General features: G+C 47.4%; 3 protein-coding genes across 4 annotated transcripts; 2 read left to right on the forward strand and 1 right to left on the reverse strand.

Annotated features, from left to right (window-relative positions):
• Nucleotides 1-295: 295 nt before the first annotated feature.
• RFC2 (replication factor C subunit 2) lies at nt 296-8,032 on the reverse strand. Its single transcript, XM_071574971.1, has 11 exons — nt 7,856-8,032; nt 6,583-6,652; nt 5,791-5,832; nt 5,500-5,606; nt 4,246-4,347; nt 3,417-3,517; nt 2,599-2,756; nt 2,183-2,248; nt 1,631-1,711; nt 1,178-1,291; nt 296-550 (listed from the first exon to the last, which is right to left on the reverse strand). Exons 1-11 carry the CDS (start codon nt 7,972-7,974, stop codon nt 440-442), a joined length of 1,071 nt encoding a protein of 356 aa, XP_071431072.1. The 5' UTR covers nt 7,975-8,032; the 3' UTR covers nt 296-439.
• Nucleotides 8,033-22,158: 14,126 nt separating this feature from the next.
• CLIP2 (CAP-Gly domain containing linker protein 2) lies at nt 22,159-90,712 on the forward strand. 2 transcript variants are annotated; one of them, XM_071575001.1, is made up of 17 exons: nt 22,159-22,249; nt 36,998-37,219; nt 55,929-56,467; nt 64,844-64,968; nt 68,882-69,095; nt 70,009-70,206; nt 71,284-71,387; nt 72,872-72,932; nt 77,105-77,209; nt 78,741-79,685; nt 81,642-81,699; nt 82,794-82,877; nt 83,292-83,448; nt 83,941-84,100; nt 84,559-84,744; nt 87,069-87,131; nt 87,739-90,712. In XM_071575001.1, the coding sequence occupies exons 2-17, from the start codon at nt 37,108-37,110 to the stop codon at nt 87,748-87,750; spliced, it is 3,123 nt and encodes a 1,040-aa protein (XP_071431102.1). In that variant the 5' UTR covers nt 22,159-22,249; nt 36,998-37,107; the 3' UTR covers nt 87,751-90,712. The 2 variants fall into 2 exon arrangements, with proteins under 2 accessions (XP_071431102.1, XP_071431103.1); XM_071575002.1 differs by lacking the exon at nt 77,105-77,209.
• Nucleotides 90,713-93,455: 2,743 nt separating this feature from the next.
• On the forward strand, nt 93,456-99,115 carry LOC139681732 (glutamine-rich protein 2-like). Its single transcript, XM_071575370.1, has 16 exons — nt 93,456-93,710; nt 94,005-94,073; nt 94,159-94,206; nt 94,455-94,550; nt 94,737-94,828; nt 94,975-95,089; nt 95,259-95,483; nt 95,750-95,872; nt 96,092-96,166; nt 96,480-96,644; nt 96,802-96,914; nt 97,513-97,578; nt 97,871-97,936; nt 98,166-98,307; nt 98,469-98,562; nt 98,949-99,115. The coding sequence occupies exons 1-16, from the start codon at nt 93,456-93,458 to the stop codon at nt 99,113-99,115; spliced, it is 1,911 nt and encodes a 636-aa protein (XP_071431471.1).
• Nucleotides 99,116-102,824: the final 3,709 nt, after the last annotated feature.

Consider the following 102,824-nt stretch of genomic DNA (forward strand, 5'->3'; position numbering starts at 1 on the left):
TTTGGTGAAAATACCTTCCCTATCCACAGGATCCAGGAGTGGCACTTGCTCAGTGTATCTCAATTATAACTTCATTAAATGCCCTATTTGGGGCAAAAAATCTTCCCTCTTGGACTTCATAAGACCAGGCTTGAAGTGTAATCCCTGACAACAGGATTCCATCTTTGCTTCTGCTGCGGGTAGGTCTCAGTACCACAGACATAGGCAGTTCTGCTGAGTGCATTGGACTGACCTTGTTGCTCTGATCTGTCAGTCCTCTTTTCTACCCTGGTTATATGACATGCACAAGTTCTTGGGTTAAAGTAAATTTTAAAGCTTTATTGGTGCAAATAAAAAAGTACAAAACATTTTTACAATAGAACTGGTTATCTTTCTGTGATTTAGCAGAACCAGGGAACAGGACACCCATGGCCCTGCTGGGCTGGGCTCAGGGAGGGCCTCAGCTGGCTGCAGGGGCTGCAGTTTTCTGACACAGCCGGGCCAGCAGCCCAGCCATCTGTAAGAGGGAGTTCACACCTTCTGCTATCTTCATGTGAGTGTACCCAATCTCCTGGGGGCAGAGACACTGTCAAACCTCCTGATTTCTCCCCCAGTCTGTGTATATTTTAACTAATGACCAAACAGCACATATCCCTTCCTGCTAAGAGACCAGCTTGGAGTCACTCAAACTTCAATCTATCTACTCCTATAAACCAACTAGAATGCCTTTTAAAGTCAAAAGCCTGTATTTCTCCACTTCCTTTATAAGAAAGAAGGTGGACACATCTGAAGACAGGTTTCAGATGTGAAGAGTGGTTCCATATCACCACTTTACCATTTCTCAACTGCCTGTTAATATAATTTAATATTTTAGTATCTATTGGACTAGAGTCAAGTGTGCCCTTGAAGAACATTGTCAAGGTGTTATTTGAGGCTTTGATGTAAATAATAAATTCAGCAATACATCTGCTATTCTAGCTGATCACTAAAGTGACTTTTGGCACGTCAGTGGGTGATTGATGACTTGTTAAACTTCAAGTGACCATTCTTGCTGACAAATTGATGCAGATTGGACAAGAAAGCAGCAAAAAGTAAATAAATGCTTTCTTTGTGCAAACCTCAAACAGGAACCCCCGAAGCTGCCCCCAGTCAGATCCTCTTCTTAAAAAGGCCCCAATGGAACTGGGTTAGTACTAACCTTGATAAATTCCAGCTTCAGATATTCTGGCATTGGAAAGGTTTTACACACACGGAATATGTTGCCAATAACATCTTCAGGAGAGTATCCAAGACGCCACAGGTGGGCAAGAATCTGTGCAGGCAAGAACAATCCCTTATTTATCTGCAAAACTTATCAGGTGAGTCAAGGATATTCACTTTTGCAACAGCTGTATGTAACTACTGGAACTGCATGTAGTATTTATCAGCTGATTTAACCTCAAATGTTTAGCAAGCAATTTCAATGCAACTTGCATTTTTTGCTTGTTATTTATCTGAAAAAACCCTGAACAAACTCAACTCACCTACATCAACTTGTCTACATGGTAATGCCCTTATCTTAAAAAAACAACACACACTGTGAATTCTACAAAGAAAACAAGAATTCTGTAGAAAGTGTCTGTCTATGTCAACACAACACATGAAGACCAACCTTGTATGCTTCATCAATATTTGCATTTATGCAGTGTTGTATCATTTCTTTCACAAGCAGAGGATGAGGCTCATCACATACCTGCATCAAAGAGAAATATTGAACTTAATATATGAGAAGGCTCTGCATTAAACCTCTGGTATTTTCACCAAGCTTCTATACAGTTGAAGTACTTAATCAGACACATTCTGTGATACAGAATAAATTTTAAATAATATGACTTTTCAGCTGTTCTGCCATAGCAGGCTCAATAGCATGAAATGAGGACACCCAAGTAATAGATTCCCAAGTTATCCCTGTGAAATTGCCCAGCAGTTACGTGACTTGTGTGCTGTGAGAGAGCTGCAAAGCCCCAAAGTCTCAGAAATGCCATTAGGGACAACTTTTCAAACAGCACATGGGCTTTTTGATGGCCTAATGGTGTAATTGCTGCATACACAGGGCTGTCTGCAAATTGGCAAAGCACTTTCAAATGCTTATATATCCCCTGGAAGATCTCCCACAGGTGTAGGGGCTAAACTCCTGGCATCACTGTTCTCACCTATTACTGACCTTAAAGACATTTTCACTGTTTATGAAACCAAATCCAGAGTGTGTGGACTGTAAGTTGTTTAATGCCTGTGAAACAAAAAAAGAAGAGTTCACTTATTTTCTGAAGTGCTCTACTTGTTGCTCCCCTCCTCAGGATAAAATACACCTCAGAAAATGATGCCAAATAAGCAGTTTTCAATTAAACAAGAGAATAAATCACAAATTTATGCAGACTGTGTTTCCTCCCACAAATTTGGTATCCAGTTCCCACCAAATCATTTTAAGACCCCCTTTTTTAAACCTCAGAAAACCAAATAGTTTAGTTCCAAATCACATGCCCTTTGCTTTACCTCTCCAGAGATAAATCCTTGAGAGCCACAATTCAAATGTTTTTTGCTTTAAACAGAGCCTTTGTTTCACTGCCTTTCTCCTTTTACCTGTCTCATATCTCCTTGGGCTGTGAAGATAATGGCTTCTAGTCCATCATCTGTATATGGCACATCCTCCTTCTCCACAATTTTCAGTAGCCTGGCAAGGATTTGTGCATCTGTGAGCTTGGTGTAACGCAGCACTGCACACCGGGACTGGATGGGCTCTGAGGACAGAGATGGCTGATCAGCATTTCCCTCTTTGCTCAAAAAACCCCCAACCAAACATTTATTTTAATCTCAGAAAAAGCTACCTCACTTCCATCAATTATTCTGTCTTCTTTTAAAGAAAGAGAACTTGTCAGCTCCAAAGAGAATACGGCATCTCCTTGAGCACATACAATTTTTACAGTCCTTCCCTTGAGCCTGAATGTGCTCCTTGAGTTTTCCCAAACATATACAAAGCTCACCTTCCTCTGTTCTTGATTTCTGAATGTGTTTATCGTGTTATTTTAACAAGTCTAAAGGTCTACAATGTGTTCACCTATCGGCAAACTTCAGATTGTTTCAGAAAGGACAAAAAAAAGTGTTCAACACCATGAAACAATGTATCAAACATCTTAAACTGCAGCAGAGTTGGATGGAGATGAGAAATCTGCCTCTGCAGTCAGGTATGGCACTGTCCACCCAAACCAGCTGCTCAGAGGGTTCCCTGGCTACACAAATGAACTCTTTTACCAGCTGATGCCCAGGTGGTTTGATTTTGCAGAAATACCACTGTTTCTTGCAACAAGCAGGTCCAAGGTTTGTCTGGAAGCTGCCTGGGAAGGCAGCCAGCAGTATGGAGAGCATATGACAAGAACAGCCAGGGAGCAGCAGCACCTCACCTATGATTTTGTCAGAGGCATTGCACGCGAGGGCGAAGCGCGTCGTTTTGGAATAAATTTCCATTGTTCTTCTCAAGGCTTGCTGTGCTCCATCTGTCATGCTGGGGAAGAAAAGGAGTTAGGATGCATTCTGCCCTTCACTGACTCACAGGTGCAGCCCAATAACTATTTTTATATGAGCTTTAGAGTTTACTGATGTTACACTGTGCTTTGTAAATGAATTGATATTCTGGCTTGATAAACTAAACAGATTTCTCTAGTCTTGTGAACAAACCACCCCACAGTGTAGATAAGTCACCAAGACCCCCATTACAATCACATGCAAAATGAAATCACTAATACTCTGTAGAACACTTCTAAGGACACTTCATGCAAGTAGAGGAGAATGTCCCATTTTCATGCAGTGAAATTCTCTACATGAGCCAGACTCTTTTCAAAGAGAAATAATCACAGAATTCTGGAATGGTTTGCATTAGAAGGGACCTTAATGCTTATCTTGTTCCAAGCCCCTAGACCAACCAGGCTGTTCAGAGCCCCATCCAGCCTGGCCTTGAACACTTCCAGGATGGGGCCTCTTTCCAGTGAACTGGAATATGCTGTTTCATACCCAAAGCATTCCCCCTCAATATTCAGCATCTCCTTTGAAGCAATGATCTCTGCTTGCTGTGAGTACCCTCAGCAATCACTGTTCAATGCACCTTCATTTACTACCAAATTATTTTGAATAGCCTGATAGAAACAGTCAGTACTGTGCAAGATTGCAGCTCTGCAGCCAGGAGAGAGGCAGCACATTTCACACCTCAGTGGAGGCCCAGAAATCCCAGCATACCTGTCTGCTTCATCCAGGATGATTATTTTATGCCGACCTTTTGGAAGTGTCACCTTTTGCTGGGCAAACATTTTGATTTTGTTTCTCACAACATCAATGCCTCTGGAACAGCAATTCAAGAGTTTAATGATCAGATGGGTGAAATTACAGAACAGATTTCATTCAGAAGCTGCAGTATCTAAAGCAGTCCTGATCCTCCCACTGTTTGCTGCTGCTCCTCCAGCTGTGCCAGTACAGCTGCTGTGGAACCATCCTGTAAACCAGACTGTCTAACTGATCCAGACTTAAACACCAATAATCTTGAATTTTGGAGCTCTTCTATAACAGATATTAACAGAGGTAGGTAAAGTATATTGTACTAAGGCAACACTCCATGAAATGTCCTCAGAATACTTCAGGATGGGTCTGAACAGAACTTGGGAAATATAATCAGCCCTTAGTGCCTGACCCTTGGAGTACAGTCATAGAATCACAGAATGGATTGGGTTGGAAAAGATCCCTGAGATCATCAAGTCCAACCCTTGGTCCAACTCCAGTCCCTTTACCAGATCATGGCACTCAGTGCCACGGCCAATCTTGGTTTAAAAACCTCCAGGGATGGGGAATCCACCCCCTCTCTGGGCAGCCCATTCCAATGCCTGAGCATTCTCTCTGGAAAGAATTTTTTTCTGGTCTCCAACTTTAATTTCTCCTGGCAGAGCTTGAGCCCATCGTGCCCCCTTGTCCTATTGCTGAGTGCCTGGGAGAAGAGACCAACCCCCACCTGGCCAGAACTTCCCTTCAGGGAGTTCAGACAGTGCTGAGGTCAGTGTCCTCCACAAACCTAACACCCTGATCCTGTATTTTAATCCCCAACTGCCCTTATAGCCCTAATTTCTCTCATTTTAAGCACTAAAGAGTGTCAGTATAAACAACCTGTTCCCTTCTCACTCTTAGGAGGATCTTCATGAACACAGGAGGAAGCTTAGCTCTTCAAAATAAATTTGATAACCAGTACCATTATAGGTTTTGCACTCCACTTGTTTGTATTTTGGTTTATGAAAGTATCTGTAAAGTTCATAAAACATCAAGAAATAATACCTGTATTGATAGGTGGACATCAAAAACTGACTAACTTTTTGGTGGAAAAAGTGCATTAAAATATGTCTTAGAGACCATAGTATAGCACTAAGCCTATCACATTGGCCTTGTTTAAGAATTAAGAAAGCTGCTTGTTTCTTCATGAAAAGCTGGATAAGTTTTATTCATTCTCACCTGTCATTTGAGGCATTCAGCTCCAGAACAGCATCCTTTAGTGCAGGGCCAAGCAGAGCACGAGCCAAGCAGAGAATACTGGTGGTTTTACCTGTTCCTGGGGGGCCCTAAAAATGTGACAGTGCAGCAATTTCTGATAAGTTTAATGTCATTTTCTAAGCTGTACTCTCTCCACATCTCCCTTACCAGTACATTCAAGCACAAAGCCAGTCTGTACTGGAGGGCCATCCTGGCTTGTTTCCCAATCCAGGACCAACACAGTGAAATACAGCAAAAAACAGCAATACTCACAGCAATGATAATATTTGGTACATTCCCCTCTTTTGCAAAGACCTAAGAAAGAATAATAGGAAATTACAGAAGAGAATAAAAGGAACAAATAGTTTCAATTCTATTCTATTTCGAGCATCAGAAACATGCTTCTTTTTTTCCCTCCTGCTTTCATTTTTTGAACCTTGATGCTGTTATATGTTTGGAGTTTTTTAACTGAACTGTTTTTAAAAGCACTTAATCCCACAGGTCCTTAGTACTGTTGCCTTTCCTTTGCAGCTGTTTTAATTATGTACTTGGTAGTACATAACAAATACTGTGTTCACAGACTGATTTTTCATAGTTTTATAGAATCCTGGAATGGTTTGTGTTGGAAGGGACCTGAGAGCCCATCTCATTCCAACCCCCTGCCATGGGCAGGGACACTTTCCACTAGACCAGGTTGCTCCAAGCCCCATCCAACCTGGCTTTGAACACCATGTGGAAAACATTTCTCTTCCAAAAACCATTATGTTTCTCTCTGTTGTTATATATATTATATTTATTCACTGAAACACTATTATTACAACAGCTACGAATTCTCTAAACTGTATCAAAATAGGGCCACTTTATAAACATCCCAATTGAGGAAAATGTATTTCCTTATACATCACTCAAATATGTTCTAAACTTATAATTCTTTAACTAAATCAGGCAGCTTTCTTCCAAGTATGAATGTAAAAATACAATAGTGTTTTTACTGGCCTGTGGATCTATGCTGAAATTTGGGTTGTTTGAGACAACCTGTAAAAAGACAGAGTGACAGCCACACACCTCCAGCCTGCTCACAGTATCTTCATTTCCAACGATTTCAGACAGTTTCATGGGTCTGTATTTTTCCACCCTGCAAAATTAAAACCCCACATACTTCAAAACATCTAATAATGCTTTAAAAGCGCTTTACACTGAGAGAAAAGGAGGATTATGCTAAGACAGGACAGGATGACTTGATGTATCTTTAGTGCAAGCTCTGCAGGGTCCCCTCACTGCTAAACACACCATTCCACAACACTAATCACAGACTCGGAGAATCCAGAATGGTTTGGGTTGGAAGGGACCTTACAGATCATCCAGTCCCATCCCTGCCATGGGCAGGGACACCTTCTACTATCCCAGGCTGCTCCAAGCCCCGTCCAGCCTGGCCTTGGACACTTCCAGGGATGGGGCAGCCACAGCTTCTCTGCCCAACCTGTGCCAGGGCCTGCCCACCCTCAAAGTTTTTACTTCCATCAGTATAAAGGAGGAAAAGACACAAAAAACCCGCTCAGCTCAGGCAGGAGTTTGGTGCTTTGGCCTGACACGAGGCTGAGGGGAGGCTTCCCACATGAGAAACACAGGGCAGGGTTTTCTCTGGGCTACACAGGTGAAAAACGGGATTTTGTTCATTACTGATTCTGGAAGTGTCCCAGGCCAGGTTGGACGGGGCTTGGAACAACCTGGTCTAGTGGAAGGTTTAGTGGAAAGTGTCCCTGCCCATGGCGGGGGGTTGGAACGAGATGAGTTTTAAGGTCCATTCCAACCCAAACTATTCCATGATTCTGTGATTCCTTTCTTCCCATTTCTGACCACCTATCGGGCAGGTTAACAGAGCCCCCATTTCTGAGCCAGACCGAGCTCCTGCCCCACGGCGGGCACAGAACGGTCTTAAGCACCCGGGTCTGGCCGCGGCCAGCGCGGCCCTCACGGTGCCCTCAGCCGAGTCCCCTTAGCCAAGCCCTGTCCCCTCAGCCCGGTCCCCTCAGCCGAGCCGGGTTTCCTTAGCCGAGCCCAGTCCCCTTAGCCAAGCCCGGTCCCCTCAGCCCGGTCCCCTCAGCCGAGCCGGGTCTCCTTAGCCAAGCCCAGTCCCCTCAGCGGCGGCGCCTTCCCGCCAACAGCGCGCCCCGCCCCGCCCTGCCCTCACACCATTGGCTCCGCCGCGCCAGGCCCCGCCTCCCGCACCGCACCGCACCAATCACGGCGCGCTGCCGGCCTCTGGTCCCGCCCCCGCTGCCCGGGCGGGCGCTCATGGCGGCGCTTATGGCGGCCGCGCCGCTCCGGGCCCGCTCACCAGGGCAGCTCGTAGTGGCCGCTGCCGCCGCCGGGCGCGGTCCCCGCGGGGTCGCTGGGTCCCTGTTTGTCGCCTGCCGAGGGCCCGGCTTTCTCCTCCTCCGCCACATCCACCTCCATGGCGGCGCGGCTGGCGCGCCCGGCCCGTCTCCGCGCTGCTGCCGCCGCCGTGAGGGGCGGGCCGGGCCCTCCTCTAGGGCGGGCCGAAGCGGCGGCGGGGTGGGCACTGCGGGCGGCTGCAGCACGGCAGGACGGCCTCGGCTGCTCCGCGGGGCCGGGAGGCGGCAGGGAGTGTCGCAGAAGGGGGGCCGCTCGCAGGAGGGCTGGGCGGGTTTGTGCTCGGTTGGTGTCTGGTTCCCCTGCCTGCCCTGCTGAGTGGTTAAGGCAATAAAAACAGTGCATGTTTGCATTTCAGGCGTCTACTAAACCTTTGTTTCTTCTGGCTATCTCAATTTCCTCTTATAAAATGAAAACAATAAAAGGTGCGTCGCAAAATACTGTTCCACTGTTAGTTGTGCTTTAATGAGGGGTAGTGGATCTGGTGCTATTTATTGACCACATGAAATGTATGAAGGTTGCCCAGAGAAGCTGTGACTGCCCCATCCCTGAAGTGTCCAAGGCCAGGTGGGAGCAATCTGGGCTAGTGGAAGGTGTCCCTGCTCATGGCAGGAGGTGGAACAAGATGAGCTTTAAGGTCCCTTCCAGCTCATCCATTCTGGATTCTCTGATTCTACATGTTCTTTTCTGGGTTAAGTAAAGGTGGGCCTGAATCAAGACCAGTGATTTTTGTCCTAATTGGTAATTTTGATGATGTATCATGATACTGGGGATAGATACTGTGTCATGGTATGTGGGATCACTGGTGTCTCTGCATACTACCAGCCCTGAACAGAGAACTGGGTTGTGGCATCCACAGCGTTAGGATTTGGGTATCATTACTCATTTCAGCCTTGGTACATCCTTCAGCTCTGCTTCTGCTCCACATAGCTAATGACATTTCTGTTGGCTCAGTGAGCAAAGCATCTGTCCTTCAGTCTGGGCTCTGATTCCTTGGGAAGTGTTTCTAATTTAAGATTGGTGTGAGGCAGGAACTTGGAACTGACCATATTTGAAGCCCTGTGTGAGCAGCAGAAGCTCTTCCAAGGGAGTAACTTCCTCTCATTTGCCACAATATTTGTATTCCAGTGTTACTGTCAGTGCCTGTTACTGGTATTTTGAGGTTGGCATACCAGCATTTGCCTCCAGCCTGCAGGACTGGTTCTGCCTGTGGCCTGACAGTGATGAGGTTTGCTGAGTTTCTCCTAAGGCTCTAAAACCCTGGAGGGTGAAGTTTTTGTTGTGCAAAGTGCAGTCTCATATCTGGGTTTTTATGTAGGCAGGGTGGTCAGTGCTTCAATCTTGTTTTGCATGTTGTTTTTATTAATAGTTGTGGTGGTTCTTAGTGGTTTTAGGATAAGTGCTATGGAAGGGTGAAATTGGAACTGGCTGAATTAACAGTGGATTGCCTGTGCCTCCATTGGAGGTAAAGTAGAAAATTAAATAGCACAATTATGTGGCATGTGAAGGCAAGAATTGGCATTTTTTTGGTAGTCAGACTGTTTGTTCCTGTAATAATCAAACTCTCTCTGTTACTCTTTTCTTTGGATTAAACTTTCTGCAGTGCTCAGCAGAACCCAACATGATACAGTGAAATAACTGCAGCACTGCTGGTTGTAACAGCCTGTCAGTGCAGCACCCTGGACATGCTTTGGTTTCCTGCCAAATTAAACAGTAGTTCTGCTCTTAGGAAGTACCAGCCTCAAGATAAGATATCATTTTCCTGGCCAGCATTAATTCTCCCACTCCATGTGTAGGATTGCTGCTGATAAGCACCCAAAGGACACTATAAAAGGCTAATGATAAGAATTGTTGCAGAGAGCCTGATGACAGATTTTGTGATATATTTCTGCTAATAATTGAAATAAATGTGCTTTGGAGCATGGTCTAAATGCTGCAGCCCCTGTGTAGGCAGGAGCTTCTCACAGTGATTTATCAATCACAAAACAAGTATTTATTGAAGGCACAATAATATTGATAGGGATGTGTAGCAGGTGGACAGGAAGATGTGAGCTGAAAGTTTTAACGTTCATCATGCCCCAGAATCTGAACTGTTTTATTCCAGTCCATCTGTTGAGATCACAGGATACATCCAAGGTAAAATGAATTCCAAATTCAGGGATGAAGAACCAGAAGTTTTGATGTGTCATGAGCACTGCCCAAATACACATGCAGGGAGATGTACTCTATTATCTAAACGGAGAATAATCCTGAATTTAAGATTATTCTTTCTCGTCCTCCCACCCCAAAAGATATATAAGGGAAAGCACATAACGCAGAGCGACGAGTGTCCAGCCCAAGCCCAGCGGCGTGGTTACAGCTTTAGTCAGCAGAGGGAGTGCGGACACCTGGTTTAAAGCCACGCAGGGTGACCCGTGCCAGCCAAGGGAATTGACTTTCTCCTAGAATTCCTCTTTTGTCTGCAAAACCTGGTAAATTCCCTGTGCATACACTTTCCTAGATGCCAAAAGGCAGTGTTGGCTCCTAACGCTGTTGCTACGGATGGAAGTGTAGGGGAGGGGAACGATCCTTTGTCCTTGCTCTCCTTCTGCAGTCTCCCTGTGGCCACTTGGCTGTTTGCACCTGCAGCTGCGGCTGGCGAGGAGCAGCACCTTTTCTCCTCCATGTCAGGAACTCGTGTCACTATTAGTGACTCTAGCGAGGTTCTGTTTGGCTCCAGGAAGGATTTGGACTCCTCCTTTTCACTGACAAAGCTAAGAAAGCAACTGTTGCCCTATGTGGATGCTGCAAAGAGCATTAGCACTTGTTCTGGGATCAGGCATGCTCTTATTTTACAGGCACTTGCAAAACAGCCTTTAGGGTGATGTAGTTTTGGGACATGAGTGTGAATAGAGGGGAGATCTCATTATGGTCTTCAACATCCTCACAAGTGATAGTGGATGGGCAGGTACCAATCTCTTCATTCTCATGACCAGTGACAGGACTCGAGGAAAGGGCTGGAGCTGAGTCAGGGGAGCTTTAGGTTGGATGTCAGGAAAAAGTTTTTCACCCAGAGGGTGGTCGGGCACTGAACAGGCTCCTGGGGGCAGTGGTCACAGCACCAGGCCTGACAGAATTCAGGGAGTGTTTGGGCAATGCTCTCAGGCACATGGTGGGAGTCTTGGAGTGTCCTGCACAGCCCAGGAGTTGGACTTGATAATCCTGATGGGTCCCTTCCAACTCAGCATATTCTATAAGTCTGTGATTCTAAAGTGGGGAGACAGATTACTCAGAGAACTCAAAGGACAAGTTGATGCCAGTTGCTGGGGTAAATGGCCTGCCCCAACCAAAGCCTGGAGGGACCCCATCCAGGTGTGCATCTGTGCTGCCCACCCAGCACCCATTCCCTGGCCATGCAGTGACTCCCTGCAGGACCCCACTGTGGGACACCAGCTCAGTTTGTTCCCTGCTGCACTGGGTCACCACACAGGACATTCCAGGACACTTTGCGCTTTGTGATCCTTCTTCCTGCCATGGCAGGAAGGCTGCAAGGCAGGGAACTTTCGTGCCTCCATCCTGCACCCCTGCCCCTCCTTCTCCACGTCCTGGACACTCACCAGCCTGTGACCCAGTGTCCCCAAGAAATATTTATTTACTTCCTGTTCTTTTTCGTTAGACCTCCAGAGGTCTCGTTTTTCATGAATAAAATATGAGCTGCTCTCTTGGAGCCCCGAAGGGAGGAAACCACTGCCAGCTGGTGTGGCCACTGCTTTTTATTGCTGTGGTTGCTGATGCCTCCTCCCTCACAGGCAGAGAGAGGAAAGGCTCTAGGACTTTAGTGACTGCAGTGTCAGTTGTGCTGTCTGGAGCCAATAATGGGGCACAGATTGCTTTGTAATACCTTCTTTCAAGCAGTTGGTCTGATCAGTGAATTCCTATTAAAAAACCTCCTGAAATGCATGTGTCATCATGTGATAAAAATACTGAAAGGACAAAAAACTGTTACATACTGTCATTGGGGTGAGCTGGGCTTGAGCTGTTGCCTTCTCTGCCTTTCAGGGGTTCATCTCCTGCACACAAGTGATACTGCAATACAAACACCTCCTGCACTGAGGTCTTTCACTGCAAGAGTCCTGTTGGAGTGGAATAGAGCAAGACAGAGCTGCACACACCATCTTTGTTGCACAATGGATCTATAGCAGCTGTACAATTGGGATTGATTGTACAGTCTGTCAGTCAGATGCTTCACTGGGCTTAGCTGTGAGTGGATGCTTTGACTCCATAGAACCAGAATACACCAAAGTGCCATTTGTGATCATCCCTTGTCTCAGTGCATTGTAATAATCACGATGTGCTTAGTAAATCTCATCTCAGAATGGAAATATTATTATTACTTATTAAAAATAACTTCAGGATACAGTGCTACAGCCTGATGTGTCCACACACAAGCATGTTGAGTGCAAGGTGTACAGATGCACCTCACATACCTCATCTGGTCTAGATTGTAGGTTATAAATCCATTTATTAGAACTGGAATTTTGTGGAAATGAATGATTGAAAACACATCTCAGCTGCCAGAAATAGACTTTATTTCCCCAGTACATCAGTCAGTGTAACCTGGAGCAAGGCATTTGACTTCATTATGCAGATGTAAAATGGGGTAGAAGGCAGGAATATAATTAGAAAATCATATGCTGCAGCAAAGTGGATCTTTCCTGAAGAAATAAACTAAAACAAAAACAAACTAAAAGCTTGTGCTGTCTCTAATGGCATTCTACTGCACCCCAAAAAATGTAACACAGGGAAAGGCTTGATCCTGATTATGGGGCTGTGCACCTGCAAGTGCACCCTTGGTGCAGAGCTGACTTTCCTGATGTGTCTAATCTCATTAATTGCACGGAGATTGCTCCTGTACACAAAGTTAAACCTGCACTTGTGACTTTTGCTAAATCTGGGCCTCGGTTCCCTGTTGAAATCAGCAGACTGGGAGCACAACAGGAGCTTGGATGAGGTTTCATTGGAATGGGGGACAAACCGTCTCACTGAGACACTCCCAGAGGCAACTGTGGGCCAGAGGTTGTGCAGGTGGGAAATGATTGTGAATTCCCTGCTGCTGCAGAGACCAGAGCCTGCTTCCAGCAGAGCTGGATGGCAGCATGTGCCTGCTGAGCCCCTGGCTTTGGCAGTGTCCAGGCACAGTTCCTGTGAAAGCAAATCCAGGATTGTTGTGGCACTGGTCTTGTGTTGGGAATGACACCCACCTGCTGCAAGCCCACACTGGTATGGGAGGAGTATTTCACCCTTCTGTTTGCTTCTGGGATACAGGCTTACAGTAATTTTTATGCACTCCACACTTCTCAAAACAGCCCAGTCCTAAGGCAGTGATGATGGAATGAATCCAACAAGATTCTGTTTCTTTTCGTCTTCTGCCCAGACTGACCTGCTTATGTGCCTCTAGATCTACCAGGGACACAAGCTGGTCTTTAAATACAGTGATATGGTTCTTTTGCAAGTTTCAAGGGCTGTTTACAGGGCTTGGTTCTAACATCCTCTTTATTTTCCATGGAAACAGCTGCAGGGCATAGCCTTGCATTACAAACCTCCTTAGCTGTTCTTCCCCATATCAGTCACATCATCCTGTGAAGGGGCATCCACACAACTTGGGGATTCCAAGTGGGGAAATTGTCCAACTTTAACTCCTTGACTGTGGGGACCTGAAGGACACTGCAGTATGTCATTCTTCAGGCTATTTTCTCTGGAATTGCAATATGGCTTTGTTTTATGACCTTGATGTCACAAAGTATTAATAGTCTCTTAAAACAAGCCCACTTGCAAACAAAAAAAGCCCAGCAAAATATGATAATTTCTTAGGGTTTTGGATTGGTATTTATCATCTGCTTAAATATCACAGCTTTTGGTGTGATATATAGGTATGGTTGCAGTGGGTTTCTCTGCCAAACTTGCCTGGATACAAGAAGGAAATGAGTTTCAGTCTGTTGAGAGGGCAGCTGTTTCCATGACATTTTAAGCCCAGTTTGTAAGTATTTTCATCTCTTTCCTTAGAATGCTAGATGGGTGTGGCATAGCTTAATTCCTATTTTTAAGTGTTTTGCACAAAAAAACAAGACTATATTAATTACTTATTTCCTTTCTTCAATAAATTATCTCAGATAGTAACCTGCTATTTCTGTTCTGTTGCCACAGACATTCTTAGATGTATTGCAAAGAATGGGAAATGAAAGGCACAGGTTGATTACCTGCTGGAACAGACCAGGAGCCTGTTGAAGCTTTCCCTCTGCAAAGCTGACTGTTATCACAGGCTTAAAGAAAACAGAGAGGAAACATTAAATGTGATACCAAACAATCACAGGATCTGCTCAGAGAAGTTTACTTTTTTCCAAGAGTTAAGGGTTGTCTTGTACTTTTAAATTCCAATTAGAATTAACATAACTACTCCTGCAATATAATTATCTTAATTACCTCTGATATACTCTGGCAATGAATTCCACAGGTTAATTTAACTTAATTGTACTTTTCCACTTGTTAACTTCATATTTGGGGTTTTTCCCACTTGTTAACTTTGTATTTCTTGTATATTATATTGAGCTTGTCTGTCAGTACTTAGGACTGAGTCAGAGCAGGCAGCATGAGCTGTTTTAATGTCTGCCTTCCAATTTAGTCTGGGCAGCTCAAAGCACTTTACAGACCAGGTTGGTATCATTGTTCCTCTTTCACTGTTAGTGAAAGCAGCTGTTGAGATGGAGGGAATTTCCATTTTACACCAGCAGTAAAACCAGAAACTAGACTAGAGTCCAATTCACACATTCCCTGCACAGTGCTCTATAGAAAGCCACACTGGCAGAATTCTCACAGTGATTCTTCCTTACTGGAACATAGAACACAATTTATGTAGTGCAATTAATAAAACTAAATTGACCAAAAACTGAAGAAGTGTGTGTAAGTTCCTGGATCTGGGTTATATCATGGCAGTTGACAGCCAAAATCCATGTTATAAAGGATTTTCTGCAGCAAATATTCTAAAATGAAAATGAACACGTGGCAAAAGATCAAGCTTTCCCAACCTTTCTATATCCATTTTTAAAAGGCTGGGATTTCTGGAAGCCACAGCTACCCTTTCCACCTGGCAATCACTGCAGCAATATCCAGAGGCCATTGGGGGAATCCTTGCTGCTCTCCTGTCAGAGGAAATACTAATTCTGCATAAAGAAATAATCTCCTTTTTATAAAGACATCAAAGTTCTTTAAACCTTTTAATATCTTGCTGAGAAATGACAGCAGGGATCAGTGGATGTTTCTCCAGTGCTGTCCCAGGGAGAGGATAACAGCCCATTCCCTGAATGAAACATGATGTGCTGAGGGGGTTGAGCCGTGTATTTATTATTGTTCTGCCCACTGCTGTGGTATTTCAGTTAGGCCAGGCAGGGGCTTTGGTTGAAGCCTTTTCTCAACTAAAACCATACCTAAGTTGGCAGGAAGCAGAGGGCAGTTAGCTGTACTGTTGATGGCCTCCTACCTTTTCCATACTCCTTCTGCCTCACACAGGAAAATTGCTACTATTCCACACCTTCCTAAGGAGCAGCACAGCTCTGGCAGAGCTCAGCACTGGGGACCCTGAGATGAGCTAGGCTGGTTAAAACTTGGTTGTAATAATGCCAAGGTCATGGGTTCAATCCCCTGTATGGGCCATTGACTTAAGAGTTGGACTTGATGATCCTTTTGTGGGTCTCTTCCAACTCAGAATAGTCTGCGATTCTGTGAATCTCTAGATCCTTTCCTGAAGCCATTTCAGACAAGGACTCTAAACTGTCAAAGTCTGTGACTTACATCTCACCCACTGCACAAAGCAGTGTGGGACCAACAGGCTCATCAGCTGCTTTAGTGACCATAAGATCAATGGACTGTGGGTGACCCTGTGTTTCTTGTGTGCTTAGGATCTTCTGGGAAAGTGTGGCCCGTGTTAAATTACAGTGTCAATGCCTTTTTTCAGGGATAGTTTTGCTTTCTGGAGAATTAAAGGCTGAGAAACCAAAGTGGCAGGACTGGCCGTTCAATGGTCAGTGCCCAGAGCCACGCCAGCAGTCCAATCCATCTCCATGCACTGCCTGCTGAAGACATTTCAAAAGCCTGGCTTTTCTCTAAGTGTCAGAATTGGAGCTTATTTCCCTCCCCTTTCCCATTCAACACAGCTTGGTTTGTAGGTACTGAAATATTTTTTGAAATCATCTGCTCAGATAGGAAACCTTTTCATCCTGGCTCCTGTCCCTCAGCTTTGATCTCCTAACACACTCCAGTTCATGCAAAGGAAATGGGACTCTCTTGCCTCTCACAGCACATTCTGTAGCTCTGGTAGAAAACATCTGGTGCTTCTGTTGGATCTAAAACAGTCTCTGAGGCAAGGTCCAAACAACAGGGAAATAAATGAAGGGTTTTTTTCCCCTAAAGTACAGGCTGGCTCCGGTTTGTTACAGAACCGGTTTGACCAGGTCAGAGAGCACAATAAATCTTCACACTCCTGGTAACAACTAGGAAGGTCTGAGGAAGGTGGCACATACTTGGAGCAGCAGCAGAAGAGGGGAATAATTTTTTGACATCCAATGAGAAATAGTGATCCAGAAGGAATTTTGATTTGCAATGCACAGAAACAGAGATTGGTGCTGGTGGACATGATGCTTTGGCAAGTGGAAGAACATGGAGTTGCCCCATAATGAGTGATCTTTGTCTCCCTGTGGTTTTTGGAAGATACATGGAGCTATACAGAGAATTACCAGAGGCTTTATAAAAGAAAGATGAAGCTTCACCTAATGAAGAGAGTGTAGGGCACCATGCCAGGAAATCCAAGGGTGGCTTTCTTCTCTGACTTGGATGTGATAAAAAGAAATCTATGACCTGAATGAAGAACATGATAATGCCCAGTCTCTGGCCAACCTGGACTAGAGGGGGCCTTGGGAACACAAACTAATCCCTCTCAAATTTGATTTCAAGTCTACACTATATAGAACGTGTTTGCTCACCTTTGAGGTCAGGAGGCTTAAAAGTCACTTTATTTGTGCCAGCCTGGGTAAGTACAACTGGCAGTTGTCTTGATCTTTAAAAGTGGCTTAACAAAGGACAGCCTGATCTTTAGTCTTGGTTTAGATAAGCAACAAGCTTTAGGGCAATAACAATGAAAAGAAATACATGGTACTGTGCTGGAATGGCTTATCCACTGCTTAGCCTCTGTTTTTCTGCTGTGTTGTTCCCCCCCCCCCCAAGAATAAGATGTTATGCTCATTACTTCCAAATCTCCCTGCAGTTTTGCCACGCTCTGATCCTCCTGTATTACCTTTTTTTTTTTTGAGTCATGCTTGGTTGTAGATGTCGACCAACATACTTCTGTTTCAGCTGGATGATCACAGATACGTTGTTTTTTCTTTCCATGAGTCATTTGCTTCACCTGTAAAGAGGAGCTTCATCTTCAGATGCTAGACTGGTGATAATCTACTGACTTAATGAAAGAGCTATTCCACATTCTCCACTGACAGTGTGATCTTGTGTAGGCCATTTGGTCAAACATTTCAGAAGGCCTCCCCTTAATGGATGCTGAATTTCTCTGCAAATCCACTTGCCTTTGGGCTCGTGGGCAGGAAACAGCCTTTGTGAAGAAAATGACACTATTTCTTTGATCATGCAATGTGGTCCATTTTGTTGTTTTGTCTTTCTGTGGAGTGCTGTCCCACATTCCTTAGAATGTTATTGCAACAAGGTAAATGTAGAACAACAGAAACCAGACTGTGCTAATGATTAAATTATACTGATGGTTGAAGTTTAAGCAACAGTTAATGCACTAATTTCAGTATAGGAAATACACTAAAAAAGCAGTAAGAGCTCCTCTTGATCTTCATAATTAATGAGAACTGCCATAATCCTTCAACATATTTCTACCCACACTTTCTTTTATGTTGAGAAATATGTAGGAACTCTCAACATTCAGCCTGTTAAAAAGCCTTTTCCAGAGCACTTTCCATCACACTGCACAAGCCACGTGTGCTCCCCTGAAGGGTCTTGGAGCCAGATCTTGAATCTTGGCCAGCAGTCTCATTTCTTTCAGTGACCAGAACTAAGTCAGCCTTTCAGACACGTACCCAACATGCATGTCTGAGCTATGTGCACTCAAACAAGCATCTTCTGCTGTGAAAGGAAGATGAGTGGGATTTGTATCACTTAACTTTAAATCTCCCATTTGGCTAATTTTTGACTACCCCTGTAATTCATGGATGGAATTGAGCATTGTTAGAGAGTCATTAATCCATTTTTGATGTCTGCAGTATGATAAAGGGAATTCCACCCCAGTGCCTGTTCCTCTGTGCTCGTTATACAGGAAGTCTAGACAGTTGGCTTGGATATAATGTCTGAAGATGAGACGTTTCTCTCACCTAAGGAGATACAGCAGAATCTGCTGGATATTAGAGGCTTTACAGTGGTATTGAGTTGGATAACAAATGCCTGAAAACATTGGCTGAATTGCTGCAACTGTGCAGGATCTTAATTTTAATTTAACTACCATTTACAAGAAGTTTCTGAGCTTTAGTCTTGGCCTAGAATGGGTAAGGCCTGAAGCAACCTCTGATCCTCAAGATAAGAAGGTCCTTCAGCTGCTCTGTAATCAAAGGGAAAAAACAGCTTTTCTTTAGATCAGTGCTTTAATCTTGTTCCTCCCACCAATGCTGGAATTTCATGCTCTGCCCCCAAATGCAGCACTATTTATAGTGTCAGCTTGAATGAACAGTGAGAACTTATGCTCTCATTGTGGCTGCATCTTTGAGATGCTTCAAATCACAGAACCGAAAGTTCACAGCAATGAAGTTGCACAATATTTTCAAATGTAGCTGTTCCTGCCACCACTCAGTTCCTGCAGGACATAGGCAGGGCAAGGGGATTTACTTGGCAGGGATTACTAGGAATATGGTAGGAAAAAGGCAGAAAGGACTCAGCTCTGAAGTCTTTGTTGACATCTGGAGTCCTGATGGCACCACTTCACATGGCCTGTACGTGGTCTCTGTCACCTTTTAAAGGTTGCTGCATTTGGGGAACAAGTGCAGGATTGAGGCTTTAGGAAACATAAACTATTGGTACATCACAAATCCAGTGTCTCATCAGCTCTTTGCAGAGGTGCTTCATCTCCTGCTGCTGGTGAATAAAATGGAAAGGTACTTGAACATTTTATCTGTATTTCAACAATACAGATAACAACAAAACACAAAAAGTTTGCTTTTTTTGTTTCCTCAGAGGGAGGCGTGAGTACTCCCTTGATTTATATGCTATGTTGTCTGTGTAATGCTTCAGTTTGTCAGGATAATTTAAAGAAAACAGCAGTGAAGCTTTTTAGAGATCCCAAAAGCTAATGCAAATACTCATCAAGTCACAATAACGGATCAGTCAAGTGGAGACAGTTTCGACTATCTGTGAGAAACCACTTTTCAAAACAAGATGAATATATCACATAAAATAGGAGGGTAGTAGAGAGTTCTATCAGGAAAATGCAATAGCCCAGAGATGTCAGAGATCACATTCCAGCTCCCTACTTGTAATAGTGTAACTAAACTCATGGGCTGCCCACCTGTGTAAATTTAACAAGTCCTCACACCTTCATAGGCTGGAACTTCAGTGTCTCCTGTGCTCCCCCGGGCCTGGGACATCAGTGTTTGCCTGCACACAGCCCCTGTGAATAAAGAAATGGTTATTGGGAAACAGCAGCACCACTGTGTAGGATGATGGGATTTCAACATTTATAGTCATCCTTTGTGACAAGCAGGTACAACAAAGCTTTGTAGGAGAGCACTTGATGGCAAAGACACAAATTCAAGTCTACGGGCACTTCAGCCACATCACTGCCAGAGCTCTGGCCCCGGATGATCTTTCTTTCTCTCCCTGGAAATTCCCCTGAGAAAGTTTAGTCAGAGAGGCAGATTTGTCAAAATGATTCAAGGAAATGACTTAAGAGCTGTGAAATTTTTCCCAGCTTCATCTTATTAAAGCCAGTGGGCTCGATTCTCCTCTCAGAGCCGTGGTGGGTACCACAGACTGTTGGCAGGCAAAGTACAACCCCAGACTTGCTGACCTCCTTTGTTGTAATTTAGACACAGGGCTGTAATTTAAACATTTAAGTGGAAGTTTTAATACTAAGAACAAATTAGTGAATATAAGATACAGCGTAAAACATGCAAAAATGAGGTTTAACTTCTAAGCAATTCCTGATTTGAAATCCTGCTCCGAAGCACCTGAAAATACTAAAGAAGACTTTTTTTCCCCAAAACTGCTTTAAATTTTCATTTTTCCTTCTTAACAAATGCATGGCTAGATGTAACATTTCTCCTTAGTCTCTCTGGAATTTGCAAAGGAAGGTCACCATCATTGCTCCACCACCATTTGGATAAGGAAAGAGACTTGGACCTACGGATAGGAGCTGGCTGAGCTGGCAAACCATGGGTGGAGCTGGATGGAGAAGAGAGAGGTCCTGTTGGGAGTCCAAGCCTGATTCACTAGGCACCTTCTCATCTAGCACTTCTCCTGGTGACATACTGTCTCCCTAGGCAACTACAGTTTAGAGAGGAGGCAAAAATTCTTGTATCCAGAACCACAAAGCAATGACTTGAGCTTGGATGTAGGAAAATGCCAGGGAAAGACACTGAACTAGCAGTTGAAGCAGAGGCGTTGGAGTCAGGTGCTTCAGGTTCTATTTTTGGCTTGGACCAGCCATTTCACTTCTCTTTACTTTGGCTTCCTCTCTGCAAGATGGAAAATGAGAATGCCTATGGCTGCCTCCTGGGGCTGGATCATCTTGCTAAGGCCAGGGCTGACAAATCTCATATTGTGGATGATGCTCAGTTGACCTCAGCTCCATTCTTCTCTGCTTTGTTGAGTGCATCTCCTTCACTTCTGTGTGAGTGCATCTCCCTTCTGCTTTCTAGGGCCCACATGGTAGGTACAGAGTAGAGTCACAGCAATAAATTTTGGGATCACTGCCAGGTGGGACCTTCCTCTCTGCATGGCCTGGGGCCTTCCATTGTACTATTTGATGTGGAAAATCTCCTGGGCTGCCCCTTGGATGATGTGGGGTAGTAAAGTACACTGAGTTATGGCCTTTGTGAAAGCACTTCCACTCCAGTCTGAATTAGGGATGCAATTTCAGGGCACTGGCACTAGACAGGGGCTGGAGCATGTCCAGAGCAGGGAACAGAGCTGGGGAAGGGGCTGGAGCACAAGCCTGATGAGGAGCAGCTGAGGGAGCTGGGGGGGCCTAGCCTGGAGAAAAGGAGGCTCAGGGGGGACTTTCTCACTCTCTGCAACTCCTTGACAGGAGGGTGTAGCCAGGAGGGGGGTGGGCTCTGCTCCCAGGGAACAAGGGGCAGGACAAGAGGAAAGGGCCTCAAGTTACACGGGGAAGGTTTAGGTTGGATATCAGGGAGCAATCTTCACTAAAAGGCTTGTCCAGCCCTGGCACAACTGCCCAGGGCAGCAGTGGAGGCACATCCCTGGAAGGGTTTAACAGCCATGTAGATGTGGCACTTGGGGACATGGGTTAGGGATGGCCTTGGCAGTGCTGGGGGAACGGCTGGAGTCGATGGTCTTAGAGGGCCAAGTGATGATCATCACCTCACGCGCCCCTCCTGACTTGGAACGAAGGAGTTTCCGAGGCTGGAGATGCTTTTTCTTTGCTGCCTTCCCCAATAAATCGCGGTAATTAGGGCTCTTCTCCTTTTTTTTTTTTTCCGGGAAGCACCGCCAGCTCCTCTTGCCCTTCTTATCTCAAGCAAACCCTCTACCACCTAAATTCAGGTGTGCTTGGAGCGCTCCTCATTCCCAGCGCCGCGGGGAGGGAGACCGCGGCCGCAGCGAGGTAAAGGTGAACTTCGGCTGATGAGGGGGTTTAAGGCAGGCACGCTCGGGGTTGCGGACAGCCAGGAGGAGCCTCCGCGCTGCCTTTCCACCCTCCCGCCCACCCGGTTCCGGGCGGCGCCGGGGCTCGGCAACCAGGAGGATTTCGGCGCTCGGACCGGCCTCTTTGTTAGCGCGGGCCCGGCGAGCGCCGAGAGGGACGGAGGGAGGGAGGGAGCGGCGGTGCCGGCCCCGCATCGTTCCCCTGGCCCCGCATCCTCCCCTGGCCCCGCATCCTTCCCTAGTCCCGCATCCTCCCCCGGCCCCGCATCCTCCCCCGCCCCCGCCGCTCCGAGCCACCGCCCAGCTCCCTCCTCCCGGCTCGGCCCCGCCGCGGCCGCGCAGGGAGTGGCAGCGCGGCCGCAGGGGCTGCATCGTGCGGTGGTCCCGAGCCCCCCGGCCCGCTCCGGCGGGCAGCCCCAGGGTAAGGAGCACGGCATGAAGGGCGGGAGCGCCCGGCCAGCCCGCAATAAAGGAGGGATGAATGGAGAGGGTGCGGGAGGAGCGCGGGGATGCGCCGCTCGGTACCGGTGGGAGGCTCGGCCGCCGCGCGCATTGTCCTTGGGGTGGGAAAGGCACGGAGCATCCTCGGCGGGCCCAGCATCCCGGCGGCATCCTCGGCTGGGCAGCACCGGCACCCACCGGCGGCGGGAGGGGCTCGGGGGTGCACACCCACCTGCACCCGCAGGCAGGGTGCGGGGTGGGCGCCAGGCGCTCCCGTCGGGTCACAGCGCGGGGGGAGCGGCTCGGGAGGCAGCGCCTGATGCTGCCGAGATGGAGGTGAGAGTGGGTGGCAGCACCCGTGGGTCGATGTCGGGCGAGTTCTGGGTTTGAACCGGGAGGAAGATCGCCTTTTGTCCCTGGAAAGCTGAGCTCGGTGTCCCTTCGCTGTTTTTTTCTTGTTTAGCGATCGAGATATCGACATTAACTACATCTTGCAGGATCTGATGTGGGTTTTTGTTGCAAGGAGATGTGATTCCGAGGAAGGCCCAGGTCGGGCTGCTGGCGTTGGCACAGTGCTCAGATTGTGAGCAGAGGGAGCAGGGCTTTGCCCCTGACATCTCCTGACACAAAACAGCAAAGGGTCTGGTTGGGGCAGCATCCAGGGATGCAGGCAGAGGCTCAAGTTGTTATCTCCACAGTACCCAGGCAGGCTGCAGCAGCGTTTTGGAAGTGCTGGGAGACAAAGCACTATGTCAGCACCGAGTGTTATTTGCTGCTCTGGTGAGCATCAGTCTCATAGGCCTGCAAACCTTGTCTCACAAACTCATCGTGCTGGAATGGATGTCAAGTTTCACCGGCCCATCCGTTACTGCTGACTAGATGTATTTCCTTGAGGGTGACTTGCAACTCAAGAATTGGTCTGTGTGTGGACAGAGATAAATATTTGGTGTGCCTGGCCAGGCTTGTTGGCCTCAGCCTCTGCCCAGCTGCCTATTAGCAGCATTCCTCTCCCCAGCGGTGCTCCAAGAGAGCCCTTTTAATCAGCACAGATCCATCCTTGCTGGGGTGGTGATGATGCTTTAAACACGGTGCAGCTGCCTGATCGTAAAGTTGGGCCCGAGATTTGGCATTTTAAGAAGTTACCTGCCTGCTGTTACAGCCTGCCAGGGATTAGGAAGGAGGGAGGCTGCATCAAACAGCTGTGCTCTCAAGAAAGTTGTCACTGCCTGCCAGAAATCCCTGTGAGTACAGGACTTCAAAGGTTCAGCTCTGAGACATGGCACAAATGGAAACAGCACCAGCCACTGCAGGGAGAAGCTGTGCTGGAGCTTGGTCTGTCATCCCAGCAACACACGTGTGGGGTTGCCTTCAATTAAAGGAAGACCTGTGTGCTTCAGGAGATGCTCTGAGGATGGGGCTGGATGGGCTTATCTGCTGAAGCCAAGGGTTGGTATGTGCCTCTCTAGCCTTGGAGGTTGCCATAATTTAGTCCAGCAAGCAGCAGTTCTTGGTGTTTCTTTCTCTCCATTCGTGCTTTTGCTCTGGCAGAAGAATCGATGAAGAACCCAAAGGGGAATTGTCTGGTGCCAAGGGATGTGGCTCTCTGACTGCACACATGCCAGTTCTGGTCTTACTGGGGGGTTAAAATAGGTCAGGGCACAGATTCCACCTCCTGATTGAGGTTGTTGGTTTTATTATGAAAATGCTGTCCCTGTCCATGAAACTTGGGGAAATTAGCATTTTTTTTCTCTTTGGAGAGGGTGTCATAATTCTGGTAAGGACAAGACACAATGTACAAAGTAAGTTCCATCCCCCAGGTATGTGGTGTTGCTTTTTGGAGTGTGCACAATGCATGGCAAGGCTTAGATACTTTTAGAACTCTGGGAAAGCCCAGGTCCAGGTAGCACTGTGACTTGTTGCTAACCTACATTAGACTGATGGTCACTTATTTATAGGGATATCTATGGTTATTTATGGAGAGATCTATTTTTTCATAAATATCTTTTACTATTACCTTGTGACCCGTTTTCCCCTCCATCTCCCAAGGGATCTAAGCACAAGAATCACCAGGGAAGTAACTGACATGGAGTGAGAAAGGATTATTTTTTACCTGCTGCTCTGTTGCTGAGGTAAACCATCAATTATGTCTGGCTGTTGTTCTTTTATCACAGTTCTTGTGATGTTTATTGTAGCATTCAGGTCTTGTTAGCCAGGGAGAGCACCTTGGCTGATAGCACTGGTGATGTTGGCCCACAGCAAGACTTGGGCTTTGTTTTAGTGGTCAGTTTTCTAAAACAACCACATTAAGTTGCTGAATAAAGCAAATAAATAAAGGTCACTCCAGAAGCCCAGGTTAGAGAAAGGAATTGGGCTCGTTCTTCTGGAGTCCTACCCTAATCCTGCCTTCTCCATGTGTCTGTCCCTCTTGTCTGTGTGGCTGACACTGTCAGAGACACACAGAACTCTCAGAGCATCTTTGTGCCAGGGCTCTCTCTGCAGTAGCACCAGGATCTCAGGGCCTTTCTCCTGCCCTCTGAGAGCACCACACGTGCTTTGTCTCTTTGTACTTTCTGATGCTAAACAGGATGAAGCAAATGCACTTTCCTCATAGCTGGATTTAATTTCTTCCTCCTCTGTGATTGTGCTGTAGCTCTTGGTGTGGAAAAATTACTTCATTGCATGTGACTGAGTCTGGCACCTTACACTTGATACTTTCTGCCATTCCTGAAGAAAAAAATCCCATCTAAACCCCATTTAAATAAACCCCACAACAAACCCACAGTATTTTTGCATCAGACTTTTTGGAAATCGTTCCTGTGCAATGGTACAATTTTTATTACCCCATTCTAAATGAGTGAAACCATGTCTATAAAACAGCCACGCTTGATTCAGATGCAGCAAAGAAAGATGTGTGAAGGAATAAAACCAAGCTTTGTGTTCTGCTGTCACAGTTTACACTGTTTTACTTCAGAATAATGGAATAAAACATGATGGTGACTTGAATTGGCTCTGAAATTAAGTTGCAGTTTCCTTTCAGTGATTTATTTTTATTGAGCTAATGTTTACCCACCTACATAGTTGTAGAGAAACGTGGCACACACTGGTGAAATTCCGTGTTGTGGATTCTGAGCCAGCCATGAAGTCTCCATCTCCCAAATCCCTGTCTGCCAAAGCACAAAGGGAATCTGAACTTTGTTTGGCTTATTTTCAGAGTTAATGTTCTGAACTCTGCTGCTGACTCCCTTGATAACTCCGTTTGTGCCTGGGAAAGCCAAATGATTATTTTTGAAAATATTTATACTCTCTATCTATAAAGTAAACACTTCAGAAGGCCTTCCCGTGCCCTTTGGTGGGTCAGATGTTCAGGGACACAGCAGTGCTATCTCTGCCACTGTTCTTTTTTCAATAGTCTTGGGAAAAATCTTTTCCTTCTCTGTATCTTTTTCTCCTGGGTACAAAACAGGTGTTGCTGTTCTGACCTCCTTTGAGGCTTGTGAATGAAATGCTCTGGGGATATTGGATATGTGGATCTTGGAACTCTGAAATCCCTTTTTGGTGCTTTTAAATCTCCTGTGCTTTCACACATGCTTCCTTTTTAAAGGTAATGCAAATAAAATTGCATTGCTTGTGCCAGAGCTATTTGTAAAAATTAATTCTATTTTATTTTAGTGAATAACTTGCATAGTGTAGTAAAGAACATGTGGATATTGGTTACACTGGAATGGCTTCACAGAAACGTCAAGAAGTCATCTGATCCATCTGCCTGTTTGGGTTAGGTCTGTCTTCATCTCTCCTTCAAGACAGAGGTTTGAATATTTTTGTTTATTTTTTAAAGAACAGTGAAGTAATGAAGGAGTTTGTGCAGCCTCTGTGGGCAGCCTGGCTTGCTTTGGCCTCTGCCGTGCTGTGTCCTCCCCTTTGTTTTGTTGCTGTCATTGTCACTGTGTATCTGCCTGTTTCTGTACAAAGGACAGGCACAAAGGTGTTTGTTTGACTGACAAAAACCAGCAGAGCTTCTTTTGCAGCACATCCTGCAGTGGGTCAGAGGAGCCTTCCAGCCTGAGGCACCCACCAGCCTGGCACAGCCAGTGGCAAAGGCTTCCTCTGCCTGCTCCCTTCTTTTTCTTCCTTTGGCATATTCCTCCCCTCTCTTTATCTGTTGCATCATGCTCTGAAAACTTCTGTGTCCTCTAATTAGTGCTGGAAACTCTTCAGTGGTCCTGACAGGCACAGAAAGCAGCTGCTTGTTGAAACAAATAGCACTTTCCCATCGCTTGCAAACACTCCCACTGGTGAGCTGCAAGTGCCTCCCCTGGGTGCAGGGGCTGTCCTGGCTGGGTAACAACCTCCCTCGAAAAAGAGGCCTCTCCTCTTATGTGTTTAATGGGCTTTTTAGCCTCGTATTTGGCTGTCATACATCGTGGGCTGTGCTACCTTGGTGGCTTCTCTCAGCATGAAGCCTGCCCTGGTGATTAAAGCCTCCTCCTTGGCTATATTTAGCATTTAGCTATTTGTTTTATAACTGAAATCCTTACTATGCAAACTGGAGCAGGTCAGTCTGCAACCTTGAATAAGTGCCTTTTCTTTTTCCTCTGGACTTTTGTTTCCCAGCTGGTAAGTTTGGCATGTTTAGCTGATGGCCAGTCCATCCAGGCATCCCTAATGGAGATTTAATGATGGGCAATATGGCACAAAAAGGCAGGTTTATGTGAAATATGCTGCTGAGGCAGAGGAAGACGATGTTTTGCCTTTCACTGTTAATCTTCAGTGTGTCTGTTTATGTGGGCTTTTACTGGGGTCTATAAAGTAGCTTTTTGAACTTGCTAAATTTAATCCATAGTAAAAGTTTGTTTATATGTGTATGTATATTTATATATATTTCTAGTAAATGATACTGGCAATAGCAGTGCCTCCTGCAAGCTTATTCTTGATATCTCTGAAGCATCTGCAAGCACTTTTGACCTTTTTATCTCTGAATCCCCCCACAGCACATTGGCTAAATGCTGGGAAGGTGTCAGAGCCCTTCCAGCACACTGATGTGGAAATGTCAAAGTCAAATGGTGCTTTTGGATGCTCATATGGTTCAGGTTTATGGAGTGCTATGATATACTCTGCCTTAGGGTGCCAGCAATACTGATTGTCAGTGTTAGAAGTGTCAGCTTGGTTTTTGCTTCTCCTTTTTGTTTGAAACAGGTCCAGATTGTGTTGGAGATGTTGTGCCAGTGCTTTGCCTTGTGATGTGCTCAGGCTGCTGCCTGTAATCGTGCTGTACTTGGCTAGATGAGATTATATCTTGATCTCTTACAAAATCATGATTGTGGTCTTGCCTTCGTTTGTGGTGTGCAAAGAGTCTGTTTCTGTGACAAGTGAAGGAGCAGCCCAGGGGCACGTGGTGACTCTGTGAAGCTCCCCAGGAACATGCAGTGCTGTGGTACTCCAGCAGTATGGGGACAGGTCCATCTGTCCTGCCTACCTGCTTGCACCCATCAGCATCACTCTCACCTCCTAAGATATGAAACATTAAATCCTGGGTTTTAGCACTGATCCATCTCTCCAGACCCTTTCCTTTTGGCTGCTGGCATCTGTCCATCACACACTGCTCTGTGTGTGCTTCCCAGTGACATGGCAGTGTGTGGATAGAGATGCTGATTGAAACCAGGCTGTGGAGCAGCACAGCTTGTGCAGGGTCTCTGCTGCTGTGGGAGGAGGCTGGGATTGCCAGCCTGGCCCAGGTGTGGCAGCCTCTCCTGTTCCTGCCAGCCCAGCAGGTCCTGCTGGAGTGGGCATGTTCTGTCTCCACACCTGCTGTCCAATCTGACTGGGTAGGGTGGCGTTTGCTTTTCTCACTCTCTGTAACTGCAATCCCACCCTCTGGTGTCCCACAGCAGGGAGCCATCCCATGTGCTGGTGTGGCTTAGTGCCCAGAGGCTTTGAGGTGGGATCTTGCCTCTCTCCATGTGGTGCAATCCAAAGTACATGTTGGCTTCTGGAAGGCAGAGTGTGAGGTGTGGGAAAAAGAAACTGTGAGGCAGGAGGGGATAATATAACCATGTTGACAGCTAAGATCCAGTTTGATATGAATTGCCAAAATGATTACAATTTTGGTCATTGGTAGAGATGTTCTTTGATTAAGAGACATGTTCCTTCTTGTACTGTAATGTTTGTGAGCTATCCAAGCTTCTGACTGTGACTGGGGTTGCAGGTGGTAAATTGGGAAACTCCATGATTAACACACACTGGCTGAAAGAGAACTCAGGATTAGTGGCCTTCCTGTCTCCAGCTCTGGTTGTGGTGGGAGCTGTGTGGATATGTCAGTGTGAGTGAGGTCTGGGAGATGGCAGAGTCTGCAGAGAGACCCAGGAGGAAGCACCAATTAGTGCTCATAGCCCAGAGGTTGCTGCTCCAGTGTGAGGCTCAGTCCAGGCTGGTGAATCAGCAGGGAGGAGGAGGAAGGTGCTCCAGGGAGCAACCCATCCAGCACTGCTCTGCTGCTGCCAGTGGAGCAACAGGAAGCAATGGATGCCTGTGTGGGTTGAGGGGATGGGATTTACACAAAGCCTTGCTGGTCTGGAGGGAGAGTGGGTTTGCTCCTCTATAGCATCTTGGGTTTGGTGACCTCAGATCTTTCTGCTGGGACCAGTGGTGTAACCTCCTGGTCTGCCACCCACCTCTGTTCACAGATTGCTACTGTTACCATCCCTCTTTTTGTGGCAAGGAGATAAGTGACCACCGTGGAAGAAGGAAGCAGGGCCCTGGCTGTCACTGCTGTGTCTCAGCTGTGAGATGTTCAGAGATTGGATTAGATGACCTTTAAAGGTCCCTTCCAGCCCAGCTGGTTCTGTGATGGTCTGTATTTGCTTTTCAAGTTCCCTCCTGTTGTATCGTAACAGCCAGAGTGCAAAGGTGGGTTAGTTATTCTTTAAACTTTTGGAACAGTTGCTTTGTTTGAAGGAATCAGATGATATTAATTCCTAAGTGTTTGGCATAGAGTTTTTCCCAAGCTTGGTGAGACATTGCCTGGGATGCAGCATGAATTCTGGGTTGCCCATGTCTAAAATGGACTGAATTCATTTGATGGAGGTTTAGAGAAGGTCAGCTGAGATGACTCAGAAAATGTTGAGTCTCGTATCTCAGGAGAGCATTGTTTGTTCAGAATGGCACAGTGAAGGCAGAGAAAGGGCAAAGCTCTCTCCTGGGGGTTGGGCACAATGGGAGGGTGTCAGAGTTGTGCAAAGGGCAGAGTAGGTACATGGGCAGAAGGTTGGCTTGGATAAATCTGGACTGGCAACTGGTGGGTTGTAAAAAGCAGGGGAAAAGTGAGGGCAGAAGGGACCCTGGTCCTGCTTTTGTCTCATAACTGAATCCAGGGGAGAGGTTAGATGATAGAAATGCACAAATCAAAATCTGTATGTTAACCTGAGCTCCACTGACTAACAGATTAAGTGCCAGGCTGAACTTCAGTGTTACAGTAAATCAAGCAGTCAAAAGGCAGGAAATTCCAAGAGCACAGATCCTTCTGCAGCTCTGCAGAGCGTGTGCAGCATGGCTGGCTTGTTGTACAGCTCATATTTAATTAAAGAAATTGTTTCTCCAGTAGTAAAATACCAAGCTATTATAATGGAATATGTTTGTCATGTATCATTGTGTTTCCTGCACTCTGCCTGCTCTCCTCATGTTTCTCTTCCAGATGTTTTTTTTTACAAATAAGAATAGGAAACTTGTATTTTATCAAAGCTCCATGAATTGTAGAGAAATTGTTTGTGGATTGAGTGGCCACTGAGAGGAGTGTGAATTGAGCTGGAGGACAGTGGTTGTGGAACCTCTGTGGACATTCTGTTCCCTTCCCATCTGAGCCTGCAATTTTGGTGTCATGCCTCTCTCTATCCCTGCAGGGACACTGTCCCTGCCCCCAGGGCTGAACTCCAGGCGCCAGAAACTCTTGTACATCCAAGACCACCTTCAGGTTTTTTCCATACAAATTAGAGATAGTTTTTTCTCTGCCATTAGTGCAAAATTGTGGCTGTTTACTGTGCCAGCCTTCAGCAGGCATTTTGCCAGCATGGGGAGCACAAGCTCATCAGCAAACCCATAAGTCCCTCAGTTTCTGTGATGACTTCCTTGAGTGCACTTTGAATTTTTTCCACCCACTTCACCCTCAGGATTTGCATTGTGGTTTTTAGGGTGCAATATGATGGTTTTGCACATTCTTCCTTTAAACCCCCTTGTTTTACAAGTAAATCACAGGATGTTTAGTCTATTTTAGAGGTTAGAACTTTATGAAATACCTGAGTTTTTAAATAAAAGGCCTCTAGGCTTTCTCCTGGCGTTCTGTGGTAATTATTACAAAACTTGAGTAAAAAAGAAGACTAAACAGAGGCTTTTCTAGAGGTTAACAACCTTTCAGAGTTCTTAGGGAAACTGTGTAGTAACAACAGAGCTTTAGGGCTGAAAACGTGGGTGAATCCAGCTCCAAGAGAGAGGACAAACCCTGATGGCTGACAGAGGGTACCAGCATTCCCTGCTTTTCCCTGTATGTAGCTTAAGGCAGTACACTCCTTTCTTTCATTCTCTCTGTGGGAGAAGGGAAGGTTTTCTTGGGAGAGGAGTCTGACCTTAATTAAAAATGAGCGTCTCTTATTTCCTCTATACTTCAATTAAGTGCAAGGATTTACTGCTAATCTGCCCCGTGCCTCAGAAATGGGTTTCTAGTGGTTGTTGGAAGGAGGAACTAATCAGAGAAGTGAGAAGGCAATGGAATGATTACTGTGGGTCAGATGGAGCATCTTAAGGAATTAACAGATAAAATTGCCTTTTCTTCTCAGCATAATCTCTGTCTCTATTAGGAAAGCTGCAGTTTGGTGTTATCAGATCCTGTCTCTGATCGGATTCATTTCCTGGCCCTTTCACACAAGATTGAGTGTTTTGAGTCTGGCCTTTGGATTTGGATCTCAAAGCAAAATTCTGTTCCTGAGATCCCTAACCTGTCTTCACAGCATGGCCAGTGTTGGGTCCTGGGGCACCAAATCTTTCCCTGCCCTTGGCCCTGGCATGGGACACTTGGCAGTGATGTATCCACTGGAGGAGATGGGGCTTCACTGCCTGAAAATCTCCTTTTCCTGAGCATGGGGAAGGTGCAGAAAAGCTTGGAAATATGGAGTGGTTGCAACCAAATGCTGAGAAACAAGAAATGAAATAATTTTACATAACTTTTGTTAAAAAAAATCAGTATATTTAGGCCAGTGAAGATTTTATATAAGGCCTAATAAAGGAATTCAGAGCTGGCACTGAAAGCTTTTTGCCTTTATTCTTTGTGCTGATAGAGGTGAATGCAGAGCTCCTCCAGCGACCAATTCTTCTCTGGCAGCTTGTTTTCAGGGAGATGTTGAGCTTCAGATGTTGTTTTCAGCATTTACAGTGCCTGATGCTGAAGGTCTCTGCCCCCAGTAATGCTGTTTTCAGAGGGAGGGCAAGGGTGGTTCTCAGGCCATGCTATGGTAGATTCGCTCTTGTCCAGAGTCCCGGAGATTCTTGAGTGGCTTAGGGGAGCAAACCCAGAAGCCTCTTGCAGGCTCTGTACCTTCTGAAATACAGTCAGAACACAGGTTGAGAATGAAATTCCTGCTGCTCTGTCTGCCTCTGCTGCACATGCATGCAAAGGGTGTGTCAAACCCCCAGTGCTGTTGGCCTGTGCCCAGCTGCTCATTGGGTGGCAGCACGTGGGGCTGTTCCCTGGGGAGGATGGGGATGTGCCCTGCAGGTGGAATATGCACTTTGCTTTACTCCACGTGCAGTTGCTGTTCTGGCACTGTTAGAGCAGCTGCACACAGAATTCCTGCTCTTCCCAGGCTGTGTCTTTGCACCAAGACTCTGCAATAGTGATGCTCAGCCATATCTTGTGATAGCCCTGGGCATGGCTGAAGCTGCCCTTGCAGATGTGCTGCCACAGGGCTGCATCCCAAGCCCTGGCACTCCTCATCCCTGGCATGAACATAAGGAAAGATGGATCAGTGTTTTAAATAATGGCACAAGCAACTGCTTCTCAAAAGATCATCAGAGATGGGAGTATGTAAGCACAAAAAGACTTTGTTGTGCAAGTTTTTCCCTATCCAAATGGTTGTCTTTGAAGTCATCGATTATTTGCAGGAGTCAATATTGTTTTTTAAAAAAAGAGAGAGAAGTGTTTACTGCTTCTCTGCAGTGTTTTTGTTTATCATTAACCTTTTGGACAGCATGATAACCTTGATTTCTTTCAGTCTGATAACTAAATACTGTTCTAAACCCTTTTTTTAATGGGTCCCTGTCCTAGAAAGGTATGTGCTGACTGAAAACTTCAAATTTAATTCCTTACATGTGGATTTCCAAATTTAGAAACTTAGAAACCTAAATTTTGGTACTCAATTTTTTGTTGTATATTTAATATTAAGACCTAAGGACTCCTTTCCCCATGAACTATTGGGTGGACCCAACTGTTACAGCAACATTCAGACCCAGCTGGTTGGAGTTGCACCTGGGTCTGCTCTCAGAGTGAAATCCCTGTGCCTTGCCCAGGGTGTCGTGGTGGGGAAACACTCCTCACATCCAGATCCAGCCAGAAGGAAGCACCAGGCACAGGATGGGATTCAGGCCAGCTCAATCTGGTGTCTGGAAACCTGTTCCTGTGTCTTGCCGTTGTTGCACTCAGAATGTCGAGGTGAACAGATCCTTATTTTGTGTACACCCATGGGGCCTTTGCTCTGGGGAGTGTGCTGGCTCTGGGAGTCTGCTCCGTTGCTTATGCCCATTTGAACAGGATGTTTTCCACATGGCAGGCAAATATTTGTGTGCCTTGTTGAGAGCAGAAGTGATGGGTGAAGCAGAGCAACTTGCAGATAAGCTGATATTGCCAAGACTGACAAAGGCTTTTCCTTCCTACCCTTGGTTTGTGTTATTTATCTGCCACATTTATGAAATAATTGACTCTAAGCACCTTCAATTGTTTCTCAGTTTTCAGTGTGTGATACCCTGATGCAATTATCCATGATGCTGGCCAGGAATATCCAGATATATTGCTCCTAGTGAAAGGTATTTTTTGGCTGTACATCTGTACTTAGTTGAGAACTGTTCCCCTTTTTGAATCTGAGCCCAGGTGACTCAGATCCAGCTGTTCCCTTTTCTGATGGAAAGATGGAGAACAGAGTATTTTGGTCATTTGAAGCAGGCTTTCATATTGTGCATTCCTGGGATACTTTTCTTGGTTGTGGGAACAGACAGATCTATTCATTCCAGTATGAAAAGATTGCAGGAAGAATCTAGTGGGGATCCAGAAAATCCTTGTCATCTCTGTTATCTTGGAAAAAAAAGAAAAACAAAACAAACAGAGCTGGTGGCCCCAGAGCATCCACAGGAGCACACGGGGCTTTCTTTACAGTGTGTGTGGAGAAAGTCACATTTCCTTGAAGTTCCATGGGAAGGCAAAGCTTTCAGCTTGTGCAGGGAATACAGGGACTGGAGAAGAGAAATGGTTCATGTGTTTCTTACACCACATACTGCATTCAATTCAGCCTCCACTGCTGGAAAGAGACTTTTCAGAAGGGCTGGAAACAGATTTTTCAGACGGGCTCTGCTAATAGAGCCCATTGGGAAGCTGAGGGTTTGGTACAGGAGCTCTGGGCACGTTGTTATCTCTAATGGAGCAGGGCAGTGCCCTGTGGAGATGCTGGCCCCTATCCCAGGCCAGGGATATTTCTGCAGCACAAAAGTTGCATCACTCAGTCGGGAGCTAATGTGGGACTTGGATGGCTCAGGCAGAGTTGCTCTGGGTGGTGAAGATGACCTGATGGTGTCATTTGGAAGAGCTCCCTGCTCAGCATTCAGAGCTTCCTAAAAACCTGCTTGTGTTTTTATGTTGGAGGGAGAAACCAGTGACAGAGAAGGAGTATCTGTCTCTAGCAGCAGGTCCAGACTTCTCAAAAATAAGTGTCTGGGATGTTCTGAATCTGTCTTACTGACTGATTGCACTGAGAGCAAAATCTGCTGAAGTTCATCCTCATTTCCCTGGGTGATGATGAGTATGCAGGGCTGTGCTCAGTCAGCCATCCCTGACTCCTGGCTCTGGTCTGTCTGCAGCTCATGGAGGTGACAATGTCACCTTAGGGGAGTCTGCCCCAGCCAGACCTCCCTGTGGGCTGACATGTGGTGGGCACGGCTGGGCAGAGGATCTGCTGTGGTGCCTGAGAAGTTTCTGACTGCTGTATGTGACCCCAGTGAGTGTGGCCATGAACTGGTTGTGGTGGTTGTATTTCAGGTTAAAAGCAGCTGTCTGTTCCGAGGGGAGTGTAATTAGCAGCCTGTGTAGTTGGTTTGTTCCTTACTGTGTTGAAAGCAAATGTGTTTGTGTTAAGGTTTCTGGCAGAAGTCTTTATGTGGTGGGAATGCACTTCCTTTTGTCTCTCTCCCCCTGCATAAAAATACTCAGTTGTCCTGAGAAGCAGCAGAATATCACAATATCCTGTGACTGGTGTGGGCAGCTCATCTTGGGCGATAATGAGTAGAGGAGGGAGAAGGAACTGAAGTTCCCCTTCTCCTCAGAGATGAGCAGCAAAATAGAGGAACACACTAAATTCACTGTTCCCTGAAGTTTGTGGTTCTGGCTGCAAAGTTAAGAATCCAGAGACTCACTCTAACAGAGACCTGAAAAACTTTAAAAAAATGTAAATTCTGACACACTTTCCTGCTTAAATTCTTCTCTACTACTGTTTTATCCTTCCACTGTGTCCTTTTATCCTCCTGTCCACATTCCTGTATGTGGAATCAACCAGCTATCTGGAAGCACCAGCATTCCCAGATTACTTAATCCCAAATACAGCATCAAACCTTGTAACCAAAAGTTAGGACCAGGTGATGAGATGGGTAAATACAGGAGTAAGGGTGTGTTGTGGAGAGGGCAAACCTTCCTGTGGCAGGTGATGAAGATGGGGTGAGATCTTTGGTAGAGCACAACCCCTGCCAGTGGAAGTGCTACAAATCAAGTTATTCTGTGAAATCAAAGCCAGCTCTGGGCAAAACGTGTCCTATGAGATGGAGTGGGTGGGAGATGTCATTTCTGGTGCCTTGACAGATAGGAGGAACCCAGCTGTTTAATGTTTCTCACCTGCAGACTTGGTTCCTTGTCTCCCTGTTTTATGCCAAACAGCTGGAAGCTGCAGCCTCCTGTCCAGCTCTGTCAGCATCTGCTCCTTGCTGGCTGTCATGGGAAGGCTGTTTTCTTTCTTCCTTAACAAGAACTGCTTGCTCTTATGTGTTATTTGTGCTGCTGGTGGTGTGATCTGAGCATCCCTCTCATAACCAGCCCTGACTCCTGTGTAAGGTAAATGTCTGCAGGTGTCTGGGGCAGGTGTTGAACAGCTTTGTGGGGAAGAGACAGGCCTTGAGCCCTTGGGTTTGCATTCAGGCACCCTCTCTGCTGATCCCTCCTTTCTTTGTCTCTCCAACTCGATGTGGGACAACTGACTTAGTGCTGAAACCCTCTTTGGTGTCTCAGGTAGTTGGCAGCCCTCAGGAATAGGGTTTTGGAGTTCTCCTTGCAGTTTTCCCTGCCCTGTGTGTGCCTGCAGCGTTCCCTGGAGCTCTGCCAGCCCTCGCTCGCTCTGGCCCAGCCTGTGTCGAAATCCTTACTCATGCCTTAATCACTTCCTGCCCTGCTATTGCAATTCCCCCTTGCAGCATCTGTGAGTCCTTGCTACGCTGATCCTCAGGGGTGCTGCCTGCAGTGGCTGCTTCCTTCCTTGCCCTGGGAAGCTCTCCTGGGTGTCCCCAGTTCTGGCTGCTCCTTGCTTTGCTCTCCTTGCAATTCCCTTTGCTGTTAGTTCTGTGTTATCCCGACTTGCTCTGCTGCCACTTTCTTCCCTCCCCATCCCAGCGTGCTGTCTCCCAGCCTCAGCTTCCTTTTGGCTGATAGACTCAATTTTTTGATTGTTTGTCTTTATCCATTAGGAATGTTTTTGGCTTTTTTTTTTTTTAAGCAGCTTAGCAATTTCCTCTATTTTTCTTTTCTCATAAAACTTTGTTTGAGAAGTTGTGTGCTTGCTGATGCAACATCCTTGCAAGGAATTTGGAGGTTTTATTGCATTTGCCTTCTGGGAAGGGAATGACATAGGGAAGGGTTGTGACTTCACTAATGAATAGTGGTAGAGTTATGCTTAAGTTTCAGAAAGCTTTTTTTCAGTCTTATTGTAAAGGCATGGGATCAGATACCCTTTTTCTGTGACAAGGTTTTGGTTTAGTCCTTAGGAAAGGAGCTGAAAGCCCCAATTTTGGACACTGGCCTCATCCTGCCTCCCCCTGCCAGTTTGGAGGGACTGCCCTGAAGGTGGTGGAACTGGAGACTTTGCACCAAAGGTTTAGTGCTGAGGGTTGGTGGTGCCTTTGGTCAGGGCTCTGGGGCTGTGCTGATGCCTGAACTGGGACTTTAGAACTTAAAATAATTTGACAATTTCCATCACTCAAATGCCATATTGAAGCTAAGTTCTTGTTTGACAGTTTTAGAGGTTTCAGCTTTGGCCCAGGACTCTGAGATTGACACAAAGAATGTAACATGGAGATGAGAGATGAGGGAAATGATCCTCTTTATTTTACAGGAGAAAAATGAAAAATTCTGACTCTGCTGGGGTTGTGAGGAGGGAGCTGCTTTCTGGGAGCCTGTTCCATGCTCCCCCACTCCTCTTGATTTCTTTGTGCTCTTCTGTCCCAGGTGTGTGACGATGGAAGAAGAGGCCCACCAGCGAGCAGCCTGAGCAGGGGCACCAGGACAGCCCTGGGACACACTGGCAACACGAGGCTGAGCCACAGGAGACAGCAAACATGCTGAAGCCAAGTGGACTTAAAATCCCTGGCAGGGCTGGGAAGCACTCCAGCCCCGTGGGACGGACGTCAGGGACCACCACAGCCGCCGTCACCACTGGCTCCAAAGAAGGTGAGGGCTCCACCTGGCAGGGCATGAGCTGACCCAGGTGATTGTCTGGTTTTCAGTAGGATGTGAAATTCTCCCTTTGTACACAGGTTGGTGGATCAAAACAAGTCTTAATAGGGTGAGTAAATATCCTCCCTCCCAAGTAAGGCACAAAACAGGCAGGTTGTGGAGTAGGTGGGAAGACAGATGGAGCCTCTGGTGTTTAGGGCTGCCAGAGGTGCTGCCTGCTCTCTCTTGCTTGTTTGCAGGTGTGTACCTGTGCAGGCACTAAAACACCAAAGAGCTGGTAATTAGACAGATGGGAACCCCATCCATGACCTTAAACACTGTCCTGTAGCCATTCCTGCTGGCCTGTGGTGATGGAGGAGTAAGAACCAGGCACCTAAAGTGATTTGTCCTGTGCTGATTACCTCAAATTAGTGCCTTTGTTTAAACAGAATCATTCGAAGCCCTGGGATTTGAATAATGATTTACCTCCACATACATACACATGCCTTGCTGTTTTTATCTTTATTCAGTATATGCATAAGCTACACAGACTGCCATTAGCAGTATAATTAACACTTCAACAGCAGCTGAAATTGCTTAGGACTCATTTTTCTGGCTTATTGGCTGCTGGGTTGCTTTTTTTATTACATATAATTTGGTAAATATTCAATATGCAGGTTTTGTTGTCATGTTTTTTGTTTCACTTTATAAAAAAAGGCTTTCCCCTTCCTTCTGGGTAAGCACATGAGGATAATGTATATCCTATCAATGCTTGTGCTTTCAGTATATTACACTTTGATTTGAGAATGTCACTGGATGCTTCTTGAGATCTGTCAGCTTCTTGTCCCACAATAATTCAGGCCACTACCCACATGCCTGGTTACTTTGCTATATGTTTTAGTACCAAAAATACATAGCATTTGGCAGAATCAGGAAAGCCTTGTACCTGTCAGAGAGCATTTTTAATAAAGGGGATAATATTGGTCTGGTTTGCTCATGGATTCCTTTGGCTGAGCTGTCTCTTCTTTCAGTGGCCAATTGTGTATGTGTCATCTCACTGTGTAAATTCTTTCCCTTTACAGTACTGTAAAAACCACAGCTCTGTCTTGGCTTTTTGCATCTGCAATGTCTTGTTAGAGGGGCCAGTCACTGCATGAGGTTGTGGGTTGAATTCCAGGTGCTTTGGTGTGATACAGCATTGTAGGGAGTGGAATGGCACTGCTGTTCCCCACATGAAGACTTGGCCCTTAGTGTGGAGATAAAATTTTTAATTTCACTTTCCTGTGTTTGAGTGGGTTTTAATATCAGAACCTAATTTCTTAATCTTATATCCAAATCCAAGATACTGAAGTGTCCTTTTATCTTTGCTAGAGGGAAATGCAAATTGACAAAGGAAAAGGTTCATAGGTTTGGCCGTGTATTTTAAAGTTATTCCTCAGACCCTGAATTTCTGAATTTCCCCCTTGTTTCTCCTAGCTGTGATTGAGAAATGAACTTGAACTCTGGTGAAGTTCAAGTTTCCTGAACTTCTGTTCAGCTGCCAGCTGTGACTGTCTCAAGGTGCCTCATGCTGGATTTATAATTGCAGTGTGGTGACGAGTTGCTTTATCACTTGAAAAGAAAAAATTAGGCAAAAGACCTGAGGCCTGCCTTCCCCTTGGAGGCTTTGCAGAGGTGTCTCAGCAGGCACAGTTGGGGTGTGTGTTGTGGTATGAAAGGGTCAGTCAGCAGCAGGGTCGGGCAGCCCTTGGGCTGAATGCGGCGCCTGTTTGCTGGCGCTCCTTTGTGCCTTGTTCAGCCCCAGCCATCTGTCACCCAGAGATGTGCAGCAAAGAGCCACACAGAGGCTGCACCAAACTCACTCTGACCTTTGCCTGAGAAGTTCTAAGTGAGCTTTATTCCCGGTAAAAAGCAGGCATGGGGAAGGGGACAAGTCTCGTGATGGTGGGTTGGTGCTGTACAAGAGCTCTGCTGCTGCTCCTCTGCCTCTCAGGATGGTGCAGGAGGGTTTGGGGAGTTTTGGAGCTGCTGGAGCAGTCACAGCACTGAGCCATAGCTACCTGGAAGGTGAGAACAGCACAGTGGGGCTGTTTATCCAGCATGGGCTGGGTGAATAGCTGTGACTGGGCTTGTAGTGTCATCTCTGGCATCTTCTTGCTCTTTGTCCTGGGCAAGAGGTACTGCTGTACCTGCATGGCCTGTACCTGCTCCTCCTCCTGCAAATCTCTCCAAAGGCATGGCCAGCCTCATGCTGCCTGCTCCTCCTCTCCTTTCCAATGATATTCTGAAGTCGTGAGCACATTCTGCATCCCCAAATGCTGTTGGCTGTGCCCCTCTCTGAGAGCAGCAGTGTCTGTGCTGGCTGTGGGTTCTGGCTTCAGCCCAGTCATGGGATTCAGCCGTTGGCAGCGAAAAAAATTCCAAGAGAAAATAGTCTTTTTTTTCCCTGTCAAAAGTGGTTTAATTCTATTCCAGAGCCAAGTATCCACATCACTGAAACCCTAACCACAGCAGGCACTGACGTCAGCTTTGGGGATGGGATGCCTGCAGCCAAAGGATCTGGTGATGGATGGGCCATGGAGACTGGATTTCATTACTTTTCCTGGGGTTAATCAGATCTGGGCCACAGGAGGGTGATGGAGCTCTGCCCCACCCTCACTGTTCTGCCTTGCTAACATGCATCACCCACTCTCTGCCCTCTGAGTGCATCAGTGCTGCCAAACCACAGCACTGCTGGGAGCTCAGCTAACCAAGAGTAGGTTGCTCTGTGCCAGCCAAGGGCTGTGGGATCCTGCACTGTGCACCAAGTGCTGTCCCCACTGTCAGGGCATTGGAGCCTTCCTGATGGCAGAGGGACAATAGCAGAGATGGAGAGGCTGTACACAATTTCCTCTTGTGTGTTTAATGTGAATACTGCAAAGGGCTTTTTCTTCCCTCTTCTGTCACTGTCCAGGAGAGTGCCTTCATGTGATATATTGGGTACCTGCTGGGATGGGAAGATCCTCTAAAGGTACTAGACTTTATTTGAGGTCTTGAAGTTGCATGGAGGAATCTGTGTGTTTGAGAAGCCCTGCAGAAATCATGAGCTCTGTGTTGTCTTGGAATGTTTGCATGAGCTCTGTGACCTGTGTCTGTGCACCAGGAGTTCTTCCTGGGAGGCTGACAGGGTTTTCCTGACTCCACAAAAATCCAGTACACCCACGTCCCCCTAAGCTCCTGTGTTGTCTCTGCACTTACCTGCCTTTTGCCAGAAAAGCCAAAAGATACTTTCTTAGGCATTTAGTGAAGCACCTGAGCCCTACAGCTTGATGCAAGAAAACCAGTGTGGTTTGGGTTACCAAATAGGGAGCTGCAACACTGATCTCTGTGAATTTGCTACCTTGGGGGAGGATAGAAATCTCAAAAGCTCAAAGGACAGTGTGGGCCATTGCTGAAGGGCTCAGTATAACATTTGGATTTCTTGTTGCTACAAAGCTCATATATCTTGGTTTCTTTCCCACCCTCCTCCTGGAAAAGCTTGTTTTTGCGTGGAGTTGCGAGATGGAGAGAGAATGGAAGCTGTGATGAATGAGCCCACACAGCCCTCCCAGCTGGTGGAACAGGTGAAAGCTGCTGGGAAGGGAAGTGTTCACATTTCAGTGTGGGTTTTATCTGCTCAGAGCAGCATTAGAGTAATGTGGTTAGAGGAGAAATTTGCCTTTCATACCTCATTTGCTTGTCAGTTGGCCCTGGTGTTCATTTATGGTTCTTAAATCTCTTGTTCAGTTAAAGAATTCTGACAAAAGGGAGAAGAAAATAGGAGTATTTTTATTTGCAGATGGAGCTGGGCAACTTCAGTGCTGGAGGCTAAAAAGCCCAAACTTATTAAATTTTCTGTGAGACCTAAATACATCCAGTCAGAATCCAGCCTAGATCTTGGATTTTACAGATGGATCCTGTCTTTCTGAATGGGCAAGTGCAAGTGTTTGTGATGTGAATTTTGTATTTAGGCATGGCTAAGATTATCTAAACTGTTTTGCAGCAGCTGCCTCATTTTAGTGCCAAAACCTGTGCTTTGGTAGCTAAACTCTACAGCATTGCTGGGAGCCTGGGAAGGCCTTCTCGTTTTCATTTAAGGATAAATACATTATTTTTATAAAGAATAAATGCACAGAACTAGGAATATTTGCTGGCATAGTGTTTGCCTCTGCGAACACTGTGTTGCTTTTGTTCACTAAAAATGAGAGTGAAGCAGACTGGAACGCTCCCAGGGCCATCAAAGAGCATGGGATGACTGGCTCCATAGGGTAATTAAACTAAATATGCTGTAATGAGGGTTTGATAAGCTGAGCTCTGCTAGGTTGTGGTTGGTTTCTGGGTGTTGATGGGCTGAGACTGGTCCATCCTGAGGTACAGTTGCTGCTGTGCCAAGGGGATAAGTGTCTTCTGATTTGTTTTCTAGAAATGTGATTATTTTCCAAGGGCTGATTCTAGTTTGAGACTCAGCAATTCTGTATGGCCAAGTCTCTTAACACACATCCAGGCCCTGTCATTAATGACCCTCAGTTCTGCTGGATGAGCCTGAATCTCCACCATTGCTCCCCTGTAGGGCTGGTGCCTTGCTCTTGCCTTTCCCAGTGGAAAATCTTCATTCCTTTTTATTTACCTGCCACAGCATTGCCATTGACATCTTGGTAAATTAACTTGGAAATCAGCTGTTCACCCCTCGAGTTTGTCAGGATGTTGTTGAAGTAAATTTGCTGGATTCATAGCAATAAGAACCAATTTCTGTTCCTTCAAGAGTTATTTCTCAGTAAAACAGAGGGAAGGAAGGTGTCCATGATAAGGAATTTATGCCTCAGTAATAAGAGAGCTTGGGGAGGTTATTTTCAGGTAATTACTGATGGCTTGATGGTGTCTTAACACAGACTTTTTTTATAAAGCTACAAAACAGTGGTGAGGCTGTCTGGTTTTGTTTCAATCTATTAATTCTAATTCCCAAATAAATATGGAAGACACTAAACCACTGTTTTGTCTGAAACAAAAGAAATGGGATTGTGGTGTCCGGAGCAGCTGATTGACTGGCACAGACACAGGGAGATAATTCTTAGCTATTCAAAAGGCTTTGTGGCTCTTGATTAGTATTAACTTGGGGTGTTGTGTGCTGGTGGATTGAGAGGAGACCCCACATCATGGGACCAGAGGCTGCTATTATTTCTAGCAAACATTTGGTGTTGCTTTTTTGCATCAGGCCTCATGGAGCAGTGGGTGTTGTCAGCTCCCATCTGAGCTCTGTCCCCAGTTAAATCCACGCTCAAGCCTGAATGGATATTCCTGGAGTCGGATTAGCGATCCCGCTGGAAATGCGTCATTGGTGTCAGTGGAGTCTGATTAGGCCTTGCTTTGTGATAATGGGTCTGTGTACACGGCATCCTCAGGTCCGTGGGGATTGGGGAGGCTGAGGTGCCAAAAGGAATGTTTGGAGATCAGATGCCTCTATTACAGTATCAGCAGATTATCTCTCCATTAGTAGCAGGAGCTCCAGTATCCAGGTACACACAGGCAGTCAGTGTTCCAGGAGTTATCAGGTATCTGAGAGAAAACAATAGTGTTTTCCAGGGCTGAACAGGAAAAACTGCAAACAAGAGTTGCTGGTTTGCTGATCCAGGACTGATGCCCAGCTGGAATGGAGAAGGGAGGGTGGGAGGGGCTTGTGGAGGCTGGTGGTCAGTGCAGCCAAGGGGCAGAACTGTGACAACCTCTGGAGCAGCTTTGCTGAGGGATCTGTGAAGCCTGAGCGTGTTCGTCCATCGTTGCTGTGGGGTGACTGAAGTGCCCTGTGTGTGGGTCATGTCCCTCCATACGAACCCACTTGTTCATGGGCTCTGATGCTCTCATGAGACCCTGTGTGTTTGCTTTAATCCCCACTGCATATCCTACACCAAATGTTTTCTGCCATTGTTGTGGACCAACTGTTTGACTATTTGCTCAGGGCTTGTATTCAGCTCACACACCCCTTTCATGGGCCCGTCTGCTTGCCATCCTGCAGTCTGAAATGGGTTTTGTACCAGGGTTTTTGGAGGTGGTGGTTCCCCCACCCCTTCTGGTTCCCATCCTGAAGGGAGGGAGGACCTTTGGCATCATTCCCTTCCCAAGAAGTGATTTGATGCATTCCAAGCAATATAAAAGGGTATTGAATCAATCTTGATTTAATCAGCTTTACAGGTGACATCTAGAGACAACTGGGAGTCTGATTTTAATTGTCTTAATCATTAGATGCTCTTAGAAGGATTTGATACAGCTAATCCTTAATGTTCGGCACACTCATTGTGGAACAAGGCACGAGCACACACTGAAGGCATATGGAGGTCAGACACCCTCCTGCCCTCTCTGTCTGTAGCTCCTCACAGAATAGCAGGGAAAGAAAATCTGCTTCCCACAGATGTTCAGCTTACGGGGGTTGGAATATAATGAACTGAATCCTATTCAGCTGGGCTGCTGGAGGTGCAGCAGCATCAGTGTGGTTGTGCTTACGCCCGTCAGAGCAAGGACGCGGCTCCGGGGCAGGATCTGCTCCTGCATCTTCTGCCTCCAACAACTGAACGAATCCTGTGAGAGCAGACTAATCATTAGAGGCCTGAGCCAATATTCATGGAAATCAAGGGAAAGATTCCCCGTTTGGCATAGATGGATTTGGGATGAGAGCCCATAGGATTACAGTGCTCAGACTGTTGCTACTGGCTGTAGGTTGGAATTAACCATCAGACACTGACCCTGCATGTGAACATCCTCCTTGCAAGAACTCAAATAGGTGAATTGGTCTCCACAAAAGCCTTAAAATATTTGGAATACAGATGTTTTTCTCTATTTATTTTGGATTCAGTAGGATATTTGCTTTTTCATGATGGTGCTAAAATGTAAGTAAATATCCCATTGCCACAAAAGAAAGAAATAGATTTTCATGCAGGAGAGAGTCTGTAAGAAAACACCGTGTATCACAATACTCACTATAAAATGATAACACTTGTCAAAACTGTCCTCTCTGTGACTTCAGCAACTCCATTCAGAACACAGTTAATGGTCTCTCTGCTACAAAGTGTGACTGTTTGGCAATGCTGTTTTCCAGCACAGTAAATGAATGTCCTGTGTGCTACATCTGCGTTGTGGATGGACCAGAGGGTGTAGCAGAGCACTTCACTCCATGGCCTTGTTTGCAGAATTCTTTGTGAGAAAGGAAATGTTTGTGCCTCGGGATTTTAAATGGTTCCAGAGGAAGGCAGTGATGAACTTACCATGAGTACCTCTTAAAAACTGACCCTACACCAAGAACTCAGGAGTTAATTTGTGTGATCCAGAACACTGCCAGTGCTGGAATTGCAGGGCAGGGTTATGCAGGAGTTAATTCTGGGACAGGAGTAGGAGTGTTCCCAAACTGCTGGAGGAATTCCTACCAAGCAGGAGCTGTAAGTCATTCTCACTTTCTGCAATTATAAGCCTGCTATGTGCAAATGAAACCTCTCTGTCAGAGACTCTGAATGCTTCACCACCTCCTGTGAAGCCTTGAGGCTGTGAGGAAGGTCACTGTTATCCACCTTTTACATACAAGACAACTTAGAGAAGTAGGTCTTGCCCATGTCATCCTGTGAGTCAGAGGTGAAAGTGGAACAGTTATCCTGGCCAGCAAGTTTTTCTGGCCTTTTCTTCTCCTGGTCCTGGCAGGGGAGCAGCAGCTTCCCTCTCTGACACTGCTTCCTCTGGTCCTTTTCATTGGCTGAAGTGCTATGTCTGTAAACAGTAGTACCTTTGGAATTTGGCTGAGGATGCACAGTCATTGGGCACATAGGGCAAGTGTCTCAGTCCTGGACATGCTTGTCTTATTTCACACCTAAACCTGGACAGTTGTTTAGGATTCATGTCCTTGAAGATGACAGGAGCCTTTTGTATTGCTGTATAATTTATTTCACAGAAATACCTTTTACAGAATATTATATTTGGAGATATTTGCACAAAAAGGACTTCCCAAAAATTAGAAGGCATTGATGCAGCTTTGTCTGTGATCTCTTCTTCACATCCTGGATTTCCCACCCCCCAGCGCTGCTCACTTTGCCTACCATCACTGCTGGAATGGTGTAACATAGCAATTCTGGAGATCACTGAAACTTAGAGCTGCTGGGTTTGGGGACACCTGCTGTGGGGTTCTGTGTTTGTGTCATAGCTCAAATCTTTTAGGGTCAGATCTGGATCATGGTCGTGTTTTTATCAGAAAAAGATTAGGCATTCACTGCAAATAGGTGGTTTGGCTTTTCTGCAAATGGTGCCTGTTCGAGCTCATTGCCTTTTGAATTGGATACTTAGCTGTTTAAGCCAGATATTTGGAATAAAGTAGATGACTCAGTGTTAATCTGCTCTCAAATATCCTTTTTATTAGATTAGGCAAAACAAAACCAGCCCAACAAACTGTGCATTCTGCGTAGCGTGGGGCTGTGTACAATCAGGCCATTGTGTGCTGTATGGCCTGCTCTGTGCCTGGATGTATGGCTGCAGGAGTAAGTGGCTGATGGGGTGATGAATCAAAGCTGTGTTTGGCACACTGCAGCCCCAGGGTTTTGCTCAAGTTTGCTTGGCAGTTATGAGATGCTGGTCTTTACCTCTCCTGCGGTTCCCCAGGGATCCTGGGGAAGTGCAGATGGCCCCTGGAGTGTCCCTTTCTCAGGCAGGTTGGGTGGATGATTCAAAGGGATGGTGTAATTGTATTGATGTCATGTTTCTACTGAGGAGGGGGGAAAATACATACAAGGGAGAAAGCCTGGTGCTTGTCTGCCTGCTGGTACCATCCCAGTGGTTCAAACTGCTGTCTCCCAGGATAGCTGGTTACACTGAAAACCAGCCTCTCAGTATGCAGATAAGGAGCTGACCAAGCATCCTCCTTCAGTTTTACATGTCAGGTGTTAAATTTTTTTACTTTCTCTCTTAAGTACAGCAGCAGACAGAGGGAAATACATGAGGACATTAGGAAATACTTTTCACGGCTCTTGCAAAGAGCAGCTGCTGTGGAGATTATCCCAACTCCTGCCAGGGGGAAGCAGAGCAAAGTAGTATCAGAAACTCAGAGAAAAGCTTGTGGTTGCACCTAGGAAATGTTTCTGTGATTCATCAGGTAGAAGTGAGAAGTGGTTATCAGTCAGAAGAGAAAGAGGAGGGAAGATCTTACTTCTGTAGTCTTTTGCTACATGTCCTGCCCTTCACACAAGGGAGATTCCCAGGTGCCAGCAGAGCACTCACTGCCTGAGCTTGCAGCCTCCAGTTGTACAAATACACCCCTGGCTAGAACTGAAAGATGCTTTAAGGCTGAGCTGGGGGCATGTGGGACTCTGAAGTGCTCAGAGTGCAGCAGGAGCACAGGTATGAGTGGTACAGCCCATCACCTGTCCCAGCAGTGAAATACTGCACTGAGCTAATCTGACTTGAGTGGGGTAACCAGATCACTGAGCACTGGGAGGATGTATGAGAGGGTTATAATACTTGTTCCATAGCTGGAGTCAGTGCTGTGCCCACAGGCTGTCTGTGCCAAAGTCTGAGTTGATCCAGGTTCTCTCCTGGTCATGTAACCTTCCTTTCCCATGCATTGTTAGAGGTGCTGCTCGTGCATGGCTGCTCAGGTTATGTCCCCTGAGTTATACATACACAGAAACTTCTGCATCCCATTCCCTGTACAGGGAGCTGTTGATCCCCTGGTCTGGCTCCAGTCTGATCAGAAAGCAGTAATTACTGTCTGGACCAGACCAGGCTCTTTTTTTGGTACCTTTTCTTTCACATTTTATTGGGAGGGAGCTAATGCCATCATTTTTGAGTAAGTCAGTGGCCTTTCTGTGTGCACCTGCTTGAGCAATGCACTGCTTGGGTGCTCATCTCCTTCAGCTGGTGCCGGAGCTGGTTGGGAATGGCACCACAGTCCATCCAAGTGGGTTTTATGTGGGAATGATGCCCAAGCAAAATTCCAACACTTAAAAAGGCTGTGAAATTTCAAAACCCTGCTGCTTGATTGTTTTTGATTTTTTTGCTGGTGGTGGGAGAGCACTGTGCTTTGCTTGGCTGCTCTTTACGGTGCTTGGTGCTCAAGATAAATTTCTCCATTCAGAAGGTGTCCTGAGACTGCTCCTCTCTCTGTGCTAGTGCCAGTGCTCTGCCTGGGAAATCGTTTATAAATGTCTCATTAAAGACCTGTGTCTGCCTCCTTTTCTCTCTTTTTGTCACCGGATCAGCTCACTGAGAGCAGCTGTCCTCACTTTGCTCAGAGCAGCCCTGAAACCACACTTGTGCCTTAGATTCCCACAGCCTGAGAAACCACGGACAGCTGTGCACGTGTGTGTGTGTGCTGGGCTCTGTGGGCATGGCGGAGTCAGGCTGAGCTCCTTCCCGAGCTTCTCCCTGCCTCTTTGGAAAGAAAAGACTCCAAGAAGTCAGCTCTGTGCTAGATTTATAGAGAGCTGAACATATGGTGTGACTGCAGCTCTGCAGCCAGAGCGCCGGGGCCGCCTGTGAGTGCTGGTGATTCGGGGGGAGTTGTGCGTCGCTTGGGCTGCTGGAAGGAAGCTCGTTGTGCCAGGTAGGACCCTTCCCTGTAAGTATTCCTCTCCCAGCTGGTGTTCTTCCCTCAGGGCTGTCTCATGGGCTGCCCCAGGCTGCTCTCTAATGCTCCTTTCTGTCCTTAAGTTTTGTAGTCACAGTGGTCTGGGCAAGGTAACCCAGTTTGGATATGAGGCTGGCGGGACAGGGCTTAGTGAATCCTTGCAGCTAAGGGCTTGTTTAGCTAGAAAATACAACTTTCCATTCAGAGCAAGCTATGGTGAATAAAGTGAGTAATGTTTCCAATGGAATAGTCTCTAGTTGAAGTGATTTTATTATTTATTTAAGGAAGAATGAAGCCTGCATTATTTCATAATACATCCCAGGTTACTTTAACCTAGTGAGACAGGATTAAGTCGTGAATATTTACAGCTAAGGGTTTGTTTGAATGAAAAACTATGTTTTCTAGTTAGAATAAGCTATGGTGAGTAATGCTTCAGAGTGGAATATTCCCTATTGGAAGTTATTTTATTATTTATTTAAGGAAGAGTGAAGCCTGTATTATTTTGTAATACATGCCAGGTTACTTTAGTACCCTAGGGATTATTAATTCTAGTTTTTCAAATGTGTTTGTAAGTTATTTCTACATCTGAGGGGGTGGCACAAGCTGGGGAAGAAGATGAAGGTGCTCCATTCTTTTTGTCAAACCTGCAACACCCTTAAAATTTGTGGGGTTTTTGTTTTCATTCTTTTCTGGGAAAACGGAGCTGGTCCAGAGGTGATAGATGGGCCCTATTTTAAGACTAAATAATGTATTGAAGCGTGACTGTTGAATGAATATACATATGGTTTTCAAAGTAATAATTGTATAAAAATTAAGACTAATCTTGACATGAATAGATGCATCCATATGCTGCAAGTTAATTATCCCTCAGTGAAAGAAACCTTGTGCATTTTCTACTAGTCACCCACCTCCCTTGTGCCCTGTGCTGCCAAAACTGATCTGCTTTGCATATTTTGTTGAATACCACTGTTTACTTGAAAAAACTTTAAATCCTCACACATAAATATATAGCTTTGCTGTTTGTTTCTTTTCAGAAATACACTGGATCTGATGTAGCATAGCTGGTAAACCCCTGGGTCCTCCATCCCTGCCATCTCCAGTGGGCACCAAGAATTGCGTCTCGCCTGTGGCAGAGCAGATTTGGTATCAGTCAGCCTCTTGAATGAGACCTTTATAAGAAAGCTTTTGTTTGGGATGTCTGTTTGAGGTTCAGTGCTTTTCCCAGCTGCCCCTCTGAAGGCAAATATGGGCCTCAATGGGCATTTCCTTGCGTTCAGTGCAAAGCAACCCCCCAGTGGTTCTCACTGGGTTTTGCTCGCTCATTCATAATTCTTGTTCAGCTTCTTACTGTCCTTTCCTCCTCCTCATCGCAGGTGTCTTTCTGACTGTCTCCTCTCTTCAAAGGAGCTAAAGCCAGTGATGCTGAAGCTGTATTGGATCTTAATATCCACACTATGGGGGCTATTCCCGGGAAACAGCAGGGGCAATAGATCCCCAGGGTGCCAGATGCAGACCTCTCCTCAGTGCCAGATTACAGCCCCAACTTTTTGGCTTTGAACTTGCAGAGCTTTCACTTGTTGTTTCTAAGTCAGCCATAAATCTCTGGGGCTCCTTCCTCCCACAGAGTGCTGCCAGGCACTCAGCTATCGCCTGCAAAGCATCGCTTTCTCCTGCAAGCACCTCTTCCCTCTGTTTTTGCTTGAAAGGGCTGTGATAAATCTTGCAGAAAACAGCTGCTTCGTTGCTATGCTCGACAATTTGAATTTGGGTATGGCAGAATGGGCTGGCTTTCACTTGATTGCCAACAGCATCATGTTTATGTAATCCAAGCTGCTTAGAGAAGCTCCAATCCCTGCGTGGGAGCCTAGAAATGCCACCTGGTGAGTCCTCACCATCCCAGAGCGTTGTGGAGGCAGCAGGAACCAGCCCTTCTCCTGTGGGAGGCCCTGTCCACCTGTGTGCCTGCTCCTGACACTGCCAAGGGAAGAATTCCTGTCTCCCTGTGCAGGTGGCAGCTCCTGAAGGTGCAGCAGGTTGAGCCACCTTCTCTCCTGCCTGGTAGAGCAGCTGCTGTGGGCAGTAGGGACTGAGGCTTGAGTCTGACAGCAGATGTTCTGGACTGTCCTTCCCTACCTCCTCAGAGGGGAAGCTCTGATCAGCTCTGCTCTCCATCAGTGAATTTCTGCAGTGCTGTGCTTGGAGATGAAATGGCACTGCAGACCCAGGTAAGCTTATAGTAATTGCAGTGTAAAGCAGTAGGTAAAACCCACTGCAACAGGAGCTGATGGGTACGTGGTTATAAGGTCTTACAGAGAGGAGTGTGGTGATCTGTCAGGAAAGTATCCTCCACCACAACTATTTGGTGCCCTGAGCATGTGCTGCAGCCTGAGTAGGGGCAGGGTCTGACTCTCATCCCCACCTCATCTGAGCATTGAACCAAGCAGCAAGCCAGGCTGCCCTCATGCCTGTGGGGCTCTTCCATAATCCTTGTGGCAGGAAAACCAGACGTTCCTTTTAGCTGGCACTCCTGTGGCCAGCAGTGGGTTTTTCCAGCTGACAGAATCTGTCTTGGCTTCAAATGGGCATGACAGTCCCTTGGTCATGAGTCTGTCCTGAAGCCCTGCCCGGGCTGGGAGGGGCAGAGCTGGTACCAAAAGCCTTTTGACTAGTTTAGTTGCAGGGCTGCACTTTAATGTGCTCATGAGCTGCACAGGTTGCTGCCCTGTCACAGGTTAGTGGCATTTGTAGCAGGGGCCAGTCACACAAGGGTGAAATGTCTTTAGGTCTTGTGACAGTGACACTTCTGCCAGGCTGGCGCAGCTTTTCCTGCTGGTTAGTGGATGAGAAGAAGGTCATTGTGGATGGGCAGCTCTGTGCTGCATGTCAAGCTGTCTTGTGATGCAGTGGGGTTTGAAGGTAAAAACCTCTGAAAACAAAAACAGGAAAGGAAAAGACCTTTCTTAGGGGCACTGTAAAGCTCTTTTGTAAATATCACGTGTGTTCTCATTTCTCCCTCCCTTCCTGGCACGAGATGTTACTCTGGTATATCTCTCTTTTTTTTTTTTTGTCTCTCCCCCTCTTTCTTTTAACTCTAATGTGCCTCCATTTTATCAATTAACTCCCTGTCTCCTGATTGCCATGGCAACCCCACAGGCTGTTGCATTTCTGAGTCCTTTGGCAGTTGGGGTGCCTGGCATGTGTCTCGGGAGCAACAGGACTACAAAAGGGTTCTGCAGGGAGTAGGAAATCCATGGGCAGCCCTCACTGTGCACTGCTTCTTATGCTAAACTGTTCTTCTCTTCCTCTCCCTCCTCCCCTTTAGAAACAAGTTTCCTTTCCCTTTTGTTTCAATTGCCTGGTGATAAGAAATGAGCAACTGGAGTGCTGTGGGAGGTCAAAAGATGTGGAGGGAGTAGAGGGATGTATGGATTCGGTGGATGTGGATGGCACTAACATTGCATGAGGCTGAGCATCTTACTGAGGATCCTGCAGAGGAGGTTATTCCTGCTGCTCCTCCTGCTTCAACTTAGAGAGCTTTCCTGAAGGGGGGGGGTTCTTGGTCCTGATCTGTACAAAGCTTCTCCTTCCCCCTTCCTACAGCAGACACTTCCAAGAGCTGGAAGAGTCTGTGCTCTGTTTGCAGAAGTCCTTGTGCTTCCAGGGATTTTGGACACATGGCTTTCATTGACATGGGTAATGAGAGCCATGTGAACAGTCTGAAACTTCATTAAACCTTTAACCTCTCCAGCTCTTGGCTCATAGGAATTTTGGCTCCTGAAGTACTGGTGCCCTGTCAGAGTGGGGTACCCTGTCACTCTGGGCCCCTAAACCTGATGGGATGAGTTTGCAGAAAGAGCCCTAAGCATCAGGTCTGCCATGGTCAATGTATCATGTGTGGGCTTGGTGAAAACCAAAGGGAGAACAGAGACTGGAGCTGGGTAAGTGTGCATTTCGTGGATGCCATGTATGACTTTGATTTACAAGTTGTTGTTCAGTCCTGAAAGCTGTGACCTACAGGAAGACTGTTTAAAAGGAAAAGAATGTGCTGGTTAATGAACACAATAGGGTTGTAAAGCTGGAAAGCCTGAGTGGAAGAAATCCTGCTCATTGCTTGTTGGGGCTTGGAGCCTGTACCCAGCAAGAGGAGCTGCTATTGCAGTCCTGGGGAGCAAGTGAGGTCTGTGCTGGACTGAGCAGCACAGGGAGATCCTTCTGGAGCAAGCAGGAAGAGCTTTCCCCATTGCTGGCTTCCAGGTGAGTTAGATGCCTAATTGTGACATTCAGAGAGTTCCTGTGGCTTCTTGTTTGGCATCACCAGGTAATGGCAGGGTTGGAGCAGAAAATATTCTGTTTCTGTTTTGTTGGGTGTGTTTCTTTAGTGTAACTCTTTTCAGCTTCACACCTGAGATGTGTACCCCTGCTTTGCTGTTAGTGAGTGTCTTGGATCTTGCTGGTGTTTATCTGGGTAGTCTGACTAGAACAAGATGATTTTCCTTTTCCAGAAATAGCAAATCCGAGTGACATAGGCACAGACCAGCTCCCTAGCTGCCTGTAGGCTGGAAAAACTCAGGAATCTTAGGTGGCAATCCCCTTGGGTGGCTTTCCTGTAGGCTATAAGAGGCGCATGGAGAGTGGGTGACTCCAGATGTCAGGTCTCTCAGAGCAGTGCCGTTGACTGATGTCTGTTTTGGGCTATCCTAAGATAATCATGGGATTGAAGGCAAGTTATTTATTGCTACCCTTTGCCTTCTGAAAGGCTGGTGACCAGGTACCTGCCTGGGAGGATCAGAGCTTAGTCTGCTTGGGCTGCGCTGGATGCTATCTGGCTATCTAGTTAATGGATCCATCAGACACAAAGCCATGAAAAATGAGTTGAGCCTTGGTCATGGTGTCTCTTGACTTCTCTGAAAACCTGGTGCACAAAAGCCTATTAAATGCTATGGGGTTATTTCGTCTGTGGGTAATGAAGGTCATGTAAAACAGCAAGTTTCCTCACATCTTATATTTTTGAATAATTCACCTCATACTCAAGAATAATGATGTTTCTGCCTGCACTGCTCAGGAACCTAAATGGGATTGTTGCCCTGAGCTGTAATTGCTGTAGTTCAGCCCTGCTTGTCAGGTGGGCACCTAAAATGAACAGTGTGTAAAGTTTCACTAAAACCGTGGCTTTTGGGGGGAGCACAATATTGCACCAAGAATCCAGTGAACTGTTCTGTTGGGTTTTTTTATTCTGGTGCGAGTCACTTGTGAAGGTGTTTGCTTTTACAGTCAAACACAGCGAGTCTGGATGTGGTTTTAAATCCTGTTGTGTTGTTTGTTCAGCCTTGGGCAGCCTTCCTGCCTTTCTTTGCTTGGCCTTCACTGCTGAAGGGTTTGCTTATCCCAGCCACGTTGTAGAGGTGTTTGTGAGAGCCAATGTGACCTGAATCTTGATCATTAGCCAAACCCTGTAATAAAGAACTGTAATAAAGTGTGCTGAGACTCGGGTTCCAGTAAGACTAGAAAAACAGCTTTCATCTTTCATGAATATGGCCACAGACCCCCCCAAATTTTGTGTGATGTGATTACAGTGCCCTGTACAGTAGGCTGAATTTGGCTGTCCTTGGCATGGTGCATATGTGTGTCACAGACATGTCAGTGATGTGAGATCCCTGGGCTGGGGCACTCTGAGCACAGAAAGAGGCTGTAAGTTGTGTTTTTAATTTAATTTTTGTACCTGTGATGGGAGAGACATACCTGTCACAGATGCTGTGGGCAATAATCTCTGTAGCCATCTCTGGTTATTAAACTTTTTAAAATATAACTTGCTGGTTCCTAATCTGGCTGCTTTACTCTCGTGCCATGAAGCATTGAAATAACAATGGTGGCCTTATTTTCTGCTTATGGTTGTTTTTATGGTTCACATGGATGGAGCCCTGTTTCCTTCCCACTCCTTAATATTTAATGTCTTCTGTAAAGATGGAAAGCTCAAAGCATTGTTAGTCTTTGGGTTTCATTTTTTAAGGTGGAACTGGTTCTTAGCTATAATACTGGCCTGTGATGGAGCTCATCATGGCATACTGTCTTTTAACAGATTGAGATGAAGCTTGAATGTCCAGACATTTGCCCCAGACAAAAAAAGGAGATGGGTCTCTTGAACATTTCCCATGTGCATGTCCCCTTTGGCTGATCTTCTTAAGAGTTGTTCCAGCCCCAGCCCACCAAGCCCAGAGAGCAGGTTGGAGGAGATCCTGTTCAAGGGAGGAGTTGGTACAGTCATGCCTTATCTGCTGCTCTCTCCTTGCTCAGATAAGGTTCAGACCTGGCAGAAGTACTGCTGACTTCCAGGAGCCACAAACTGCTGCAGTTACGCAATGGAAATTTGCCAGGTGTTGACTCTCTAATTTGAACCAAAGTGTCAATATTCATCCCTTTTAACTCTCAATCTATTTTAGCAGCAACTAACTTCTTCATGCTATTTGCTGAAGTCCTGGTGCTCTTTTCTTTCCTCTGACATTAGACCTTTAGCAAAGCTTTGAAGTATCTTGCTTTGAGAGCTTTTATGTTTTTCAGGCTTTCTAGGAGCTGAGCCTGACCTGTCAAGCCCATTACTTGTGAAAGAGCTGTTGAAGCGTTGTGGACTGAGCCACAGTGATGGCTGAGGCTGAACAAGTTTCACAGTCTGTTTCACATAAGCACTCAAGTTTGACTTGTCTCTGCAGCTCCTTTGGGTGTCCTTTGTCAGCCTTCTCTGGTAGCAAAAATTTCTTCCTGGGTGTGATTTAGGCATTTCTGGTTGGTCCCACCCAGAAATTTCAGCTTTAAGTTTGCCTGAGGAGTCCAGGTGGCTTTCACTGAGTGCAGGATATGTGGGACCAAGTCTCTTACACAACACCCCTTATGCCAGCCATGGGGGAGAACCACATTTGGGACCACAGTGCTGCTGAGAGCTGAGGATGACTGAAGGTCTATGGTATATGGCTTGCTGGATCTTATTTTGCAAGATTATTTCCTCAGTGTCTGGTGTGTTTTCTTTTGGGGCTTTACTTAACCTCACCCTTTTTTAATGAAGTCCACATGTCCTTGTCATTTGTTCCCCTGAGGCCCAAAGTTTGTGATAAGAGTTTGACACTGAGGTCAGCAAGAGTTGGGTCACTGCTTCTTGTTTGCTTCAGTTGATTCTGTTCCCATTCAGACACCAGTCACATGTTTAAGGGTCTCCTTATGCATTATGGGGACTTTGGCCAATCAAGGGTACACTGGAGTGTGTGAGCAGGACAGGGAATTCCAGCATCCCTTGCAGTTTTCCTTCTCCCAGGCAGCAGAGCATTGCTGGAGTGCTGATGCTGGAATAAGAGTGCTCTTTACTGCTGGTTTTATTGAGTTTCATGCACAGTGTTTGGCGCTGGAAGGTTGTGCATGAGGGTTTGTAGATGCTTCCTGTTAGAGAGATGCTGTTGATATTGAACATGCCCCAGGTGTCTGCTCACTGCTGGGTTTGCCCCAGCCAAGGGCACAGCAGCAGCTGGGGAAGCAAGGAATTTGTGAAGGCAGCTCTGAGGTCCCACAGGAGCCATGAGTGCCCTTGCTGGGACTCTCAATGCTTGCTGGATCCAAACACAGGGAGTTCTTGTCGTGTCAGAAACATCAGTGCCTCACTCATTTTCTTCTTTTATATATATTTTTGAATTTATTTTTTTAGTGAAAGGACGACTTTGATGTTACTTTTCAAAGCAGCAGTTCCTTGGGCTCCTTTTGATCCTTCAGCACTTACCACCACTCCTGTGCTTTTGAGCTTATTCACACTAATTGCTGCCACAGAAAATTCCCTCTGGGGCTGTGACAGGACTGGGGTCGGTGGGCATTCTAAAAGGGGGTGAAGACACAGGGATGTTTCTTTGTGCTCTGTGTGAGACCTGCAGAAACTGGGCAGCAGATGGAGGTTTCTGTGCAGATTTGCTTTCCTGCCAAGGAAGATGTGTAAGTAATGGGGCTTCATCTTCACCAGGTGTAAATCTGCAACCTAAGTTGTTGTTCCAGATGTTTCCTTTCTGTAAATGCCCTTTCCTGGTGTCCTGGCTGCCTTCTAGGACCTTCTCCTCATACCAAAACCTCTCTTCCCTTGATTCACAGGCTCACCTTTACACAAGCAGGGTCCCACCTCCACCACCAGCACCGAGAAGTCGAGTTCGAAGGTCGCCGAGGTGGGCGATGATTTCCTGGGCGACTTCGTGGTGGGTGAGCGTGTCTGGGTGAACGGAGTGAAGCCAGGTGTGATCCAGTACCTCGGGGAGACGCAGTTTGCTCCAGGCCAGTGGGCAGGGGTTGTTCTGGATGACCCAGTGGGGAAGAATGACGGCTCTGTGGGAGGAGTGCGCTACTTCGAGTGCCAGCCGCTGCAGGGCATTTTCACGCGACCGTCCAAGCTGACGCGGCAGCCGGTGGCCGAGGGCTCGGGCAGCGACGTGCCCTCCGTGGACTCCCTGACGGCTCAGAACCTGTCCCTGCACTCGGGCACGGCCACGCCACCGCTCTCCACCCGCGTCATCCCCCTGCGGGAGAGCGTCCTCAACAGCGCCATGAAGACGGGCAATGAGTCCGGATCCAACCTCTCGGACAGCGGGTCTGTGAAAAAGGGGGAGAAGGATTTACGCCTTGGAGATCGTGTGCTGGTGAGTTGATCATGGGGTCCCCCTAGAAAGGCAAAGGAAGGGGGTTTGTCCCCTCCTTGAGTGTCCCTGGTCAGGTTCAGGACAAGACCAAAGGAGGACACGGTTGGTGGTGAGGTGAGGGACGAAGTGTGGTCTTGGGAGATGCCTGGGTCAAGTAGGCATCAAACTTCTCCATTCCCGTTTCTTTGGGATGCTACGTCTTCTGCATTTGTCTTTCTTTCACATTGGTGCAAAAGAGTATGTTCCAGAGCACTTCTTTTTAATGCAGGTGCATCCTTAGAAGCCCTCCCTCCCAGCTGATTTATCCACTCCAGATGTTACTAGATGAAGCTTGTGCTATGTTTTGTTAGTGTAATAAATAGCTCCAAAAGTGCAAGTCTGGAATGAGCTCAGCCTCTCACTGGCTCTAGCAGGAAAGCTCAGCTTACAGAAACATCAGGAATTGTTTGCACACAGTCATGGAGATCCAGGAAAAGAGCAGATAACAAGAAGAAATAATTTGCTGTTATGGTTCATTCACATGAGCTTGGCTTGGCAGCTGCCTTTTTTTTTTTTTTTGTAATGGAGATGTCAGTTAATCATGTTTGGTGTTTGAATACATAAACAATAATTCTGAATTAACCTGACTTGCCTCAAATTCCCCAACCAATTCTTTGCTCTTGTGCTCTAGGGATTGGTGCAGTTCTACTTGTCTTTATTACTTTTAGTCTTTGCTTTTCTGAGAAAGTACCTTTTTATTTGAGGGTGGCCTTTATGCAGAGTGGATCCACCAAAGGCTTTTCAAGGGAGGGAGGACACGTGTTTTCAGTGGTTGCTCAGGGGATGGAGCACAAGGTTGCAGAGTACCCTTCCAGGTCTGCCAGATGGACACCTGGCTCTCTGCAGTCTGGTCATTTCCTGATGGTGCCTTTCTTTAACTTCATTAAATTCTATTATAGCTTGAAGACATTTTTGCTTTTCAATGACTTTGTTCCAAAGCCCTTTCTGACTCTTCAGCAGTTGCAAAAAGTGACTTTTAGCTTTCCATTAGGAGTTTTCCATTAGAAGAGTTAGATAATATTTGCCTTTGGCACTCTAACTCAGACTTTTTCCCAGAGATGTAAAAATTGCATTAAAGAGATGAAAAACACACTCTAATATTGTCGAACTCATCTCTTGAAGTCTGACAAATGAATGTGGAACATTTAACCTTTGCTTTAGTGAGTATGGAGCTTCCCAGGTTCTGTTACTGTGAGACTGGCTTTTTGCCTTTCTGCAGGAAAAGAAGGGATGGAGACAGAGCAATGGAGCAGTTGAGCATTTTCTGCCTGGGAGGAATTTCTGCTGGTTTTTTCCCAAGAAAATGTATTTTGCATTCTTTGAGAGGAGACTTTGTCAGTAGCTGAACTCCTCCGTCCTAGATGTGGTTGTTTGCTGAAGAAGGTTGGGAAGAGGGTGGCTGTACTCTCTATGTCAGTCTAAATAAAAAATAATTTTTAAAAAAATCCTTTTAATAGAGGTATTCTGCCCTTCAGCCATCCTTCTGGCTCCTAATTAGAATTGTGTTCTTCAGTATAGAAATGCAGAGATAAACAAGGTTGTTTAAGGGTCAGGTTATATCCCAGTGGCTGAGGGGTGTTGCCCCTGATACCTTTTGGATGGATTCCAGGTTTGTGATTTTGCTGGAACTTGTAGGTGCCAAAGCCAGTGTAGATGCTGGAATAGCAGCAGCACTCACAGGGAGATTTTGTGGAGCAGAACCTTGGCTGGAGCTGGGCAGGACTGGAGTGGAGCCTACCTGGCCTGCTGGAGGTGGCTCCTGGGCTCCCCCCGAGTGTGTGATTTTAATCATCTGCTCTGTCTCCTGCAAAGTCGTTTTGCCTACAGTGTGTTGCAGCTCCTGGTAAATGACAGAATATTCTCATAGATAAACCAATCATGTCCTTTCTTCAGCATCCCCCAGCACATCCCTGCCCCAGCCCTGCCTGGCCAGCCCAGAGCTGCAGGAAGCCTTTAACTCCCTGAGTGAGAAATCATTTCATGAGCTCTCCCCAGACAGGAGAATTACAGCCTAAACCCTTCTCCTTGAGCAGAGGCAACTCATTGCTTTGCTGCCACCAGCTCTCTGAGCTATTTCAGTGTCCGAGACTGAAGTCTTGCTGCTGTGAAGACATGTGAGGTATCACGAAGGAAGGATTCCTGCTCCTTGTTTTTGTGATTCACCATTGGAGCTCTCCCAGTTTGTGGGGTCTGAAAGGTGCAGCAGCAATGCTCCTGTGTGAACTTCACAGACAAATAATCCCCAGACACATTCTCCTGCTGAAAACCAGGCAGTAAAGAAAGAAGGGTCCTATTCTGTAGTTCTCCCAAGTCAGGATTTTCAGGGAAGGTGCTTTTAGTGTTCCCTTGCCTGCTTGCAGCTCTATCCACAAGGAGAGCAGCAACTGCTGTGTCATGACCAGATACCATAGCAGAGCCTCAGACCTTGCCTGGGAGTGTGGGAATGATGGATCTCTGTCCCTGTGGAGGTTTGTGCCAGGCACTGGGAAGTGCAGAGTTCCAGCTGTTTGCAGGCTTCGAGGGACAGGAAAATGTCTGGGACTCCTATGAGGTGGTTGGTGAAGAGGGACATTTTACAAGAGCATGTAGTGACAGGACAAAGGGGAATGGATTCAACTGATGGAATTTAGATTAAATATTAGGAAAAGATTCTTCCATGTGAGGGTGGTGAGGCCCTGGCACAGGCTTCCCAGAGAAGTTGTGGCTGCCCTGTCCCTGTTCAAGGTCAGGTTGGACAGGGCTTAGAGCAACCTGATCTAGTGGAAAGTGTCCCTATCCATGGCAGGGGATGGGACTGGCTGTGCTTTAAGGTCCCTTCCAACCCAAACCATCCCTTGTTCTGTGATTTCCTGGGACTGCAGTGAAACAAAGAAGGAAATAAATAGCCCAAAGCAACTGCCCTGCCCTGTGGCCACATTAACCCTTTGAGGCTCTTTGTGCACACGCCCTCCTAACTATTCATTTGGGCTGGAGGCATTGCCTGGCCTTGTTTGCTGAGTGCAGTGTCTGTCATTAAATAGGAGTTGTAAGTGGCCTGTGGTGGAGCAAACTGTGTTATTAATGTGGGTGGACTTTGTATCCGAGACAGCCCCAGGAGGGGATGCTGTAATTCCAGGCTTTCCTCTTACACCACCTCCCTAGGACATTATTTTCTCACTGGTGCCTGACAGATAAATGCACAGAAATGTCTTGCATCAGCAGTGCTGTCAGACTCATCGCTGTGCAATGCTGACTTGTGCTGTGGGGATGGGAAGGCACAAAGATAAATGGTTGGATTAAAAGAAACTATAAAAATTCCTGTAGCTTCACCCACAGAGGGCTGGCCTTTAATTCCTGGCTGTCTGTCTCTCCCCTCGCCCTAAAAGCCAGTTCTGGTATTCAGAGATTACATGGTGTTTATCTGATCAGATGGAACTGCTGATGGTTGCATGGCACCTGAAGTAAGTTATATTTATAGATAAACCTGACCACAAACTACATCTCCACCTTCCCACCAGCTGCTGAATGCTGTCCCCAGTAAGTGATGGCCACATTTCCCATAGGTATGTGCATTTACCTCCTTGGATTACAGGTCATTATTTCAGGTGATCTGTAATGGATCTGGCCCCACACCCCTGTGCTGCTGCCCAAAGCACCCTCTGTAAATCAGGTGTGATTGTACAGCAATTTTCAGTGCTTTTGGAAGAGCTAAATTGTGTGGTGGGAAAACACAGCTCCTGCCTCTCAGGTTGGGTTTAGAAATAGGCTCCTTGTCAGAGTGGATGAATGTAGGGAAGGGGGAAAAAACCATTTATCTTCAAGGGAAAGGGCTGCTCCAGCTTACAAGGAGGATACAGCCTGCAGGTACAGCTCAAACTGCAACAAGCAGCACTTGTCCAGTAAAGGTGATTTCCAAGTTCTTGTTGGTATGATCCAGTAACAGGGTGAAATAAACTGATGTGCTGCACAGCAGAAATAGTGGAAGGTTCTCAAGGTAAAGCAGGTGTGCTGTGCCTGCCCTTTCCTCTCATCCCCTTCCTTTCTCTTCCCACAGGTGAGCAGTGGGAGTCTCATAGCTCTGCCAGGGCTCAGGACAGGAGTCCTGCAGAGGAGGCACATCTGTGTGCTGGGCATTCAGTGTGCCCACCTCCACCCTCTGGGCAGCAGCACTGTCTTGTGGAAATGCTTTGAAAATAACTTCCATGGGTAAATCAGAATTTTAAGCAGAGTGCCAGCATCGTCTCTGTGGTTTCTGCCTGGGGTTGTGCTCAAGCAGGAGCCTCAGCCAGTGCTGAGCCCTGAAGGTGCAGGACATGATGGGGACAGTCCATGTTGGCCTGAATGGCACAGAGTGTAATGTTTCTTTTCTCACTGAGCAGTATTGGAGGGTATTGCAAGCAGAGCATTGCCCACAGGCCTCAGGGTGATGGCAGCTCCCAAGGGGTTCTTGCTGGGAGCAAGAAGCTGCTGTGGGGTGAGAAGGAAAGGGCAAAATCAGGCTGGAGGGGTCTGACTCAGAGACCAGACTGAGACATGGCCTGCTGCTAATTCAGTAAACAGTTTAAATGATACATTAGCAGCTCTGATGAAGACAGTGTCTGGAAGGATTAACATCATTGTCTTTTCAGCCCTGGGATGCTGGTCTGGATCCAGTTTTGTCATTTTGATGAGAAGAGTGTAGTAAAACATGATGTTGGTGATACAACTGGCAGGGAAGGCGTGAGGATGTCCTTCCCCGGGCACACGTTGCTGCTCTGACTCACCAGTTGAGACACAGACCTGCTACATACTCCTGGCTTCATTCTGTTGTGGAGGTCAAGCCCAAGATTGTCCTTTGAGACTACTGGAGGTGTTTCATTGAGGAAGGGACCAGTCAGGAACACGGTCTTTGAATTGAGCATTCCAAGAACTCAGAATTGTGTGGCTCTGAGGCTGCTTGAATCCAGTTGGAGAGGATGGGCCATCATGAACTTGTTTAATCAGAAGTGGTTTTACCTGAAATGGAGGAATTTGCAATGTTGATGTTGGTCAAAATACTCTCCAAACCAAAAAAATCTAATTTTGCTGTGTCAATATTGTTTCCATTTGTTGGAGCTTCAGGAAGGAGCTATTTTTAGCTCCTTGGTTAATTTTTGTTGTTGTTTGTTATTTATTGTTTTGGTTTTTTCTTAAAAAAACCCAACCCATAACACTTTACATTTGGCAAAATCCCATTCTCTTGGGCATGAATAATCTCAGCAATAGTTTTGGTAAGGTAACTATTAAAGGTGCCTCAGGAAAGCTTTGGGGGTTTTGTTCCTTTTTAAGCAAAACTTGTCAACTCTAAAAGCCAAGATGTGTCTGAACTGAGATTGGTGGCAGCTTTGTCAATTCTGTGCTGGCTCAGCCTTTTGCAAAGGCACGGGTTGCCCTCTCCAGTTTGTCCTTGCTTCAGTCTGGACACTTGGCATGTTGAAGATGTGGCTGTGACTGAATAATGTGCCAGGTTGACAGAGGCAGACAAGTTCTCCATAGAGAAACTGGGATGTTCTGGTATGAAATGCTCTGGTCTCCAGTGTGATGGTGGCCACTGTGTTAATGCAACAGGAGCCATCCTTGCTTGGCTGCTGCTCACACTTGGATTGTGGACAGTGATGTCCAAGCCAGGCATGGGCAGGAGGAATGGCCATGAGCTCCCATGAGTTATGCCATGCCATTGCTAATCTCCCTGGCCTTCTCTGGCTGCCTTGTGTTCCCTCCCAAGGTGATACCCCCGATTTATTGAAGGGTCTGCTAGAAGCAAATGCTCTGTTCTGAGGAGACCGTTGCATCCATAACATGCCAGCTGGCTTCTTCCTAAAAGCATTATTTATTTTAGCAGCATTAGCAGATTATCAGGGCTGAATAAATCTGCATGTCTGAGTCGGGTGAATTTTCTGGACTGTGCATCCATCAGAGTTTCTGTGTGCCTGCCAAAAGGTGGGAAGCTCAACAGAAGAGGGCAGTGCTGGCATGTGAGTGTGGCAGCCTGATATGGCTCTGTGGGGAGCCCAGGCTGTTGGACAGCAGATGTGTCTGTCCCAGCTTGGGCAGAACATCATGCTCTATGGCAAGGGTGTGTTTTACAGAGAGGATGGCAGAGTAATTAATGCTTGACAGAGAAAATAGAATCCATTGCTCTGGAAACAGGGAATCATGTGGCTGTTTTGGGGGGTATTGGACCTGATCTGCACTTAGAGTCTTCACTGATGTGAGGCTTTCAGGTGGGAGCATGACCTGCCCTCTTCGTGCACAGTTTTGGTGTTGGCATAATTAAATAATGTGTTTATTAGGTCAATAGGGCTACATTTTTACTGTCCTGTTTGGAAACAACTTCCTCAAATAATACTGATGAGGACATAACTGAGTAGTCCTTTGTGTGGGCAGAGGATGCCCCAGTCACACTGATGGACTCAAAAGGTTTTTAAGGTTTCCCTGAGACTGTGGGGATCATCTGGCTGGGTAAAGGAAATGTGACTCAATATCTAGAATTAAAACTCAATAAAAATAAAATTGAGGGGGCACACCAGCAACGGAAAGTTCTTACAAATGACATTAAGATTAATTACATCTATATTGAGTTCAACTTGCAGCTAAAGAAATAGAATGGCATTAAATCATTGCATTAATATTAAGGGGCTAAATCTGTATAAACTCAAAACAATCAAAAAGGGGACTGGCATTTGAATGTGAGTGATAGTTAAAGAATTCCACAGTTCAAATCAGTAACTTGCCAACCTAATACTGACATTGAATCAACTTTTTATTCCTGAGTGCAGTGCAGGACCAGGAAGCTTTCTTGTGATCCTTTTCCTGCTGGGAAATGTTTTCCTCTATCATATAGCAAAGAGAACAACATCACCAAGGGTTTTTTTTTTTTTCCATAAGCAGCAGCACTTTGAATCTCTAGTGAGAGAAATTCCAGAAGACTCACTCTGCTGCACGCTGCAGCCTCTCAGGACTTGAGGTAGGACCCAGACTTCAGAGCTGTGCTGCTTAGTCCATTAAGGTGCAGTTATTTTAAGACTGGGAAAACTCTTTTTCCTTTGCATAAGCAATTTTAGGGATTCACAATTGCTAAAATCCAGCATCTCTACCCTGGAATAAACAGCTGGAGATTCTGCATTCAACAATCAATTGTTTCCTGTAGGAGAATATTACTCTGTTGATACCTATTTGTGTAAAATTTAATGCTAAGAAAATTACTAACTGCAATTCATTCAGGATGAAGCTGCAAATTGAATTTTAAACTTATTTTAAGCTTTCTTCCTTATTTTAAGCTCTAGCAGAGATAGGCTAAAAAAGGTTTAGATCATATGCTGATTTACTGGAAGTATGAACCTTTAGAACCACCCTCCTACTTTTTCCATCTTCTTTTTCTCAGCCCAAGTGTCTCAGTAGGAGTGTTGAGTGCAGGGGCAGCTGCTGCTCAGTGCCACGTGCTCTCAGAGCAGTGATCAAAACACAGCACCAAAGGTTCCTGACTTATGCCCTTCTCGAGCCTACTCAGCATACTGGAAACTTTAATTATACAAAGGGCAGAAAAAGGTGTGATTTATTCTTATTTCTCCATGAAGGGGGAAAAACCTGTGCTGGAGGAGGCTTGGCAGGGAGCTGAGCCCCCCTCCCATGCATCTCACTAGCACTGGGAATTGCTGTAGGAAGAGGAGGTAAAACTGGAGGCTTTTTCTTTATAAAACATCTCTATTTTGAGCAGTTCCCTACATCCTTAGCAAACCCTGCATGGGAGCAAGCTGAGGAGCAGTGAGTGCCTTCCTGGCTCAGCTGCCCCTTTGATCCTGTCCCAGCAGTGCCCAGAACTGGCACCTGAAAGAGCACAGGGCTGAAAACCTGCCAGTGCATGTCGTGCTTCTTCGCACAAGGCAGGTCTGAGCTGTGCCTGCAGGGCTTAAACTCCTTCCTGGCCTCACAAGGAACTTGCTGCATTAGTTGATGCCTTGAAATATGTTTTCATTATATTTGCTCTGACATCTTCTGGGCAGACAGTCCCAAAAGTGGGAGTTCATCAATTTGCTTGTAGTTATTGGAGAGACACTTTGGTTGGTGCTGGGAGAACTTGGTGTGAGAATTCTGTGTTGCTTTTGTTAGATCTAAACTAGAAAATACTGATATAGAATCATAGAATTGATTGGGTTGGAAAAGACCTCCAAGATCATCGAGTCCAACCCTTGGTCCAACTCTAGTCCATTTACTAGATCATGGCACTCAGCGCCACGTCCAATATTTTGCTCTCCTCTCTCCATACCTGTCCCAGCCTCAGCCCCCTGGTGTCAGTGCCAGTGCTGCCATCTCTAACCCTCAACATCTTATCCCCAACAGGTCGGTGGGACAAAGACAGGAGTTGTTCGCTACGTGGGAGAGACGGATTTTGCCAAAGGAGAGTGGTGTGGTGTGGAGCTGGATGAGCCCCTGGGCAAGAACGATGGGGCTGTTGCTGGTACAAGGTACTGTGTGCTCGGAACCCCAGGCTGGGGCATGGAGGGTCCTACACACCTCCCAGGGTGACTGGGGGAAAAGTGCTGTTGCACCTGGGAGGAGAGTTCGGGCTGTGTCTGGTTGGACACTGAGGGCTGGGAGGAAGAGTCTCATTTTGAGCCTTCTAGGAGATCAATGCAAACCTCATCACTGGGGCTTTTTAAAGCACAATCAGATAACATCTGTGAAGAAGGAACCTGAGTAGCTTCAGGAAACAGGAGAGAGCATGGAGAGAAGATAACTTAGTGGCATTTAGTTTTTGCTAGAAATTGATTCTGTGATTGCATTAGCTCTGCTATCTCCCACACATGCTGTCCATAAACTTTTTTCTTGTGCTATATTTATAGTTCACCCAGTCAGAACTACAAAAGTCACAGATTTGACTCTTCTATCCTCAGCTTAATATTGTTTTATTCTGTTCTTTCAGGGGACACATTTCAGAGATCTGAAAGAACAATTGGTAGTTATTTTCTGTACCTGTACTGATTCTGTATTGGGACAGTTGTCTGCTGATTGATCTTACCACCTCTGACTCCACAGGCACCTCCACTATTTTCTTTTCCCCAAACTCTTTGTTTGTACCTATAAAATTAGGCAGGGACATCTTTCAGACTTGGGAAAGCTGTTTCTGTTCCTGTTGAATTTAGATAAGGGAATGACCCCAGCCTGATATCTTGAGCTTGGGGATGTTCAAATGTGAGTTATACAGCAGCACTTTGACCCTGTTTCAAACACAGGTGGACCTGATTCCTTGTCCTTCAGTGGGAAATACCATTCATTTTCTTGGAGCTTCTTAAGGCAGTCTGGCCAAAAGGATAGATTTACCTTTCAAACTGACGAGCTGAGAGTTCCTGCCTTGTTAGATCTCAGGTTTTATAATAAAGGTTTCTTGTGTTATGTCCAGCAGCCATGTGTTTTCACTTTAATTAAGAGAAATGCTGCCTTGTTCAATGCCAGGACAAGAAAGCAGTAAATGATTGGCAGCAGATGGTAGAGTTCCAACCTTTTCTCAAAGGAAAAGAACCAGGATGGTTGAGAATAAATCATGGAGTGAATCCAAGTCTCTGCTTTCTTTATCATATGCTTCAAATTATCTCTAAGTTGAATCTTCAGGATGCTCAGAAATGATTTATTGTCTCAGTGCATGTGGAAGGTATGAAAGGCAGATCAGAGTGTAGGGGTGCTCTCTCATAATCTCATCCTCACACCTCTGTTGCTGTGTTTTGAAAGTTCCACTTTTGGGAGTCATCTGTTTTCTGAAACTGCAGCATCTGGGCCAAGGTTGCTCTGGTATGTGCCCCATCTGCAAAGACTTCTTTGCTTCACATTATTAAGGGCAGGTTGGCAGCATTGCCCCAGTTTGTCCTTTGAGCCTTCATCCAGCCTTCTGATTTTCTTAGAGCAGTGCTTTGGAGAAGCCAACATAGTAACACTGACTCCCTTGGTGCCTGCAGGTGCTCCTCAGTCCATCTTCCCCACATTTGCTGTGGCCCTGTGGAATTCTTGATGCTGCCCTGAGCTTGTCCTGCCAGAATCAGCCTGGCCAGAGGCTGTCCAGGACTCTGGAGTCAGTGCTTTGGTGGTGGTTGCCATCTAGTGAGTTGTGCTGCATCTGCTTTCCTGTCTGCACAGGAGACTACAGAGGTGCTGGTGTGGTGGGTTTGGTTTCTCATCCACAAAGCCAAGCCAGTTCCCTGCACTCATCTCTAGTGCAAGAACCTTTACTGCTCATTTTACTGTTCTTCCTTCTCTGCCTCTGCTCCCCTGGGAGTCTTTGCCCACTAAACTGCTCAGACCTTTGCTTTTGCATAGTCTGTGACATGTCAGCCTTGGACACTGAAGATTTTTTCATCTATTTCAAAATTTCCTGTGCTGTTCCTCACCTGAAGTTTGCACTGCCATCACACCACCACTTTTCTTTCCTCTCTATAGTGTCAGTCTGGAGCTCCTCAGCACTCACTGAGAGCAGCTCTTAGTTTACAAGTACCTTTTTTTTTCTGCCAAGTGTTCTGGACCCAATTCCTGCTTCTGAACTATAAAAGTTAATTGCAACCACTTCCAATCTGGACTGAAAAAAAATGAGCAGACATAGTGAAGCAAGTTTGGGTTTGCAAAGAGCTGTCAGGGGGCTTTTGAGGGCATTGTTGTGCAGCCACAAGTACCAGTCTGTGCTTACACCAGACAGACCTGTGGAAGGGGCTGTGCCAGGCCCCCCTGTGCCTCCTGGATTTTGGGGATATGATGCTGAGCAGGGCTTGGCTGGGTTGTAAGGGGTCAGCCTGTGGTATGGCTGGTTTTCCAAACCCAAGGCCTGTGTTGGCAGCAAGCCAAGGAGGCTGAGAGGTTTGGGGTTGTAGAGGGATTGTTAAAAGTTTGTTATTAAAAAAAATGGGTTTGAGCAGATGTTTGAGAATGAGTTTTATTTTCATCTGGCTGGAGATCAGGCTGTTCTCTGGCCTCCCAAGCACGGGGGTCTGCCTGTGACACAGCTGTATGGCTGCCAGCACTTAAATATAAAAGGGAATTGGGGAAACAGCTGCTCACATCTGGAAAGAGAGGACTTGTGCTAGTAAAGCTGGATTTGAGTCATTTAGTCATTAGAATCTGTTTTTTATGTTAACATAGGACAGGCTGGTTTATGACCCAGTGTTTAGTCCTAGCCTTGCTGTGAAGCCTATGAGAAAGAGCTCTTACAGGAGACAGCTTTCTGTGTTGGCTGCTCCCCTGAAACAAGGGGATGGGATGCTGGGGGGAAATCGGTGTTTCCTGCTGCAGTGCAGGTGGCCAGCAGCAGATGAACCCTGGCTTGTTCCAGTCAGCCCAAACCCTGAAGGGGTTTCCAGGCTTTGACACGGGGTTTTGGCTCAGTTTTATTCTGGCAGAGGGCTCTGGAGAGACACAATCTTGTTGGGCTCACTGCAGTTTTTGAAGAGAACTTGCTCTGTAATTATCTGATCTTCCCTCTTCTATGCTTGCATCTTTCTAGGTTTGTTTGCGTGGGAACCAGTTTCTCTGCCACCCAGAGGATGTGGCACACACTGGAGTTTGCTGTAATGGTGTTTTTAGTTTCAAAGTTAGGGGCTGCCATTTCCCCCTTCCATTTTGGTAGGGAATTTTTTTACCCTGTATAACATTTATTCAGTGCTGTGTGATTGAGACTTTTAAATTGAATGCAGAATCCCAGAATGGTTTGGGTTGGAACCACAGTGTGTCATCTGAGCAGGAAGGGTCATCCCAGAGCACATGGCACAGGAATGTGTCCAGACAGTTCTGGAATATCTGCAGTGAAGGAGACTCCACACCTTCTCTGGGCAGCCTGTTCAGTGCTTGGTCGCTGCACAGTGAAGAAGTTCTTCCTCATGTTCAGGTGGAACTTCCTGGGCATCAGTTTCTGCCCAAGGCATCTTGTCTCACTGCTGGGCACCCCTGAGCAGAGCCTGGTCCAGCCTCTGACACCACCCTGCAGACACAGGGATACGACTTTCTTCAAAGCTGGATATAAAGAACATGTTGGTTTGTTGGGAAGGTTGGTTTATAAAAGGAAGCAGTGCTCTGTTGTGCTTATGTTCTGGGATCTCTGTGCTCTTCAGGCTGCCAGATGGGTCTTTCCTGGCATCTCATCAAAGTGCACAGCAATTAGTGTGTGACAATTATCACAGGATTCCCTGCTAAAGCACCACAAATGAAAACATGGAGATTGCCATTACAAGTACAGGGAAGGGGAATTATCCAACCACTTGCACACAGGAAATAATGTCTCAGCAAAGCATCCAGAGATGAGCTAAGGCCAGGGCTTTCTACTGCTTGGCAATGCCATTCTGCAAGGCTTGGGTGAGATGGATGCTCTGCCACTTCTGACTTGGTGCACCTCCTGTATCCCAGGTATTTTCAGTGTCCTCCCAAGTTTGGCCTCTTTGCTCCCATCCACAAGGTGATCCGGATCGGATTCCCATCCACCAGCCCTGCCAAGGCCAAGAAGAGCAAGAGGATGGCCATGGGAGTGTCAGCCCTGACCCACAGCCCCAGCAGCTCCTCCATCAGCTCTGTCAGCTCCGTGGCCTCATCGGTCGGGGGCAGGCCCAGCCGCAGTGGGCTGGTGAGTGGCTCCTTCATGGGCTGTGCAGCCTCAGTCTGGCTCTGTGACCAGGCTCCACAAAGTAGGAGGGTTGGGATTTTCTTTCAGCAGCTGTTCCTTCAGTGGTGGGGTCAGGGGAGTGGAGGGTGGGATGTTGTTACCCACCTTACAAATAGTCCCCCTACACAGAAACAAGAGTTGTAACAGCCATGGAGTGATTGTTATTGTTTAAGAGCCTGAACTGTGATTTTTGCAGTGTGACCAATCTGGGCTCTGCTGTCAGGAGCAGGTTTATAAGGGATCCCTGCAGAAAAAGGTCACTGCTTTTAGTCCCACGTGGTTGTGAGCAGTGTGCTCTGCTCTGACCAGCTGTGCAAAGCTCCTGCAGTGGCTGGAGGGTGACACTGTCCTGGATCACACGCCTGGGGCTTTGGCAGGTGCTCAAGTAGATGGACAGCAGAGCAGGCAGCAATGTTATTAAAAGCTCTGGCTCTTTTGTAGTGTGTGCTGCAGAGCACCTGCAGTCCACTTGGCTGGAGGTGAGAGTGCAGTGTCACTCCTGGGAGTGGATCTAAGCAGCCCATGCTGGTTTCCAGTTGAGATTAGTCTGCCCAAGTGAGGTCACTTTTTGAGACTTCATCAGTGCAGGTCATCAATATTTAAGAAGGCACATGATAAAATGCATGTTAGTCTTTCCTGACCCAGTTCACATCCCACATCCTGTTCTTTTGGAAGTAGTCCTTTCATTGCAGTGCAGAAGAACTGTTGAGCTTGTGAGCATTGTCCAGGTGTTTCACAGACTTAACCTCACCTGTAGAGTCCAGAGGTGTAACTCCAGCTCTGTACAGCTGAATAAATGATCATGAGTTGAGCAGATTTAACAGGTATTCTAGACTGGGAAGGACATAGCTTTACCCCATCTCTTTTTTTCCAGCTGACAGAAACCTCTTCTCGATATGCCCGGAAAATCTCTGGCACCACAGCTCTGCAGGAGGCACTGAAGGAGAAGCAGCAGCACATTGAACAGCTGCTGGCAGAGCGGGACCTGGAGCGGGCAGAGGTGGCCAAAGCCACCAGCCACATCTGTGAGGTGGAGAAGGAGATTGCCATCATGAAGGCCCAGCATGAGCAGGTAGGAGGTGATATGGCTTTATCACTAGCTCTCAAATATCTGAATATTTGATATCCCCTGAAAGTTTCAGGTCATAACATTACCCCTGTACATGAAACTTGGGCTCTGAATTTGTGCCTTTGATGTGGTGAGTTAAGCTGAGGCTCTTTTCCACTCTCCCAGTGTCACATGTGGTCTCTCTGCCCTGAGCCAGGAGCAGGAAAAGGGCTGTGCCAGATAAAAGGCAGTAGATAGTTTGTGTCTGGTGGATCAATACATTTCAATGGTGAAATGCAAGTGGAGAGTAAATTTGTTCCCTTCAGCTACCCAGTCTGGCCTTGGCTGTGACTGCATTGCAGTGATTTTGTGGTGCTGAGAACATCAGCTCAGTTCATGTCCCACAGCTTTCCTGCCAGAGAGAATGCTTTTATCACATCGATAAAGTCAGGAGATCTGGAAGGAAAACAAGTTGATCATATTAGGGTGGGGTGGTTTTTGTTTTTTGGGTTTTTTTTCACAAGCATTTGTACAAAGGATATTTTATGCACTTGAATGCTTAAAGAGAGGAGTTGTGTTTGTGCTATTTGTCACTATATGGCTCTTCAATGACTGCTGTTGTCCTGAATTACTTCCTCGTGCTTATAAACCCCAGTCAGCCACCTATTTGTGTAGTGGGTCACACCTGCCTGTCCAAAATGCAGGAGAAATTTGGAAATCAACTGCAAGCTGACATCTTTCTTGTGAATAGTGTTTTCCAGTAATTCCCAGAATGATTCTTACTTCATGATCAGGTAACCTCTGACTAGATTTTCAAAACTGTTCAGCCTTCAATTCTTGACTCTAATAAGAGCTGGATTCTCCAAAGAGTTGAAGTTAGAGGGGCACTGAATCATGGACCACACTTACAGCTGCTGGAGATTGAGTAGTATTTGTAGTCTTGATACCCACATCTTGGGCTCTTTGGAAAATCTGCCCTCTTACCACAGCACCCTCTGAAACAAATCAAAACTTTCTGTTCCCTTGTTCTGATCCTTTTTTAAACAACCCTGTTCTTCAAACATTGGTAACTTCTGTGGCTTGGGCTCTTTTTTGCTGCAGTATGTCACAGAGGCAGAGGGAAACCTCCAGCGAGCACGAGCCTTGGTGGATGGGATGCAGAAGGAGAAGATTGAGCTGTTGAACCAGCTGGAAGAGGAGAAGAGGTAAAGCAGGAGTGGATGGGTGTGAGGGAGGTGAAGTCCTGTGTGGACAGTGACAAAGCCTTCAGGTGGTTTTGGCTGAGGATACAGAATAAATGTTGAATCATAGACAGGGCTGTGCATGTTGGGCCATTGCAGACCCTTCTGTAGGACCTGGCTTTGCTTAAAGGCCCCTTCTTCCCCTTTGTTTGTGATGTTGAGGACATTCCTTCTGAGGAAGAAGAGCCAAACTGGCCTTACTGTGGTGTGTGATTCACCCTCTCTCACATCCCAGAGGCTCCATCCATGTGTATAGGATGATGCACACCCTTCCTCTCTAGATAAGATCTGCTTGTCCTTGTATATATGGAGTCCAGTTTCTCCAGATATATAATTAAACTCTTCAGTGGGAATAGAAAGACATTTCTGTGTATAAAATAACTGAAAACAGTGTTTATTTCCATTGGCTGATGCCCCTCCTGAGGATGAATTGTTCTTTTGTGCATAAGTCTCTCTGGTGTTTGGTAGGCAGCTCACTTTCCCAGCTCCAGGAGGCCCTTTAACCCAAGACAGCTGAGTTTTTCCCTAAATATCAACAGAAGCCTCCTCTAATTAGAGGAGGTTTAGACAAGAAAGCTTGTTTATGAAGTTAGATATGTACACTCACAGCTATTTTTATCTGTAACAGAATCAGAGTCCTTACATCTGGCTACCAGCTCAACATCCTCATTATTGCCTTTTTTTGAATCAGTAAAGAGAACAAAGAGGGCTGAGTTTAGCAGAAAATTGAATTATTTTGTATTGTTACTGGATTCCCTCTTCCAAAAGAGAAGAGTCCTCTGCATGTCTGTGTTTGTGCTTGTGGTTTCATATGCATTTATCCATGACTGGCCTGTGCAATCTGTGGGGAAGGCTTTCCTGCCAGGGTAACTCAGAGTTTCCACGTTAAGCATTGCCCACCCTCTGCTGAGGAGTCAGAGAGTCCAATTCCCTTGGGATAGTTTATATGGACCCTGTGCATTTGGCACAGGAGTTGCCCAGTGCTCAGCTGCAGGGTAAAGCAGTGAAGCTTGGTTGTGGTTTGCATGTTTGCAGGATCCCAGTGCCCAAGAACAGTAGTTGGGTGTGTCTGGGAGCTTGTCCCTTGCAGGAAGGCTGTGTTTGCTGGTACAAAGCTTGTCCTGCTCCATGGATCTTGCTGCTCAGTTTCCGCTGAGCTGTTTGTATCCAAAGCTGGTCTGTCTCCCTCTCCTCTCAGACTTTGATTCTGCAGACCATGACATAGTTTTTAAGATCAGGGTTTTTCTTTTTTCTAGAACACAAAAAGTCTTACCAGTAGCTTTTGGGTAGCGTTTCTATTTGTTTGTAATGATCTCTCCATCAGTGCTGGGTCCCACTAGTCCATAAAACTTGATCATAGTGAAAAAGCCCGTGTGTGATGGCTGGTTAGACAGAGGGTGCTGCTCTGGGTGTTACTGAATGCTCTTTGTGTCTTTTCCTCTCCCCAGGAAAGTGGAGGATTTGCAGTTCCGTGTGGAGGAAGAATCCATTACAAAGGGGGATCTGGAGGTAATTCCTAATGACGTTACCAAAATATGGGGTCAAAGCCTGAAATTGCAGTGGGGTCTCTCTTGAGTAACTTCTGCCACCTTTTGCTCCACTCAAAACAATACTTTATCTTCATTGATGGCTTTGGACCTGCTGTGAACAGCAGAGTGTAAATTGTGAGGATTGTTTTTTGGTGTGTTGCCCAGTGACTACTCATACTGGGAGCTGCCTGTGGAATTAATCCATCACCCTGACTTGCCAAGCCATGTTAAAATCTGTGTCTGAATGCATTGCAACATGTTTTTCCACTCTAGAAATCAACTGACTATTCAGTCCCTGTCCCTGCAGTGTCCTGCTCTTTGGAGCTGGTGGACACACGATCTCCTGGTTGGATGCTATTTAATTCCAGATGAAATGCTGTGTATCCTGAGGTATCCTTGTGAGGTGTCGTGGGGTTGGACACCAGGACTGACAACCTGTCACTGGGAAGGGCTATTGCAGTGAGCATTGTGCAAACTGGAAGTGATGTTGGGAGCTTGCCCTTGAGTGGGAGGCTTTTCCAGGGGGGAAAAATGAAAAGAAAATCTCTCTGTGAAAGCAAGGCTCTGCTCTCCACATGTAAACAAGGGGGTTCTCTTCTCTTTAGCCAGAGTGCCAGGTTAGTACCAGCCAGAAATGTCAAGGGCCCTGTGCCTCTTATTTGCTGTCACTCATAGCAATAAAAGCCCAGGAAAATGGGAAAACTAGGCAATGGATATGTTGCTGTGGTTGTGACCCTCTTGGCACAAACCTCTCTCTTCATCCAGAAGCTGAAGGAGCTGTTTGACAGGGTATAAATCAGCACTGCAAGTGCAGTTTCTGCTTGTGTGTGGGTGCAAAATCAAGTTTCTGTTGATGCTTGAGCTGACAGGTTCCCCCAGTGCTCAAGAGAAGTGTGGTTGATCCATCCATCCATCATTCCCTGGGAACTGTCCCTGGGGAAGCTCCAAGTGTTTCGGCCTGGCTGTGTGAAAGTGGCAGCAGGACCAGGGATAACCAGCAGGTGTATTTGGATGCATTTTTTAAAAAAGCCACCATGCTTAGCAAGGTGATAAGCTACATGACAGAAGTGCTCCTGCCCTCAGACTGGGACCTGCAGTCAGAGATCTGATTTTCTTGGGGCTGGGGAGGAATTGTTTTGCAGTGGGGATGTGGCCAAGCTTCCAGCAGACTCCTACAGTTCTGTCCTCCCTTCCATGTTTGTACAAAAAACCAAATAGCTCAGGAAAGCTTGATTTCCTGTGATCCAGGGAACTGGGATGTTCCCCATAAGTCCAGCATTAGTGCCAACAGAACGCTTGGCTGTGGTCAGTTTTTACATCCTGTCCTATCAATTTGGATACTCAGAATGGATGATTGACCCCTTGGAGTTAAATCTCACTATTCTGCTTTGTTGTGGAGACAATTAGGATTTCCAGAAGCAAGTCATTAACTTCTAGGAGAAAAAAAAAACCCAAACCAAACCTCTTGTTGGAAATCAGGAGGACAAGTGCTCCTTCATGCTACAGAGTGTTTCCTGGGAAATGGTTGTTCCTGATATTCTTTGTGTAAAATCATAACAAAGTCAAGCACTGGCTGCAAGCACAGCCCTTGGCATCCCTCTCTGGAGCTGAACTAAGCAAAAGCAAAACCCTTGTGACGTTGTCTTCTCTCCTCTGGTCTTGTAGTCCTCTTACACCAGCAGCTCTTCCAAATATTCAGAGGGGAATGTTTATCTTGACTTAACAGCCAGTAGCAGATGTGAGGGTAAGAACAGATTCTCCCTCTGTGGTCCCTGGATCCAGACTTTCTGCTGAAGGCTTGGCTAAACCCCTGCTGTTTGTCCCAACAGTTTGTAGGTTTTGAACAAATCCAGGGCTCTTGGGTGTTGAGCATGGCAGGCAGCATCCTTGGAAGCTCTTTGACCACAGAAATCCATGTGTTGGGGGCCTGGAGATACAGACCAAGGTTTTGGACCCCTGATGGAGCAGCTGTGGATTTAGCCTTGAAATGTAGTTACCAATTCAACCCATTTTTGATCCAGATTGGCAATGCTGATGTTGTGGTGCTTTGGAAGATGAAAAACAAATGCAGGAAAAGCTTTCAAGAGCTTTGGAAGATGAAAAACAAATGCAGGAAAAGCTTTCAGGAAAGATTTTTTGTGGTGGAAAGCTGGTTTATAGGAAATATTATCTCCATTAAGGAACTCTGTCATGCTCATCTCCTGGGTCCTGCATTGTATCTTGAATGCCTGTGGGAAGTCAGTTTGTAATTTGTGAACAGTAATTTAAGGCTAATTGCTACAAGGAGGTCTGAAGTTCATGTCTGAGCTTTCTCAAAGCGCAGGAGAACTTTGGATTTGAGGCTCTAACTCATCCTGACTAGTGTTGGCAAACCAACTTGCATTAAAAAATACAGGATTTGATGCAAATCTGAAAGTTAAGGACCTGAAAACAGTTGGTCTAATTCTCTTCCCTGTTGTGTGGGGGGTTTTGTTGGTTTTTTTTTCCTATTTTAATATGTTTTACAGTCTTGGAAAACAGCAGGATTAATAGATACTGAGCAAGAATATCAGGTGTGGCTGAGATAGCTTGGCTGGGAACTTGAGTGTCAAGCTCAGGAGTCTGGACTCTTTGGGAGGTCCAGAGATGAGGTTTGTAATAGATCACCATCTTCAGGTAGCCAAAATCAGATGTGCTGCCACCAGTTAATTCAGTGGTGCCAATGGAATATTTATTCCTATAAGTAAAATCAAGTCTGGAGTCTCTGTCTTGAAATGTGGATCTTTGAGCTTTGCAGAGAGCAGAATTAACTTTATTTAATTAATTAAATATCTTGATTTTTCTTACTAGGATACATTCAGCAAACTTTTGCACTTAAATGATATTATTTGGGAGTTTAATATTTGGCTTCTTGAAACCACATCTCTTTTCCCCTCCTTCAGGGGTCAAATAGAGCACATAAAATAAGGAGTAGTCTGAATACAGCTGGTAGTTGAGTCTTCACTATCTATGAATACCTGTGCAATGTTTTCAAGTCCCACAACTAACCAAGATGTGCTTTATAGCAGGAAAAGCAGAAAATCCCTCAATCCAATAAAAATAGGGGGAAGCAAATAATTATATGGAAAATGAAGGGGCAGAAAATGGGGCTAAAAAAAGTGGTTCTGAGCAGATTTGTTTGCTTTTTGGTAATTGATTTTTTTTTTGTAGACTGAGTTTAATTCAAAGGAAAAATTTGGTTTTGTAAGCTAAAAAAAAATGTGAAGATCAGAGTCTGCATGCATTTTCCCATGTCTCCTCTCCTCTTATTTAGGGGGAATTTTACATGATATTCCAGTGGTGGTTGTGGAATGCTGAGGTTTGTCACCAAATGCAGCTTTGTGGTACTTCTGCTTCGAAGGTGAAGGGCACTGAAGCAAAGCCCAAAGTCAATGCTCCTGTATTTGGGCAGGTTACATAAACCTCTTGTGCTTAGTTTGGTCATTTCTCAAACAAGCAAACAAACAAAAAACAAACAAGGCTTAGTGGAGCCTTGGTGTGCAAAAATCCCTTTGAGTTCCCTGGCAGCCCCTATACAAAGCCAAAGCACTGATTTATAGAGCACTTTGGTATCTGTTTCCCTGGTTTGCTTCAGTACAGTGTGTGTGGGTTTTACAACACTCTGTGTACAGTATGACCTGCTTTTTTTCCCCACCTAGTGCAGGGTTCACACAGTCTCCAGAGCAAAAAGAAGATGGGAACTTCCAGCTCTTTTCAGTCCACCTTGTGATTGTTCTCGAGGAGAGATGTGGAGAATTATTGCAAGGTCTTTGCATTCTCTGTGTGGTGCAAGGGCCTTGCACTGGTGGGAGCTTTGCTTTTTAGGAAGTGTCTTCAGGTGTGCAGGAAAACACCCAAGCAGGTTTCTAATGCAGAAGGATGTTTTCCCATCACATATCCAGTTTTCCTGTGAAGAGCCACTATGAGTACCATGTAAAATCCCTTAGGGACCTTCTTCTGTTCGGTTGGATTTTTCCTCCTCATTTGGATCTTTATTCTCCTCCTGTTGTGAACTGCCTTTCCTTGTCTTGTATGCTGGAGATGATGTTGCAGCCTTCTCTCTCCCTCTCTTTCTCTCTCTCCCTCTCTCCCTGCCCTGCTCCACCTCCGCTGTTCTCTCTCCCTCTGTGCCAGACTCAGACGCAGTTGGAGCATGCCCGCATTCGGGAGCTCGAGCAGAGCCTGCTGTTTGAGAAGGCACAGGCTGAGAAGCTCCTCAGAGAATTAGAGGACACCAGGGTAATGCCCCCCACGTGCCCTGCCTGCACAACAGCGCTTGCCCCTGCGTTGATGCTCATGATGCCTTGCTTTGGGTTTCTTTCTTTTGGGTTTTGTGGGGTTGATCAACTTTTGGCTTGAACTTAAGCTTCCCTGATGTTTTTTTTTTAAGTTTGTTTTTTATTTGCTCTCTTTCTCCTGGAAATAGTAGTACGAAATGATTTCTAGCTTTGCTTCTCATGTGGGGACTTGTTTCTCAGACTGAGTTTGCTGCTCTGCCCCATGCCACCATCTGATACATAAGCTCTTCACAATTCATTTTTCACTTAACATATCCCAGTAATATCTGCACCCTGCACAATTCATTCTGCATTGAGGCTGCAATAGGAAATAACGTTGCAATCAGCATTCCCTTTGTTCCCCTGCCAGCTGAGGGAGCTGCCATCTGAAATGGAAGATACACTGGTTAGTGCAGATGGGCTTGCTCTGATCCTTGGACAGGCTGCCCAGAAGAATCCTAAAAGCAGCCAGATGTGGAAGGGGCCTTCTCCTGCTGGTGTGGTGTGGGAAGCAGCAAACTTGCTGCAATGAGCTCGTGACTCACCGGTGGGTTTGAGAGCTGTAGAAAACACATACATGAGGATCTCCCAAAGGTCTGGCTGGTTTGAACCCCCCTGTGCCCACCTAAAATAACCACCACCAGCTTCCTGGGCTGATGGTTGGTGGGGAAATGGCAACTGCAATGGAGTGGAATTCATTCCTTGGGTTTGGTCTTGGTTTCCTTGTTTCTTCTGCTTTTCTAATATTGCTTCTGGTCAAATCTGCTCTTCTCCATCCATGGCTGCAGCACCCTGAGCTCCCTGTGACTCGCAGGTGGTTCAGCCCTGCCAGGTTACATTCAGACTGTAAGACATTGATCCATGGCCCTTATGCTCAGTGTTTACCATGGCCAGATTTATTGTCTTGCATCCTCTAGCCTTCTACGTTATTTTGACTTTACTAATAAACTCTAACAAATACTCATGTATAAAAATCCCTTTTCCTTTTTACACCAGGGTAAACAAATTGTGTTACAGCAGAGAGGTCTGTAGGCTGAGGATTGCTGAGCAATAAAGGAAACATGATATGCTTAATGCTGGTTTTGATGCTTGTGATATTCCTGCATGTGCAGTCACATCTCCTTTGTGCACCATCTGGCAAGATGCCTGGTCTGAAAACATAATGCCCTTCCAGGACATTATTTTTCATAAACCACCGTTGCTCTCTAGTGAGTTTCAAGGGTTATTTCCAAGATGTTTTTCTGTAAAAAGCAAGAGGTTTGTATTAGAAAAAAACAAATTACAATTGGCACAGATATAACAGTATGTTATCAGTGCTGGTTACCCTGGTGCAAAACTGTGCTCAGGTTGGAGGGTGCCGGGTGTTCTTTTGCTGTTTATTTGAACTTTGACTGATGTACTTTGGGTTTGCCTCCACTGGAGCACACTTACTAAAGGGTAAGGATGTGGTGATGGGAGACAGGCACTGACTTTTGTTCTCTGTCATGTTGCAGTTGACAACAGTGGCAGAGCAGTCCAGGATCCTGCAGCTGGAGGAGGAGCTGAGCCTCAGGCGCAGCGAGGTGGACGAGCTCCGGCAGTGCCTCAGGAGCTCCCACCAAGCAGAGAGCCCTGAGCACAACCTGGGCCTGCAGTCAGAAGCTCTTCGGCTGCGAGACCAGCTGCTCTCTGCCAACAAGGAGCACCAGAAGGAGAGCAGCCAGCTGAAGGAGAAGTACGAGAAGACATTAAAGAAGTACCAGCAGGAGATGGAGAAGCTGAAGTCTGTCAATGAGAAGTACTCTCAGGAAATAGTTGACCTAAAGCATAAAGTTCAGCAAGCCACTAATGAGAACATGGGGCTCATGGACAACTGGAAGTCTAAGTTGGACACGTTGGCTTCTGACCACCAGAAGTCTCTGGAGGACCTGAAAGCCACACTGAACTCAGGCCCTGACACCCAGCACAAGGAGATTGTGGAGCTGAAGGCAGTGGTGGAGAGTATAAAGATGGAGCACCAGCTTGAGTTGGAGAACCTGAAAGCAAAGCATGACATTGAGACAGCTGTGCATATAAAGGAGAAAGAGAGCCTCAAACTGAAGCTGCAGGAGGCTTTGGATGAAGTGGAAAAAAGCAACAGCAACTGGAAAATACAACTGGAAACCAAAAGCAGTCAGCACCTTCTTGAGCTCCAAGATGTGAAGGACAAGTGTCGAGATGCTGAGCTGAGGGTGCATGAACTGGAGAAACTTCATGGTGAATACACAGACCAGACAGAAGCAATAGCTTTCTTGAAAGAGCAGATTTCTTTGGCTGAAAAGAAGATGTTGGACTATGAAACGTTACAGAAAACAGAAGCCCAGAGCAAACAGGAGATCCAAAGATTGCAGGAAAAAGTGCTTGTCTTAGAGAACAAGCTGCAGTCCATGGAGGCCCTGCATCCTTCTCAGCATGCAAATGTATGACTTTGGGGGTCATTTTGCTTGTTTATCATCACTGTTGGTAACCCCTCCTGGAGTGGCCCTCAGCTGCTGCCTTGTGCAGTTTTCTGAGGCTCAAACATCTGGATGATTTTTTCCTTCCACTGACAGTGCTTTTTCTGCACTGTATCTCCATGCTGAAGGTGGTTCCCTATGCTTGAAAGCCAGGACAGTGGGACAATAAGCAAAAATACGAGTGAAGAGAAGCAAGTAGGGCCACATCTGGGCTTGGAGGCTGCTGTAGCAGCAGAGCCAGGGTGGTTATGGTTTGTCAGGGTGGGCTCTCATCCTGAGCAAGCTTTCTGAGCTGGAAAAGCAGCATTCTGACAGTACAGCTGTGTTCCTCCAAGGAGCTGCAGCAGCCTTGATGTCCTTTGGGAGGGAGGAGGAGAGGGTGGATGAACAGTCACTGCCCATGCTGAGATAGAGCACGTTGCTTTCTCAGCACCTGGAGCAGGATTTAAGAGCCCCAGTGAGGGGGCTGAGCTGTGGCATGGGGTGAAGGGGGCTGTGCCAGCAGCATAGCAGAGGCAGTGGGGAGGCTTCACAGCATATATGAGAGACAAGGAAATGTTGATTTGAGGATTATAGTAGAAGAGCTGCTGGCAAGGGTCAGGATGGCACAGGACTGGGGAAACAAAATGCCTGATTGAATATTGAATCCTGAACCTCTCAGGGAAGGCTGGAATAAGAGCAGTAATAATATGAAGAGGCCAGTTTTCTGTGGCCTTTGTCTCTTTGTCATAGTTTTTTTTTAATAGTCCCCCATGATGCCATCATCCTGCCTGTGTGAATGGCACAGGGACATGTGGCTGGTTCTGTACTGGAGGGAGGGAGGAGGTTGCTACTTGAGGCTCAAGGCTGGGCCCCTCTTTGTGTTTGGATTCTGCGTGAGAAATGAGCAAAAACCCCAATTTACCACTTGTCCCTGTGGGGATGCAGGAAATGACAATAAGCTGTAAAATGTGCATGTTTTTAAGAATGCTGTGTTGAAATTTCACTGGTGATGTAGCTGCTGTTCCAAACAGAGTTGCCAATGAAGTGAATTCAATGCCTGTGTTTAATTTCTCAGCCCCATTGAAACCAGTTGCACCTTCAAGTAGCAAAGTCAAGGCCATGAATTGCTGTTGGCCAAGTGAGAGCTTGCAAAAAGGCACACTGAGGACAGGAGAGGCAAAAGCCAAGGAGGAATCTACAGCATTAATAGTATTTCAGGGGTTGGTTCATCACGTTGCATCTAGTAAAGACAGTTGGGAAGAATAAGTACACTCAGGGCCCTGGGAAAATATTGCCACATGTCACATGTTAGAGCTGATACTCAAACAGGAATGAATGGAAAAGAAGAAGCTGGAGGCTTGTTCCAGATCCCTTTAGATAAATGAGAGGGCTCTGGGGAATATTGATACTGGATTAGAACCAGGGAGTCTTGAAACAATTATTTCAACTATGTGTTGATTAAAATCAGGAGAATATGGGAAGAAATGCATGAGTGAAAGCCTTGGAGGATCACAGGTCAAGTTCTATTTTAAAATGTCTTAGTTAATTTAAAGTGACTGCAATATTAACTGTGCAAGTATTTTAAACAAACAAATTTGTCTTGTGACAGTCGTTCCTAGGCCTTCAAGTGAGAACCACAACTCTGCTTCCCAAGAGCAGTTAAATAGTTTTTCCATACCAAAAGTACATCAGGGAATGTGTTTCCCCTTTGGGGGTGCTCCTGCTTCTGTTTGGGTCCTGCAGCCCACTCAGAGTTTTGGGGACTTACCTCAGGGCACTCAGTGGTGGCCACAGTGGCCTCATGGCATGGAAAGCTGGTCTGTGAGCTCTGTGCTCTCTGGCTTTTTCTACTTTGGATGGGGCTTTGTGGTTCTTAACTTTGCTTTAAATCTTTGGGTGAAGTGTTGGTTTACATTTCGTGTTTTACATTCATTTCAGATGATTGAAACTAATGATATTTCAGAAGAAAAGATAAAGATGAAGGAGACTATGGAAGGTATCAAACTGTTGTTTTTACTTGGAACACCCTGTTCTAGTGGCCTGTGTGCTTTTTCTCCCTCTAACTTTCTGCTCTCACAGACACAGCTGCGTGGAAGGGGCTTAGGAAGTTGTTTCATCTCTCAGAATCTGCTGGATGGCATTTGTTGGCTGGCTTTGTTTTTTCCCTCTAATCTGGCTGAGTGTGTGCAGGGAGGGCAGTTTTCAGTTGTGTTACCCAGTCACTATGCAGATGGTGCAGGTTGGAGACAGATCTGGGGAAACAGACTCATTTCCATCCCATTGCTGGTTTTTACAGCAGGTGAAATTCAGACCTTAATGTAATTTGTTCACAGGAGAGGAGTGATAATGGTAGATATTAATGTGACAGACTTACTTTTTATTAAGCTTACTATAAATCAAATCCATCCTTTTAACAAAACTTGAAATTTTATGCACTCAGAAAATTTTTTAAGGACTTTTGGAACTGAACTGCACTCAGGCCCCTCACAGATGGGGAGCTGTAACCTAAACTATGTTTCTATACCAAATTGTTTGCTGATTGACAGTAATTCCTGCCTAGTGGTGGCAGAGCTTAACTAGTTCCAGCAGCTACTGCTCTGAATGGTCACTCAGCCCATGTGTGTGTTGTTTCCACACTGAATAACCCAAAGATAGGTGTACTGAAAACAGCCAGCTCAGACTTGAGCCACAAAAGCATCAGACTTCAGATCTGCAGCTCTGAGCATGGAAATGCATCAGTTCAGAAAACACATCTTTTGAAACTATCTCTGTCTTCCAATGTAGGAGATGATACAAATAAATGTGCTGAAAGTTCCTTTTTTGTGGTTTTTATTAATGCTTTATTCTCTTTTTTCCCCTTCTTTTGTGGTTGTTTTCTTAAACCTGTTTGATGAGACTTCCCATTGTGCATCCCACCTCTGAATGCCTGGATGGTGATGGGATGCAGTGAGAAAACACCTGTTATGTGTCTCCTGCTGCTTCTCTGCTGTTGGGGGTACCACCCTGTGTACCTCAACCACACAGTCAACATCTTGATTTGCACAAAGCATTTTCCGACCTTCTAATCTTTATCTTTTCATTTCCACACAGACCTCCAAGACAAGCTGAGTAAAAGAGACAAAGAGGTGTCATCCCTGGTGTCCCAGAACGAAACTCTAAGGGCCCAAGTAAGTGGTAAGTTTCCCTAATCCAGTGTTGGTGGGAATGAAGCATTTCCCTCCTCATCCTCTGTACTGGTGTTGAACAAAGGTCCAGGTGCTGAAATGGGCTGGTATAAACCATGATGCTGCTGGTCGTTTAATGGATATTGTTGGCAAAAATTAATTCAGGAGTTGAACACAAACAGTGCAGGAAATATTTTTATCCTGTGAGGGAGGATTTGAGTTCACCGAATGGCTCAGTCTAAAGAGACAGAAGCCAATGGAGCTGAGTGTTGTTTACAAGATCTCCCCTTAAACAGGCCGGGTCCAGAGCTAACTAGGTCTGTGCTTTTTGGGCTGGGACTGGGATTGGGAAAAGGCAAAAAGTGGGAATGTAAGGAAAGGCATAGTGACCTTTTTTCCCCCCAAAACCCTCTGCTTCTCATAGCTTTGGAAAATAAATGCAAAACAGCAGAAAAGAAGGCTGATTCAGTGTTCAAAGAAAAGAAGAGGCTGGAAGGGGAACTGGAAGCCCTGACCAAGAAAACACACGATGCTTCAGGGCAACTGGTCCTGATTAGCCAGGAGCTGCTCAAGAAGGAGAGGTCAGTGTGCAGGTCTGGAGGACAGAGCTGAAGACAGAGGGACTCTGTGGGTATTCATGTTCATTCTGGGTACTGTAATTGACCACCTGAAGGAATGTAGAGGTTGCATTGTTGAAGTCCAGCCCCCAACTTGCCTGTCTTTAGAGATGCTGATGTGGGAATTTGGTTAGAATTAGGGGCTGTGAATTCTCGAAGGCACTGCCCTGTCACTGCTTGCCAGGAGCTGCAAGACAGCTCAGTGGCCATGTAGATGCTGAATGAAGTCATCTACAAGCCAGCCAAGCTGGCAGCTGCCCTGTGCAGGTCGTAGTCTCCTTAAAGCTGGCACAGTGGGACAACAAGAGATCTGAGCCCCTGAAGTGGTGGGAGTTGGGGAGATTTGCTCGCTGGTCTTTCTTTGGGTGCATAGCAAAGATGGGAAGGAGCACAGCAGGACTCCAGTGGTGTGTGGGCTCTAGAAATGTTTTCACCTCTTCATGCTGCTTCTTCCAGGAGCCTGAATGAGCTGAGAGCCTTGTTACTGGAGGCAAACCGGCACTCGCCGGGGCCGGAGAGGGACCTCAGCCGGGAAGTGCACAAAGCTGAGTGGCGGCTGAAGGAGCAGAAGCTCAAAGATGACATCAAGGGGCTTCGAGAGAAACTGGTTGTGCTGGTAAGGGCACCAAACCCCATCCTGGGCTTGGCCTGGAGCTGGAGGACTCTGTGCTGATGGGGAGGGCAGTGGTCTGAGCCTTTCACTCTTGCTCCAGGTTTTTGTGGGTCATTCTCCAGTGTCTTTCTGTTCCCACGGGTTTTAGATCCGTGGCTAAATAGGGCTAAAATTTCTGGAAGAAGATGAAGGTCGTTCAGCTAGACTATGTGTTTTTACACTGTCTCTAATCTAAGATCCTCCAATTCCCGTGTACTTCAGTGTCCTCCAGTGGCTGAAATGTGAATAACCGATCTGGAACTGGAGCTGCTGCTGGTTGCACTCCATACGAGCCTGTGCTCTGCCCCTGCCTTCTGCTGAATTCCTAGCGTGGTTCTGGGAGCTACGTGGATTTGTACTTGGAGTTTCTGTAGTTCCTGGTTTTGATCTAACATGCTCCTCCTTTCCCTTTGCTGTCCAAGGACAAGGAGAAGTCAGTGACAGATCAGCGGCGCTACTCCCTGATCGACCCCTCGTCGGAGTCGGAGGTGATCCGGCTGCAGCACCGGCTGGTCAGCACAGAGGACGTGCTGCGCAACGCCCTGGAGCAGGGCCACCAGATGGAGAAGCTCATGGAAGCAATGAGGCTCTCCTCTGAGAAAACACAGGTAGAGCATTAGCAACCACCTCTGGGGTCGCTCAGCCCTCAGCAATCCCCTGGGATCTTACCCTGTGCTCTGGGGGTGATGCCTCAGCTGGGTCCTTTTCCTCTCTGCTGGACCCTTGTTCTGTCAGATGTAGCTTAAAGCTGTAAAATCCCTGCTGGCTGATAATCACAGATCCCCTTGTGCTCTGGAGAATGGCTGCTAAAGAGTGGTGGTTGGGGGGAACTGCAGTGTGAGTAACTGTTCTTTGTGTGTGCAATGTCATGTGGCTGCATGGCCTTGCACTGCAGGTACTTTAGAACATGGAAGTTGAGGGGTTTCTGCCATCCCTCTTCTTTGAGAGGTTTAATTCTGTGCAGTCCATAAGCAGAAACTTTGGAAAGATTTCCACTCTCACCAGCTCCTGAAGGCACCTCTGTATCCAGTGTGGGTTTGCTGATAGACTGTGAATGTTTCCACTCCAGTTACTGTCTTCTTTCCACAACTTCCTCTGGTCTGGCTGTGTTTCTTCTGGCTAAGGGAAAACGGCTTCTCTTGTCTGTCTTGCATTCCTCTTTATGAATGTGAAAGCTACAAATAACTTGACTCTCAACATTTGTTTTTTCCATCTCATACCCGTGGAGTCTCAGCCCTGACTGGTTCCTCCTGCAAAGTGACCTGCCCTTTGTGCCAAACTGTGTGCTTCCTGTCCTTGATTGCTCTTCCAGCTGTATTTTCTCTTGGCTCTGCAACCAGGCCGTGGCTTTCAGAGCCCAGATGCACCAGTGCTCCTCTCATACTTGCTCATTTAAATTCTTAGCTGAAAATATCTTTCCCTTGCAGTAATTGGTGTTCAAGTAGACACCTCAGGGTAGTACAGAGAATGGGCAAAGAGCTTGTTTTCCCTAATGCAGGTGCAGATATGCTGTGGTGGGTAACCTTGAGGGTATCTCCTCCCATGACAGTCCCCTTTGGATGCACCAAACATTCGCATTGCAGTGGTATATGCAGGCAGGTGGTCAGGAGGAGGGTACGAGGTAAAAACTGCAGTCCTGAAAGCTCTACTGGCTCAGCTGAGTGTGTGTTGCAGACAAGTGTCTACGGCCCTCAGTGCAGCAGCACCAGCTGTCTGCCAGCACCAGGCAGGACAGCTGGAGTTGTGATGACACGTTTGTGGCAGTCCAAGATGTACCATAATCCTGTTGGTTCCTCCAGAGTGACTTTAGCTTCTGGAGTAATTGCTGGGTGTCAAATGGAGATACATCATGACAGCCTCATCTGTTGGCAGCTACAGGAGGGGTGGGTAAGGTTATTCTCTGCTTTACTGCAAAGTCCTTTGAGAAAGGGAAATCTTCCCTTTTGCATTCCCATCTCCAGAGATGGTGCAGATGGTAGTTATTTCTCCCTGAAGTGTAGAAAATAACTAATCTTACATGAAGTGACTTGGAATAGGCCTTATGAGGTCAGCTAACATGTTCCTGGTATTAGTTTGATACTTTCATGCTTAAGAAAACTTAGACATATAACAGGATATTGTTATGTCTTCAACTACAATGCATGGTGCAAAGAAGCAGAGGATTACTGTGGGAAGCCAGGCTTCAAATTTCTGTTGATGTCGGGGGTTTACAAGGAAGTGTGGATCAAAGATGCCCAAACCAAATCTCTGTCCTGTAGGGGTTTTTCTGCACCTTTGTTGTCCCTGTGAAGATGGAGCTGGGGCTCCTCTAATGATGGGTTTTAACCCTGCAGTCTTGTTTCCCCATAATGTCTGGTTTTCCTGCCATCAGCAGTTCACCAGCAACTGTGACTCTGATTTCCAAAGCCCAAGTCCCTGGCATTTGGAATGCTGGGACTTTCTTCTCTTGCTTGTGCTGGCTATTCTGTCATTTTGAAGCTGAAGGGCTCTGTATTATCCCTGCTAAAGAAACATTATAAATGTTTAAAAGTTCTTGTTCTTTCTAAAGATAGAACAGCCTGTCCTGGCTGGCAGGCTTGTCCCTGGAGGTGGGAAAGGGCAAATGTCCTTTTCAGTGCTGGATGTTCAGTGTGCCATGTTTTGCAGCTAACGCTGCCCTTGGCTGAAGGTTTGCTTTTGGGGATTTAAGAGCTGGAAGTGAAGAGTGGGTTTGTGTCTGTAAGGAACTTGGGATGTTTTGTAGCTGGGAAGGATGCTGGGCACTGGGCCAGGGTGCAAAGGGCAGGAAGCTGGGATTTTTGTATCCTCCTTTCCTTGTGCTTGTGGGCAGCTAAGGAAGGACATGTCAGCTTTGCCAGATTTCAGTGCTCATAAGCAAAACCACCAGGATCTATGTCCCTCTTCAGTAAGAATTGTCTGTTCTCCATTGCAGACTGTTGGAAATTCTGGGTCTTCTAACGGGATTCACCAGCAGGATAAATCCCACAAGCAAGAGGTAAGTTATGAGCAGGATGTTGTTTAAAAGAGTGACTGCTTTGTGTGACTTTGCTGTGCTGGGGACACCACTTGGACGGGGCAGTTCTGCCAGCCAAAGTTTGACTTTGTCATTCCTACACTGAAAGCAAGAGGTTTTGCACAACTCCAGTTACCAAGTGTGGTGGGAACCTCACTAAATACCCCTTGAAGCCCTGGGGAAGGTGGTGGTGAGGGTGTTGATGAGGTGCAATGGGTACTTGTGCTGGGAGAAGCAGTGGGACAGCAGAGAAGCTCTGCAGTGTCCTGGGTCAGTGCTGTGTGACTTTTCTTCTGGCAGCCCCAGCTAGAACCTGCTCAGACTCAGATCTCTGCCATCCTCTTTACATGGGTGGCATTTGTGGGACACACTGTCCTGGTCTCTCAGTTTTCATTATTCAGGACCTTCCATTATACAAGACCTGTAGCCTCAGATTTTATCTCCGCGCAATCTGAGGAAGAGGCAGTGGGACTTACTGGGAGAGCAGTGGGTCAGGATATGGCGTTCCACTCCATGCTTCAGTGTCCTCTTCCAAAAAAAGATCTCTGTGCTTGTCTCATTTTGCCTAACAAGATCTGTTTTCTTCCAGGAGAAGCTCTGATAGAGAAGAGGTGAAGAGGATCATTTCACACCAGTATCAGCTCCTCTGCACAGTCAGGATAAACAACACCACATCTGGCTTTAGCACCTCCAAAAGACCACACACAGTATTTTCACTTTAAAAAAGGACAATGTTTATAATGTACTAACTGATGTAATCAGGACAATCCTGGAGTCCAGTTTTCCAAGACAGCCATTGTTCCAGGAGGGAGCAGAAGGATCTCTCTGGGTTTGGTTTCTTATTTGTATTGGTTTTGACTGTGGAATTTGTGTTGTTTGAGCTGCCCCTGTCCCACCAGCTGACGTGGTCTGGATGGCAGCTGCCCCGACCGGTGGCTGAAATGTCAGTGAGTCCCAGTAACCCCCCAGGAGCTGCAAAGGGATTTGCTTCTGGTGTCCAGCTCCAAAGTGTGTGCCCAGAGGCTTCAAGCTTCCCATAGGGTCTGACCCTTCCCTCCCACCTACCCTGATGTCCAGAGGACCTGCACAAGTGAGTGAAACCTGCTGGGATGAGGAAAACAGGCTGTGGGGATGTATTCCCCTCCTCTCCTTGCAGAAGACATCACTTTTAGAGCACAGAGGCTGCACTCCTTTGTATCATAGCATGTTGTGGGAAATAATCCAGTTTTGAAGGAATATTTATTTTATTTGTCCCCCTCCTGCTGACTTTGGGGAAGGAGCTGTGGTGGCTCTGAGTTTGGGGATGGGCACAGTTTGCTCAGATGCCTTTCTTTCTGCAGTGAGATCTCTGAGCAGACCTGCTGATGTCCCATGCCACAGCCAGCTGTCCAGCCTGGCTCCTCTCACTCATGGGGGTTTTACTGGGTCTGTTTTGAACTCAGGATCCACAGATGCTGGATCTCAGCATCACTGGCCTGGGAGCTCCATGTTGGGAGCAGTCAGTGTGGGACAGGTGCCTTGAGGAAAAGGTTCCCTCCTTGCCTGTTTAATTTAACAGCTAATTGGGGATTGCCTGGCACTTTCCAGAGCTGTTGTTGGCTCTTCAGCGTGATTACCTGAGGTGGATGAGGTGAAGGTGCTGCTGTGAGCACTCACACAGCAGTGGCTGCCTGGCTTTGATGGGTTCAGCAGTCCTCTGGTACGGCCTGAGAGTATTTGGAGCAGAGGAAATCCAGGACTGGAGCCTACACAGCTCTTGGGTCTGTACCAACAGTGCAGGCCCCAGGCAAGGATCCTGTTCCCTCTTCCCAAGGCTTTACTCTAACTTTGCACCACAACTCCCAAAGGATGTGAGGGCAGAGGAAGAGGATGATGTGTTCTGAAAGATGTGAGAGAGCCCAGCTCAGGTTCACTGTTCAGTACCACAGGGAACAGTCACAGCAATATTTTACCAGTTTCCTCCCCATCAGTGCCCAACTCCTCCAGTGTTATGAGCTCTTATGTTACAATGGGGCATCTGTGAAAGGGCAAGATCAAAGAGATCAGTGGGGGAGGAGATCTGAGCCAGACCTCAAGCAGGTGAACATGATGTCACATCAGCTCCATTGCTTTTTGCCCTGATTTCCCACAAAGTTGTGTTACTTTTTCATAGTAGGTTGCTGGACTCCTGCTTCCTTGAAGGATGAGCAGCCTGGGAAAGACTTTGGGCTTCATGGCTGTGATTCTACCATGAGGAGGAGGATGGTGAATATGTGACCCTGCTCACTTGATGCAGGATTGGTGATCTCCCATCCTTCACAGGAAGATGGCAGAGGAAAGGGACATCAGGGGTGTAAACATGTCAGAAAACACAACAGAAATCTGGGACATGGCACTGGGAGGCAGAGCCTGGGATCAAATTGACTGGAAGGAATTCACAAGGAATCCCATCCTGCCTTATTGGAGTGTTTCTTTAGCTCTTACTAATCACCAGGGAGATTGCTACATCTCTGCCTAGCTCTGCCTAGAATTTCCCAAGGCATCATAGGGGTGGTCTTCAAAATCCTCATGGTGGTGTATTCATCTAAATGATTTAGCAAAGTCCCAGAGGGAGTGTTTCTTTGTTACAGCCCTCAATAGTGAATACCTCACTGGGAGCTTCTGTTTTGAAGAATTTAGGGCTGGTGTTTTCAAAGTGTTCCTTTGGCTAGATGGTCTCTGAAGTCATGTGTGCAGCTCCTGTGGGCTTCCCAGGGCTTCCTGGGCCCTTGCAGGATGGAGGCCCCATTCTGGTTATTAACTTTTTTTCCCTGATAGGTGTTCTAGAGACTTGTGTCCAGCTACCTTCACCTACAGAGTAAAGATACCTGTGTTTTCCATCTTCTTTGGCTCTGCATAGGGCAGAATTCCCCAGGAGTGGTTATGGGGACCATGTATTTGGTTCTGTTAATCAGATTTGAACCTGTCAGGCTGGAGGAGTGTCTGGCTCCTGCCTCTTCCCAGTGACCAGCCCCTGAGAGCAGCTCAGACCTATGGCTTTTCCTGTTCAGCTTGGTTGACAATGCAGAACAGCAGCAGATGGGTCAGAACAGGTTCAGAGTTAGTGCTGGTGGGTTTTTCTGCCTGTAAAGAGCTGTACTGGTCCCTAAGGATCACCCTTAGGAGCTGATGGCACTGCTTGGCTCTCTGTGGAGACTCTGTGGTTGTTCTGTTGCAGGGCTGTACCCAAACAGGGAGTGGGGTGAAGTCCCCAATTCCCTTGGGGTGCAGGTCCATAGGAGCGGCTCCCAGATAGGACCAACCACAATACCAACAAGATATGCTGTCACATGGGTCACCTGGGCTTCAGCTCAACCCTGTGTAAGGGGCCAGGAGGGATTAGACCACAGCCATGTCCTCCCTCTCCAAAACTGGCACAGGCTTCCTCAGGGCACTGGCCTCTGCCTGCCCTTCTGAGGTTATAAGAGACCAAACTAGGGACAAACTTGGAAAGGACAAGGAGGAGATTCCCCAGCCCCTCTATTTATTTGTAAGTTTAAGTGCTATTTTTGCCTATGTGGTGGTGTATAAAGTACTTCAGAATACTTGGTCTTACTGGCTTGGTTCTTTGGGAGAGATTTCCAAGGGCGTTGGAGCGCTGATGCACCATCTCCTGTTGTCGATCCAGGCTGGTTCCTGTTTGTGCCTTCACTCCCCCTTCAGCTTCAGCCTCGCTCTTGTCTCGATCCCTGAGAGCTGGTCTGGGGGGCTGTGCTCTCCTCAGCCCTTCTCCCAGCCCGAGAGTGCCATGGTTTTCCACCTGGAGCTGGGTCCAGAGCATCGTGCCCCAGAGCTGCAGGGCTGGGAGCAGGAGGTCACACACTGCTGGAGCTCTGGGCTCCGAGGGAAGGACCAGCACCCAGGGCCAGTGGCATTACCCTGACAGTTAGTGATGCTTTCCTGCTGAAAGCTGAGCTGCTATCCAGTGAAAAAAGCCTTTGGAATGAAGACTGCTCTGTGTTGAGTGATTTCTTCTCTAACTCTCAAGACCAAAGGGAAAAGAATCAGTTTTGCGTGGGGATTTCAGCTTTTTCCCTCGTGCAGCAGCATCCAGAGAGCTGGAGCAAGGGGGCAGCACTGTGCTGGTGCCCTATGAAATAACGGTGCCAGGCTGCCAGCCACAGCATTACAGCTCTTGGAATGATGGATGCCAGGCTGCCAGCCAAGGCCTTACAGCTCCTGCCTCCCCCCAGCCACCAGCAGCTCCTCTGGCTTGCAGTAGAGATGCATGAGGGTTTCATTAAACAAAATGATGCAAATTACACTGTAAAAGTCTTAACAAAATTTCCAATACTCCGTTATTTGGCAGCTTTAGCAGCTCAGCACTATCTGTAGGGAGTCATTAATACACTAAGATCCTATAGGCCTCATGTAAGTTACCAGAATAAAGACAATACTAGATGTATAAATGGATGATAACCTTTTACCCGTACAGTATGTATTACAATTTTGTAGCTTAGTCATTTTTTGGCTATCAGATTTTGTTAGTATGATATAAAAAAAAGACAAAAAAAAAGGTTTGACTGCTAATGTCTATTTTGTTATTTGATTCATTTTCCTCTTCTGTACAAAAGCTGTACAAATCTGTCTGTGTAACTCCTCCACATCTGTATTCATGTACCACCCCCCTGTCCTGGCTTGCTGGTGTGGTGAGCTCGAACTAAACAATAAACTCTGTGGCTGAAGTTGGGCAGCCCGGGGCTGCTGGGGTGTGTTCAGGGTGGTCTGCAGTGTATGAGCTGTGATGAGCTGGAGGAGGCTTGGGACATGGGGCTATAGCACTGTCCCCCTTGCCCTGAGTCACAACAGTTGACCTTTAGCCATTTGTCTTTGGGCTCTGCAGGTGGCTGGGAGGCTGCAGAGCTGCCCTGGGGATGAGCTGTGCCAGACCGGCACCCGGTGGCCTCTGCTGTCCTGCATCCTGTGCCAGAAGTGAGGACAGCCAAGAGCTGGAGCAGCTCCTGAGGTCAGGCATCTCCTGAGCCGTGGGATGATGGTGTTGTTTACTAATGCATGGTGCTTTTCCCTCTGATTATCTCCCCAGTCCCTCACTGATATCCCCAACACCCTGAGGTGAGGAGTGTCGCAAGATTCCTTCAGTGGCCTTGGGTTTGCTGTGCAAAATCCACACGGGCCAATGTGTGAAAGCCAGGTGAAAAGAGCAGGTGTGGGGATTCGCTCAGAGAGACTGAGCTCTGTGCTGCTGGCAGCCCCACCCATGAGCCTCTGCCCAGGTGCTGCTTTGGGGACCCCTTGGTTGGTGAGGGAATGAACATTAATGTACTCTTTGGATTTCATCCATGGTTTTGTGGGAGTTCCTGTGTCCTGCCCCTGCCAACTCACACTGACAGTTCAGGGGCAGAGCAAAGCCAGGCTTATTCCCTGCTCCACAATGCAGGAAGAACCCAAGTGCTGAGAGTGAGTTACCATTTAACAGAACAAGAAACTGGCTCAGCAGAGGAGCAAGTGGCTTAGCTGTAACTCAAGTCTTAAACTGAATAAAAGAATAATAAGGTCTCCTGGGAGACCTTTGGACATGTTCCTGTAACTAAAGGGGCTCCAAGAAAACTGGAGAGGGATTTTGGAATAGCGCCTGGAGTGACAGGACAAGGGGAATGACAAGGCGGAATGACTTTGCCACTGACAGAGGGCAGGATTTATTGGGATGTTGGTATGAAACTCTTTCCTGTGGGGGTGGTGAGGCCCTGGCACAGGTTGACCATAGAAGCTGTGACTGCTCCATCCCTGGAAGTGCTCAAGGCCAGGTTGGACATGGCTTGGAGGAACCTGGTCTAGTGGAAGGTGTCCCTGTCCCTGACAGGGGATTGGAACAAGATGAGCATTGATGTCCCTTGCAGCCCAAACCATTCCATGCCTTTATGACCTCATGACTCTGTGACTCCATTACTCTATGATGCACTGGCTCCAGGGATGGGGTGGGGGGCTGTTGCCTGGCAACAGGAGTTGTGATGAAGAGGGGCATGTGCAGCACTGGCCCCAGTCCGTTGATGGATGTGGAAGGAGGAGGGAGCCTACTGGCGACTCATCCATTTTCTCATTGCGTTTGCTCATCTTTTTTACCAGCCCTTTTGCTCATCCCATTTACAATCCCTTCTACTTATCCGTCTTATCATTCCTATTGATCACCTATTTTATATTCCCTATTGGTCATTCCTTTTATCACCCCTGTTCCCCATCCCTTTTATCATCACTTTTGCTCATCCCTGCCAGATTTGGTCTGGGCAGGAAAGTCCCTGTCCTATTTTGGCAGACATTGCGTTTGCAAACATGGCAACATCCTTGGACATGCTCAGCCTCTCCCAGCTGCTGGATCTTGCCATTGGGATGCCAAACAATGGAGCCGTCCACTTTGCAGCCATGAGAAAACTGCTGCAGGCTGTGCTGGGGCACCTGGATGGGCAGTACCTGATAACCCAGGAACCATGGACAGGCGAGCTGAGTGGTCCCTCACTTGCTGAGTTGGCCACTGAAGTGAAAGAAATGAAGGAGGAGATGGAATCCTACAAGAAAATAGTGTCAGAGGTAGTGGCTCTTCCCAGCACCCTATGTGCCCCCTCACCAGACAGTCCCTGCCCACTTCCCCAGCAGGGCTTGGCACAGCCCTCGCTGCCCAGGCCGCACTTTGGCCACTGGCAGTGGCTCTTTGGCCTTTGGATGGGCTTCAGTGCTCTGGCACAGACCCTGGCTCGGGCAGGCAGCACTGGGGCTCTCCCTGCTGACCCTGCCTGTGCCAAGGGCTCCCCAGAGCAGGGGTGAGCGTCTCTGGGGACTTCCTGGGTCACCTCAAACAATCCTTTTACCTAAACTCTCTCTCAGGAGATTGGTGGGATAAAGGGGGAACATTCCTGTGTGTCAGAGGACATCAGGAAGATCCAGGAGGCGCAGGTGTGTGCAGACTATGGGGGGGGAATGTCATGTTCCCCAGGGACATTCCCCAGGGGCCCATCTCTGACACCCCTTTCTGCTACAGTTCCACATGGAAGAGGACATGAAGAAGATCCAGAAGGACTGTGACCAGGTGAACTGCTGCCATCAGACAGCTGTGGGGCTGAGACAGCAGCCAGTGGCCTCAGCTCTGCTGGCCACAGGCTCAGCACCCCATGCTCTGCTGGATGCATGGAGAGTGCTGCCCACTGCCCTGCCAGCCTGGCTGAGCCAGACCCTGCGCTGTCCCCCCATCCTGGGTGCACCACTGCAGGGGTGAAGGTCCTGCAGGTTTCCAAGGACACTCTCCTGAGCCTGACCACCACCACACCTCCCTTCTAGGCTCTGGCTGACTCCCAGAATCATCGTGAGGAGATTGGCTTGATTAAGACCACACAGACCCACATGGCACAGAAGATGAAGGAGGTGCTTGCCAAGGTGAGCTGCCGGGTGGTGTCATCTTTGGGCTCTCATGGGGTAATGCAGGGTGGCTCCATGAGCCAGGGCTTTGGGGCCAGGCTGGGGATAGGGGGTGGGGTCCTGTGTCTGCCCTTGCAGCTGAAGGGTCCTCGTGCTGAGAGCACACGCTGTCTGTGCCCTGACTGCCACCACTGCCCTTCCCAGATCACAAAGATGGAGGAAGACATTGCAAAGCTGAGGGAAGATATGGAAAAGTGGAAAGAAGAGACCAGTGAGGAGATCACTCAGCAAATCGAGTAAGGGAACCCAAGAGTGTTTTGTATCCTGTGGGGTTGCAAGGCAGCCCAGTGGGTCTGGGAGCATCCTGGTTTGGGAACAAGGGACACTATCCAAGCAGCCCTGGGGAGGCTAAACCTGCTCCTGCTTCCATCTTGCTGGCCAGGTCCGTGCTGCAGGAGACAAAGAGTGAGTTGAAGAAGATGGAAGAGCAGCAGGAGATGAGAAATTCCATGCTGGAACAGATGGTGACCGAGACAGCCAACCAAATGCAGGAGAAGGTTTGGTCCTGAAGGAGCATTCCCATCACCTCACAACTCACTGGAAGGGCCTTGGCAGGGTTCCTGGTCACACCCACCAAATGGCTGTAGCCATTGGGCCCCATAGTACCCAGGTCTGTTGGTTCCATCCATCCCATCTCTGAGCAAATTCTTTCCATCCTTACTGCAGCTGGGCGAGCTGGGAGAGATAACAGGGACCACACAGGAGGAGCAGGAGCAGGAGCAGGAGCAGGAGATGAAAGAGCCAGAGTGCTCCAAATGCACTTTCAACTTGAAAGAGTTTCTGGGGGATCTCTTCAAGCGCTGTGAGAAACTCCAGGAAGAGGTGGAATCCCTGCAGTCACGGCAGAGAGCGGTGGGCAAGGTGGAGAACATCATAAGGCAACGGAGGCAGGTAAGGAGTTGGCAACATGGGGAGCTTGAGAGTGGACTGATTGCATCCCCTGGCTGGCTGTACTTTGCTGAAATGCAGGGAAGCCACTCCCTGCCACCAGATGAGCTCAGACCAGTCAGCAGCATGAAAGGAAATGAAAGCCATGATGCAAATGCCATGTTGACACTGAGGACTTGTGGCCACTGGCCGAGTAACCCTGGTCTATCCCTGTGAGGCAACCAGACCCTGCCTTGCTCAGTACCACCTGTTCTTCCTCCCTGGAGCAGGACCAGGAGCTGCTGCAGCGCATGGAGGTCAGGGTCAGCAAGATTCAAGGGGACTGTGAGGAGCTCAGCTTTGTCTCGGGGAGCCTCAGGAAGGACTGTGAGCAAAAGCAGAAAGATATTGAGGTGGGTGGCTGAAAGACCTGTGTGGTCAGAACATCCCCCAGGCAGACTCCAGAGGGGTGGACCACAAGGACTCTGTCCCTTTGCCAACCTGCTCACAGCCCTGGGTGGGTTCAAAGGGCCTTTCGTGGAGGTTTCTGGGTAGGGAGAGCAGAGGGGGCTTGGCTGCCCAGGAGACATCAACCCTGCTCTGGTGTCATGGGATGCTTTCTGTGTTGAAAGATGCTGTTCCAGTCCTTGGAGAGGCTGAAGAAAGACAAAGCAGATGAGAAGAACATGTTGGCGGCAATGGATGTGGTATAGTCTCAAGGGGCCTCAGCACTAGCCCAGGGCTTCCTGGGCAGGGTGACAAATTCCCCTTGTCCCTTGGGTGCTGGGTGGCAGAACTTGCTTGGGAGAGGCAGGATTTCCCCACCGGGTGTGGGTCCCTCACCCTTCAGCTGATGAGACAAACTCCACAAGAGTGATGTGATGAATGGGATCACAGTGCCCTGAAAGGGGCACAGTGGCACAAAGGGAGTGCTTCTCCCTCTGCCCCTGACATGCACTTGGCCTGTCTATGGTTCTCCAACCTTTTCCCCTCTGCTCTCCTGCCATTCCTCTCTGTTAGAAGGCGGACAAGGCTGCATTGGGCAGCAAAGTCAGTTGTACCCAGTTTGAGGCGAGCATGGAGAGACTGGAGGAGAGGATGCGAAAGATGCAGAGCCAGGTGTCAGGACAGAATCAGCACTGGGACAAGGTGCAGCAGCAGATCAGCGATGAGATAGAAAACAAGGTGAGGGCTGCCTTGTCCCTACCAGGCAAAACTGGCACTTTTGGAGCTTTGAAGCCTGAGGCAGCATCCCTCTGAGGATACCCCTCCTGACTTCTCCCTGAAGACTGCCCATGTCCCTTCCTGGGGCAGCTGGCTGAGCGTGTGCACATGTCCACAGCTGGATCGCCAGGAGATGAAGGCTTTCTATAAGCAGCTGCAGGAGACCTGGCAGAGGAGCATCGAGGAGCTTGAGAATCGGATGATGACTGACAGTGCCGCTGGGTTTAAAAAGTGAGTGGGATGGGGAAGAGAATGGCAGTGGGGAGGGTGATGTCCCAGCCATTGCCTGTGTGGTACCCTGGCACTGGACCAATTCACACAACCAACCAACCATGGGGATTCTGATGAAGCAGCTGCACCTTCTCCTTCCACCAGTAGCAGATTCTGCACAAGAAAGGGAGCACGAGGAGAGGGCACCTGTTGGACAGAAGCCTCCCAAACCAAACTGGGGTGTGGGTGCCAAGACTTTCAGAAGCCAGGGTGGGAGATGGTAGCTCGTCCTCCCATGCAGGGGTTTGACATGCACAGCCCCTGAGCTGGGTGGTCCTCCTGCCAGGCACAGGGGGGTCACTAATGCTGTTGAAGCACTGAAACTGGTGCAAGAGCCAGTTGGGATGGCAGTGTGGGCCCGGTGCTCTTCACCTGTCACTCTCCAGGGGGTTGGGGTACAGGTAGAAACCAGGCCCAACAGCTCACAGCTCACCCTGCACACACCGTGACTCCCTGCAGTTCCCTTCCCAGCACCTCAGTGCTGCCAGCAAGCTGCTGCCTGTGTGCGGGCAGGGCTGTGGCCCCCCAGGAACTCACCCAGCCCTTTCCCTCTCCTTAGGCAGCTCCCAGTCCCTTTCACGTGCCTGTCCTGTGACCGCATGGTTAATACGCAGGTTCCTGGCCCGTGAGTATCACCAGTGCTTTGTGGGGGCTGCGTGAATGGGATGGGCATTAGTGGGTGCCAGCTGTGACCCAGCTGTGCCAGGCACAGGGGTGAGGGTGTCTGCTTGGGAGGTCTAACCCTGCTGAGCCCCCTCTTCAGACCTGCCTATCACAAGGCACAGTGGGATGCTGGTCTCCAACATTTGCAGGAAGGGGATGCTGTGGTCTATAAGCCTGCCAGTTTTGGGTGCTCCCTTGAGCAGGCATGTGTTTTTTGTCCCCTGTCACCCATCTATGGCTTCTGCCCTCTCCAGGTACCCTGAGATACTCCCATATTTGCAGCCGCTGCCCCCCAGCAAGGACCCACAGCACAACCAAAGGTAGGGGACCTCAGGACACATCCCCAGCCCCAAGGGTGCAGGGTATTCCTGACCTGGTAGGGAGAGGTCTTCCCTGGATGAGGGTGATGGGGACCCAGGGTCTTGGTCACTGCAGTGGAGCAGAGAGAGGCTGTAAAGGTCCAGTGCTTGCCTCAGGTCTGGGGGATTTTACAGCCCCCTTACCCTGTCCTGTGCTGGGCAGTGAGCAGCCCCTTGCCCCATCCCACAGGAGAACAGTGGTCAATGGCAGAGTCCCCCGAGTGCCACCAAACAGAGGGGACCATCAGAGCAGCAGCTGCAGCGCACAGCAAATCCAGGCGTCTTCCCATAGCAACCTGCGGCTGCAGAGCCTCATGACACTCCCCAACAAGGTAGGGATGGCAAAGGTAGGGACGCAGCAGAGGTGACCACAGCTCAGAGGGTGATACTGAATATCCAGGGAGAATCTGTGCCTTGAGTTCCCCAGGGAGAGCTGGCTTGGGAGGGTTGCTGGGAATGCTGAATTGCACCCCAGCTGCTCTCTCCTTCCCAGCCTAGTGTCGCCCAGCTGCTGAGCAGTGGTGGCCACAGCTCCCAGGGCAGGAAGGTCAAGCCTCATGTGGTGCATGCAGCATGGGATGAGCCAGGTATGGCCCTGTCGGGGCATGGGACAGTGAAGGGAAAGGGGACGGGCTGTCTGCTGGGAAGGTGGCCAGGGGGGCAAGCAGGACTGTGTATGCAGAGCTGGGCAGGGTGGGACGGGGGTCTGGTGTCTGGGATGGGATGGAGGACATGGAAGCAGGATGGACAGGGAGGACTGGTGGATGGGCTGACAGAGATTGGAGCTTGAGGATGGTGGGGCGATGGCCATGGCCAGTGTGGCACAAGAGCTTGTGTGTTGGCAGCACCCCGCCCCGGGAACACTGTGGCTGGGCAGGTGCCCCTGCTGCCTGCCCCGTGCTGGGCTGGCAGAACTGCCCTGGCCAGGGCTGCCCTGGGTCAGTGGGGGCTCACCCTTGCCCCTTGTCCCCAGGCCCTGCCACCTCACGGGAGCAGCAGGCAGACACCACCCGTGCTCACATCTCCTGGGCACCACAGCTCATCCAGCACTGCCCAACATTGCCAGATCCCATGAAGGACAGGACTGGGCACCCAGTGCTTGACCAAGGACGTCATCTCAGCAGACCCAGAAGTCTGTGAACATGGCCTCAGAAGAAATGTTTGTTTGTTTGTTTGTGGGGGTTTTGTTGGTTTTGTTTTTATTAATTTAATAAAAAGCTTTAAAAATATTGGTCCTGAAGCTGCTCAAACTTTTTGCTACACACTACGCTTCATTCTAAGCAGTGCAGCCTTCTATTAATTTTCCTGAATTGAACTGGAATAGACTTTATTCATCTGTGAACTCTTCTGCTCCTCTTTCCCTGGCCCAGGTTATTAAGGTACAGAGAGATTCCCTGTCAAAATACTTCAGACAAAATTTGTAACAAACATAAATGTACTCTTTGGATTTCATCCGTGGTTTTGTGGGAGTTCCTGTGTCCTGCCCCTGCCAACTCACACTGACAGTTCAGGGGCAGAGCAAAGCCAGGCTTATTCCCTGCTCCACAATGCAGGAAGAACCCAAGTGCTGAGTGTGAGTTACCATTTAACAGAACAAGAAACTTGCTCAGCAGAGGAGCAAGCGGATTAGCTGTAACTCAAGTCTTAAACTGAATAAAAGAATAATAAGGAGGTTTCCTGGGAGACCTTTGGACAAGTTTCTGTAACTAAAGGGGCCCCAAGAAAACTGGAGAGGGATTTTGGAATAGTGCCTGCAGTGACAGGACAAGGGGGAATGACTTTCCCACTGACAGAGGACAGGGTGAGATGGGATATTGGGAAGAAATTCTACCCTGTGGGGATGGTGAGCCCCTGGCACAGGTTGCCCATGGAACCTGTGGCTGCTCCATCCCTCAAAGTGCTCAAGGCCAGGTTGGACATGGCTTGGAGCAACTGGGTCTAGTGGAAGGTGTCCCTGTCCCTGGCAGGGAATTGGAACAAGATGGTGAGCATTAAGGTCCCTTGCAGCCCAAACCATTCAATGCCTTTATGACGTCTCAAGACTCTGTGACTCCATCACTTCATGACTCTATGATGCACTGGCTCTAGGGATGGGGTGGGGGGCCATTGCCTGGCAACGGAGTTGTGATGAAGAGGGGCATGTGCAGCACTGGCCCCAGTCCGTTGATGGATGAGGAAGGGAGAGGGAGCCTGCTGGCAACTCTTGCATTTTCTAATTGCTTTTGCTCATCCATTTTATCAGCACTTTGATCATCCCTTTTACCATCCCTATTGGCTACCCATTTTATCCTCCCTATTGGTCATTCCTTTTACCATCTCTGTTGGTCACCCATTTTATCATCCCTATAGCTCATTGCATTTATTGGTCATACCATTTATCATCCCTATTCCCCATACATTTTATCATCACTTTTGCTCATCCCTGCCAGATACGGTCTGGTCAGGAAAGTCCCTGTCCTATTGGGGCAGGCACTGTGTTTGCAAGCATGGCAACATCCTTGGACAAGCTCAGCCTCTCCCAACTGCTGGATCTTGCCATCTGGATGCCAAATGATGGTGCCATCCACTTTCTAGCCAGGAGAAAACTGCTGCAGGCTGTGCTGGGACACCTGGACAGGCAGTACCTGATGAACAACGAACCATGGACGGGAAAGCTGAGTGGTCCCTCACTTGCCGAGTTGGCCACTGATATGACAAAAATCAAGCACGAGATGGAATTCTTCAAAAAAATCACATCTAAGGTAGTGGCTCTTCCCAGCACCCTGTGTGCTCCCTCACCAGACAGTCCCTGCCTGCTTCCCCAGCAGGGCTTGACACTCCTGAAAGCGCAGAACGATGTCAACTGCTGCCATCAGACAGTTATGGGTCTGAGACAGCAGCCAGTGGTCTCAGCTCTGCTGGCCACAGGCTCAGCACCCCATGCTCTGCTGGATGCATGGAGAGTGCTGCCCACACTGCCCTGCCAGCCTGGCTGAGCCAGACCATGCGCTGTCCCCCCATCCTGGTGCACCACCGCAGGGTTGAAGGTCCTGCAGGTTTCCAGGGACACTCCCCTGGGGTTCACTCCCACCACTGCTTCCTCCTAGATTCTGGCTGAGTTCCAGAATCTCCTTGAGAAGACTGGCTTGGTTAAGGCAACAAAGTCCTACATTGCACACAAAATGAAGGAGGTGCTTGCCACGTTGAGCTGCTGGGTGGTGTTACCTTTGGGCTCTCATGGGGTAATGCAGGGTGGCTCCGTGAGCCAAGGGTTTGGGACCAGGCTGGGGATGGGGACACGGTGGGGGGTCCTGGGTCAGTCCGTGTAGCTGAAGGGTCCCTGTGGTGGGAAAACATGCAGTCTGTGCCCTGACTGCCACCACTGCCCTTCCCAGATCAAAAAGATGCAGGATGACATTGCAAAGCTGAGGGAGGATATGGAAAAGTGGAAAGAAGAGATCAGTGAGCAGATCACTCAGCAAATCGAGTAAGAGGATCCGAGAGTGTTTGGTATCCTGTGGAGCTGCAAGAAAGCCCTGGGCATTTGGGAGCATCCTGATTTGGGAACAAGTGACACTGTCCAAGTAGCCCTGGGGAGGCTAAGGATACCCCAGCCCCCATTTCACTCACCAGGTCTGCCCCAGGGGGTGAAGGCATGGGAAACTGTGGGGTACAAGCCTGTGAGTTTTGGGAGGCTGCCCCAAGCAGGCATGGCTTGTTTCTCCCCCGTCACCCAACTACAGTTTCTGCCCCCAGGGTGCAGGGTACCCTTGCGCTGGCAAGGAAAGCTCTTCCCTGTGTAGCAGTAGAGGGGACTAGGCATGGCAGAGGAGCAGAGAAAGACTATGGAGGGCCAGTGCTTGCCCCAGATCCAGGGAGCATCCCTTGGTCCCCTCCCACGTACAGTAGAGTGAAGCCCAGGATGCCACAATGCTGCCACTGAGCAAACCTGTGCCCCATCCCACAGGAAAATAGTGGTGAATGGCACAGTCCCCCAGGTGCCACCAAGCAGTGCGGACCATCAGAGCAGCAGCTGCAACGCGGAGCATATCCAGCCTCGCCTCAAGAGCAACAAGCGGCTGCAGTACCTCATGATACTCCCAAACAAGGTAGGGATGGGCAAAGGACACAGCAGGGGTGACCAAAGTTGGGAGTGTGAGTCTGAGTATCCAGGGGTAAATGTTTTAATTCAGTTTCCTCAGGGAGAGCTGAGTTGGAAGAGTTGCTGGGGAATGATGAGTTGTGCCCCGTCCCTGTGTTGCAGTCAATTGCTCTCTCCTTTGCAGCTTAGTGTCAGCCAGCTGCTGGACACCGGTGGCCACATCTTCCAAGGCCAAAAGGACAAGCCCCATTTGGTGGACACGACACAGGATGAGCCAGGTATGGCCCCATCAAGGTACAAGGATCTGTGTGGGTGGAGAGGGGACTGGTTGTCACAGGGCGAGGGGCACAGATGTGGGGTGGGGGGGGGGTGGGGGGGTGTGAGCAGGGCTCTCTGTGCAGAGCTGGGTAGGGTGGGATGGGGGTCTGGTGTCTGGGATGGGATGGACGACATGAAAGCAGGTCAGAGTTGGGAGGATTGGTGAATGGGTGATTGAGATTGGAGCTGAAAGAAGGAGGGGGGATGGCCATGGCCAGTGTGGCACAAGAGCTTGTGCCACAGCAGCACCCCGACCCTGGGGGTCTGTGGCTGGGCAGGTGCCCCTGCTGCGTGCCCCGTGCTGGGCTGGCAGAGCTGCTCCAGCCGGGCCTGCCTCGGGGCAGTCGGGGCTCACCCTTGTCCCTCGCCCCTGGGCCATGACGCCTCACGGGAGCCACATCTCCTGGGCACTGCAGCTCGTCCAGACGTTCCGGCCCCACCAGACCTTGT

The sequence above is a fragment of the Pithys albifrons genome, chromosome 21 (assembly GCF_047495875.1).
Source record: "Pithys albifrons albifrons isolate INPA30051 chromosome 21, PitAlb_v1, whole genome shotgun sequence".
In the NCBI taxonomy this organism is placed as follows: domain Eukaryota; kingdom Metazoa; phylum Chordata; class Aves; order Passeriformes; family Thamnophilidae; genus Pithys; species Pithys albifrons.

Bases quoted from the DNA above. Each gene is read 5' to 3' on its own strand.
- LOC139681732 (XM_071575370.1), top strand. From the start codon at position 93,456: ATGGCAACATCCTTGGACATGCTCAGCCTCTCCCAGCTGCTGGATCTT. The intron at 93,711-94,004 runs GTAGTGGCTCTT...ACTCTCTCTCAG, and splicing joins ACAAGAAAATAGTGTCAGAG to GAGATTGGTGGGATAAAGGG. The intron at 96,645-96,801 runs GTGAGGGCTGCC...ACATGTCCACAG, and splicing joins GCGATGAGATAGAAAACAAG to CTGGATCGCCAGGAGATGAA.
- RFC2 (XM_071574971.1), bottom strand. From the start codon at position 7,974: ATGGAGGTGGATGTGGCGGAGGAGGAGAAAGCCGGGCCCTCGGCAGGC. The intron at 6,653-7,855 runs GTGAGCGGGCCC...TTAATTTTGCAG, and splicing joins GGCCACTACGAGCTGCCCTG to GGTGGAAAAATACAGACCCA. The intron at 2,249-2,598 runs GTAAAAGGAGAA...TTTGTTTCACAG, and splicing joins CCCAAGGAGATATGAGACAG to GCATTAAACAACTTACAGTC.
- CLIP2 (XM_071575001.1), top strand. From the start codon at position 37,108: ATGCTGAAGCCAAGTGGACTTAAAATCCCTGGCAGGGCTGGGAAGCAC. The intron at 56,468-64,843 runs GTGAGTTGATCA...TATCCCCAACAG, and splicing joins GCCTTGGAGATCGTGTGCTG to GTCGGTGGGACAAAGACAGG. The intron at 84,101-84,558 runs GTAAGGGCACCA...TTGCTGTCCAAG, and splicing joins GAGAGAAACTGGTTGTGCTG to GACAAGGAGAAGTCAGTGAC.